This window comes from Colius striatus, chromosome 2 (assembly GCF_028858725.1).
Source record: "Colius striatus isolate bColStr4 chromosome 2, bColStr4.1.hap1, whole genome shotgun sequence".
Lineage (NCBI taxonomy): Eukaryota > Metazoa > Chordata > Aves > Coliiformes > Coliidae > Colius > Colius striatus.
Genome location: NC_084760.1, coordinates 77,997,677 through 78,141,855, shown reverse-complemented (window position 1 = coordinate 78,141,855; position 144,179 = coordinate 77,997,677). Strand labels below are relative to the sequence as shown.

At 46.1% G+C, this 144,179-nt stretch overlaps 1 protein-coding gene and 1 long non-coding RNA gene across 8 annotated transcripts; one reads left to right on the top strand and one right to left on the bottom strand.

Annotated features, from left to right (window-relative positions):
- The first annotated feature begins 81,674 nt into the window (after nt 1-81,674).
- LOC133624999 (uncharacterized) lies at nt 81,675-100,497 on the top strand. Its single transcript, XR_009818290.1, has 3 exons — nt 81,675-81,996; nt 92,436-92,561; nt 98,726-100,497. It is a non-coding gene; the product is annotated as an uncharacterized LOC133624999 (long non-coding RNA).
- On the bottom strand, nt 100,428-123,708 carry VEGFA (vascular endothelial growth factor A). 7 transcript variants are annotated; one of them, XM_061991226.1, is made up of 9 exons: nt 123,016-123,708; nt 117,136-117,187; nt 111,820-112,016; nt 109,921-109,997; nt 109,469-109,501; nt 109,158-109,304; nt 106,720-106,791; nt 105,432-105,563; nt 100,428-103,126 (listed from the first exon to the last, which is right to left on the bottom strand). In XM_061991226.1, the coding sequence occupies exons 1-9, from the start codon at nt 123,079-123,081 to the stop codon at nt 103,105-103,107; spliced, it is 798 nt and encodes a 265-aa protein (XP_061847210.1). In that variant the 5' UTR covers nt 123,082-123,708; the 3' UTR covers nt 100,428-103,104. The 7 variants fall into 7 exon arrangements, with proteins under 7 accessions (XP_061847210.1, XP_061847211.1, XP_061847212.1 ...); XM_061991227.1 differs by lacking the exon at nt 105,432-105,563; XM_061991228.1 differs by lacking the exon at nt 109,158-109,304.
- Nucleotides 123,709-144,179: the final 20,471 nt, after the last annotated feature.

Sequence of the window (144,179 nt, the reverse complement as noted above, 5' to 3'; positions counted from 1 at the left end):
ATCTGTTTGAAGGCAAATGTGTCACTGTTTGATAAATCCCACTTTGTTTGTCAGTGGACCTGCCTCCCACGACTGTCCCACTAGGTCTCTTGTCCTGAAAAGGCAGGATTACCCAAAACATTACTTTCCAAAGCAGATATTTTCTGCAAGCAATTTCTCATTCAGATTAAAAAGACAATTTCACGAAAGATTTTTTTTAAGTATAGGGAAAATTTGATTCTGAAAATAGATGCTGCCCACTATGATGATAACATAGCAGTGAAATCTACTTTCAGGATTAAGCTACTTGCAAGCAGGGGCATAGGACAGACAAGGAACATTCTTTCTTTCTCCCTGTGCTACGTCTTTTTCCACAATTGGACAAGGTTGCTGTGGAGCAATTTGAAATCACTTTCATCTGGAATATCAAACACTTCCTTGCCTCAAGAGTGAGTCTCTTGCCTCAATTACTATATGTGAAGGACTGACTGACTATGGTATATTTCCGAAATGAATTCTCCGTACAAGTTAAGATGTATTTGCAGAGCTTTTCTGGGAACCTAGCAGTAGAATAGGAAGATAATATTTTCCCAAGTAGAAATTACACCAGCTGTGGTGGAGTATGCTTCAGAAAATACCATGAAAGTGAGAATGCAACAGTGCAAAACAGGAAACTCGGGAGAGCTCAGATTTCGAGGCTGATAGGGAAGCCTTGCGGAGGAAAAGGAGTGGCTGGGGAAGGTCTGCTCTCTCTAGGTCTAACACTTAAGTTTGGTTAAGAGGGACTGGGTTTAGGAACATTTGTGTTTGTGGAGAGAAAATTATTTTTGCATGCAGAACAGATAAGAATACAAACAAACGAGGCTTATCCAAACCTTGCAGAAATGTTTGATATTCACCATCCTTTTGAGGGACTAAATTTAATCTCTGGCTTGTTTCATCCAGATAAAGCTGGCATTCACACTGTACCAGAAAATAAACCTGCCTCCCCTTCTTGATTTTTTGTTGTTTTGGATTCTTTTTTCCCCTGAAATGCTCTAGCTGAATATGTTTGTCAGGACACATTTTTCAGATGCAAACAGAGGACAGGACCCCAGTTCCCAGTGAAAGACACTGCAAGTTATGTACCTAACAGAAAGTTTTTGTGCTTAAAAGCTCTCCTCACTATGACTAGTAAAACATTCTTTGTGTTACATAGAATGTTTGTGAAAGAGTCTTCCTGTAGCTCTTTACTGGCTGAATGAAGACACCCTACAAACTTCCCAGACTATCTTAGCCCTGAAATGGTATTGCAGGAAACATAACCATATGATCCCACTCCTATGAAAACTGGCATTGAAGCTGTTTGGGAGAATATAGTCCATAGAGGGTTAAGTCCAAACTGTGACACAAAGCAGTATTTGAGTCATTGAGAGTTAAAACAACACAAAATTTTCATTTAAAGCAAAAAATGACATTTAGGCAAAAGAATGAAATAAAAGTACCACACTCTGGAAATAAAATGCCATTCTGGTGCATTTTCAGGACCTTCTGGTGTGCCACAAAGAAGAAAGATTGCTTTCACTTATTACATGACAGATAATTATAAGTCAAACATGTACACACAAAAGGACATGTACGCAATTTAAAGTATATTTTATCCTGGACACTGGGTGGACATCCTTAAATGGTATAAATCCACGTGGCTACATCATGGGTTTCGCTGTCGCTGCTTCTGCCCATAGCCTACACTCTATGAAAGTTTTGGGATTTTCCTTTTGGGATCCCTTTCAGAAGTTAAATGTATCAGTAGTATGTAGCAGTTGTAATTCCTCAGAGCTCTGGTATTCCCTCATCAGCCTCCTTTTTTTTTTTCCAGCTAGGGAGAGAATAAAAAGCAGCAGCCTCAGCAGCTGAGCAACCTCTTCCTATTTCCAGCATTAGGAGTACCCTTTTCCAAGTGCCAGCCACTCATCACATGCTGCAGCTGCTTGAAAGGCTTATTTCTTCAATTGAATTATTGCCAGGTAGATGTGCTCTTGCAGACTTCCTTGAGATCAAGATCTCTGGTTTAGGACCAGCTACATTAGATACCAGAGAGTTTATACCCCCTCCAAATACATAATTTTCCAGTCCTTCCCAGCTCAAGTCTTGTAATTCACATCACCACCAGAACTGTCAGCTCCTTTTAGTAACTCTCCAAAATTTGTGGCTTACTTGCTTATTGTGTCATGAGGTTTTATAGGATAATTCCACCAAGAATGACAAAACCATCACTTTTTCTCAGTTTGAAGATGGAACAGTTGAGTTTAACTTCCCTGCCCCATTCACTGTCTTCTAATCCATCTCTCTCTTGCCTTTTTTTACTGGTCTCCTCTACATCCTTTTTACCTGTGTAGTTTCCCCGATAAGCAACATTAAGCCATTTATAAATACACTTATGTAAATTTATATATTTACATATTTCAAAACTGTAAAAGTGATCTAACCTCTCAACAGAAAAGCCACACACACAACTTTTTTTTGGCTCCATTTTTACTCAACTTTGTCTCGGTTGTAGTTAGTGGTTTGGCAGATCTTTGTGTATTTTTGGATCAAACATTCATGCCAGGGAACACAAAGGGTCCTGGTATGAAATTCAGAGGAAGATCTCAAAGAGGAGTATTTATTTTTGTTAAAAATAGTTCAACCCATCTCTATCTGTATTGAAATTGGCAAAAGAATGTGTATGATTTTCATTTTTTTGCAATGCTTCGTTTTAAACATTTGATAAAAATAGTCAATAACAAAAAAGCCAGTTTATTTTTACTGCAATGCAAATTTTTTTTTCTCTGCTGTTCAAGTCCTAGATGACAAATATAGGCCATGGGGATAGCATGCTAAAAGGAAGAGAAAACGACTTTTCCCTCTCATTTCCACTAAATTGAGCAATGTAACAAAATGCTTGCTAAATCCTTCCTCTGATACCTTCTGTCTTTCTCCTACACATACATCACTTCCAGTCCTATCTTCTATATATTTCTATGCTCGTGTCTGTGCTGGTAACTTTCACAATTACTCTGTGTTTCTCTCAGGAATATTTGTTTTTGAAAGAGAATTTTTCATGCTCAGTAGCTAACAGTCCACCAAACAGCTTGGCTCAAGACATCAATTCAGAAGGGTACTTCTCAAGTTTTCAATGTACTCCTAGATCATGTTTTTTCTGCTTCATGTCCTGCTCCTTAAATGTTTGGCCACGGTAAGAATCCCAAGAAGGATACGGTGGACAAAGTGCTTTTTGTGGCAAATGGAAAGATGTCACTCGTGCTGACTGCCAAGGCTTACTCAGCAGATATCATCTGCCTAAAACCATTTAGGCCCCACAGAAGTACCATGTGGCCCTGTTTATTTACACTTCTTAGGGACAAAAGCTGCTACCCAGAATGAGGTGGCCTTTTAATATCATGTGTAGCTTTTAGAGCATCCATATGTGACCTTAGATCCATAAGAAGTTCACAGTTTTGTCAGGAATATCTAAGGAAACTCATGCTCCACAGTCAGCCATGACCAGGAGCAGTAGCCCTTCAGAGGACCATTAGGACCTTGAAAGATTGTATGTGGTGCTGTACAAACACAGCAGAACAAAAGTTAATCCTTGCCCTGAAGGGTTTTGATGAGAGAAGAAAAGATTCTTTGCAAAAAGCCTCACCCCAGACATTCAAGCTTATGGGAATGAGTCATCTGGTCAAATGCAGTGGTACCTGAGAAAGAGGTGGTTTCTCAGGACTGTGGCAAAATCCCTTCTGCCACAGATTATCTAGAGCACTCAAATTGCACTGAAGCAGATCTTGCATTAAAATAATAACCCTAATGTGTTTTTGTTTCCTAGCAGATTGATGTGTGCAGCACCTTGTGCCATGACCAGCACATTAGCACTGTACTGGTGAGTGTGGAGGATATCAAGAAATCACTGTGTGTTTTTAGGATCCTTGGATTCTGGCAGTATACATCCTGGGATTTCATCTCAGTCAGCTTCCAGCTACACCATCTCAAACCATGCTGAAGGAAAAGGATATACTCTTCCATTTGATACTTCCCACAATAAAGCTAGGGAATTTCTCATAAATCACATCCTTGCTAGAGCAAACTGTGAGGTTGGGGAAGGGACAATAGCAACAACTTTGGTTTATTTTTCTTCACCCAGTTTATATTTCCGATCTTCATAAAAAGACTTAGAAACTGCAATAAACATTCCATAACATAATGCAGTCATCCAGAAACCAGGCAAATGAAAACCACAGGTTCAACAGAGAGACTTTGCCTTTCTCCACTGTGCAGAGGGTTATTTCTTTTTCCCAGGAACCATATTCAAGAGTAGACCATACACGACACACAAAGGGAAGATCACATTTCTTTCCCAAGTTCCTTTTGTTAATAATAATTATAAGCCAACACTTAGCCTTGGAGTCACATGTCAACTGGTGAGAGATGGGCTCTGTCTCTAATCCTGGTCCTCCTCTCCCATTATTGTTTCATTGACTACTATTGACTTTATAGTGCGGCTGGGAGCCAGAAATGAATGGGAGAATTGGAATGGCAGAACTGGTGGGGCAGGTTTCCCTGGCCAATGTTGCAACAGTCAAAAAATAAATAAATTTTTAAAAATAATGCCATTTGTCAGCAGCCAGGATCCAGGTCCTTCTAGGGTCAGTGTGCACGTATGTTACAGCTTGAAGACAATAGCCTGGAAGACCTATTTAGAGTCTTGGAAGTGCAATTACATTTCCAGAGTCTCAGTCCACCCCTGAGGTTAGCCCAGTCTTACATGATGTCTAGATTCATCATTAGACGCCCAGTTGAAACTCAACTTTCTTTCTTTTTTTTTTCTCCAATCACTAATCCTGCAACTAGTTCAACAAGACAGTGAAAGAAAATCTCCAGGAGGGACTTCCTGATGTGATGATCTTAAAAGCCTTCCCCAAGTGTAACAATTCTATGATTTTATGAGGGAGTCACTGTCATGTTATGTTCTGGACAGGAGAGATAGAATGGACAGAGAAAATTACTCCATGTTGTGATCTTTCCACTACCATCTAAGGGACTAGATTCTCAAGCTGTATGAATGGGCCTTTTGTATCACTGTCTTCTAAAGACACAAGATGAGATTCTGTCCCAAGATCTTCTTCAGCTGTTTTAGTGACCCATTAGCACGGTTTACTGCATAACATGAAGGGATTAGGTTCTTCAAGAACAGAATCGAGATATGCAATATTTGTGCACCATGAACACTACTGGTTTTGCTTTGGTATGGATAGCAAAGCTGCCCTGCAGAAGTATCTTCTTCTGAGACTTCGAAGCAAGCTTGGAATCACCCCCCTCTGCCTCCTTGAGACAGATAACAGCCATTCCAAGCCAAGGACAGACTGAAAGCAAAGATTTTCCCCTCTTTCTAGTCTGGGAACATCTGAATTCACGTCAGACAATGGAGATGGAGACAAAAAAATGACACCTCTGGCTGACACCAGCAGATTCTCAGCCTCTTCTTCTATGGATGGAGTCCCATGTCTGGCACTGAGTAGGTAGAGAGGAGGGGTCACCATTACTAGGCACAGACACTACAGCTCCCAGGAGAGGCAGCAGCCCTGTGAAGAGTATAATGATACAGCTTTTAAAAAATGCTTCAGGAAACAACTCTGATTTTAAACAAACATCTGAGCCAGACCACATAGAACTGCTTCCAGCACAGTCTGGCTTTACTGCACGGTGGAAATCACATCTCCTTAAAGGCAATTGAAGCCACTTACTTGAAGATGAATTTACCTAAAGTTTGTTTTGAAATGTGAGGTTCTCATAACAGTAACCAATGATCCCAGCAAATGCTTCAGGGTTCTTCAGTCAGAATGACACAGGATACAGCTAGTCTAGGATACAGCTAACCACACACTGATCAGAACTACAAGCGACAATATCTGAATTCGGGAAGAGTTACACCCTTTATGCAATAATTCTGTATATGACTTGATCTTGGCAGAGAAAAGGAACTGATGAGTGATCAAATTAGCAGTTGCTTATACCTAGATTATCATGATTTGACTATACTTGTGATCTTTACACAAATAAAATCCAAACTCTGTACTGCATGAGGATGGCATGAAGTGATGGCACGTGGATATTTAAGACAAGTTCCATGAAGCTGAGGCTGGTTATAAGAATTTCAAACAGAAAAAAAAATAATCATCAGGAACTTATTCAGGGACATGCTGATGCTACCTCTGCAAAATGTACTAAGAGTGATCCTTGAACTCATGAAGGAAATCAAATTGCAAAATGAATGAGGACATTGACATGAAGAAAATTGAGTGGGAAGTCATATCCCTGGAGAAAATGGTGGGGAGAACTGCACAATAGGTATTGGATCATGCAAGACTCCTTGGTGACTATAAATAGAGAAATTCCTGATTCAACATCACATGGAACAGCACAGATAGCAGAAGATTTGAGGGACCCTTGGGAAGGAGACAACAAAAGGCAAGGTTCAAGTAACCTACCGACAGTACCTTTAACCCTGCCAGTGACGGAACGCAAAGATGAACTAACTACTGGCTAGCTGAGAGAGTTGATGTTGATGGTCTGGGTTTTGCAGGGCACTAGGTCACATCCCCTGTATAAACAGAGTCACAGACATATTGCTGGTGAGGAGGGAGAACTAATCTTCCCAGCCTGAGTTGAGTAGCAATCAAGGAATTACACAATGCAAGAGCTGTGCGTTGAGGAACTACAAACAAGCTTGGCATGTTGCAAAATGGTTTAATCATGTGACAAAGAATGTGAGGAGAAGATGCTTTCCATTTGCCTTTATGTACCCTTTAAATCTCTGGGTAGCAGGCAAGAGGAATTGGAAATTCTCATTAGTGAGAAGAAATGTGATATAATCAGCATTACTCAAGACTTCTGGTTTCAATTTGTATGATCAGAATGTTAAAATAACTGGCTATAACCTGCTTAGGAAAGATAGAGTTGGTGAAAATGGACCATGTGAATCATGCCACAAAATCAGACCATGGAACAGAAATTACTTCACTACCTCCGTGACAAATGCATGGAAATAAAGACAGTGTTGCAGGGGACTTTTGTATTCTGGAAGCTCTGGACAGCCACTGAGAAAGCATCCTGAAAAACTATGGACTGTGTTCTAACACAAGGAGCCATCATGTGGTAACTCTTCCAGACTTCGTTGTGACAAAGATGAATTAATTACTGGGCTGAGAGTTGATGGTTGTCAAGGGAACAGTGAGGATAACCTCATTATATTCAATCTGGGCAAACAGAGGGCTGTTCCTAACAGTGATATGTGCACCAGGACTTCAAAAGAGCTAATTTCTCAAACCCAAAGAAAAGTAGGAATTAAGTTGATTGTGAGGAAAAACTGAGACAGGAAAAAAGTGTGAATGAAAATAGGGACATCCAATTGTATTAGATGGCCAATAGGTACAAGCCTACAAAAAAGGACTAGTGCAGCATTAGACAAAAGCTTTGTGGTAAAGTTGATAGTAGTAATAAAGAAGAAGGAAAGAACAGAATTTTTTAAAACTTCAGGGGGTTAAAATTGAAGATTGTAAGTTGTAAATGTATTTAGGAGAAAATACACAGTTAGTAAGGCCCAAGGTAAGTAGAAGGACATTTTCAAAAGGATATTCAGAACAAATGAAACTGCAATAATTACTCAGGCTTATTACTGAATGAAGATAATAAAACCAGGAATGATAACATGAAGAGGCAGAAGCAATTCGGTAAATGTTCATGCTCTGGTGTTAAATGTCTTTGGAAGTTAAGTATATATTAAAGGCAAAATGTTTCTAAACCAGCAGACTCAAGTAATCTGCATTCACGAATCATAAAATTGTTATCTGAGGCCTGTTGGGATTAATTTTGAAAGTGTCTTGTGAAATGAGACATTCCAGAAAATGGAAGGAACTTCAGAAAGATGCCAGTTCAAACAGGACAAGCTGGATGAGCAAGGTAATTGTAAATCACTCACCCAAACCTCAGTCTAAGCGAAATGGAAAAAAAAACCCCACAGAACACAACCAATAAACAATAAAATGAAAACAATAAAAGCAATTAATCCCTATAACATGGCACTGCAGAAAGTACGCCTTATTGAAAAAATTTAATCATGGTGTTTTGATGAGTGTACAGGACTGGCTAGTGAAGTCATTAGTTGACTGTTACATGACAGCCCTTGATGAAGAGTCTCCCTTAGCATCACCTAACAGCCTGATTACAAATTAGCATAACCAAATACCAGGAAAGTGCAGGTGAAATGACATGAAGAACAAAGTGACTGACAGATTTAAAGCAGCTGTGAACAGAAAGCTCTTGCTAAAGGAGGATGTGCCACTGGAGAGAGTGGTAGTAGGCCCCGTGCTAGTCAACATTTTCATCAACGAGACAGAGCTTGAAATTACCACTGATAATCATTTGTTGATGACACAAAGACTGGCAGATGGGTAAACAGTGTCAAAGGTATGACAATCACACTGCCTGACTGTATCACTTGATAAATTAGGCCCTTCAAACAACACATTTAATGAAGCAAATGCTAATATATGCATCTAGGAACAGGGCATGCAAGCCATTCTTACAGCTCGGGGATGATATTCTGGAAGGGGATGGTTCTGAATATGATTAAAGGATATAAGAGGACAACTGAGCTTACCAAGTCTAAGGCTCTCTTAGGGCTAATACAATCCCTTGAGATATAAAAAGACTCATAGAAGAGGGTGACCTTTCCTTGGCACTGATGAAAAAATGCCTGAATGATGCAGTCAATTCTGCTCACAGTTTTTAGAAGATGTTTGAACTTTGAGGGAAGGAGCCACAGAGAAGTCTCATGGATGTAGAAAAATTTCTTATAGACTGTGTCTTTAAAAAGAAAAGAACCCTAGGCTGCCAGGAACTGCTTCAGGCAACTCAAAACAAAACCAACTTCAAAGCTAAAGGGTTTCTCAAGGTCTTGTCTGCCCAAGTTTCAAAAATCCCTAGCAATCTCCAGCGCTGTACCACTCTCCACAGTTAAGACTTTTTGTCCAGTCAAAAAATGACAGTGCTGCAACTTGTGTCTGTTGTTCCTCATTCTTCCATGGTGACCCTCCATGAGAAGTCTGTCTCCACCACACATTAGGCAGTTGACAATAGAAGCATCTCCCCTTTAGCCTTTGCTTTTCCAGGCTGAGCAATCCCCAGTTCCCTCAGTCTCTCCTCACACACCACATATGTCCCAGCTCCCAGCTATTTCAGTGGTCCTCTGCTAGGGTCTCAACAGTTTACTAGTATCTTTCCTATAGAGCTGTATTTGTTTTGCCTATCTAAAGTGAGATTGGGAGAAGAATTAAAGACATGAGTCCTCTGTAAGCCAGAAGGAAAGGAAGATCGAGGATCTACAACTGAAAGCTGAAGCCAGATAAATTGTAATACAGCGAGAGTACATAGCTACTAAGCAGCCAGTGTGGGTGCTGGATTGTCTATCTCTTGATGTCTTCAAATCAAGGCCAGATGCTTGCCTGGACATTATTCTTCAATCTAACAGCTCAGTCTTGCCTGGCTCAAGCCAAGGCTAACAAGACATAAAATTGTGAGTTGGAGACATATTGACTGTGGGACCCAACTGCCTACCAACTATGAATTGTTCATTCAAGGTCCAAATTATTGTAAATTCTTTTTTAAAAAGTGCCCAGACTGACTCATGGGAGAAATAAGATAAGAAGAGAAGAAACCAAACATACTATATATTGACTATCAGAAAGAAGTTTATAATAGGAAGTGTCCCTGTTTGAGTTTTCCCAGGTTGGACACTCACTGGACTTCTGAGGTCTGTGTCTCAGGAGGTGTTCTTGGCTTCTCAGAAGTATCTACATCTGAACAGACTTTGCCCCTAAGGACCAGATGCCCGGGACATTCTGATTCCTAAAAAATACTATCTTCTGTAATCAGAAGCGTGTGATTGACCTGAGGCCACAGTTTGCCTTTTCAGGCGTCCATGGTAGATGTACATACACAGAGGTATGCTTTGCACACAGATGTTGAACACCATTAATCCTTATTCAAAAGGTAGAAGGGATATATTCAGGCCCCAGAAGATAAGTTTCTGAAAGGAGCACCTTCCCTTGTTGCTCACTCACAGGACCATGAAGAGAATCTGTGTCAAGTTAGACTGTAATCTCGGATTTAGGAAACTTACAGACTCAGTGGAAGAAAGAGTTGATGTGATTTACCTAAGCTGCTGTAATGCATTTGGCTTGGTATCACACAATATTTTTATTAAAGAAATATGAAATACAGAGCACCCTTGAAACAATTAACAGTCAGCTAATACGTAAAGTTTCAAATGTCATTCTACATAGGGAGCTGCTTCTCACCTATGTCCTGCAGAATTCCCACTGACTTCAGCTCTAGACATTCTACTGGTTCATCTTCTTATTGATGGTCTGGAAGAAGGTATAAGTCTGTTAATAATAAAGTTTCATCCATCTTTAGAGAAGTGTGAAACATATGTTAAGCATGACAAATTGCCTTCCAAAAAAGCTTATACATCTCCAAGGCTTAGAGGGAGGCCAGAAAACTGTCTCAGACCAGAGGTGTAGTCTTATAGCTAGTTGTTAGGCTAGGTGGATTCCATGCTTAAAAATTCAGTTGACACAGTGAGCTCGACAAAAAAGAAATGGGTGTTTTGATCAACATCTTTAGGGGAAAAAAATTTTGGCAGTTATCCACCAGGCTGAAAAGATGGTGAAGACAAAGCAAGATATTTTACCTGGTAAAGAAAGAGGCAAATTAGAAGTCAACTAACTACTGGGACAATGCACTAGGGGTTGTGATGAATTCTCTACCATGGAGAATCTTTCAATCAAGGCTGCCTGTTGTCTAAAAATTCCTCGGTAAAATAAGCAAGTGCAAATTCAAGGTTGCTCAGTAACTAGTGGTATGTGTGAGTTAATTATCCTGACCTTCAAAACCTCAGTCTCTTTATGCCATACCTGCATGCTCTGCAGTTCTTAGCTTCAGAAGGTGTCTCTTGTGTTGCAGTTTTTGTTGAAGAGTTAAGAGTGTAATTGACTGACTGTTTCTCATGAGCAACGTCAACTCATGATGGCTCTGAAGAGGGCATCTTTTTGTCAAGTCATAGTGACTAGAAGTGAAATCAGAAATGGCCATATAAACAGAACAGTTTGATATTGCCTGCAGTATGATTTTCTGTTTGGTTCTTCTTGAGGCAGTTCTGTACCTGCTTTGGCTGTCAGATTGCTCTCTGGGAAAGAAAAAGTGGAGGCTTCATCAAAATGGAGAGCAACAAGCACTCAGGCCAAAATGCAGGCTGTAGACATGGTAAAAGGAAGCTGGGCATTTTATAAGGATGTTTAGAGCCATGCTAATTGATTCCCCGGCCTTGTGCTTCCTACTCAACAGGTGGCTCTAAGAGCTCTTGCAATGAAAGCTCACTGCAGGGAATTGGTACAACTCTCCCGGGGAAAGGCTGAGAATTACTGGCGTCTTTTTTAACAAGTCCCTTGTTAGTGCAAGAGAATACAGACAAGCCATAACCTCCACATAGTCTTGCTTTCTTATACTTTGTGTTTATGATCTCTGGTCCTTTTTCATGTTTAGTTACATATCCTTTTCTAAAGGACTGTTTTCACGATGTTAGGAGATGTCCTATAGTCACGCTCTGCCTTATGTTCCTGATGGAATCAGTTGTCTAGCTGTTGAATGGAAGTCTTGATGACCAGAAAGATGCTATTATGCTCCCACACTTTGGTGAGACCCCCCTCTTCACAGGGCTGCCATTCCAGGCTGCAATCTGACTTTCTTCTGCTGGGATGGTTGCTGAACTAGCCCTTATCTCAGAGTCACTGGTATGCTGCAGAATCAAATACATTAGAGAAATTCAAATGGCTAGAATATATTTGCTTTGCTAACTTGAACCTGGTGTTGGGAAGCAGTGATTTATACACAGTATTAGGGAGAGTCATGCAAGAAAACCAGTACCCAGTGGTTTAGGCGCAACACAACTAGCTACACACACCTTTTATTTCCCACTTCATGTTAAAATTCAGTCTTCCTCTATAGGAATAAGCATATGCATTCTTACTCTGTCATGGTCATTCCATTAGGCTATTCATCAGGACAAATTCAGAATAATAATAGCTGGAAAATAACCATTATATTCTGAATTTGCACTCTGCAAAGAGGTGACTTTTTCCACCCTCAGTCTGATTTTCATGTTCTCTTTCTCATTCCTCTTATGCAAAGCTCTCCACCCTAGAAGGCAGGCAAGCAGCCAATCCACCTCTCTGCCCCACTCCAAAATAAATGCCAAATTCTAAAGAATGTAAAAAAGGGAACTGTGAAAAGACTTGTAAAAAGGCTTGCTGTTTTGATTTTTTTTTCCAATTTTGAGAGGTTTTGTGTGTTTCTCACGGTGCATTCTACTTTGTTCCACTGACATTCCTGTACTATGGCTCAGCCCAACTGTCTGACAGGTTAGAGGACATCTGCCACACAGATAGACCTGCCACACACCTTTCACCTGATACATTCCTCCTCTGACAAAAACAACATACCATGGGCTGAAAAAATGAGTACTGTGTTGAGAGATTTGCCAAAAATATTGGACACCCCTGGGCTAGATCTGAAACATTGCTTGTTAGATCCATATCCAAGGTGCTACAGTCCTGGCATAGCTCCACTCAAGACCAGATTCTGAGCTGGAAAAAAATCCCTCGACTGCAGCAAAGCTAAAATGACTTAGCAGCAGCTGAGGATATAAGCCCTACAGGGCACAAAGTGGTGTGTGTACACAATGGATGCCTTGCTTGCTGTGCAAAATCAGGGAGTATTTCCTTACTGGTGATTATTCACTGGCCACTCTTCCCTTCTCTGAACTGGTACATCTCACTGTCTTACACCATTACAAGAAGACTACGAATTGCTGGACTGGAGTGGTGATTGCTAGAGCTGCAGCCCAAAGAGTCTGCACTAGGAACATCATTCTCTCCGCTAAGCACACGCCATCCCAGTGCACAACCAGAGGATGTGGAGTTCCTGTAGGACAACTTGTTTCCCAATGTGCTCTATAGAGATGCCATCCAGGTTACAGTGCAGACCGTGCACTCTGAGATGGGAGGTATGTGCTCCACACAGCCCCTTGCTGCTCAGAGAGACTCCTGCAACACTGATGTTACAATTGCATCTGCAGATGGTCAGTGCCTGGATGGCTCAGATCCAGACTCCCTCACGAATAAAGCATGCAGAGATACTGAAACTCCAGCTGTTGTGCCCAGATTCCACTGTCTGCTGCAGGGAAAGACAGACTGCTCACAAAAGGGCAAGTGTGAGTGACTGGCACAGAGATCTGTTCCCTCCAGTGCATCAAATATTTCCATGTGCTCCATTACAAAATACTGATGTGCCGAGCCTTGGGAGCTTTATATTTAGCAAGGAACACAAATCACAGATGCAGGGGCAGTTTCTGTAGTGTTTCCTGGCTTATCAACTGTACTACTAGGGGCTCAGAGAGGCTTGTAAATTGAACCATGAACACCACAGCACAAGCAGGAAAGAAACTCCATTTGCCTTTGTTGTAGACTGAGAAGTACTTTCTGTTGACAGGTCAGAAACCTGCTGGAGAGACTACCAGGGGGCTGTGAAGTGTCTGTGAAACAAATAGGAACCCACCAATTCACAAGTCTGAGGGTGTATGGATTTCCCTGGATTTGCACTGAGAATCTGGGTGTGGGCTCCCTGTTACTGTTGTGTCCAAAGAGAGTCATTGGGCAGAAGAGTGGGGCAGATGGGAGGGGCAGAAGGCAGTGAAAGGGGTTCCTGGCATTATTTCACCTTTACTGGAGTCCCAAGAGATGCACAGGAGTGCTCAGACACTGCAGAAGTATGCAGAGGTTTGCCACATCCTTTAGAAACCACAGCACATATCCTAAGGCAGAATGTGGCATAAAGATGTCAGATCGAGGGTCTCTTTCTCCTTTCCCTTTTCTCTTTTTTTTTTTGTTTTGTTTTGTTTTCTCAGCTAAGGAGCCTCACACAGGTCCCAATCTTTTCATTGGAGAGTGACTTGCAAATTCACCATTTTGGATAAATAGCTGTAGGGCTCAGGAATACCCATATGAATTGCATCAGCATTCCTAGCACATTCAAAAGTGATGCACTGGTGTGCTATTGCAAGGAAGATTTGAGACCTCCCCCTCTGAAATTCATTGTTTTATGCCTCTGAATAACTCAGTGCTTGGTTCAGTAATAATGCTTTGTATTGTTTGTAGTTCCATCCATCTAAATACTAAGAATTGGCTTACCAACATCAAGGCGTCTATCCTCTTTGCATTGAATTCTGACATCAACTGAGTTCCTTAAAATCAACATTCTGACAGATTTTCCCTCCAGTAGCTTCTCCTGGCCTTTAAAAATTCTTTTAAGCAGAATCTGAGAATGGCTTTCCTGGTTTCCTCTTGAGTTCACAGTAAAACTTGCCAAAAGGGAGAAAATGTGCATCCAAAACGACGGCAATAATATGCACGAGGTGCTGCCAAATGCAAGGAGCGAACAGCCTGAAGGAGGTCACCAAATACTTGCTTATTCACAGGGCTTCTTCACTAGCAGCCAGATTATAATTTTAGCAATAGGAGGTACCCGGTTTTGGACAGATGGGGTCTATGAGCTGGTATGTCCCTCCCAGAGCTTCATTGTGACCCCATGCAGAGAAGCACTCGCATCAATGAAGCAAACACAACTGTACCCGGCCCAAGGATCTGCCTGCTGGGCTTCAGAGGAGCTTGCACCATGGGGATACAGTACCATGATGTTATTGCATTCATTTACCTCAGATTTAAGCAGAGGCTCAGTTCTCTTGAAGTCCTTTGGGAAAACTGCCTTTCCATGATTTCTCAAATCTCTGGAGTTTTTCTGATTCCTCTCCAGCCAGACCCATCAGTGTACCTTTTCTAGGTACCAATGCATGTATATTCTTTTGCAGCTGAGTGCAATAATCCCCTTGGACCTGAGAAAATTTGCCTGTGGTCTGTTACAATAAGGATTTTGCGAAGGCCGTTTTCCTTTGCTCCTTTAGCCGTGCCAAATCCTTACCTTATTTTAGAGCTGGCTACCCACGCAGCAGCATCCACAGCACAAACATCTACAGAGCACAGTTGCTTTGTGTGTGACGTACCCAAATCTCACACTGCTGGTGGACTGACGGGCCGCGTGTTCTGGATACCCTTCTGTTGTGCAACAGGACATTTACTTCCCCTGAACTCTGTTAACATCCTACAGGCCTCTTGTTTGCACTCCTGGCCCATTTTAAAATGGCACACCTTGTGGACTAATATCATTCAGAATTTTACAAATATTTCACAATTTTTTATGACACAGTGACCATCGAAGTTAGCAGCAACACTTTGTAGTTGTTTTATCCTTCTCTGTTGCCTCTGGTGGATCTTACTTAACTCTTTCTGCAGGAATTAATCTCTGCTTTGCAGACTATCCTTGTCACTGATCTGGAAAGAAATCTATTACACACTTCATATGACCTCATAAAATTCTCTATTCTAATCCTTCCTTACTGCAGGCATGTTTTCACCACTGATGTGTTTCCCATGGCCACTAGCTTTCCTGGATATACCCTCAGCTCTCTAGGCAGGGTTTCTTACCTGTGTTATTGCTGTGAAAGGAACCTTAGGAGGTTGGACACTGTGGTGCTGAGATCTGCATAAAACCAGCCTAGTATAGTAGTCCCTGATCCAAGATGGCTAACAAATCTTTTATTGGACTATGTTGTTTTAAGGCCTTAACATTATTTAAATATATAAATTATGATCACTAGACCAAAAGCTTCCACTAGAGGCATTTATCTGGATACCTCCTGTGTCTGTATTTTTTAGAGAGCACAGTTTCATGAATGTCTTGAGGGTGTCAAAAAATAATCTGTCATTCACAACCTAACAAAAGGAAACAGCTGCTCCTCTTGCACTGTATTGAATGATATTCTGTGTTTACAAGTACAGTACAATGACATAATGGAGAAGGTTGTCTTCTCTTTCTATTCTCTTCTCTCTCTTGATACTTCTTTCCTGAGAATCTGTGTTCCTGTCACCCACAAACACAGCTCAGGCACTCAAAAAAGTAACTACGGGCAGAAATGACAAAATTTCAAAAATATGTTTGGAAGGGAAGAATATTTTTCATTTTGATGCTAAAACCAAGCTTTCAGGCATATCAAGTTCAGAGTATTAACCTTTCTTCTGGAGCTTTGAGTACTAGAATCATGGATTTAAGTTGAGGTCATCTCATGATTTAGCAAAACCATTGCCTGATAATACACCCATTGCCTTTGATGACATAAAAAGAGCTGCTGAAGGGATGGAAGAGGGATGCTGTCAGTCTCAGGTAAGATGACTTTAACAAAGCTAATAATACCCCAGACACTATAGACAAAAATGTCTCCTGAGAGCTGGGGGAAAGGAATCAGAACAAGTCAGTTCAGCTCCAAAGCAGGTAGCAAAGTAGATGGATTTCTTCCAATGTCGACTCATAGTGACTTATCTCTAGCTCCACAGCCATGTTTCCTCCCTGACAGATCCATATCTCATTTGAAATACTCTGAAGCAAAAGAAACGGTGGTCACTGGACACAACCACCAGCAGTCCTGCATGATGTTTAAAGGTCAGAGCAGATCCTACAGCTTCATGGAGTACCTTGCCAGAGTGCATAGAGAAGCCCAGAGGCAAAGTACGACAGGAAACCATTGGAGAGGAGACATTGAGCAGAGGATGAGGCCAAGGCAACTAGCCTCAGCCCTTTAAGGCTACTTATCCTACTCTGACTCCCCAACCTGAATTATACACAGTGCAGCATCTAGCTCACAGATTGAAGGCATCAGATGCCTAAAGGCACTGCATGGCATCATGTAGGTATGTGATCCAAAGTTGCTGACAGCATCCCAGCAGAGTCCTAGTCCCATTGCATTCCTTGGATATCTCCCAGCCACTGGCTTGAGAAAGTCACTAACCTTAGTATGCTTCGTTGTTCTGGCAGGATGTCTCAGTCCAGAGTGTATCTCATGATCTCTACTGACCACTGCTTGTGCAGTTGTGCAGATCATCCCAGAAACAGCTGAGCAGATGAGTGTGGCGTGCACTGATTCCTCATACCCACCACCAACAACTATAGCTGCAGTGCAGCCAGGTGAGTATTTCCAGACCCAACATATCATCATTACTCCTTTTAACACCTTCTCCCAGGAGTGAGAGGCAATGAGGCGGGCTAACAGGGTGTGAGCCCCAATATGAAAGGAGTTTGGAGAGTGGATCACTTGGGGAACCAGAACCATGGGAGCATACGTGGAGAAACTGCCTGACATGAGCCATGCAGCAATTCTGGTAACTTCCCATTTGAAGATTGCTTCTGAAGAGTAAGTCCATGTTCAAGGTAGGCAAGCAATGGCACATGCTTGCCAGTGGCTGGGCAGGGGGCCTGAGTGTATCCTGTCACCCACTCCTCAGGTGGTCTCGCTGCAGTAGGCAGGCATCAAATGCTGTGAGATAGTCAGAGACTGTGAAGAGACATGTCCTGCCTTTGGTCACAGCTGACAGACAGGGAACCACTGAGCTCTGAGGATGGATCAAGGAAGAATGGGAGAAGGGGTTTCTATTTACTTGAGGAATTTAGAAAAGGAGATGAAGATAGCAGCAATGAGGAGGTTCAGTGACAATTAGGATGATACTGTGAGCTGCAATGGACATAACGTTATCCTCAAACCTGACAACACAGCATGACTGCTACCATGAAATACCATTTTTCACAACACAGGGGAAATGAGTCCTGAGAGCTAGAAATTCATATAATCAAAAATGGGTCTGATGGGGAAGGGAAAGAAAGTGCTCTACAGACCATACAAGATTTACAGACCTATGCATCAAGATCACTTGATAGACAGATCTTTGTATGACTAAGGTGAAGAACACCTGAAGAAGAAATTGAGGAAAAGATCAATAAGTGAAGGAGGAAGAATGGGTTTGTCGGAGGGCAAGTGGGTACAGAGGACATGTCCAGCTACTCACACAAGAAGAGAAGACATGTCAACAGAAAGAGGACACAAACCGTCTGGTGCAGCAAGAGGACAAGAACCAACCGACTTAGCTTGGGAAGACAGACTACTTTTAGCTCTTCATCGTTTCCTGTTATCTAATGATTTTAGTTGTACTGGCTTCAGTGAGAAATCACGAAATGCTTCTTTTTTTCAAGCATTATTGTGCTTGTATGCGTTATTAATGAAATTACTGTAGGCTCCCATGTGTTTGATACTATTAAACTCTTCGTAAGCTTGGAGAAGCAGGACAAGGTTTAGTGACATTTGGACTACAGAGGGTAGCAGAGATTTCTCCCTTGCCTCTTTTTTAGTGTATGATAAACAGATGTTACAAGGGGAATGGAAAATATCCAGGACATCTGCAGAAAGCAGGTCTGGTTTAATTTTCTCAAACTGATACAAAATAAAATTCAAATATACCAATGATATCTATTGCAAGACACTTCTTTATCTTAAATGAAATTACTGATATATCATATTTAAGAGGCTCTGTACTGTCTTTGAAAGTATGCAGAAAGAGAGTGAGTAGCATCTTCCATTTCCTGAAATACATGGATTGGAAAAGTCAATATAAACTTCAGAATCTGTTTCATTCATGCAATAAGAGATATTGAGACAAAAGGAACAAAACAGCAAGTAGCCAACAAGTCAATCTGCAGTCAGAAAGAAGGTTAGGACCAATTATTAAATACACAACAGAGCATCTTGATTATGGACTTCCGTTCTGAAGCCATTTATTTGTTCCACAATTTAAGTAACGATACATCATGTAGCATGTGAGATAGGGAGGAAATATGGGGAGGATGTTCAATGGGTGACGAAGGCACTGTCTTTCTATCATTGGAAGTCTAGGTCACATCTTCTTAGAGTTCTGCATAGAAACAACAACATTAAACAAACACATGTCCAGTGAAGCCTGCCAGTCAAAAAATTAGGGTCTACAGACTTCATGTTGCCTCTACAATGTCCTGAGCATATGGCAGCACGCGGCACTTAATTTCATGAATATGTGATCTCTTTCCACAGGGTTTCCATTCCTTTAACTGTATGTGTGGTTATCCAGCTCAACTATTTGCCCTCCTTAACTGGTGAGTGACCTGCGGGCCTGTTTTCCACAAGCAGCCTTATAAACATCTTTACTGAGTTTCCTCATGGTCTTATCCTCAAGTCAGAGAGCTTCAAAACATTGATACGTGTTTCTTCATAGCGTGTGCGGAACAGGAGATGGTGCTGCCCTGTAATAAGAGAGAGATTAAAGTTTTTTGCTAATTGCGGGTGTTAAAATAAAGGCACTAAGGGCTTAATTTCCCAAAGCTGTTGGCAAGCTTACATCATTTTAGACTTTCAATGTGCAGCTCCCATTGATTTCCTCTCCAGGTGTGTGTGCTCAGCACTGCCACTAATACTGCCTACAGGAAGAGACACAGCACAGAGTGAGTGACAGAGAAAGACTGCATAGACTCTACTGATGCCCAGATAAGGAGAGTGTCTGTTTCTCCATCACAGCATCCCTCTGCCTCACCTATCAGACACTTCTTGTTGCTCCTGCCATGATAGCCACACCAGACACTCAGGCAGGTTGACTCAGATCAGCTTCCCTCTCCACAGCCTTCCCAGATCAGTCAGCCCTGTGTGCTGAAGGAGGTAGAGGTCATACTAAAATACAGTATGTGCTCATGTAATAAGAGAGCAGCAGAATGTCTTGAGCACAAGGCAGAGACATTCCCTACACTTGGCATCTCCTAACTGAGTGATCAACTCTGCAACTTTAGCACAAGGCACTACAACAAAAAAGAGTATTTTAAACAAGAGTTGGAAAAAACATTTTGTAATACGGATTTGTATTGATTGACCATTTTGACTGTGATGATTGAGTTATTAGTTTTAGTCAAGTAATAAGGGTCTGCACTGCAGATTTGCTGCAGTAAACAAGCTGCAATCTTCTTCATAGACTAGCCACCGGTCATAAGAAAGGAGAGCAGGGAGTAGGATATCCATCTCGGCTGAGAGTTCCGCAGCTATTTACGGACAACAGACGAATAGGAAGACTAAGGTCTCATGGGTTCAGTTGCAGGCTGCAGGTAGTCATTGGGTCAAGCAGTTGCACTCCATTCTACTGTTATGTTTTCCATTACTTCTTTGTTTCTATAGACAAAAGAAAAGATAAGAAGTGCTAATAATAATCTCCATATAAATGGAGAATATATATGGAGAAAATATAAATGGAGAAAATATAAATCTCCATCTCCATATAAATCCATAAATGATAATAAAAAGGACTAGCCCAGAACTTCTCACAGGCAGATCACATTATATATTATATTTAACAATGTGAATCTGGCCATTGAATCTTGGACACGGTAGCAGAAGTATCTGAAGAAAGGTCAGCTGCACATAAGTTTAAACAGTAGCTGATACTCTTGGTGTGAGTTTGATGCATGGTCACGAAAAGTTAAAATTGCAATTGATTTTGCTAAATAGCTATTTCAAAGTGATAGAGGTCTTTCCCACAGTCTCTGGTCAGCATCCATTTCAGAATGCCTCAGAGACGTTACCTCATTAATTTTAATGAGAAGCCCAGACGTGCATCTGACACAACCATAAATTGTTCTTTCTGTGTATGCATGTATGTGTGTGTTTAAAAGAGCTCCCTGTGTTACCCTGTGAAGGACCTGACTGTGTTACATGCTGACGTCCGCTATTTAGGTGCACGTCATCCTGGCTTCATCACACAGTTCCCTTTTCAGGCTTTGGCCACCCCTTGCAAGTTACCTTTGTGCCTCTCCCTGCCATACCCTGCATGCACAGACCTTCTTCCATCTCTCAGAGAGAAGCAACAGGTCCTCCCGCTCCAAACACAGTCCTAGATTGAGGCCACACCATTACCCCACAAATACCCTTACTGAGATATGGTCCTGACAGACATATATTCACTTCAATCCCACCTGTCCTGTTTCAGCCCTGCAGCCTCCAAAGAGCCCCCTCAAATCCTCTTGCAAGGGACAGGCTTAAGGTTGGCCTCACTCTGCAGAGCTGAGGATGGGTAATGGCCCTGTCAGCCCCAGGAATAGGATGAAGGAGGTGAAATATGACAACTGTCTCTCTTATTTTCTCTGTCTGACCATCCATCCCGTTCTGCATCTGACCTTAGAGGCATGAGCCACCAACATAAACTATTGCCAAGGAAAATACCCTTACTCAGAATATCTGTCATGGGTGGGATTTGGCTTTGTACCTCCTATTAGGGAGCATTGTGGAAAACTGCTGTCCTCAATGCAGCCCATTCATTAGTGACCATTAGCTCAAATCCCTAGTGTCTGCTGTGGGCAGCGGGTGCTGGCTACTTAAGTGACATTGCCACATAGTACAACAGCCATTTGTCCCCACAGTAATGCCATATTCTCTTACAGAAGATGCAAAATGAACAGCAAAAGGTCAACTTCCACAGTACCTGTCCTCCTAAAATGCCTTCTTCCCACTTGTCTGCATGTCAAAGATGACCCATTTCCCTTCGAGAAAGATCTTTTCTTCCTTCCTTTGCACAGTAATCTTATTGTCAGATGGTTACTCCTCCTAGGGAGCAGCTCTGACTGAGTTTCTCATTGAGGTTCTCTGCCATTCCCTTTCCTCAGCTACTTTCTAGGCATTAGACCACTGAATGTAGCTATGGCTATTTTCAATGCATTGTCAAATTCTAACACTACCCTGATCATCTCAGACAGAGAAGATGATGTTTGGTTTGATTTTTACAGATTTGCCTTGGTCCAGCTGGTATCTATTCACTCACCAAATACCCAAAATTAAGACAAATTTTACCATCTCTTTCTAGCCTTGTAGGAAATTCTTGTTCACAGCTTGTCAGTCACTCAGATATTCCCCTCAGTGAGTATATTTATGTTGGTTTAATACATCTCATAGCATTAAAGGCCACCCACCAGCTCTTAAAAAAGAGATGATGCATCTGTTCAATGAACGAGTTATAGATTTGCGTTTGTAAACTTTGATTCAACCCAGATACTCATGTGATTTAGGCTTCCTCCACTCTCTGTGTCCCGATTAGCATCTGCCCTTGTGTAAACATCCCATGTAGCTTGGCAGCATAGATTCTTTGCATCCTGCACAATCACATATTAGTGTGTTGCCATTTCATTTTAATTATAAAAGTAGCAAATCTCCTCTGTTACTGACAGTATTTTAGAATTCAAGGGTGTCTGTCTCTCCCCAGTGTCACAAAGCAGCCTCCTTTCCAGCCTGACTGGGTACATGAAAATGAAAACTGGAAGAACCACAGTTTTCTTCTCACAATCAGGCCTATCAGTTCCAACTCTTTGTCTCCTCAACCATATGTGCATAAATGCACTTTGGTTTTGTAAGCCTTTGCCATTTGCCAAAAGCAGCATACTTTTATTAAATGGGATGTTTTTATTGAAAGTTTGTAAGTAAATCTCCTTTGTCAGGCTCATTGTTTTCTACTGCAATTACTTAGATGTTTATTGCAAACTAATCTGTTCTCTGCTTTCTGTTTAGCCTGGCACTGTGTTTTGTGCCCTGGTATGCATCTTTAAGTAGATTCACTACTACTGGCTCTGCTTGTTAACACTTCCAAGTGCTGGTTTCACTAGACTCCCCAAGTGCTGGTGCTACTTGTCAACTCAAGTCCATTTCTAGCAATAACCTTCTCTTGTGGTCAGTCACCATGAGTCACTCACTCTCAGATCAGCCGCCAAACACCCATTAATGAGCATGGCTTAGTTTTAGCCATCAAACGGATAAAAATGGTTAACAGCATCTCCTGACAGGAGATCTCTTGCACAGTTGCCTCTGAAATGTTCCTGAAGTACTAGAGAGCAATCTCCATAATGCTGGAATGGGCTCAATGCCTCAGAGATAAAGCCTTCCTACTGCCATTTCTCTGAAATACTGTTTGCTCAGACTCAATGCAACTCAGTTCTTAGACTCTTCACCAGGCTCTTTTTAAGCCCATGACTAAATCAAGGTTTAACTACTTTGTTACCTTCCAACACCATGCAACAGAGATGCTGTTGCCAAGGGCCCTACAGTGGAAGACCAGCCGTTTTCACCTGGTACACAGTGTGTGGCAGCATGCAAAGAGTAAACATCATGTCCCATTTAGACTAGTCATACTCAGGGAAGCAATGGAAAAGCTTCTCTCCTAACAACTACTCTTTCTCTGGTCTTGTTTTCATGTTTCATATTTTCCTCCATCCACCAACTCTCTCCCTTTCTTCTCACAGTTTCCAATGCGGTCTCTTTTCTTTACACCCTCAGCCTTGCATTTCTTTTTATTTTTGGCTGACCGTGCAAAATCACTTCCCATCCAGGGAAGACCAGTTCTCTGTGCTTGGTGAGTCGCTAACAGGGCTCTGTCAATAAAGCTCCCATACGAGCAGCATGATCTCTGCGAGCCCAGTCTTTTGCATCGGGTGAAGGGAGCCACGTTTCATGGAAAATGGGCCTCCTCTGTGGCTGAGCTCTGCTGTTTGAGTTTCCATCCCTCAGGTGCAAGTGAATCTGAGTTTAAATGCAACATGTTCTCCAGTTCCTGCTTCTAAAAGTAGAACCCATTTAACTCAGCAAATTGCCCAGCTGGAACAGGCTATTTACAGCTGTACCTGAAGCTCTGATAAGATAATGGATATGTTGTAAATACCTATCATATTATGTTGCCTTCGGTTAGTGCTTGGGATGACACGTGAATCAAATGGCTGCAAGGATTGAATAACATCTCAGGGTTCCTGCTTGAAATGAGTAGGGAATTGTATTGGATTTTTAAAGTTTGTTTATTTTACTGGAAATTTCCTAGGGACCTGGTAAAAATAATCTATTTGGATGGTTAAAAGCATGCATTGTAGCTCCATTTCAAGGCAGGGAGTCAGGGTGGGCCATCTTTCCACTTTATTTATTTAAGAGGTGTACATTTCATTATGTGAGATTGGACTTGACATTTACTGGCATTATTGAGAATGGAGTGAAGTGGGAGAGCTTAGAATAAGGCAATGAGCAGAAAACACGCTTGCACATCACAGGGTGAAAGAGGACTCTTCTTCCCTTCCTTCCTTCCTTCCTTCCTTCCTTCCTTCCTTCCTTCCTTCCTTCCTTCCTTCCTTCCTTCCTTCCTTCCTTCCTTCCTTCCTTCCCTCCTCTGCCTTCTCCTCTTCCCAAAATTTAGTCTTCTTTCAGAGCAGAGATGGGACAGGCTTCTGCACAGTTACCCAGTGTTCTCTCAAATTATGCTGTTGATGCTGGATGTGAGAACTAAGTGCAGAAAAAAGCTATTGGAAGAGTATTTTTCCAGCCCAGGTAGCTGGTGTAGGCAAAACCTAGATAACAGAGTGTGAGGCAGGCTGATCAGGAAAAGACTGACATGGGTTATTTGTATTCTTCTGCTGTTAGAGCACAAGGAGGATTTTCCAAGGGGACTGCATGGGGCTTAGAGTGGCTCTTGGTGAGGGGGCAAGGAAAAGATAGAAACCTCCATCTCTTTTTGGGGGATGAGCAATTAAGCCTATCTCTTTCTCTGTACTCCACAGTTTACCAAGAACTACTTTCAGACTAGTGTTGCCCTGACAGGTCCTCTGTGGCAGGAGGTAGGTGAGGTGCTGCTCTCCACTAACACCCAATGTGGCTGCTGTTATCCCCCCAGAATGCTTCACAGAAAGCACTCCTCAAGCAGGAGTTCTTACAGGATCCACACATTGTTGCTCTCATAGACCACACACAAGCTGCAGTCAATCCTGGATGTTCTATTTGCTTCATGTTGTTCGTCTTGGAGAGACAGGAGAGCCCATTAAATGTGAAAGCTGTGTTCCATCATCCACCCGAGTTTCCTGTTCATGTGAGTGCTGTAAGAGGCAGCCAGCATTAACCTTTGGGGCACCATGCAGAGCTCATCAGCATCTGTTCTGAGGTCACTAATAAGACATGCTTTTTTTTTTTTTAAATTTAATTAAGCAAATCTTCATATTTAATTCCGGGACACACCTATGCTTTGTCTCCATGTGTCACTGTGATTATATTCATGCAGGCATTTCCAACCTGAGGAGCTGCAATAAAGTCTCCCCTGAACAACGCCCGAAGCTCAGAGAAGATGTGGTTCTCTTCCCCTAGAAAATCAAGTTCATATGTGTTGCTTAAATCCACTGTTATGTCTGTGCATCCAGTAACTTTCTGCTTGACCCATTAGGTGAAATGACTGCAAAATACTAGGCTCTGCTGGTGCCAGAGCTAAAACCACAGCAGAGATGATGGAAAGTCAGGAGTATTTACAGGGGCAACAGTCAGAAGCTGGGCTGTTACTCCAGGATTCAGGAGACATCAGCTCCCTTCCTGCTTTGGCTGCTGTGCCTTCTATTTTCACTGTCACCTTTTGTCCATCCTCTTGGAGGTAGAGACTCTGTCCCTCATTAAAAGCCCATACAATGTCTAGTGTAACAAGGCCTTGACCCTGTGAAGCCCCAGACCCTACCTTCATAAATCAAGGTATAAGAATGGGATTACAGCACTGTCATCCAACAGCAATAACATGTACTCCAGGTCAGAGACACTGAAGGGCAAGAATTGCTCATTAAGGAAGACAAAAAGATGGGATTTTTTGCTTGACATTATCAGGGAAGCATGTTCATTCATGTTTACAGAGTTATTGTAAGAGCTTCCTGCAACACGGACAATCTCTGATGGCAAAAGTGAAACTATACATAGCTGCTCTAGGCTGACTTCCAAAACTGAACAAAGCCTCAAAGACAGAAGGAGGATTTGGGGGCCAGAGGAAAACCCCAGGCAGTGCTAAGCTCTTTGGCTTACAGGATGCTACGTCAACCTGCCAAGCAGTCACACGTTCCTCAGCTAGGCCAGAGTTGCAGAAAAGAAGGCTCCAGCACTGCTGCAAACCTCCCAGCTCTCTCACACAGGCATGAACTGCTGAGGCCCTGAGGCTGGATTCATGGGCATTTTGAAAGCTCTACTGCTAAACAGATCTGGTCTTTTCCCACTCAGCTTAAAATGTAGTTCAGGGCCAATGGCAAGCTCTGTAGCCTCTGGCAGCTCCAAAGGAATTCTAGCCATTATGGGCACCCCAGCATAGACCCCAAATGTCTTGATTTCAGAAAGAAGAGTCTTTCTTCTGTAGTTTTACAGTCTGACTTTCACTTTCCTAATAAAGAGATTTTCATTCAAGAAAGTAGTATTTCTAACTCATTGCCAAAGATAAGCCAGCTCTACACTGCTTCTTTTGCAAGAACCAACAATCCTCTCGGACTTGCAAAGAAACTTAGAATTATACAATTACTGGAGGGCCAAAAAAGGAGAGAGGACATCTCATGATGTAGTTCTGCAAGTCAAGTGTACTCAAATCTAATCCTGCTTGGGTACCTGACATCCCGGTGATGCATCTGAACGGTGAGAGGTACGAGTCAGATGTGAATTGTGTGGAAAAGGGGTGTGATACAGTTAAATCAGTCGGGCATCCTTGGAGGACTGGAGACTGAGCCCTTTACATTCTGAAACCTGGGAAACGTTTTCCTGTGTCTTGTTGGGAAATTGATGACTCAAGTAATATGGAGTTTGAAGTGGGAAGATCTGGTCCTGCTGCAGAGGAAAAGGCTGCTCCTTCCCTTCAATGCCCTGTAAAAAAGGATCAAAATTTCTCAGGGCTGCAGGCAGGGCAGAAGCGAGGGCAAAAGTAAGGTCTAAAGCTCATGCTGAAAGCATTAGTGAGAGACTTAGGGACACCTGCGTTCAGCTTGGCCAAATCCACTGAATAGTCTGGGACGGGTCATTTCATCTCTGGTTCCCTGGTTGTAAAAGAGAAGAAAACCTTTCCCTACCTCAGAGTAAATCCCTTGGCTCTTGTCAAGCACTTAACTACTACAGCAGTGAGGACCATATAAATTATAATTACACTGAGTGCCTGCTGCTGCTGCTGCCCGGAACTAGCACTTCATTCGTTAGAGCACAAAATTTCTTTTTGGTGGGGAAATTAGCTGCTGCTACAACCTTAATTAGGTTCCCTGTCTTGAATGACTTGTTTCAGCATATAGGAATCAGTTTTCTTTGTCTCTAAAGGAAGCCTGAAATCATGTTTTGGAATTCAAACCAGGTTATATTTGCCCATAACACACAGCCCCCAAAGTCTGGTCAGGACGGGCTGGAGAGCCAGGGGTGTTAAACTTAGAAATGGATTTAATTAATCTTTGCTGTTTATTGCTTGCTTCCAGAGTTCAGCCAGGTTAGGAAAAGAACAAGGAATGGGTCACTCAGTGTTTACACAGGACTTTTAAAGAATGGCCCAGACACTTATTTCCCCCCCTGCCTTGTTTCTTTAAACATTCTGAGTTTAAAGTTGTGGCTTAATTTTGGAGTCAAGGAAGGGGGATGTTGATTTAGAGAATGGTAAATAGGTAGTGGTAGGAGGCAATATGAACTTCTCTGTGCTAACTTTAACACTGGCATATCCTTCTACCTCCTCAGCTTGCTGCATGCAGGAGGTGGTAGGAGAGCCTCAGCACAAGGATGATAATTAATTTCCATGCTATGTAGCATTTTGGTCATCTGCCTTCATACCATTCTCATGCTAAAAATGTTTTTCAATCACTGTATGAGCTGTGAGTATAACAAATTAGCATTTTGTGAATGTTTTGGTAAATCCCAGAGGAACCTTTCCCTACAGGGCATCTTCCTGCACCTCCTTCCATGCAAGGCCTCCATGGCTTGACCATACATCCATTTCCAAGGGGAACAGACAGATCTGTCACATCCTGGGTGAGCATATAAAAAACAGTATTAATGCAACAGGCCACTTTTTTTTGGTCCTGACAAAATCTTTTTGCTTCTCCACACCACATCCACATGCACATCAGTACAAGCACAGCCAGAGGGGTGAGGAAGGACCTTCCGGAGAGGCAGGCTCTGCAGCCTCAGTGTCTTTCAGATTGTCCTGGCCTTAGGAGAGGAGGTGTTCAGCCTAACTGAAGGAAAATGTCTAATTACTTCTCTTCTCCTAAATGAGTCATCATCAGATCATTTTTTCATTGGAAATAAAGTTACTGCATGCAATGTTTTCAGGATTTGATGAGCCTGTCCAGTGGTATGGAGCAAGAAGCCACACAATTTAAGTAGCTGTCATCAGACTGGCATAACCATGACAGGAAACTCCAACAGTGGCTTTGAGACTTAGTAGTGACATGAAAAGGTCTGGGAAATGATTAAGCCAGCAAATTGCACTGTGAATAGGAAAAAAGAGACATAAAACTTTTTCAGTCATTGATTTTTACTTTTTTTCCCCCCTCTGATTACATAAAAAAGGAGAGAAGCGCTGAATAGAGGAAATATAAAGGAAAATAAAACATACATAAGAAGAAAAAAAGACAAGAATTTTACACTCTTCAAAAAGCAGTGTTTTGAGTTCAAAATGTGACAAATTTCTTCCCTGAAGAATATATATTAGATTTTTGGATGGTATAAACTAATTTTCATCTATTGACTTGGGTGAAGTCACATTGATTTAATTCAGTTGGGAGTCTTGTCCTATAAACTAATGAAATGAAAGGAGAAAAAAAAGAACAAGAAATCCCTTTGAGATACAGAGATTGCACAGGACAAGATTTTGGCTCAAGTGTTGCTTGTAGCAGCAACAGGGTCATTCTGTGGTAACTCCATCAGATTCCATCAGGAGTTTCAATAACTACAAGACATGACCTTAGACTGGAAACTCAGCAAGGCACAGGCACAAACACTGTTGTAAAGAAAGAAATGCCACCCTGCAAATAGAAAGAAAATCACTATAACTAACACAAAGGAAAAGAATATCAAATATCAGAGCATCCACATGCCTTTCACAGGCTGCTAGAATGTAATTTCCCTCTAACAATGACCCAGAATGTATCCCATCATTTTGTAATGTTAGCAAGCTGTGCTCAGAAAGCAGAGAGTCCTCCAGTAGTGTGGGTGTGATGTCTGCAGTCATGCCTTGCCTTTTAATCTAGTTATCATAGAAAGAAAGAATTTTTTAAAGAAGAGTGGGTGACCTTTGTGACAACCCTGAGCTATGAAATGCTAATGTTGATTGACTCAAAGAAAGAAAGAATGGTTTTTCTGGTTAAGTAAGCTGAATGAAACAGGGTGTAAGGATGACTTTATGGTTACAGGGAAACTCAGGAGACAGTGAGCCAACACTTGCTCCTGCAGAAACAAACAGAAACAGTTCATTTCTTTTTGTTGATCTGTAATGTAATGAGAGCTGAGATGGTCTCTTATTACACTTTTGGATAATGTCTGGGAGAGTGAAACGTCAGTTATACTAAAGCACTTCTAGAATCCAAGTAAAGATGAAGATATCATGAAAACTTGGATACAGACAATCCAAAGTATTCCTCCAGCCTTGAAGTGGAAGACCACAGAGATTCTGCATGACAGTAAGTGGCAGTATTTGCAAAACAATACTGTAGCCCAAGAAGGGGCTACAGCAAGCTTGCTCCTTTCTGATTATAGAGGAGAGCATAGTTGATTCAGCCTTAAATGGCCCCTGGAACAGGAACATGCGTAGAGAAAATTTCCACTTGGACTGAAATACTGGCTTAGTTGGTGGAAGCCAAATTTTTCTGCTGATTAGATAGATTGATAAGGTTTTTCAGATCTCCTTTGGCATGGAAAGCCCAGGGTTGAACACCTTTGATGTATTTATTGGGCAGGTTCCAAACCAATTCACTGCACAGAGACTACAAACACTGCAAAAACTGAAGACTCTACTGATGATATAATTGTCTGGGACAGAGCTGTCACTGAGTATCAGGAATTATTTCAGCATGTGCTTACTGAAGTTGCAAATAGGGAAATGTTTCAATTAAACAAAATGAAGTTTCAGTTAAAAAAAAATAAACAAAAAAACCTCTAATATTACAGATGCTGACCTTAAAATGATAGATTTTTTAAAGTTCTGGATCTCATACATATTTTGTTCGTGAGTTCATAACAAGGTTTTCACAACCTGTGTGAAATTACTTCCCAAACACTGCCAAGGCAGAGAGACAAAGTAGAAAGTTTAACCATTTGTTTTACATACAACATGCAACCTATTAACCAAAGTTTCATTTTTTGGGCGGCTAATTAAAAGAAACTAAATATTACACAGACACTTCAGATGGTGACTTACAAGCTCTACTTCACCTAACATGTTGCACAACTAAGTGGATGCCCGTAGTGCATCCAAAGAGTAATGGAGGTAAGAAAGCAAATGCTTGCACAGCTGAAGAAAACAATGTCAGATCTTGTACATGGTTGTCTTGATTTGCCCAAGTCTCCCAAGGGTTATAAACAATGTAAGCAGACAACATTTTCTTCTGAAACTGGAAGAGCGTACTGCAAGCTTTTAGATGATGACCCAGCTTACAATTTAGTCACAGCAGACATGCTGTTGACAGCATATGCTCCACTTGTCAGCACATAACCTGATGATGTGGAACAAGCAAGAACAACTCATGCAAACACAGTAAAAGCATCATGTGCTGCATCTCCTGAGACAGGGGAATCCTCCAAGAATGAAACGGAGCAAGCATCAGTGCACATAAGAACTGAAAACTCATGTACATACCTACTCCCTGCATGTGCTTCTAGGATGAAAGAAACAGAAAGCAGGTGAAGCAGACAAGGTGGGCATACATAGCTGCCTCTAGTTACTTCTGCATTCCTTTGAAGTCAGGGACTAGCTCACCCTGTACCACCCACCAGCCCTGTCATGCTGAAACCCAAACCAACAAGACAAATGCTCTATTGGTGCAAGTTGGCATTGGTCCACTGACAAAAGCAGGTCTCATCCTTGGGTGATGTGAAGCAGTGTTATCCCACTAAAGTCAGTAGACCAATAACCCAGCCTCAGCTCCAAAGAAAATCAACAGAAAAGCAGCAATGGTTAGGAGCTGAGCCCCCTCTCTTTTATTTTACAGTACATTGGGAACACAGAGATTTCTCCAGAAGACAGTAAGCTGCACTGACAGCAGAGGGGAGGGGAAGGGGAGGCAGAGAGCCAAGGTAAGGAGCTTTGACGAGCTTTTTAGTGTGGCCTCCAAGATGATGTTGCCAGGACCCAGCAGTGGGACAGGCAAGGAGATGTCCCAGCTGCTGCAAGGAGGGAGAGACAGGCATCAAGGGACTGGCTGCAGAGTGAGTGAGAAACCAATGGGCATGTCCCAGGGCCATGAGGAGTAGTAGAACCTGGCAGCAGGACGAGTGGTGGAAAGGCGTCCACTGTCCTCTGACACATTCATGATAACAATGACAACAGCTACACCACAGGGCTTTTCTTGCACTGTCATTGTGCTTCTTCAGCAAATTTACTGAATTTTGAAAAGTTGTCTTTAAAGAGAGAAAGAGAGAGACATGGTTTCAGTAGCTGGTGGTACCACTGGTACCACCTAATGATGAAATTGCCTAATACTTCTTATTAAAAGGCTGCTTTCAGTTACAAGTAACTTTGTCATACTAACCATCTGGGCTGCAATTCGCTGTGCCTCAAGTTGAATTTGTTTTGTTCATTTGTTTTTACATTTCTGCTTAAGTAGTGTGGCTGTTTCTGAGAACAAGGGAAAGAAAAATGCATTATATCCCCGCATGGTGAAATATTCTTACTGGTCTGTGACTCCCATGCCTCAGAGCAGGCACCCAAGTATAGGGCTGCCCTCATATCAAGGACATACTCTTGGTAGCCTCACTGCAACCTACTTGTTTGGCTTCCTTATAAGCCTTAGAAAAGCCAACGTGCATTTTGTCTGCAGAATAGACAAGCCAAGCACTTATTTTCCCTGAAGGTTTCCTGGATATCCTTCTTGGATTTGTGCCTCACCTCTTCCAGCTCCTATATGCCACCATGCAGGAGATGTAGGTGCACATGTGTGGCCCTGCATTGGGACATGATGATCAAGTAGGATTGCCTCTACCACTATTCCTCCTGAAGTCTCTGGCTGTGAGAGGACTGTACCCACTGTGCCTTCAAAGGTAGAGGTAAGAGGATGTATAGATTGGAAGGGGCTGGGGCATAGGAATGAAAAAATCCATGAGACATCAACCAGAGTTGAGAGGAGAAGGGGGTTATGAGTAACAGAAGGAGCAAGATGGAGGCAGAGAATATCATAGTATGTGGGGGTACATCACTCAACGTCTAAGTGATGGAGCAGATGCAATAAAGCTATAGAAAACTCTCTTTTGGAGAGCCTGGACTTGTACATCTCACTGTCCCTTGGCAGCCCAGGCTCTGACACCAAGCCCGGCATACTTGGTCTGTGAGGTCGATTAGCTGCTGCCCTCCTGTCACCTCAGCCAGCGAAGGGTTGCAGAACTCCATCTCCCTGTGCCCCGGTGACCTGTGCCTGGGTCATCCCACCTCCACACTGCCTACTCTCTAACGGGTAAGAGAGATAGCTCCGAAAATTGTAGTTCTCCCCCATAAGCCTATCCAATAGCACATGGAGAATTATGCTAAAGGGACATGATGACTGGACAGCAGAGTGAAGAAATGTTGGTCTGGAGGCTTTCCATATAGCATTTATTCATCTCCTTTATTCCTGTGTGTTACAGTACAGTCTTTAATTATATAATCACATAGTGTTTGTTGGGTTTTTCCCACAGGACCCTTGCATCCTTTATTGCCAAGCTGAAGGGGTGTGCAGGAAATGAGGAAGGGGATTGGAGGTGGAGAAGAGATGAACTGGTCATTAATGCAGCTGAACACTGCTTAGCTCTGCTCCTACCACTGAGACCCTGTGTGCTACTGGCAAGTCACTTAAATAAACATTTTCTAAGTTGGCCACTACCTCCTGTTCTGTTTGCCAAGCTGTGGACACCTGGGGCCAGACTGGCAGAAGTGCTGAGCATTTTGCATTGCAAGCAAAGTTGCTGGGAGCTGTGCCTTGAACATGAAATTATGGGAGTTCCTGGCACTATATGTTCAAGAAATCCTGGCCACTCTTAGAAATGTCCTGCCTCACACTCCCGCTTTTCAGCCAAGGATGTGGTTTGCCTCCCAGTTCATAGCTGGCTACCATAGATTTGCCAATGATTCCTTTTGGCTGGCCTCAGTATCAAAATTTACTAATAAGGATATTCTAGGGACTGCTTAGCTCACCTTTCCTCTGTCATCTCAGCTCCATGTCCTGTATGAAGAAATTCTCAAGTGATCACTTTTATTTATTCACAAACCTTCCACAATATTTGACTTTCTTGTCCACATACCATTCTCCCTCCCTTCTCTTCTCCCTCATCCTCTCAACCCTTTTTATTTTCCTTGTTTTTTCTCTCAGTAAGTGCCCAGTTCTCAAATTCATCGAAAACAATGGGGTTTGTTATATATCTGCAACTTTTGTCTTTCACAATAGTCACTTGGAGGGTGAATTCTCTGCAGACTTAAGTAACATGCCAATGTCTAAACACCACACACACGAACAAAAAAATAATCCCAAAAAAGTAAACTTGTATAGCTGTAAAGTGAAGAGCAAGAGCTGGTGGTCCCAACTCTAAGGCCTTTATCCTCATTCCACTTTGGTAAAATGTAAGTGGTAGTAGCAACTTCCTCTTTTACTGAGGGGGTGTCGTAAGGGAAATCTGTTCACGTTTGTGAGTGGCCCGAATTTAAAGTGTCACAGGAAAGCCCATAACAAAATGTAATCAGTTTGTGTTCTAGGCAGAACTTAAGTGCTAAGTTTAGCAAATAAGGTCTGAAGTCAAGTGATGGGGGTAAGAAGAAATTCTGAAAGTCACTCAGTGGGCGCAGCAATGATCCATCCTAGACAGTGACAATCCTGTAACTGCAACACAATGCAGATGCATACAGAAGTTGGAATTAAGACTTGAAGACCAACCATGACTTCAGCATTTCTTATTTCTGAACCCACCTAGCTGAAATGCTATGCAGTTGACACATTAGAGAATAATTACTTGGTTATCCATCTGTCCTCTGTGACAGTGTAGAACTGGACTTTATAGGATACATACCACTACGTACTTTTGAAAGCCCCAGGCCAAAAGCCTGGGAAGGTATATATATTCTTGTGCATTGCACTGTTTGATTTTTTCCCCACAACCTTCAAGTTACATTTTCACTTAATTTCCTCCCTTTTTTATACCTTTGCATACAAGCAAGCACTGTATTAAAGACTCATTCTCTGAACTGCTCAGAAACCAATAAGCTTAAACAGCTATTAACATGCCCCTAAAACCATGGCCAGCTGATACAGTCAAATCAAGCAGGTTTGGGACAGTCTTGTCATTGCACTCTTCAGAAACTCAAGCAGATTTGGATCTTTTCTCCAGACCTTCAGTCCCTGCTATTGCTTTGCTTTGAAGACCATCCAGGTTATCACCACCTCTCTCATTTGGTAGGCCCCTGATTTCAGAGCAAGATCATAACTTCCTGATCCCATTTTATGTGCTCTTTGTGCCAGCAAGACCAAACACCGTTGACTGTCCCTGTGGTCACACTGTGTGACAAAATCTTATCAAAGCTGCTTCATGTATTGGCCCACCTATCACCTTCCATTTGTTGAGCCTCACATCTGGCTTTAAAAAGCAGACTCAGAAGTTCTTTCAATATCACATCTGCCAAGATTTTCTTCTCCCTTCTCATAGTCTGTGTGTTTGGGGTTGATTAACAGATGTTTGTTTTGCAGGGTTTTTTTCAAGATGAAATGGAGTGGATTTTTGGCCACCTTTCTGCTCCTCCAAAGTCACATTGTATTTGTTCTCTGCTTAAACTTGAATTTGTAATTCAGCCCAGTTAAATAGCATTTGTTAATGCCATTAATGGTCTTTTAACTCCCCGCAACCCGATTAATACTGGAGATATTAAGTACACCCAGAAGTAATGTTTACAAAAGCATCCACGTGATTTAGAAGCAGGAGTCCTGTCGAATGTCTCCGTGTCAGCTTTGCCTTTGAAAGTGAACTTCACAGTCTGGCATGGACCCAGAGGGCTGAGAGTATGCTCCATTTGGGGTGAGGGGAAAGGTTGCAAACTTATTCCCCTGCATCAGGAGACTGAGGTGAGCATCAAGTCAAAGTCGGCTTGTGTATATTGACAGTTTTCTTTTCCTTCCTGACTGCTACCAGTTCTTACAAGATCTTGTTTTCTGCCTTACATCCTGTTCAGCCCCTCTTTCTGTTTTGTCCCTGTGTTTTCAAGGAAGTGATGGGGACTCTCCGACACTTCAGGCTTCCTCTCATTCATGCATGGATAAGCTCTCCAGTACTACTTGTTTTCACAACCTTTCTTTCTAAAATCCTTTCATCTTTCCTTGGCAGCAAGGACTCCCTTCAAATTATTCTTGCATGTACCCTTTCCCTGTAGCGGGTAATGACTGAGCATTCAGATTTGGTTGCTTTTCCTACAGCAATGGATATTAACATATCCAAACAAATACACCTGTTATTGTGGTAGCCAGACACGTATCCACAGCAGTGCTTGCTGTGTCCCTGTAATACTCTAAGTCACAAATGACTTACCTAGTTGAGAGACTCAGTTTGCTTTCAGATCCCTGTATGGATCAGTTCCAATTCTGAGAGAAGAACAAGGCTAGACACCTAGCTGCTGTCCTAGGCTCCTCCTCAGGAAGAGATTTTTTTACACCTCAGTACATTTGAATAATTTCCCAGAATGGCAGCTAGCTACTTGGTGTTAGTTCATCACAGCAGGAGCTGCACAGCTCCATCTCACTCCTTGCACAAAAGCACGGAAGCTCCAGGGACCCACATCCTGGTCCAGCCATGAGTTCTTCCCAAACATTCATCACAGGAGGAGGATCTACCTTTCCAGACAGCATCCATAGAATTAAATTGCTGCAAAGTTTCCCATAAGCATTTCCAAACCTTTGGTCAGCATTCACTGCCTTACAGAACAAACACAACTGTTGCATCCAGCCTCTTGTTCATGCCCTGCAGAACTTTACTCATTTGCAATGCATTCACCAGCTGAATTAGAGATACAGAGTTAGTGGGCCATCCACTGTGCTGATATACAGAGATGGATCCCATACAAGCTCTGAAGAGCCAATTTGTTTTCCTCCAGACACTGTATTAAGCCTGAATGACATTCGTCAATGATTCGGCAGACACTCGATGGCTTTTGGTTGCTGCTTTCTTGTTGTTTGCATGGCAAAAAGGATACCACCTATCATCATTTTGAGGCCTTGCCCATGCTGGCTTGCTCTGAGGTTTGCTGTTTGACACAAATTGAATTTTCAAGGGATGATTATGCTGGATGAGTGCATGCTTTCAACTCCTCATGCAGCAGGAGAGGAGTGGCTCCTTGTCTCTAAGCAAATGTATGATGTTCTAGCAAAGCTGTTTCCCTCTTCTTTAATTATCAGACCACGTCCAAAGACCAAGGTACAACAACGAAAGAAGAGGAACCTTCAAAGTTTCTCCTTTGTCAGGGGAAGGACAGGATGCGACTAGACACTGCACCAGTTCTCTGTGTTTCCCTACTTTGTACAACTAGATATTACAGAAGTATACTATTAAGAAGTCATGAGATTTCCCATCAGCTGTTCACACAGATGGCAAGGATTGTCTTTTTCATATATTCTTTAAAATATATTTTATATATCTCAATCCCAGTGTGAGTGGGACCGATATCCCTCACTCAGACCAGGACCCTCTGGGTGCAATGTGGTGGTGAACACCACCCTATTTTACAGTAACTTGGCACCTCCTGTGGCCCTGCAGACAGGGAGACCACTTCAATGAATCCTGCTCAGTGGAAATTTAATGTGTTCAAAAAAGCTTGAGGGGATGGTGATTTGGAACGGCCTGTTAGCACATGATTAGAAGGTGGAATTAGGTCTACACCCATCTCATGGCAGTTGGCATGACAGGAAGGGGCAGAGTTAGTCAAGAGGGTCCAAGTGTTTGGTACCTGGTGAATGTGAGACACGGACTCGCCAAACAGATGATGGAGAATCGCAGAAGCATGCTGCTTCCCCATGTGCCAAGCATAGCCTTGTTTGATTTCAGACAGCCTGCTGTGGGTGTGTTTCCAATAAAACACAAGAGAAAAGGGCTTTATTTCAAGAAAAAAACACCAACAAAGAAACTGAATAAAAGCTATTTAAATCCTCTGTCTTCTTTTCATGAGTTTAATACAGAACATAGGTCCATCTCAAAGCTCCAGCACGCCACAGAGAGCCTCTGAGACCACCTCCATGGGAGACCTGTCTCTGATGTGGCCTCATCCACAAACTCCTCTGAAGCACTCCATGCAAGGACAATGGCAAAAAGGCAGCTCCAACTAATGAGAATGCATCTGTTTTTTCTGGAAAAAAGGAAAAGAAGTCTATGTTTTTCTTATTTATTACAAGTCGTTGGGTTTTGCTGAAAACAGATTTCTAGATTTAACCAGGGAGTGAAACGTTACCTGTTCTGCACAAATACTACAGTGCTACAGTGGAGAAGGAGAAACCATTTAACTGGAATGGGATTGCTCATGGAGGGCCCAGCCTTCCTCCGCTCAAGGGCATCAAGGGCATGCTTGTGCACTGCAAACATGAGCTGTGGTTGGGTAAGCCAGAAACCTCCAGGACCTCCTTGTCAGATTATGGTCCGATGCTTCTGTAGAGGTTGGTTCAAGGATGAGGGGTGCAGTGTGGGAGCTCTAAGGAGGCTCTCTGTCTTCTTGGAGCACTCCGCCACCTCAAGCAAGCAATGCAAGGGATCAGGGGTGTCAGTGATGGACCTGACAATGGACAGCATGACTTCTTCCATAACCACCACACTTCTCTCTAGGGCAGTCTTATATCCTGCAAGGACCTATCTACTGCTACATCCTCCCAAGTACTATGAAGCTTATTAACATGATCGTTATAATTTTTCACAGAGACTTTGCAAACCTGAGGTAATGACTCTGTGTCAGCTGTACAAACCCAGCCCAAAGACCAGATAGACACAAGGGAACAAGGACATAAATCACAGCATGAGGGCTGGGTGGAAGGAGGAGAATCAGGAAGGTCAGAATGGTTGGGTGGTAATAAAGTCGGCATATTGTTCTCAAGGGCACAGTTTGTCTCTGATGGTGCATAAAGTCTTGTGTGAGCTGTCTCTCTGAAGAGCAGCCAAGCTTCACCTTTGTTGTCTTCTTGCTGCAGCTCTCACCATGACATCTACTGAAAGTGAAACTCTGATCACGCTAAGATCAAGGGGAAAGAGAAACTGGGATATGAGTGCTTCCTGCTTACTGTGTTCACATCCATGTTAATGTCCTTACCAATGGTTAGGAGGACATGTGTCAATGTGTGCAAACACATCGAAGAAATCAGTCTGGCAAGTTGGGAGACAGTTAAATTAAAACACAGGGAGGTCTGTAAGCAAGACAGCTCAGGCTGAGCCATTGATAGCTGGCTAGTCATTAGGAATGCAGCAGCACCCTGATGGCCACAACAAGGCAGAGGCCAGCTCTTCAGTTCATCAGAGTGCCATGTGGTGACATATCCTGAAAACCAGCACTGAAAACAGTGGGTCAGAGAAGTCTGCAGAATGGCATTGCTACCTAGGCACAATATCCCCAGGTGGTGCAATTTAGTGCAACTTCCCCCAAAAAACTGATGTGATGATCTGTCCCTCTTTTTTTTTTTTTTTTTTTTTGGCTGGTGAACTTTTACCACAAGCAGAACTCTACCCTGTTGTTTCGATAAGAGACAGAGGATGTTTCGCAAAACTTTGTGGCAGAACACGTAACGTTGGCCAGAGGGCTGTCAGATTTGCAAAACTGGGTGAAATGTTGCAAACAGACAGACTGGCGCCATTGGACAGCAATTCTGAAAAACGAGCTCCCAAACACTTCCCGCTTTCCACCGGGCACCCAAACATCCTCCACATACGCTGTTAACAAATGCTCTTGCGTCCCAAATGCTGATTAGCATCCATGACCTCAAAGCATTGCCCCAGCGTCTGTAAAAGGATATAAATAATGAATATAGAAAGTTTATTTAAAAAAAAAAAAAAAAGCCAGAGATTTTACTATAAGTGTTTTAAAATAGTACTGGCTTCACACTCAATAGTTCTGCAGGAAACTTCCTGTGATGCCAATGACCAAAAATGCCACTAATATGTCTCTCTTAGGGGCCACCCAAAATGTCTGAGTAGATGGCCATGCCATTGTGTGACTCCTTAAAATAAAATTACTATAATTGTGGTTAGGCTTTAGCTATCCAGGATCCACATGAAAGAATATAAAAGCCACAGAATAACTTAGCTACATTGTCTACTGGGGCTTTGCCAGGGCTATTTCTGAGATGATGAAATCTCTATCTCTGCAGAACTTATGCTCAATTTCAGGTTTCCAGTTCTCTGATTTACCTTGCCTGGAAATTGGCTCAATCACCTTGAATTCATTGGTGCTTGTTCTTCTGCAGCTGAATCCTATCCTGGAAATGTAATTCAGGATAAGCTGTTCTCTGGCACCAACCCTGCTCTGAAGAACCAAGTCCCACCCCAAACCCTAACATAGTCGAAAGAAGAGGTGGTCTGTTCCAGGACGCTGCATAGGAATGCATGGCTGTCCTGCTGAGTCACCCTGATAGAAGGAACCTCTGCCATGCAAAGGTATGCAGTTATTTCTGCTTGGTGCTTCATCACGTGCAAAGCCAAGCCAGCTCACACAGGTACAGGAAGAGGAGGCAGGGAACATCTACAATCTGTGGTGGGAGCAGCACAAGGGGGTCACTGTGCCAGTTAAACTGTTCCAAAGTCTTTTATTATCTGCCACTGCATGGCTGGTGCTCTTGACTGCTTTTTGAATAATGGAGCTGCAGCAGTAGTGGAATAAGTAAGAGTTACTACTGCAGCCACAATATACACATTAGGAAACATGTTTAATGCTAGAGACCCAGAAATGAGGACGATTATTTTGTCTTGCAAGGAAACTGATGGAATCCCTGAATTAGGGAGGAAACAGGAAAAAGAGAGACTATATGAAAAGCTTGGGTCTGCCTGTGGGGGATTTGACAACTTTCAGTCTTTCCTTCCCCCAGAGAAGACAAGCAGGCATGAAAGACAAGCCATTTCCAGGGATGACAGAGTGACTTAAGGTCCTAAACCTATAATTCAAAACTGAACTGAGGGGAGGAGAGGTTTCTAGGGCCCATCAGGTTTTGAAAATAAGTCTCGAGTCCTCAAAGATTTAAATCTATTAAGTGTTTAAAAACTCTGATGTCTACTTTTCAAAGCTGCAGGAGTTCCCACTCCCTCCTGCTCCTATTCCTTTGCAGAGCTATGCTGGCACTGTGGTCCTACCAGGCAGCTGCAGCAGCCATTGTGCCTTGCTCTTTGCATATCATTCCTAAGTTATTAGAGCAAAGTCAGACAGTGAGCAGAGTCTAAGTCGGCAAGTACAGTAGCAGTGTAAACAGCAGACATGTCCAGAATCTCCAGTGCCATTCCCTCTTTCTCCAAGACTCGTGCTTCTCTGCTGCCCTGAATTTCTGTGTAGTTTCAAAGCTGATGTCAGCCCTGGCATAGCGGGTAGAACAACTTGCACTAACTTAAAAGAGTTTCGGTGGCTGGGGAAGGAATAGTCTGCATACATCACCTGCTTGTATCGGTAACAAAACCTTCTCAAGCTGCCCTGCTGGTATGTAGACAGTGTTAAGGGCAGCAGGAGAGAGGAGCACCAAATACACTACCCCACTCAGAGCAGATTTACATCTTCCACAGTTTCTTTAGCCTTGAGAGTCCCTGGTTAGCAAATCCCCAAGGTGCTGCTCAGGTAAGCTTGAGTAGGAAAGTCCATGTCTCAAAAGGAGTTGTTTGGGTTTCAAAGTCATTCAAAGAGCTTGATCATATGTTCATCTCCTCTTCCCTCCTTGTCTCTTGAGTTATGCTTTCATTCCATTATTTAGGTTACAGGTGCATGTGTGTTGATGTTTAAACACAGCCTCTCTGCTGAATTCATCTGGCTCAAGAAAACCCCTTGGAAAAATGTGTCTATCTTCTAACACATTTCAGCATGGATCCCCCACACCCACCAGGAGCACCTGGGTGACAACGACCTGACAAACCGTCCCAGGCACAGAAGGGTAACAGGGCAGGACTTCCACCAGTTCACACTGCCCTAATCAGAAATTAAACACATGGGCAGCCAACAAAGTCATTCAGCTTTGCTCACTACTGCCCAAGGAATCTCTTTCTGCTTCTGTCTCCCCTTTGCAGTTGTAGATAAATGTGTCCTGGAGCTGCTGAAGAGGGACCTTGCTAGTGCTCCTCTATCTGTGTGGAAGGGAGAGGAGCTTCCTGCCAACTCCAGCTCCAGAATACCTACTATAATGCAGCAATTTTAACTTTTATTGGTTTCCAGACACCTATGCTGACAAGAAAATCTTAACAATGTGAGACATAGCAGGTTGAAAACTGAAAGGCAAATAAATTCCCCTGCCCCGATTACTTTTCTTCTCAGTGTCCACACTCTTTAAGGACAGCCTCCAGGAGTCAGACCCAGGGACATGAAGCAGAAGAGGCTGGTGGTAGCACATAAGTGGCACTCAGGCATTGTGCTGTCCTGCACAGAGGTGAACACACTGGCAAATAGGAAGGCAATGCATAATGTGCTATGCTAATTCTATATGTGCCTCTAACCAGGGAAGGGCCCATGTAGATGCCAGCACCTGGAAGAGCCTAGAAAGACAGACATTATATGCAAAACAACTATCCCTCCTTTCCCTTCTCTTCTCCATTCAAGGCACTCACATGGAACACAATTAAGGATGGTGTTTATTTATTTATTTGAAAGAAAAAGAAAAATTGTGCTTGTGATTTGAGAGGAGAGCTGCCAGAAGAGGAACTGGAGCCCTTCCAATACTTCACAGTCTAGTAGTTAAGCATTGCCTGAATTGGGCACCGGGGAATCTTGAGTCCTGCTTTCTTCCACTCACTGGTTTATAACTCTTGGCATTTTAAAAGGTACCTTGTAAACATTTATTTCATTGTTCTTCAGCATATAATTGAGTCATTTTCCGGCTTACTTTTGTTAGAGGGAGGAAAGCACCCTGCAAGGGGAAGTTTTCTCTTTTCCCAGCTCTTCCCTTGCCTGCTGGGGTACGATGACACCAGCAGCCCGGTGCCTTATGCTTCCCCCTGGCTGCTTTCTGACTGCCTCTGAGGAGGAGTCACCTTGCAGAGGGTCTTCTCTCTCCATTGCCAGATCTTCCCTCATCTACGTGGCACCTGCTTCACCTTCCCGCATCAGTGGTGCTCAGCTGGCTGCTGCACCAGCCTGAGCCCCAGTCTCGCCTCCTGAGTGAGCCAAGCCGAGAGCTTCCACATGGCTGGTTCATGTGAGGCTGGTGTGGAGGTGTGGTTGTCTCCTCCAGCCCTCCCTGCTGAGAAGTGTGGTAGCTCGTCCAGTGGTGATGCTCTGAAGTTTGCCAGCTATTCAGCATGTCCCTGTTATCCATGTGAGGCTGGTGTATGTATAGTGCCATCCCCAGCATACCTAGGATTGGCTGTGTGATTTTTCCTTAAAAATGTTTTCCTATTAGTAATACTTGCATTTAATGCACAGGCCAAGGTTTGCCTGATGCTGTGCCAGAAGCCCTGCCTCTCTGTTACACCTTATGTACAAAGTTAGTGGAGATCTTTGCTGCATTCCACAAAGAGACTGAGCAACAAATCTGCTGGTTAATAATTTATTTCTGTGTGAAGCTGCTGAATAGCAAATATTCTAGAAAGGAGAAAGGAAAGGGCATGGCAAGAGATTAACTGAGGACAGTCAAAAGTCAACCAGAAAAGAGCAGGGATGAGGCTGGAAAGGTCAGGTAGCTACTGCAGTGTAAACACTGCCTCTCAGCAGCGTGGGGGCCAGAGGCACCGTCCTGCTCCCAGCTCAGCCCTCTATGCTTTGTGACCACAGGTGCTGCAGGCTGAATGACTAGCTGCTGCCTACAGCTGAATTTGATGTCTTGTCTGCCTTGGAGAGCTTTTTGAATTCGCTTAGTTTCATTTACCTTTCCAAGACTCAGATCTCAGCTGTACCCAAAGCATGTGCTTCTTGCAAGGAGACACCTGCTGTCATGCTTGCAGCCATCAAAACACACTTCCTCATGCAAAGTGACACTCTCACCAATGGCTTCAGCTGCCAGTCTTGCTGGTATGAGGATGGTGGAGAAGGGGAATGAACTGGAGTCAGATGGTGAACTTTACAGGAACAGACTTCTCCAATGGACCACTACCTCTGCAATGTGGACAATATGTATCTGGTTGTTTCATAAGTAGAACCTGAGCAGAACAAATGTCCCTCTTCTAGAAACCCATAGGGTATCCACTTTAGCCCTCCAGTAGCTGAAGACCAGTGGGCTGGAACAGTGAACATGGCAACTACCACCAAGGCTTTGGCTGCTCCTGACCACTCCAGTTAGATGGCAGTTAGCTGGGAAAGTAGGCATGACCACATGGGCACTGGCAGGATTTATAGTGTGGTTTTGCTAGTCAGTGTATGGCAGGATGCCTGGCCCTGTGTCAGCATTGTCTGAGCAGACAGCAATCCCACGCGGGCTGGGACTGGGTCTACCCCCATGCTATGCACACCTCCAGCAGAAAAAGGAAATGGAAACAGCACCCCAAAGCCGAGGAATGGGCTCCACTTTGTTGCTTGTTGACATAGCAACAGTATGACATTGCCACTGTGCTCAGAGCATGGTGGCAAAACATTGTACCATGGGATAAATGCCCAGAAAGTGGGGTATTTGTTTTGAGAAAAGCACAATACCGGGTGAATGCCACAATCCAGAGAGGGAAGTACTTCAGCCAACATAAACAAAGCAGTTATTGATACATTTACATGGCTGAGGTTCCTGACTTGAATTGGTACCATCCATTGGACTCAACTGCCTTTTCTTTGCTCTGCACTTCAAGCCTCAGTGTTGATCCAGACACAGGAGCAGCTCTGATCAGTCTAGTTGATCGTGTTGAGGAGATATACTCTGGAAAAGCCTGTGGTGCTGGCATATACGAGTCTGCTGCCTCCAGCAGGCCTTTTCTGCTTTGTGGGGGGCTGAGAGCATCACTACGCTTGCTCCAGCCATTCTAGGATACCCCCAAGAGTTTTGGCATCATCTGGAGTCATCAGTAGTGGGAAGGCTGTGGCAAGTCTTGGTGGAAAAAGGGATGAAAGTGAAGCCTATCTTCCATAGCCCTGGGTCTCCCCAGAGCTTATCTCCTTCTCCTGGGGTGAGGGGAGGAAGCAGCTGTGTAGACTTCAGCCAACAAGAAGAGGGCTACACTCATGCTCCCAGGGATCATCAGAAATAGCAAACACCCTCTAGCAGGGGAGTGTCTCCACTGCATTGTCTGACCAGTGCTGTGGTAGTTTGACCCTGGCTGGATGTCAGGTGCCCACCATGCCACTCTATGACCCCCTCCTCAGCAAGTCAGGAAGGGGAGAAAATAAGATGGAAGCCTTGTGGGTTGAGATAAAAGCAGTTTAATAAAGAAATAGCAAAATATGATTTGTTCATTAATTGCTTGAAGATGTCTTAGGCTGTTCCCAGCTCTACCCCATTGCCTTTCTGACTCTGTTGGCATAGTTGAGTCCTCCCTATCTTCCACATCTTGTAAGAGGCACATGCCAGATACTCATACAATAACACTTCCATCTATGGGGCCATAGTACATCAAGAAACAGAGCTTAGCCTTTACTGTCTCAGCTTTAGTCTTCATGCCAGATGCAGGAAAATAGTTACTTTTCCTTCATTTGCTCATGCCAGGCTGATGTGAGCTTAGCAACAGCAAGAGGTTTGCCACATTCTTCTGCCTTTCCTGTAGAAGACCCTGGTCCAGTTTTCAGCTGGCTGGGAGGGAAGATAAGTTAGGAAGGGCAAGAGGAACCCGTTTACCAATTGTCTGAGGACTCAGCAGGCTGGCCCTTCAAAGGCAGAGAGGAGTTTCTTACTCTTGCTGCTCTTTAAAATAATAAGAAGGGAAAGAATGAAGTAAGCTATTGCCTATTTGATGGCCCCAGCAGGATTACATTGTTTCACAGTGTGAATGACAAAAACAAAGAAACATGTCTACCAGAAACTACCAGAAACTTGCCTGCACACAAGCACAAGCTCCACTGCAAAGTGTTTTTGCAGTCAGTGTTCTCATTAAAAACAATTAATATAGGCAGCAACATGTTGCCAAAACTGAAGATATCTCTGTCAATTTTATTTGGGCCATTTACCTTGCAGCAGCAGAATATGAGCTGAGAATGAGGGCATTGATCAAACAGGGAATCAGTATCTCCCTTTTCCTGTTTAAGGAAACTAGAGCAGGGCATGAGCTTTAGGGTGGGGAGAAGTGGGACCAAGTGGCTGAAGAGAAAAATGAAGGCAGAATGAGAGGAATGAAAAAGGCATTACTGACCAGTGGTTATATGTTTTGATGCCTAATAGAAATACAATGTTCTGGCATTTCAGTTTTTCCATGAAGTGGCAGCAGAGTAAAAGAGGCATCGGAGTGGTGCAGGAGCTGAGGCTACTCTCTACCTCAGCAGCAGCTGTGGTGCAGCACAGCATGACATCGATCTAGGAAGGGAATTGCTCCCAGCATGGACAAGTTGTCTCTGGCTGGGTTTGAGCATCACTTCCATGGTTCTTTTTGCATGTGGTGCATCAGAGAAACGTAAATGTACCAGTCTCCTCTTGGCCATGTCCATGCTCAGCTGGCCACCATGTCCACAATGTGGTTGCCCATCAAGCAGACTTGCAGCCTAGCTCTCTGCAGGACTCTCTGCTGGATATCTTGAGTTCATAGAATCATAGAATCATAGAATCATAGAATCATAGAATGGTAGGGGTTGGAAGGGACCTTTAGAGATCATCTAGTCCAATCGAACTGCAGAAGCAGGTCAACCTAGATCAGGTTGCACAGGAACATGTCCAGGGGGGTCTTGAAGACTTCCAAGGAAGGAGATTCCACATCCTCCCTGGGCAGCTTGTGCCAGGGCTCCCTCACCCTCACAGTGAAATAGTTTTTCTTATATTTAAATGGAACCCATTACCCCTTGTCCTGTTGATAGATACCACAGAAAAAAAAGGGATGTTCCAACTTCCTGACATCCGCCATTTAGATATTTGTATATATTAATAAGATCCCCCCTCAGTCTCCTCTTCTCCAGACTAAACAGCCCCAGTTCCTGCAGCCTTTCCTTGTATAAAAGATGTTCTATTCCCCTGATCATCTTGGTGGCCCTGCACTGGACTCTCTCCAGCAGTTCCCTGTCCCTCTTGAGCTGAGGAGCCCAGAACTGGACACAGGACTCCAGATGAGGCCTCACCAGGACAGAGCAGAGAGGGAGAAGAACCTCCCTTGACCTACTGACTACACTCTTCTTGGAGTTCCTCCACTTCATTTGACCTGATAGACCCTGCAGTCCTCAGTGATTCAGCCACTGCTGCAATGCTACACCCAGACATGTTTCTGTCTGCAGAAACCCAAAAATGCTGGACTTCCCATAAAAGCACAAGCAAGCCATAACTGTCATTGTGCAAACCTGGGCTCATCACAAAGCAGGGCTGTGATATGTAGGACACAATGCTAAAGGAAAGTCAATTCTGTCCCAAGCAAAACAAAGAATGGAGAGTTAGATGCCACATACCTGCGAGTAGGTAGGGGAGACAGGCAGCCACCTGTGTGTGAGATGGCAGGGTGGTTTTGCCCCAAAAATACTAATGTTAACCTTCACTTAAAATGTTCTGCAGACAGAGCCAAAGAGACTATTTTTAGCAAATTGCCTGAGAAATGTGAGAGTGATTACAAATACAGTAATAAAAAAGTGAATGCCAACTCATGGCAGAGCCAGAGTCTTTGCTTCTCTATGCCAGTTCAACCCAGTGGGCTATACATCTCGCAAGGGAACGGGCCATTGGATCCACCACTGCACAGGGCAAATCCAAGCCACCCCATCCCTCAGAACTGGCAGATGAGCCACAGAAGTTATGAACATCTCTTCCTCAGAGACTTTCTAGGAACTTGCTTCGAGAGGATTCCTGTTGCTGAAAAGGGCATGCATCAAAGCACTATATATCCTGTGGGAGGAGAAGGGGAATTCTTTTGCAGACATCATCTCTTCCTTATGTAATTAAAAAAGTCAATGGGAAACAAATCCAGACGTGAATATTTATCTTTGACTTCCTGGTAAGCGTTTCACTGCACTAATTTCCTTGGCTTCCCTCCAGTTCACTTATAGAGACAACCCAGATACGGTGGCTCCTCGTAAGGACTTGGGTACCTGGGGACATGCAGCCTGAGAACCTGTTGACCCTCAAGCTGTCTGACTGGGCTGACACATGCATCTTCATCTAACATAGTCCCCAAAGACTGACCCCCCAAAGTAGTATTCTCCATAAAGGGTAACACTGCAGTAAATCTGTTAAAGAGTAGTGCTGTGAAACTGCCTGCTGGTCCCTTCCCACACACCATCCCTGTCCAAGGAGATGTCTGAGGGGGTAAGATGGGTCTGTCAGTCTGGCTGCATCAGTTTTAGACATCAGCAGGACACAGGTCTCCTGTGGGCTCACTGCACAAGGGTGACTTGCATTGCATGAGGCCAAACTGTCAGGGCTTGGGAAGGGACCACAGACACACCTCCAGGCACTATTAAAGATGGCATCTCACTCTAACCCCACAAAGCTCTCCAATGTTGTCCTTTCCACAGTCTGGGGGAGGAATGAAGCACATTTGAGGTCTTCCTAAGCAAACCCCATATCCCTGATGTCAGTGCTCCCTTGATCAAGGATGCTACTACCTACTCTGATTCCTTATGTCTATGGGAGTCGCGGCCTCCTACAACAGACCACGCCCTCAGCCCAATTTTTTGCACAAGAAGCTCTGCTCAGAGACAGGTAAATTTGCAAAGTGGAAGATCACCAAGTTAGGAAGAATATAAGACTTCTCTGTGTAACCCTGCTTTTACTCCTCCCAGGTACAAACACTACAATACAGACTTTACACGTACAAGGCAGTCTACATTTACCCCACAGGTTTCCTGTCCACACAGAACAAATTATAACATGCAGTCTTCACAGGTTCATCATTCCCTCTGTTTTTAGCCATGTTTATTTACCACTCTCTATTCAATCTCTGCCCTGAACATACTGTTATTAATTTTCTGCTGTGGTACTTTTCCCCTTGTACCTATTCCTTCACAAACATTAATAAGATTAAGGCTAATATGATGAGATTAAGCCTCAAACTATTGGATCATTCCTCAGTTTGGGCTTCTGCTCAATCTAGATTCCTCCCATGTGGGGTCCTCACGCTGGGAAAATGATTGCCTAGTGGCACCTCTATAGTTAGTGGTAGAGTTAGAAACATCTCAGTGGTGACTCCAATCACCTTGTTGGCTGCAGCTAAAGACTCTCTCCTTTGAGCTTGTTGTGGGATGGCTGCTCCTTGCCATCCATTAGTGGTTTCCTGCCACTTCTCACCGATTTCCCTTCCTAAGAAGGCATTGTCCAGCAGATCAAGTAGCACCTTCAGCCTCCAGCCTGGTGTAAGAGGATGGAAAGTCACAGACTGTGCACAGCAGTAGTTCACCAACAGTGCACCAGAGTTTGTTGCTGCAGAGGAGGTGGGAAAGCAGCACAGCAGCACAAAGGCATGCAAGCTCTGCTAGGGTAGTCCCTTCCTGCCAGTGAGTCAGAGGCTTTAACCTGTTCATATTACCTCACACAGAGCTAACATGATTCAGATGTTACCTGATCACTTGATAACTGTGGTAACATGTGTCTAGTTGCAAACCAACAGTGTCTGACTATCTCCTGAAAGTGGAAATTTTGCATGGAGTGTGACGGAGAAGCAGGAACACTCCAAGCGATGTCTCTTCTCTGCTCAGCTCCTGGTCAGCCTGAATTAGTAGCTGGTCAATGGGGAAGGCAGGACCACATGTCAGAAAGCCAGGAGAAACAAGATGGGAAAGGAAGATTAGAAGATACTCATCCAGAAAATATGAGCTATTTTGCCTTTGAGACAGAACTGTTAGGAGACAAGGCTATGTTCCATGGGTGTGCAAAAGCCTGCCACACAGAAGGGAATTGTTCACTTGGACAGGACAAGAAATGAGATGAAGCTGTAGTGAGTTGGTGTTAGACAGCTGGGGCAAGACTTTCTCTTTGGGAAACCGTGGTCTACCATGCATTGGTATGTCTCGGGAGACTGAAACACATTGGTCACATCTGACTTAAGCAGTGCTGACCCTGTTTTGAGACAAGAGGATGGAGCTGGTGGCATGGAGTTCCCTTCTAGGACACTAGCAAGGCACCTACTTTACCACTGACTTTTGCAGTTCATAGAATCATAGAATGGTAGGGGTTGGAAGGGATCTTTATAGATCATCTAGTCCAACCCCCTGCTAAATCAGGTCCACCTAGATCAGGTCACACAAGAATGTGTCCAAGCAGGTTTTGAAAACCTCCAGAGAAGGAGACTCCACCTTCCCCTGCTCGAGGCTGGGGAACAGCCTCTTGCTCTAGAACCATTGATTGCTCTTTTCCGATCACCTTCTCCTCTTGTATCTCCCTTACTTCCACCAGCTTTTTGTTTTCACTATCCTCTCCCATTTGTTATCACTAGTCCCTGTCTGGGATCTTCCCTTTCTTTCCACCTCCCTTTTCAGCAGCTTCTGACTTCTTTCCCTGACCTCTTCTTACTGTCCTCTCCGCAGCCTCCAACAACAAGCCCCCTAATTCCTCTCCTCTGCTTCTACCTCCTATTTTTCTATATTAACAGCCAAGATGCTCCTCCCTTACATCATCTGAAGTTGTATGTAGCCATGAAGACATGGAATAGAGACTCACCACAAGTTCCCACATGCCTGAGGCTCAGTGCCAATGGTGCAACTGCAGAGAAAGCCTTGCTCAGCGAGGAGAGATCCCTGAGACAGCAGTGCAGGCTCTCCTGTGCCCCAGGGCTGGCAAAAGCCCTGGGAGGGGCTGGAGTGGAGGCATTGGAGGCAGAGCCCTGGGAGAATTTAGCAGTCAAACTCTTAAAAACCTTTGACAAGCAGGTGCACACCACAACTTTTTTGAGCTCAAAGTCTGGCTAGCTCTAGATCGTTTTTTAGCACTGGTAGCAGCCAGTAGCACATTAACCTCTTCTTGGGAAAATGTCAAGGCCCTCCTCCAAAGTACACAATGATAATACAGTAAAAAAAGGAAGATTATTACAAGGTAAATCAACTCTCAGAAAACAACAAATAATTTTAGTCAAAACTTTTGTTTTTTTCCTTTAAACATAAAGATTAATTAATTAATTAATTGTGCTGAAGCAAGAGACCCAGCATGGAAAATTTCAAGCAAAACAGTAACTATCAGTGTTATGTGCAACTACAAGGTAAGTAAATAAATAAATTTTAAAAAGCAGGATAAGACAAAGTGCTGGCTAACTTCTGCCATTGCTGCCTCTAATACACAGATGGTATTTGTACAAAAGCAGTACTCCTGTCAAATTTATCAGTATGTCCACGCTAGTACCAACTTAGTGCAAGTTTTACCTGAATAAATGCTAAGAGAAATGTTGAGTAAGGACTTGCAATGTTGTCTGATAAAATCATGATGCAAACAAGAAAGTGCAATAGCACTGAGTGTTATATGTTATGAGGGCTGAACTTCCTTGTCAGTCAGTAAGTCCAGGTAGTTTACCGAGCACATGAGATCAGGAAGTCCATCAAGACATTCCTGGCACAGATTAGTCACAAGACTATCCAAGGGTCAATCACATGTGTGGAAAATAAAAAAAAACATCTCAAAAAGCAGCAGCTGATGAGCTGTTGGTCTGTAGCACAACTGATGTGCACTGTAGTTTGTGCCATGGTATAGGCACGCGTGCCTGTTCTTTGACTGAACATCCTTCATGTCGAGAAGGTGATTGCTGTGTAACTCTATACAGCAAAGCACAACTCCGAATTACAAAGCAGAGAGGTGGGACCTCACTGCAGAACTGCCCATGTCATCTTGGTTATAGGCAGATGGCAAGATTGCCATAAAAATATATTTAAGGAAGAATTTGCCAGTAACACTTGGAGAGTATAAAGATACTGTCCATCCAAACTAAGGAAGGAAATGTCAAACTGGTAGCCCCAAGGCTGATATATCCCTGTATAGACTTGTCCCCAGAGAAGAGTTACAAGTCTTTGCATCAGAAGATCATCAGTTCTGGGATATATAATTTCGGAGTCACGTCTGGCAACTCAATTTGTTCAGTCAGCAGAAGCAGGGGAAAGTAGCACCACATCCACCAGCCCATCAGCGGGAGATGTACCAGGCTCCTGGGTGGACATGTACAGATAACACATGCCAAGTATGGTAAAAGAGAAATAGAGACTTGGCTTTAGTCGTTGTCATTAGATTTGATGCCTCTTCCAAGTGCTGGTAACTAAGAAAGTGCTATTTGTGTCAACTCTAATACATAGACTCCTGCAGAATTAGCTTTTATTCATTTCCCTACTCATTTTTACATCTTAAAGACAAGCCATTTAAATTACACTTGCACCTTTGCAACAAAACCCAGAGCACAGGGTCATTGCCATGAGGAAGACTCAGAGAAGTAGACTGTGGGAAAGAACAGGCCACATGGGGAGGACAAAGAAGGAGGCCTTTTCATGAGCAGTCACAGAAGACAAGACCAATAGCAGAAACTGAATCCCAAACTTGAAAGCATGGTCCTATACTAGGCAGCCCATAAATTCATCCAGATGTTGTCAAAGCCCATGGCAAGGTTTCCATCTCTTTCACTAATCCCATACTTGTGGTCCTCTACCCACAGCAGCCCATATCAGGCTAGGATGGTACAGGAGGGAGGTTCAAGAGGTAACATGGAGCAAACAGCAGATTCTAACAACTTTCTCACTACACTGTTTGGTATTTTTTGCTTTCTTCAAGATTTCTTCTGCTGCATGCTCCTAGCAGAACATAGGGAGTGCAAGTGACACCTTCTCCAGATAGATTTCACACAAAGAAGGCATAAAGAAGGAAACTAACATCACTTCGACCCAGTGCTATGCACTGTGTACAGTTAATGAAGAGGCACCCCGTCCTCCGGTGCTTGACACCTTGCCATTTTGATCTCTGAGCACTATCCCTTTTCAACAAAGGAAAATATTTTCAAGCAACTTAGGAGCCCAAGCCCCATCACTGCACAGTGAGGCATAGTAGGGACTTGACAGAAGAATTTAACAGGTCAATCATAAGGGTGTGGAGTGAGAGAGATGCCACCACAGGGAAATTGCATCTGAGACAGGTATCTTCTGAAGGTGTCCATCTCCCTCTGAGACAGCTGCGGCTCCCTGTACTCCAGCCTTCAGGTTGCATAGGAAATGCAGGTCACAACAGCCAAGACCCTGCTCCTAGGTCTCAGTCTACAGCCCAGCCACATCACAGAATCATCTGCCTTTAATTCAGCTCATAACTTAAGGATGCCCATGAAGACATTTTATTATGTATTGGCATCCGATCACCCGAGGAGCACTTCCCTCCAGAAGTGAACCCGTAACTTTGATGGGCTACTCAAGGACTACAAGTGCTTCCTGGGAAGGGGCTCTTTCACAGCCCTTGATGCTTTTCTTTCCAAGTATGGCCACTCACGAAAGCTCTGCATCCACCTACTATTGCTCAGGGCACACATGAGACCTGGGGTAAATGCTGCCTGCAAGCTGAGGAGGTTTCAGTTCACATCCCCCAGAAAGGATGGAGCAATAAGGCCTGCAGAGGTGAAAGTGTTTCCCATATTGTTACAGGGACTCAGTAAGACTAGGAATGAGAGGTCTAAAGCCTCTCCACGGCCAGAAGTACTCTGCAACCCAGAGCATCAAGGTCCTGTGCTGCAGCAGCTCATGTTCCTTCAGCACAGCAGGCTCACAGCAAACTGTTGTCCTTACACCAGTAACACTCCAAAAGACCACTCCACCACTTTACTGCTTAGGCTGTTGAATGCAGGTGATGCAATGTGTATTTATGTCACTGATGCCACAGAAGGATTCCCCTGTATGGAATGACTTCTCCACTAGTGTTATCTTGATGGTACACCTGTGACTTGCACTGTGAAGCAGAGGTCTTGGTCTCATAAACTTTGAGGGTTTTTAAACACTGCTACATCAAATGATGTCCTTGCTGTTTCCTGTGCGATCTGTCAGGGAGCAGAAGCCATGTGAGGGCATCCTTAGACATAAGCACCCACTTCTCCCAGGACAAGAGATAAAGTATTCACTATGACATATTAAAATAAACCAACCCTGCCTTCTTTGAAGCCAGCTTGTGAACGTGTAGGGCGTGTGTAGTCAGATGAATGTCATTGCCAGATAATAACATCTCACACAATAATGCAGTGTCGAGAGCACAAGTGAATGCCAGTTACTAATCACTGTCATGTCAGTACATTGCAAAATAGTGACTGCTCTGTTTGCTGTTGCCACACTGTGATTTTGCAGAACCACAACACTCACCCATGAACAGCCTCTGAGACTGTCCACAGGGAATATCTCTCTGCTTTCCCTTTGTCCATGACCTTTATACCAGGTAATTGTAAGTATGACCATGTGCAATGAAGGAATGGAACTGAAGGTACACACTGGAACAAGCCTGGCTTAGAAAATGCTGTCTGGGCCATATAAAGAGAAGGTCTCCAGCTGAAGCATTTATAAAGCGTAGCTAAACAGAGCAAAAGGCAATACAGTGGGTATTCCTCTCTGGGCTTAGGCGGGTGCTCTGGGAATCTCCTCAGCTCTTCAATTTTCCCAGTGTTTTCCTAGCTATACTCTGTACAACCCTACCTCAGGCAGAGGCAGACAAACACAGAAGTGATCACAAACAGTTAAAACTGTCGATGTAAACTGAGTTATTTCTGAATATATTCCGACTTCCCATCCTGCTTTGCAGTCTCATTTCTATGTAGGAGAAAAGACCTTTCGTTTCATGCAACTGTAAATAATTTCCAGTGCCAGACACAGCCACTGTGACAGAGCAATGAAGGAGATTTAGCCCTTTCAAACCATGGAAGCAGCCATAGGAAAAGAGATAGTTTCACAACATATGGGATGCTGTCAGATGCCTTTCCAGTGTAGATTTAATCCCAAGAAAAGTATTTAAAAGTGACAAAGCATTCACAGGGGCACAGGCACAAGCCAGGCCAGGCAAGAGGAATGTCTGTTACCTATGTAGGTTCAGGAGATGTCTCATCCAGATCCAACATCTGTCCAGGTATTTGAACAATGAGTTCAACAGAGGTCAGCACTTCGTCAACATCTCCTACCTGAGCTGAGACAGTATGGCCAGGCCTGGGAGTGACACTGGAGGTGTAGGCTTAGGTTGCACCTGCACTACAGTGTGAGAGCAGCAGCCTGCAGTCAGACAATTTGGATATGCAGAGTAGTGTACATATGACCCCAGCAGAGACTGCCTTCCCTTGTAGAAACCTAGCCTCCATCAAGATCTTGCTGCCTCAAGGTTGTTTCTTTGCTGCTGGTGCTGTCACCCAAGCCACCGAGAAAACAAGTGCTATGCCCACTTGTGCTGGAGTCTGCCAGGTGTCCTTGGCATCTAAAATGCAGGGGGAACTCCATTTAGTACCACACAGAAGACTATAAAAAGGCTTCTTTGGAAAAGGAATCTACTACTACCAAGACACTTTGCTTTTTTTGTTTTCCACAGCTAAAGGAACAACATCAGTGCATCAAGTAATGAGGGAAGAAAGGCAGAAAAGCAGGAGAGCTGTGTCATGTCCCAGGCAGGGGCTGGAGGAGTGTCTTACAGAGAAGTCAGCAGACTGACACCGGGAAGATGGGTGTTTAATTCCCATTGCAGAGGCCCTGTGTGACACTGAGACACACATTTCCTTTGTGACACATAGGAAACGATTTCAGCTGCCTGCACTCCAGCTCCCACTCTAGAAATGCAATTATCTGGTGCTCATTGTTTCTCTTGCCTCCCATAAGGACCAGTCCTACTGGCATTTGGGTGCTTGCTCTGGTGCTCTCATCATGGGGACCAGCTAATCAAATCCTCAGGAGAGGGACATCTCAGCACACTGTGGCAGACAGGGTCTAATGAGAAAGCAGACAGTGCTGGAGAAGCCTCAACTCCATGAAAACAGAGCCTATGCAGTGCTCAGTGCTCCTGCGGCTGGCCTGAGGAAAGAAAGCAATGGGTGCATCAGGGATGGAATGAGTAAGCTGCAGCCCATAGCTTCTCTGGTGGTAACTGGGAGAGACTCTGCAGTTGTTACCCTGGCAGGTAGAGGTGTTCCCTGACACAGGTGGGACTCCTTCATCACCCCGTCACTTCTGATGGTGAATGTGAGCAGCCTGCCAATCCTAGACTCCTCTCAAAATGAACAGCCTGCCAACCCTAGACTTCTCTCAAAATACTAGGCTCAAAATACTGGATTGTGCCAGATAAAAAAACACTCCAGAAAGATTTGTTTCACATACCTATAAAACAGTTCACTATGAAGCTCCTCTTTCTCTGAGACTCCTCCAAGAGTGTCATAGAGTCCCAGAGGCGTCCTACTTGTCTGTTGCAGGTCTGGTTATACACCCACTCAGCTGGCAAACTGCAAGTTACAAATTGTGAAGATGACTTTCCCACCTTCAGCTGAGCACCCTCTGCTACTGAGCCAGCACCCAAGCACCTCTTTCCTCATCACTACAAAGCAAAGGGAAACTCATTTGCAAAATCATGGCCATACATGGGGCAGTAAGGGCTTCTGCTGGGTTATGGGGTAGAGTAGGGAAGGGTACAAAGGGAAGACTTGGGGAGAAATCATTGTAGCAGGTCCTCCACTAAAGCAAATTGAGGTGGCCTCATTGACTTTGCGTTGCCTCAGCTGGGTTACGCCTCTTTTGCCATGTTTCCTGAAATAGGGATCCGCATATCTGGCTCAATGACAGCAGGCTGTCCTAGCAATGTTTAGAAGCTATGTAAGTGGAAAGCATTTTTACACAGCCTAGTTTGACATGTAGCATTTCAGGAACTTACAATTTATTCCATTCACATTTCTAGCCAGAGGCAGCATCTTTATTTTTATAGCTTGTGAAGAAAAATAAAAGACCACTAGAAAAACAAAAAAAGAGGGAAGAAAAAAAGAACACTGAGCAAATAATAACATGCGTGGGTGGGTTGGTCTGTAATACCCCAACCACAGGGCTACAGCAACACTTGGTCCCATTGACCCTTTTGCTCAAATTAAGGTAATTACTCAGCTACTGGCAATAGTCTCCTGTGTTACATCTGTGGATTAGCCCATAGAAAGAGACATGACAAATACTTGACAGTTTGACACATGCAGGTGACTTCACACTTGATCCAAAGTCTAAGTACGGACTGTTCTTATGTGCGGATTTATTAAACTTTGATTAAACACCAAGATATATAGAGACGGGAAAATGGAAAGGTAGATAGAAAGATAGATAGATAGACTGACAGACAGATAGATAGACTCTATTTATGTTATAACAGAACTAGTCAGGAAACTTCTGCTGTAACTTCTTTTTGAGAAAAAAAGACTTTCTACAAACAGCAAGGTTTATTTCCCAATGGCTTCTCTTTTTTTTTTCCCTACACTTTTCCACTAGCAAAATCAAAAAATAATATTTTAGATCAGATAATTCACTGTGACTGACTATCTGTTATGTTGTTGACCTGTCCTAAAATACTCTCAAGTGCATTTGCATACTGTGATGCACTGTCTCCTAAGTGTTTGCGTTTCCTTCCAATAACACAATCTTCTGGTTCACATGAGGAAGCAGGGCTGCCATTCAACCTGGGTCATGTGCATCCATACAAATAGCCTTTGTAATACTGAATGGATTCAGAAGGGAGCATTCTGGTAAACTGAATGAGCTGACTCAGAATGTTGCCACCTGGAAAACTCAAATAGTCCATTCCCCTCAGAACTGTCAATAAAAGCCATTTACAGATGTAAATATGTTAAAATTTTTAATTCAAGCAACTTTGGTGTTTTAAATGTGCATTCCATGTTTGTTATAAAACAACTGCTGAAGCATCTATTTCATTAGACAGAAACTCTGATTTTTATTCTGCTTTCCTGCTGCATAGCAGCAAACACCAAATAAAAGGTAGTATTTTCCTAGTTCATGTTATTGTGCAGATTTCCCATTATGTAAAATAAATGATGTCTCTGACATAGAGACCTCATAACATATACAGTTAGATTACCTTTAAATGAGCCTTAGAAACTGTTGCTGCTCAAGGTTGGATATTGCATTCATGCACTATTTCTGCTTACAAAAAGTGTCCACTGAATGCTGCTAATAAAAATGTTCTCTTTGTAATGAATTAGCACCTGGTATGAGACACAGAAGACTTCAGGTCACAAGATTTGTGGCATGACAGAATGATATTAAACTTTGGAGTTTAGTACTGTTGAGAGCAAACCCTGGGAGCTCACTTGCCAAGCAGCAAGGTTCATTCCCGAGGCCAAGCTGCCTGAGAACCCTTCTGGTGCTGAGCCATATGGTCCCAAAGCTCAGTTCATGTTTGCAGTTTCCCACTGTAATTTGCACCCCCGCAATTTGACATCACTTGGGGAAACAGGGACAGTATTTTTGTCAAAATGTCAGAGTTCATATTTTTGCATCTGACTCTCCTTAAGGGTTAAGAGCTCCTTCAAATCCAAAAGAGATATTTGTAAATATTCACAAAGTCTGGTGCAGTTTAGACTGAAAGACGGAGGTTTAACTAACCCACTAATTTTGAGCCACATGTCGAAAAGACTTGGAGTTATTTGTTGTCCTCTAGGGAGAAACAGATAATCTCAGGGAGAAGCAGGAGCTGATTGGAGATGTACAAACCTGAGGCTGAGAAGCTAGCCTTTGCTCACAGTCATTTTCATATGTCTCATTCAGATCCTCATCTGGGAGATGTTTTGGGCCAAACCTTTAGGTGCTATTAAGCCGTGCATCCCCATGTTATAAGCCCCGATTTATCAACAGAAGGGTGACAGAAGAGAGAAAATTAGTCCTTCCCTGCAGAACACTTACCAGACTTTAGCTACCCCTTAGCCCCACTTGCTCTAACCTCTTTCTAGTTGTCCACTGCCTTTCTAGGGCAAGCTAGGAGGTCAAATTCACATTCTAAGCTGGAAAATCTATGCATTATATGGCAAATCCATCAACTGCAGTAGCACCAGTTGATTGGTTCCTCTTTGCAAACATTTCCCAGAAATATTTTTGGGGCTGTCATTTCACTGGTGGTTCTGGAAGCTTCACCTAAAAGCCCAGAAGACAAGAAGTCCCTGACACCACAAAACTGCCTCAAGCTTTCCCTCTCAACACCACCAGACTGAGCACAGCGAGCAGAAGAATCCAACAAAACAAAAGCAAGCAGCTTCCCACTGTTATTTTAAGCCAGGAGAAAGGATGGAGGGAGGGGTCGGGGAGAATGAACCACTCGGTGTACACTGGGAAATCATTTCATTTTGGCCGATGGCCTCTTGTGGCTGTGGTTTCCACAATGTCTCTGTATTCTATCTGTGTCAAGATGGAACCAACCTCCTGAAATAGACCGAACAAGCTAGACGGGAACTATTTTAATACCTGGAGCTTGTTCTCTTTAGACTTTGTTGAGTGAGGGGAGAGAGTGGAAGAGGAGAGACAACAAGCCAGGGTGATGTTATTTTAACACATGCAACATTGCTGCCAGAGTGTAGCCGTTTGGCTGCCTCAGCACACACCCCCATCCGCCCCATACTACGTGCAAGGATACACAGCCTGAGCTAGAGCCCGCTTAGACTAGAATTAGCCTGGTTTGTGTATGCACATACATAATTCTTCTTGGAAAAGCGTCACAGTTTCCTTCATGTCACACCGAGAGGGCAAAGTGAGTTAATGTCTCCAGATGGGTGTGCACAAGGCATGACAGACCAGTTGACAAAAAACAAGATGGACCTTTGTTACCCAAGATGCACACAAATCCCTGGCTCATCGTACCACTGTAAAAGATTGGTCACCACTCTCAGAAGAGGAGGGCAGCTCCTTCCCGGCATGTTGGAAAGCTGGGAAGGGTGATAGAACATCATACAAAGCAAAGTCTCCAGAATACCAGATGCTTTTTCACACTTGCAGCTACAGTTTTAATACCATCTGATGCTGTGTGATAAGAGATTAGGCTTTCAGAGGCTTAGTCTACTGAAGCAATACAGACCAGTCCTTTCCCCAGGCCTGCCCAGATGCTGGATTCATGACAGCTCAGACCACAAGTTCCTCTTAGTTCTTCACTAACTTTGCAGTAATAAATAGCATGTCTTGAAAATGTTCTCTCAGGTTGCCAGTGTTGCCTTTTCAAATCTCAGTGCAGGAGGAGGCTTTAACATCTGCATCCAGAGTGTTTTCCTACATTCCTGCATAAGAAGGTGACACTAAATTAATCTTGGATGACATGAAATTTATCTTACTCATGGCACCCTGTGCTGAGAGCTCAGCCCCTCCATGGCAATCTCAAAGGGAGTTATCTCAATTTATACTGGGCTCACTGTGGCCTCATATAAGGAGCCGAAGTAGTGTCAGCTGTACCCTTGACACATGACAGCTCCATTTTCTTAAACAGAAGAGAGTAAAGCTATATAGTACCTTATATCACCTCTAGGTTGGTCAGAGAATAACCTTCTCCAAGGAGGATATACCTCAGGAACAGATGAAGATCCTATGGCAGTCTTTTACTATTACTAACATCTCAGAGGGAAAAGATTTTGCTGCCTCAAGTGTCTGGGTTCCCCTTTGGTTTTGCACACCCTCTGTGTTGAACTAATGCCTGAATCCCCCGTGACACCCCTACGCTACAGCAAATCAGCCTAAAAATACATGTAAGGCATAGCACTGCCTCTTTCAAGGTTAACTCTAATTTCTTTGCCCTTGCAACCAGACCTCCTCGACACAGTCAGCCAGTGAGGTCATCTTCTCTATCAGATGGAAAGGGCTAAAACGTGACACAGGAGATCTCAGCCTCATTGGCTGCTTATCTCAGTACCTGCGGCCAAAACAGAAACCTTACTCAGGCTGCCAAATAAAAATACCTCTTGTGGGCACATTCCTTACAGAGTATGTGAGAGAGTGAGCTGAGAACATAGCAAGAGAGGGCAGCAAACAGCAGTCAGACAGAAACAGAAGAAAGGATAGATAGATAGATAGATAGATAGATAAGAGAAAAGCAAGCAAAGCAAGCAAGAAAGCAAAAGCAAGCAAGCAAGCAAGAGTGTAGCTGAGAAGAAAAACTATGGGTGAAGAGCTACAAAGATAGAGGAGACAAGTGGGACATGGGCCCACTGGTTTCACTAGCGATAAATGTCATGGCAGACAACACAACTCTGTGATGCAGCGCTTTCTTAGGCATGCTCAATGAAATCTTAGCTCTGTTGTAGACTATGGCCAAAATCTCATTGACTTTGGTAATGCCATGACAAATAATGCTGCCCCATGTCTCCCAGCAGCCAGCTTTGGCCACAATCAAAATCCCTCCTTGCAACCTGATCCTGCTTCTCCAGTTACACCCATCACACTGTCCGAACCGGACCCAAAGGGGCAAGTAGGGAACAGCAATGCGAAAATGACCAGTTTGTGTTTTTCACATTTTCCATGTATGGTGACAAGCAAAGCAGGCAACTCTGGGCAGAATCATTTAGTCCTTGCAGCCCATCAACCTTCAGAATGATCTTCAAGCTCAGCAGGATTTCCTTCTCAATGTTGCTGTGCCTTGCCTCTGCCTAGAGAAAGGGAGCAGCTCCTAACTACTGCAAAGTGTAGCTATAACATTCCAGTTATCTCAGAGCTTTACCCAAAATCGCTGAAAAGTTTTCCATTATCTTTGGAGAGCAAAGTGTGCAGTGACATTGCATTGATGTAGAGATGCAGACTTATTGCAGCCAGCAGAGCCAGTTCTCACAACAGGGTGGACTCAAAGAGCTTGCTCTGTCTCATTTCTCACCATGATTTGACTACATAGTATCAAACATATACAGTCTGGCAGCACATGAAACCTTTAAAGTATTGAGAACTTCTTGCAGTGCAGAGTCACCACGGGAGCAGGCTGTCCCCCAGACAGCTGAGATCTCTGCCTTTCTTGCCCAGCTTCCCACACTATACCCAGCTAAGTCCAAGGTCAGAGTCATTAACTTCAAGGTGTCTCACTGCAAGGGCTGGGATAAGTGAAGGATCAGCTACCACTTAAGGTGAACAATGTGGGTGACAGCTTGACTTTATTCAGGTTGTAATGAGGTGAGGGTCGGTCTCTCCTCCCAAGTAATGAGTGATAGGACACGAAGAAATGGTCTCAAGTTGCACCAGAGGAGGTTTAGATTGGGGATTAGGAAAAACTTTTTCACTGAGAGTGTTGTTAGACACTGGATTGGGCTGTCCTGGGAGGTGGTGGGATCACTATCCCTGAAGATATGTAAAAGCCATGTAGCTGAGGTGCTGAGGGACATGATTTAGTAGTGGGCTTGGCAGTGTGAGGTGAGTGGTTGGACTTGGTGGTCTTAAAGGTCTTTTCCAACCAAAACAATTCTATGGCTTCTCTAGCATTCAGAAAACCTTATGAACCTTTCTCCATCTGGCTGGAATAGACACAGGCTCCTGCATGGTGTGAGCTTCTACAAGAAACCACATCTTTCTTTTTAACCAAAAGTGAATGGAAAAATAACCTCCCTTCAAACTTCAGCCCAACAAGGTATTCCACCTTTCCTCTAACAACTATACGTGTCTTCATGCTACTCAAGTGTTCAGAAACTGGATGACGAAGGGGTAGTAAGGATCCCTGCACAAATCTAGCTCAAAGCTTCCCAATACATTAGGGAAAATTAAACTCTGTTTCCCTGGAACAAACTACTCTGACAGATGATTGAGTCCACCTTGCTGCTCTTACTGTGTTTGGAATAGGGGGAAACCATGCTCTTCAACTCTTCTCAATAGCTGTCCACCCCGGCATCCCAAATCTACCCTCAGAAACAGTGAACATCTTGAGGCGGGGGTCGGGGGGATTGTGCTGTGGCATTGGCAAGGTAGGCAATAGCTTACGGTGATTTTGCTGCCTTTGTAAACCAGCTGCCATTTGTCTGCTTTGTCGATGTTTACTGTGAGCCATATCTTCAACTAGGAGGAAGAGAAGGGAAGGGGAAGGAAGGGGAGAGAAGGAAAAGGGGTCTATAACCAATGCAAGATGAAGTAGTGTTTTACACTCTGGCACTTGATGCACACGCGCTCACACCAAGTGATCTGTTGACTCAAATGCCGTCATAGACATCAGCAGTATAAACATTGCTTAATCATGAACAGCTGTCACCTTGTGAGGCGCATGTGCTCAGAACCAGGTGCGTATCACTTCAGTAACATTGGAGGATATTACTCTGACCTGACTATAAAAAGAAGGATGGGGGAGGTAGGACCTAGAGAAGATATGGACACTGCAGCAGGTACTGGAAATTGTTCTTGGCTCCTAGCAGCATTGTTTGATCTGTTCAGTGGGTCATGTGCCAGCCAGCTGCCTCTCTACGTGTGTTTAGGCAGCTCTTGCATGTCTGAATTCTCTTGGCCAGCTGGCTGCTTTAACTCCTTCAGCGGCCTTGACCTCCAGGGGACAGGCAATATTGGGAGAAGCAGAATAAACCCAGCAGGGCTGGAAGGCTGCACAGCACTTGAGTTAAGCAGAGATGGGATTTTTTGGAGTGGCAAAGGAAACAGGGAATTTGCTGTGACTCTCAGATTAATGGTGCCCAGTGCTGTTGCTGTTGATAAGAAGTAAGAACTGTCATCCTCCTGAGAGGTGTTTCCTAACATGTCTTTGCTGAAAACTAAGCAGGGTATACTCTGCTCTCTCAAGCTTTGAAATTCTGCCATGGAAACCTGTGGCACAGAATGAAGAGATACTGTAGCAGCAGTATATAGCACAACCTTGCTATCAAGAACAACTGGCAGACAGAGGTTCATATGACTGACCTGCATGCACCCCTCACAAAAGCAAATACTAAATCTGGAAATCCAGGAAAAGTGACACAGTTCGCCAAAGCTTGTGGCAAATGTGTGATTGAATCCCCCACCTATGACCGCTCTCCCCTCCTGTGTTTTCCTCCACTGTCACCTCACAGCTGTTAGAGTATGGTCTCTGCATTAGTGCCGTAGGTCTCTCCTAAATCAGGCTTAGATGGGCACTCAGGTGAAATTTTTTTTTTCACCTGGGTGAAATTTTTCTAGACCTCCTGCCTCTCTGTGAATCCTTTCTTTAGAAACATGCATTAACAGTTCTGAGATAGGTTTTGATGTGATGACTTGTATTCCCTGTCACATATTGAATCCCTTATACAAGCAACTCATCTCTCTATTTACCCTTTCTGCTGTACTGATCCAAATTCTCAGGTTGCTGGTAGAGCTCCAGAGTAATTCCCCAGGGCTCATTCCAGTCTGTCCCAGCACTGACGAGAGCTGAGTGCACCCTGTTATTTCCCGTCCCTCTGTCCAGGACGACAGACTGGTTGCGGGGTGGCTTGTGACATCTCACACTTCAGGCGTTGCACTGGTGTTTGTCGTGCTGCAGCCTCTGGAGATCCAGCTGGCATTCTGGGAATTTCAAATAGCATCCATGAAAACTTCTTTGTTCTAATCTCTCCTTGCTTCTCCTGTAAGGGTGATCTGTTGCCCTTTTGTGCAACTCAACAAAAGCAAGGCTAAAATCCCAATCATGGAAAATGAGCTGGGAAAAGCCCATAAAGGGAATAGAGGAGGGATGGTGGCCTGGGGCCACTGTGATCATGCAGTGTCTGGCGACTATCCATAATGCAGGAAAACCATTCCAGACTATTCTGCTGGTAAAACCACAACACGTTCCCACCGGTGTTTGCACCTTGCTGACAAGAAGTCTGTTTCCATCCAGGGTGCCACTGGAGTTAGATGAGTCACACAGATGTATAATGGACAGTAGTGAGAGCAGGATAAGGCCGTAATTTACCAGTAACTTTGAAAAGAGCAGCCTTTTGCCTTTCACCATCTCAGCCACGAGTCCCAGGGAGGCAGACTCTCCTCATTCTTCCTCCTATTATTATTCCATGGTCAGGCTCCCATGCAGGTGGAGACTGGCCTAACAATGGAGGAGGTTATGGGCTTGTTCCTGTGAGGCCTACTCTTTCTTCAAGAGGAAAAGTGTTGGCATATGCAACTGGTCTGGAAAGTGAAACAAGGAAGAGGAAAGCAATGGCATGTCCTTTAGCTATCTACTATGACAAGTCTTCCACACATCTTTGCCTGCCGAAGGTAGAATATGCTGCTAATGCTACCGTTGACATAAATCTCAAGCAGTACTGTCAGCACGTATGCTTGCCTTGCTTCTCTGCATCTTCCTCTGCCCCACCAAGCTGGACACCTGCTGGAGTATTCACAGAAGCTGGGTCTTGTTTGCTTTCAGTTGCGTTTTTACTGTTTTACAGCAGCAGCTGCAAATGTCAGGTAAGTAGCAGCTCAACCCCCATTTACTGAGATGAGCAAGCACAGCTGGTCCCACTGGGGTGGCAGATTAGTAACCAGTCCGTTAACTGGAGGGTTCTGGTGCATAGGGGTGGAGGAACAACTACTACTGCAACCTCAGTCTTCTCAGAGACAGGCACCAACAGATTCTTTGGGCCTCCACCACCTCCAGGGTGTCTCCCATTGTCTTTAGGTCTGCCATCAAAGACAATACTACCTCGTCCCTGCACTGCTTGTCTCCAAAACAAGACTGTAGCTGCTAGCTCCACAACTATGAAGTCCTGTGAGCTTTGAGAAGAAACCTTTGTCTCTGTCTTCCTAAAATGACAGAGGTCTGCATGTTTTTTGGGGGTTTTTTTCTGACAGCAGAGAATAAGACTGAACTTCTGTGGGACTGGAAGCATGCCTCTGCCAGTTTAGGCTCTGCAAGAGTGAAAGATGCCACAACTATTGGCTTTTTGTAGCTAGGGCTTAGAGATTTCTGATTCCTATAGTGAAAAGAGCTCCAGGCATTGCTGTGAAGGTGTCTAGCTTCCAAAGAAAAAAAAAAAAAGGACCTTCCCAGCAGGTTGCACCACAAGGTAAAACAAGCCCAGATGAGCTGTGATGCCAGCCTCACTGGCAGGTATTAAATGAGCAATGACAAGCTCACCTGGAAGTCTGGATATCAGAGAACAGAGCAGAGCAGTGGAAAGACCCTTTCACATCCAGTCCTCTGTTATGGCAAACAAACACAACAAACACTTGAATGTACTCAAAAGCACCTTTGTAAATCAGGCTGACAGGTGCAGTCTATCAAAATACCTAGTGGAGTGGGAACTCTGCAGGCCACTTAGCCAGCAGCAATGAGCATAGCAGCAGAGAAAATTGGACTGCGGTCAGCTTCAGCAACCAAGATGGAGAAGCGTCTGGATAAAGTATCAGAAGCATCATGTTTGGACTGATTTTACTATTGATAAATTGCTGTTATGAAACTGTAGCTTTAAAAACATGAGGAACTTCTATCCTTGTTAACCTTTCATGCCCGAGCCCCATGTGCTACTTTCAGAAGAGACAAGAACCACTCCCTCGCTCAAGCTTTCTACTGTCCACACATGCCACTAATCAAAAATATGTGGTATTTTTCTGAGGGAAGTAGAGAGGAGAACATTCAAACATGAAGAGCGGAGAACTTATCTATCGTATTGAAGCTGCTTTAAGCTTGACAAAATTCCCCTTGTTAACTGGGAGCCGCCTGCAAGGAATTACAAGGCAAAATCAAATATTTGAAATGCCTTTTCCTATTGTTACACTGCTCTGTCTAACTGCTCCGACCAACCTGCTGTAAGCCATAAACTTCTTTCTCGTGCCAAGACAACTCAGCAATAACAAAACATGTGTACTTCTGAGTTACCCTAGGTTCTCTGGCCTCCTGGCAGCTATTACTCTTTCCAACCTATGCCTGGGCAGTGCTTTGAAAAGAGCGTGTGTTCACAGAGGCCACAGCCTGTGAAGAAGACACCTGGCCACACACAGATTCCTCACCTATGCTCTACCGGCCCACAGCACCCTCAGGCTGACCATCCAATGTGTCCTCATACTTGGCAGCCAGGGTACATCTTCCCTGGTGCCTGTGTCTCATCCTTTCCCACACCTCCATCCCAACCTGCCTGACCACTTGGGTCCCCACACCCAGCCCTAGGAGAATATTTAGGACCAAGCCAGTGAGGCCATCACCACATTCTTATGTGCCACATGCAAACCCATAGGTCCTTTTTATTCTTTTATGTTCATCAGAAACTCAAATACACCTCATTTGTCAAGTGATGACAGATCTAAGACAAAGTGCCTTTCGCACTGAATGCTTGCACAGCCTGGCCTTGGAGTGCTTACATGTTTGTCGATATCACATGTGGCCCTGTGACTTCATTGTCGAGAATATCCCCAAGTGTTAAGGCAGCCTGTTACATTCGGGGGATAACGAAATGTCCACAGCACCCCATAAGTGCTACTGCTACTCAGGAACCCTGTCTGCCACTGGCATCCCACCAGCAGCCAAGCAGACTAGCATGCCCCCCCACTTCTCCCAGCATGCCCATGACACCATTGAGAACGTGCGAGGAGCCCCGTGCTTGTGCACCCATGCCCTATGGACTCTGGAAATCCAGGGCAGCCCCGTGATCTGCCAGCATTGGCAGAGGTGGCACTCAGAGAGCCACACCTGGGAAGTAAATATCTGTCTCTGTGAGCCATCCCTCTGTTGTATTGGCTGACAGGAGGAATCACACCAGCTTGGAAAGACACACCATCCTCCTTTCTTATCAGATGCAGTGGGCCTGAGTCAGCAGCTGAAGTGATGTGGGTGCCCCATATCAGCAAGCAGCAGCTGGCTGCCTAACATATATGGGAGCAGCCACCAAAGTGGCATGCCGTTCCCCTGAGAAATGTGCCCAGGTGTTCTCCGTCCCTACAGCGAAGATCACCTGGTGCTTGAGGGCAGTGTCCAGTCAAACACAGGGACCTCTGCTTCCTGTGTTAGTACCCTTCAAGAAGGTGGCTCAGCATGGTTTCACCCTGAGATTCTGAAAGCCATGAGACTCACGTAAGCTAGTGCCAAATACTTCTCAGGAAAAATGAAACTCCTGGGCTGGATTCAGGGTGCACACAGTTTTTTGAGGATTCCCTCTACATATCAAGGTGGCTTCTGGTTGGCACATGAATCTACACACAAGAGGAAAAATCCCATCTGCAGGAGGATCCTTGTCCTGCAACCTTCAGATAGAGACACATTGACCAATACGCTACTGGAAAATTCTCAAAAATGTTGTTGTTATAGGTGACATGAAAATCCCCATGAAATGAGTACATCTTATTGCTGACTATGTACATCTTTCATAACAAAACTAATTCTAATTTTTCTTTCGGTGAGACCAGGAATCACTCCCATAAGTTCTAGAATGGACATTTTTTTCAAGTCAGCAGAGAGGAAAGCAGTCAGCCCTTTGCACTGACTTATGTCATGCCTCTGTGGCTGCATGTTACCAGTACTGAAAACTGGCAAGTCTGTTGGTATACTCAGTGTTGCACTTGCATCCTAGGTTCTGGTTCTGAGCTCTATCCCTTTGCCTCCAGCCCATGCAGCACCTGCTGTAACTGGCATGTCCCACTGGGCCTTTTCAGGAACAGAGCATGCTCAAAGCTCATTAGCAACCCCTTGAGATCAAGTGGTGACCTGACACTGAGTAGCTGTATGCAGAGCTACACAGTCTTCAAAGAGAGTGCATGCAAGCCCTGCAGATGCCCTAAGAATTGCACACATTTTTTGATGTGCTCGCCTTGGGGCAATGGTGCGGCAAAGTTGCCATCTCCAGTTTATGCTGTTAGGCATACTTACTCTTACTCTGCCTGAGCTTTGCTTGGTTGAGTAACTTTGAGATTCTCTCATGGCTCAGGATGTTTCCTGTGTGTTCCCTCTACTGGTACTTTATTAGAAGAGTCAGGCATTAATTTGTGTGGTTTTATAACTGATGTGCCTGCACCTGGAGGTCAAAATAGTCAATTTTCGTCAAGAAGAATGAAGCACTCAGAGGAAAGCCTTGCTCATTTTCTGTACCACAAGGGAAGTCTCTGGACCCTGCACATGACTTAGATATGGTCCACAGCAACTGCAGAATTCTAGCATCAGTCTGGTGGTTTTCCAGGGCTGCCTGTTGTGCTCTAATTATCTGCTCTCATCAGGCAGCTGCACCAGCATGACAGGTTTTCCTGCCTCTTCTAAACACAGCACTGACCAATGGGCATGGGCAGAGTTTACTGTAGTCATTTTCCTGCATGGCAGACGAGTCATAGAATCATAGAATCATAGAATGGTAGGGGTTGGAAGGGACCTTTAGACATCATCTAGCCCAACCGCCCCCTGCAGAAGCAGGTCTACCTAGATCAGGTCGCATAGGAACACATCCAGGCAGACCTTGAAGACCTCCAAGGAAGAAGACTCTACAACAGCCTGTGCCAGGGCTCTGTCACTCTCACAGTAAAATAGTTTTTTCTCATATTTAAGTGGAACTTTTTGTGTTCCAGCTTCATCCCATTACCCCTTGTGAGTCCTGTCCGTCTGTGTGAAACTTCTGCCTTGGAGGAAGTGGTGACTTCCTTTCACATCCTACATGTTACCTTTTCATTCCATCTTCACTCTAGATCTCAGGACTGAGATTTTCAAATTGCCCAAAAGGCTTTGAAATTCATACCTCAAACACCTTGATGCAAGACCTGCAAGTGCTCCTCAGTTCTTCATACACTCTCAATTGCTTCAAAGAATCCTTCAGAACATCCTGAGTGGGGTTTACATCTGATAGTAGTAACTAGAAAAGCCAGTGTTGGCAGCAGGAAGGATTGAAATAATTACTCCCTTCACCCAACTTTCAGTAAGGCAGATCCCAAGAAAAAGAAATCCTAACACATATATGCAGCCCTTGGAGACCCAGAGAATCCAACAAACCTCAGTGCCAAGCACTCTCTAGAGCCCAGGAAAGGTAGACAGTTTTTATGGCAAATTTATCCTCCACTCAGCAGGGTCAGTAGAGGAACACACTGCATAGGCAGTACCATGTGCAAAGCAATGAGACAGTTAGCCTACTGTCAATTACATGGTGGTAAATTAAATTGCTCCTGTCTGAAAGCCAATCTCATTTGCTTGAGGGCTGCCATCAGGATTTAATGCTGATGCCAGAAAGCATGGTGCAAGAAGTGAAAAGTCTCTCCGGAGCCCTCAGGGAAGCATTGTCTTCCTAGCCTGGATCCTGAGCTTCTCTGGGCCTGAATACGAGCGTATAACCTGCCCACCCAATCAGAGAAGCAGTGGAGCATGGTGCTTATGCAGAAGCAAGGACACACAAATGCCCACAAAGGTTATGGGTGTCTTTCTAATGCCCTGGTGTTTCCTTGCACCAGGTGGAATGTTGAGAGGAGATGATCAGCCCTCTGGAGAGTGCACAGCTAAGGAGGTTGTTTCACTCCCTTGGCATCTGCAAGGACATGAAATGAATGTGATAGTATCAACATGGCCTCTAATTAATGTTTTGTCTGTCAGACAAAACCCCTCTGGAAATGAAAAGAGAGACCTGGGGACTTCAAATGAGGAGAGTGACAGGATGATAGCCAGAGAGGGGGAGAGAAGAGTCCAGTGTAACTTAGACAGTAGCCCTGATTTGTAGAAGAATTGTACACATCCCATACCTGTCTCCAGATGAGGAATGTGAGATTGTACAGGCTGCCTGGCTCACCCAGCCTGGTCCCCAGTTCTTGCAGGCATTACATTTCAGAAATACATTGAATTCCGTCTTAAAAGCAGATGGATATTTGCCTGGAGTAGAAGGCTGTTTCAGAGCCCAGTTGCTGAAAAAAATCCCTCCAGTGTCATGGCATGTTTAACAGAGTTCATGGGCTCACTGGAAAAGTGATTGCAGAAGTGGGGCTTTGGCTGAAAGTCAGGTAACCATCAGAAGCAGTATTGAGTTTCCTTCGAATTTCCCTCCTAATTCACTGTCCTTGCCCTCTCGTGTGTCGCATTCATGCCTTTTAGGATGGAAAAGGCAGCATACATGCTCCGGTAGCTACCCAGAGTTTATTGTTTTTATTAGCTTGTTTGCCTTAAAATGATCTTGGTCTATTCTACAGGTCCCAGACTCCTTCACAGAGCAGCCTTAAAGTTGCCATGTAAATCATAGCTCTCCTAATTCTATATACACAGACAGAGAGCAATAAAGAAGCTATAAAAAGACATTTGGCACTTTTTCAGCTGATTGTCTGAGTGTAATGTGGTTGTTCTTTACACAGGAAAGAAGATGACCTCTTGCCTATATTATTGGCCTGGAAGAGGAGAAGAGAGATGGGTTTTTAAGGTGGAAAATTCCTGCAAAAGTGACAAGTGAATGGCACAGAGAGATCAATTGGCCCAGTTGCCAGGTCTAGGTTTCACCCTGGCTCACCCCTTCACGGAAAGGAAAAACACATCCCTTCTCTGAGATGTTGGGTGGAGGAAAGAGTTCAGAGCAGCAGGGACCCTGATTTACAGCCCAGTTGCCCTCACTCAGAGGACATGATCAAAGCATCCTGCAATCCCCCGCTGGAGTGATGGGAAGAAACGGCTGACTGGCTATCTGCTTGGCATGTTCAGCTCTAGCATGAGGCCAAGGCAAATGCTTTGTTTTCATGGACCAGAGCTTCTCAGAGTGACTGCTGAGGGGAAGTGACTGAAAACTAATTCTCAATTAAGTTCAAGAACCAGTAGGTGGGAAGTTCCACTCAGGCCAAAGACCCATAACCTTGTTTAGAGGTGACCTTGTGCTAAGAAAGAGAAAAATGCAAGACTTCTTGTCCCCAGATTTCCTGATGTGCCCTTGGAGGTCACAGCCTCTGAAAAGTTGTGCCCATCTCCCACTGAGGTCTGATGCACCCATTTAGAGACCCAGTTACCAGTACACATTCACATCGCTCACGAGACATATTAAAGAGCAACACATGATGTAGCCCTTGATGGTGGGGCATATGACCAGGTCACAGTTTCTGTGTGGGTATGTGGTATGTGAGTACCCTCCAAGGCCACAAGTCAGAAGCCAAGACTAAGCTCAGAGCAGATATGACTGTGGTCTTTTTACTCCATGACTGCAGCATGGAGAATGAGGGCATCTCCAGAGACATGGCTCCACAGGAACAGGCAGATTGGCACCCTGGAGGAAAGGCATAAGGCACAGGGCATGCCCAGTGCTGCGCTGTTTCCAGAGCATGGGGTCTTTGAGATTTGAGGGCAGTGCTTGCATACATGTGTAACTATGCTGTCCACCTGAGTTGCATGGCACGATGCTCCAGACTCCTCACAGACACTGATGATGGCTGGCTCACCAAGCCTAGCTCATCTCTCATAGAAACCTCTGTGGGGTCTCTGCCTCTGTGTTTCTACCCACAACAAGCAGATAGAAATCTGGCCAAAGGGACTCTCGGAATCCCACACCCTCCCCACAACCCCAGAAGCATCTAATCTGCCACAACATGGTATTGTGTGTGTTGGATTATTTCACCTTCGGGACTGTCTCGAGCAGAAAAGCAAACAAGGCTCTTTGTGGAAATGTCACACAACTTGCCACCAAAGGGGTGGCTCAGGGGCAGCTTTGGGAGGTGCCACTCACTGCCTAAGCAGGGCTGGCACAGCCATGGAGCACACAGACTGCGTAAGGATACTGAGCTGCCTCCCCAGGGAAGGCTGCCAAAGAAGCTGATTAATGCCTGGAGAGGTGATTGACCTTCCCTGGTGAGCCTGGGGAGGGAGTGGTTAGCAGGGAAAGCAGATGTGATTTGGGGACATAAAGATGGTCTATAAGAAATAAGGAAATCCTTGGGTCACTGAAACAACAGACTTGGCCAGGAGGGATGCTGGGAGAACAATCTCTGTGACAGGTAGTCCTTGGGTGTTTGTGGGATGGAGGTGGTCCTTCTGGACATGAGTAGCTTTCACTTAGGGCCAGTCCTGCAACCCCAGCTGTGATTTCTCAGACTCCCAAGCTGAAAAATACAGCAAAATGCATAATTCCACCTCCAGTGTGTTTATTCCTTTGGTTTCCCCAGCCCCCTCCTCACCTCAGTCTCTTAGCTCTAATCCTCCATGTTTTCATCACACTGCTGACCAAGGGGACTGGCTCTTAACCTGCACAGGAGTTTGGTTCTTCAGATCTGCTCTCACCACAGCGGTCACAATCCAAGGCCCAAGCCGCCTGCACAGCCACCCTTCCCTAACGTCACCACTGGCCTGAGGGAAGTGGTTGAAATGCACCATCCGTGCCTGGTCTTGACCCCTGGTGTTGTTGCCATTTCCAGTTTTATTCAACATGGTTTCCTGGATAAACAGATAGATTCTCCTCTTCTGACCTTTGTAAATATTATTTCAAGAGTTCCTTTGAAATTGAATAAACAATCACCTGTTTTCCACCTTCACAGAATATTTTTGCTGTCCTTTAGTATGCAGATGGGTCTTAGTCCCTGCCTAAGTTAGCATTCTCCAGTGGCTCACACTTCAGTTTACCTCTTAAGCAACAGGTTATCACCTTTCACTCACAGCCTTGAATTTCTTGCATCCCAAACAATTTTGTGGTATTTCAGCTACAGCAATGACTGAGGGATTCTTACGGCTTTGGAGGCCCCTACCTCACCTAGATATCAAGGATCCTGACAATAAAAGCCCAGCCTGATGAGGTTTTCTTCTTTGAAGAACTAAAAGTCTTAATGTTGGTATCATATATTACTGTAGGACATAAGGAAGTGAGGAGAAACCTACCTTCAGGTGGCTGAAAGATGATCTTTTTTCCCTAACTGTGATTTTGTCCTAGTAAAAGGCATAGTTTCTCCCCATGACACTTTATTTATATTTTTTATCTGCCACAGCTATAACACAAACATGGGAGACTGTAAATATGACGGGCTGGGGTGAGGCAGCAGAAGCAGTCACCCCCATCCAGGTTTCAGAATGTAGTGCAACTATAAAAAAACATTGCTGATAAAAAACTGGAAGTAAAATCAACACTGACTGCATCGCCATCATTAAGGCACTGACAAGTCAACCAAAAATAACCACAAAGGGGCCTCCAAATTTTGCCGACATACTGCTGCTGCTATCTTTTTTTGTACATATTAGCTGCTAGCCCATCTTGAGCAACCTCTGAAGCAAGCTGTGGACAAGTGTGGCAGCCAGAGGCTGTTTTTCCTCTGCTCTCCTCTTCTACTTGAAGACCTTTGCTCCCTCAGCAAATCCTGACAAACTATATGGCACTTGAATGAACAGCTTAACTGTAAACATAGAGCAAGACCAAAGGTGAGATAAACAGGAGGCCGCGAAAAGTAAGCAGCATAGCCCAGCAGCTCTCAATGATCCGGGAACAAGGGGCAGAGTTGACGTCCAAGAATTGGACTGAGACTGATGTTTGCTTGCCCCTGAGATCACAGGACACTGTTGGGAGGACCCTTTCCATGGAGTTCCTGTAGGAAATTCACTGGCTGTTTAACAGCAAGGTGAAAGGGAAGAGTGAAACAAACTCCATGGCACAGACCCTTGAATGACCCTCTGACATGCTCGCCCACCGCCTGGTCATCCATCATCCTGGCCTCATTAGCAGGAATGGGGTCCTCCTGCAGTTTATGCTCCCTCCGCTGCTGTAGCTCCCTGGGACAGGAGTTTCCCTTCACCAGGTTTGCACAACACAGGGAGAATCATTGGAAATACTTACTAATAGATAACCATTGTTTTTCTAAGAGCAGACTTGCATTGCTCTTGGCAATATTTGACACAACCAGCTTCAAAACACTTGCCCTGGCCCAGGAATGTCAAAAAGCTCAGCAGGCCCACATCGAGATGATGTGTCATTCCTTGCAGAGAAGGCTGGCACCAGTCCTCCCTCCCAACACCAGCACTACCTGCAAGATCCAAGCTCACCTGCTGTCCCCCCAACATGTCCCCTCCATGAATGCATGTGGCTTCACGGTGCAGGGAAGAAAGCTGTAGAGGGTCTGGTCACAAGTCCAGAACTATTTATCTGAGTGGTATGTGCTTGGAGTTCTGCATCTGCATTGCACCTGGCCACAGATGTGCCAGCAACATGTTGGTGAAGCTCCTTGTACATTATGTTGTTATTTACCTCCATATCCCACCTTGCAGGACCACAGCAGACAGCAGTGTCCGCAGGCAGAGCAGGATGGAATGTTTTTAAACACAGCTTTTCACCCTAAAAGACATTTTGATTAAACGCGTTGTTTTAAATAGCCAGATATTGATCTCAATGGAAATTTGCCCTGGCAAAAGATGTCAGCGTAGTCATCTTCTTTGATCTGAGCTGAGAAATAAATTTTCATAGATTTATAACGTTGAAAATTTTACCTCAATTTTCATTGTAATGTGTCTTAACTTTGTGAGGGCTCCTCAGCATGTATATCACCATATGAAAGATCTGAAATATTGGAATTTTATTCCCTTTCTTAAATCATGATGGACAGCTGTTATTTAGTACTAATTAAAACATCTTATCTTTTTTCACAGATCAAAGTGTCTCCTGTTTGTTTTGTAATGAAGCAGTTTGACACTTTTTGTGTTTGACTTTTTGTTGGACTGTTTCATTACAAAACAAACAAAAGTCACTTTGATCTGTAGAGAAAGATAAGATTTTTTAATTAGTACTATATAACAGCTGCCCTTAATTGTGTTTGAAAACAGAAGAATTGAAGGCTTTGAATCTCCTACCATATTATGCACTAAAACTTCACCCTGAAACAGTCAGCAACCACTGTTAAACACAAAAAGGACATGAATTAGGCTTTCTAATTAATGCTTTGAAATTCTGGAATGCAAATAAAATACAAAACACAAAATCCCAAACTGGATAGTCTGTAAAAATCCGTTTTGTTAGAAAATGTAAAACAAAATTAAAATGATTTGGCTTGCAATTACCTTTCAGAAAATCGCTTCCCATGGAAAAGTTGAGAGTTTCACCCTAAAAATCAGCAGGCAAGGGCTAAGAATAACTGACATCACTGGCCCAGTTTTTCAGCATGTTAGGACAACCCACAGCTTTGGTGTTCCCCTGGCTCCTCATTGCTTCTAGACATTGAAATAGCCACATCTGTTAGATTCATATCTGCTGCTCTGTATGAGCATTGCCTCAAGCAGCAGAGTCCCATTCTTGGCTGGCACCTAACCATGCTGCAGATGAATAGTAATAAGGCATCTTTTGGCAGTGAGACAGTACCTCTTTCCCATTGGGTTCACATTTTGATGCAGCCTTTCCAGAGACAACTGCCTCCAAACTTTTTCCCTCTAGCCCTGGGTTGGGCACCAGCTTCAAACAACAGACTCTTCAGTTCTCTGCACCAGTCCTATATCAAATTTTGGGCCTAATCAAGGCTTTTAGTTCTTCTCTCCAAACAAATTCACAGTCTAAGGGAACTTCTTCATGCTTTCCAATCATGGCCTCACATGGCAGCAGTGATTCACCCAAATATCTCTGTCTCGAGGGGAGCGCTGATGTCTGCAGCAGATGGGCATCTTCCCTGCTGCTGACTCCTACCCCTGGAGTCTGCTGCTCCAGGGAGCCAGGTGAATGACTACTAGCTTTCACATCTCCCAAGGCCAGAGGCACATCTCATTTCAGCCAGCTCACCAGAACAATGCCACACATGCCAAACGCAGACCTCATTGCCAAAAGCACCAACGAGGTTGGTCTGTCCTAGTCATCCACTGCTGCAGAGGTCCCCAGCACAGCTAAAAGACCTGTTCCAGATGAAAGGATGTGCATGGAGAGATGGCAAGGAGCAGCAGCAGCAGTGTTACTCCCAGCAGCAGCCCATCTCCACTGGCAGCCAGCACCATATGCTTCATGGGAGGTAGTAAAACCCTCATAATGGACAGTTATGCAATAGGTTTCCTCGTCTAGCTCACAGCAATTATTGTCGTGCAAGAGGAAGATTTATATCCCATGTAGGTTTTTATCCCAGCTGGTGTAGGGGTGGATGATATTTTTATTGCTCCTGTATGGAAAATGTGAGGGTAACGTCTTCCCAAGCTCTTGGCCCCAGTTGTACTTTCAAACAGTGAATTCCATGGGTTACATACTGCGTAATACAGTGTATTCTCTTATTAGTATTTCAGGTGCAGTATTTTAAGTCATGAGCTCTTTCTTTCTCATTCTGGTATTTTAATAAAGGATAAATAGCAGGGTCTCGTGTGCCTTCTCTCGTGTGCCTTTGTTCTTTTCATTCCCATGTCACATCCCTCTCACTAAATTAATGGTCCTAATCTTTTCTTTGTGAAATCCTTCTAGGTCTTCTAATAATTTGCCTCATCTGTCTTTGGATGTCTTCTATTTTTGCTATGTCTTTCAGAAAAGTGACAAAATCTGAGCACATCGTATCAAATGTAGACATAATTCTGATTCATAGGAGGGTATTATAATACAGCCTTTTCAGTGCTAGCTAGCTATTGTGATCACTATTGCTCAAGGAGCCTGAAAAGGACCTTGATGTTTTCCTGAGTAAGAAATAATTTATTTATGGCCTGTTGTGTTACTTAAGTGGTTTAAGTTGGTCTTTCATGTTGTATTACCTTGTACCTACCCATGCTGAAATTAAACTGCCAGCTGACTACTCTGGAGATCCTCACGCTCTCCCTTTTTTGAATCCTCTCAGCAACATATGCAGCCCTGGAGCCCTCGATCTGTGTTGAGTCTTGCAAAACCAATACTCAGGGCATGGGGAAGAGCAGCAGGTGCCACACACACCTCTAGGAATTGTGCAATGAAATGTGGTAGGTAATGTATCAGCCATCCTCCACCCACTGCTGGGGAAACAGCCGCAGAATGTTGCTGCTATACCACGAGCAGGTCTGCGGGAAAGATGATGTGAGCCCACAAAGAATGGTTGCTGTCTGAGTGGCTAAATCGTCACCTTTGCATGCCCACAGGGATCCTCAGGTACTTTCAGTCCAGCTTTCTGCTAAATACCTGCTCAATACCAGCCATATGTTTATGCCAGTCCTCTCTTCCCTAAGTCTTGGCGGTTGCTGGACAAGATAAAGCCTCATTCTTAGGAATTCAGCCAAGCTCAGCTTGAGAATGCAAGTCTTGCTGATCCCGCTCCATTGCTATAGATTTCTCCATTGGTCAAGCTAGAATTTGGCCCTGGCTCCACGTGTTGGCTTCCACCTGATGCAGTTGCTTCTGGGGCTGCTCATATCTTCAGGCTTGCTGTTTGTTTTCAGTTATGATCAGTGACTCAGCACAGGCTGGAGAAGCTGTATCAGCAAAGCTGAGAGGAGTGGAAAGTGAGTTGGCTGAACCTGGATCACAAAATCTCCACAGACTCTTTACAGAGACAAGAAAGAGCAGAGTTTGGAAGACAATTGGTAAGGACGTATAGCACACCAAGATTTATCTCTTGGTACTAATTCTTGCTTGAAAGAGGCTTAATTAGAGTTGTTTATATGGACTTGTGCAAATCCTCAGTGGTTATAAATCAGCATAACTCAAATTAATTCAGTGAAACCATCAATTTTCAGTAGATAAGTATCTAGCTTGTAGCACACTCTTGAATCCAACCAGATCCTCTCTTTTTCATAAATATCTGGCTGTCAGTTTTCCCTCCATGATCCTTGTAGACCTTTCCATCAGGAATCCAGCAGATTCCATGTTCTTGCTCTCTTGCTGGGCACAAAGTAATGTCTGAGTGTTACCCCATTAAAAAAAAAAAAAAAAAAGCAGTACACATGGGTTTGGTTTTTTTTTACAGCACAGACCTATTAACAAGTTAAAGCAACAGCTTGAAATGGTGGAGGCACAAACGTAAAGAATCTGTGGTATTTGTAAGAAATGCTGATAGCAGAGGATTTGACTTACTTCCAAATACTGCGGCAACTGTTCCTTTTAATGCACAGGGTTTTCTGCTCAGCCTATTGCATTGCCTGCAATAGCAGTGTATTTATAGATGGCCAGAGGCAAATACACAAACCTTCTTGTTAGAAGTTCTTGCCCCATAAGGTAAAGGCAAAATCATTGCTCCACCAAGTCACCGTTCACCAGTAGGTTTCAGGGCGCTCCGCAAAGAGCGTCGTTCAGCATCAGGGAAACCCTCTGTGAGGCAATTAATTAGCATTGCTTTACTAAGAGAGTGATTCAGTAGGTTGTTGTAGGACAGCAGGAAAGGCAGGAATTAAACTCCACTAACCTACTTTTCACTTCCAGGCTACAGTCAATCACTTCCCAAGCCTGGAACTAGAAGCCAAAATCCTGAGTCCCATCACCAGCTGCAGCCTCTGAACTACTTCTCTTTTCACAGACAGAATAACACTTACATCTTTCAAGCCTCTTAATCCACACTGTAAACCCTATACTCTTTGTAGAAAGATACATAAAAAGGCTCATCCATTTTTCTTTAAAATTCTGTAAAACCAAGGTTCCCCTGGTTGTGTGGTGGAGAGCAGATTTCTGCTCTCTGGTTTGCTTTGAAAGCCCCCAGAGGAGACTTGAGGAGTGGAAAAAGACCAAGCTATCAGTGAGAAACTATCCTGTTTGGGCAAAAGTTGGATAAATTAATTGCAGTTCAATCTGAACCTCTGTTTGGTTTCTGGTGATGATGTTTCAGTTCAGTTCCTTATTTTAAAGTAGCGATTCTCATTCCAAGTGACTTCTCCTTTGCCTGTGTCCTGCTTTCCTGTTGTCTATGTCACATAGATATTTTTCTGGTTTTCCTACTATCAATCACACTGTATCTCTCACATCTTTTAACAGGTTTTATCCATCCTTACCCTAACTTTTTCCATTTTTTCCTCTATTTTTTTTCTTTAAGTTCAGTCTGAATTGATTGTAAACTTTCTTGCCTGACTTCAGGATATCTGGATATTTTGTCTTTGGTTTTCCCTGATGCTGTTTACTGCATTTTTCCTTTTCTGATCACTCCTGTACAGACCTCCAGGTGGTATTATCTATGCCTGTTCTCTGAGGTGTAGGAGTATTTTCTGCTTCTACCAGCCTAAGTCATAAAATGGCCGCATTCTGATCTCCTAGTGGGAGAAAACCTGGATATACTTGATTTTCAGTCTCTCTACACTCTACCTCACACCTTAATGTCCAAAGGAATAAGACCAAGTTGCCCAGGCAGGAAGAGACGTTAGCCACGTATCTGGTCGGGACAGTCCTAGGGCATAGGACCAGAGTGTGTGTCATAGAAAATATCTGTCCATTCTGTAAAACAGGTTTTCCCGCTTATACCCGAACAATGCCCAAAAAAACTCCATCTATTCAAATATCTATACTATGTCTTCTTCCATTCATTTCAACTAGACACTGAATGTGAGAAGTGCTCAGCACCTCTAAACCAGGTCTGAGAGCTGCTGAACCAAGCAATGAGATAAAAGGCCCCCACAATTAAACAGCTGTACAAAGATGGAGCCTATGACATGGCAGATCGACATTAGATTAGCTACAGCACCAGGTCTTCTGATTGTGTATACTGGTGCCCTCACCATGGACTATATGACATTTCTCTTTCCTCACTCCCTTCTCGTCCTTCTCTCCATCCCACCCCAAGCTACTCCTTTTATTTTAAGAGCTAACTCTGCCATTTCCAATATATAAGGTGACATATGAAAACTTTCTTAGAAAACAGTCATAAAAAGAAAAAGAAAATGAAAAAGAAAGACTCAATGGAGAGCAGAAAATTACAGTGTCTGGGCCGTATTTACAATAATTATAATTATTATAAAGCACAATAGGGTGTAGAAACCCATAATTCTCCTGGTACTTTCTGATTTTTAGATCTATGTTTAGAAAGCACATGCCAGAGAAACAGTCAGAAAAGGAATGCCATGAAGTCACTTTCCTCTCTGTGTTGCAAGAGCATTGGGGGGAATATTTGTGTCTGCAGAAGCACGGGGACAAGCAGCTTCAGAAATGAGTCCCTCGTTGGCCATTCCAGGATGACATGCCACCTGCTTAAGTGCAAAACAAAGCCTTCTCCTGACATCACTTCACAAAAAGAGGCTCTTCTTTCTCTGCCCCCATCTATGTGTCATTTTCATAGGACCAGATATTTCTCTCACTTCTGATGCCTTGATGACTCTTACCCAAATGTCAGACTCCACACTAGCAGCCGAGGCCCCCAGCTCAGAATAACACAGATACTGACTCGCTCCCATCCTTATACAAACATTTCTGGTGGTATCTGAAGTCCTCTTAGTAGCACCTGAGGCAGTCTGACTAACATCTGCCCTATGCAACTCCTTCTTTCTTCATTCCTCTCCCACAGGTAGAAGAACGTAGGTAATGCAAGTGGTTTATTTTCCTCAACAGGTATCATAGTCAGAGAAAGCATCTTTGAAGAAGTGACTTCATGTCTAAGACAGAAGGTGGAAAGGCTTGTGGTGGGTCCTTTGCTCCTGAAGATGGTTATCTACCTCACCAGAATGCTCTCCTCCCTGCTCAGAGAAGCTTTCCCAATTGGCAGAAAAGTCTGTTTCTCATTTCTGGAGCTTCACTCTTAAATCCCATGCAATCTTTTCAAGGAAAAAGGCAGAGATCTTCAGCTTTAATCAGTGATCTTTCATAAGGATATATATTCCTACCTAACCCTGCATGGCTGCTCACCTTGGAGCCAAGCCAGTTCATTCTGATCTCATCCCAGTCAAGGTGACAGTATGAGACTTGCATCCCCTAAAAGAAAGAGAAAGGTGTCTCTGCACAGTTCAGTTATGTCCACCGTAGTCTGTGTGGTGGGAGGTTATGTGCTTCAGCCTCCAGTAGAAGTTGCATTAGTTTACCTCAACAGATCTCTTTTCCTGCTGGGGTTTAGACTCTGCCCTCCATGCCCTGACTGACTCTTGAGCTCTGCTGTCCTGTTCTCCTAAGCAGCATGTGTTCCAGGTGCTGTGATAAGCACCAACATTTCCTGCAGGAGTACTTCACAGCCAGCAGCAAAAGAGGTGTTTGAAGTGCTATAGAAGTGCCACATCCCTTCCAGAGCTACCCAGAGAACCTAGGACACCTTTCTAGGCAATTTTGCCAGAAGCACCCACCAAACCACAACATGGTTAATGTTATGACAACAGACATTGAGCACTTTCTGACCAGCAAGACGGATTAGAGGCATCTCTACTGTAAAGAGCTTTCTTCCTAAAAGCAAGCCTTTAATTTGCTTTATTAATACATTAATGGGTGATAATAGCACTTGAATGTGAAAACTCACAATGAGTTATGACCAGGAAACACGTCTGAGTAACACAGCAATACTTAGTGACAACTGGGTAAATAGATGGGAAATCAACAGGGACCAACTGTGAACGAAGAGACAGTGTGGTTTTGGACCGGAGCAAATAAATACAACCTGCCCTCAAGCATTACTTTTGTTTGAGGCTTGGTATAGGGGTCGGTTCTGTGGATTGCATACGTGTGATTTGTATCACCAAACTGGGAGGACTGGCTGATTGCCCAGAAGGCTGTGCTGCCATTCAGCGGGATCTCAACCGGCTTGAGAGTTGGGCAGAGAGGAACCTCATGAGGTTCAACAAGGACAAGTGCAGAGTCCTGCATCTGGGAAGGAAGAACCCCATGCACCAGTACAGGCTGGGGCTCGAACTGCTGAAGAGCAAGTCTGCAGAGAGAGACCTGGGAGTCCTGATTGATAGTAAACTAAACATGAGCCAGCAATGTGCCCTCTTGGCCAAGAAGGCCAATGGCATCCTGGGACACATCAAGAAGAGTGTGGCCAGCAGGTCAAGGGAGGTTCTTCTTCCCCTCTCCTCTGCCCTCATCTGAAGTACTGTGTCCAGTTCTGGGCTCTTCAGCTCAAGAGGGACAGGGAACTTCTGGAGAGAGTCCAGTGCAGGGCCACCAAGATGATCAGGGGACTGGAACACCTTTTATACAAGGTAAGGCTGCGGGAACTGGGGCTGTTTGGAGGAGATTTAGGGCAGATCTTACAAACATTTACAAATATCTAAGTGGTGGGTGTCAGGAGGTTGGGACATTCCTTTTTTCTATAGTAGCTAGCAACAGGACAAGGGGTAATGAGATGAAGCTGGAACACAAAAAGTTCCACTTAAACATAAGAAAAAGCTATTTCACTGTGAGGGTGACGGAGCAGTGGCACAGGCTGCCCAGAGGGGTTGTGGAGTCTCCTTCCTTGGAGGTCTTCAAGACCCGCCTGGACATGTTCCTATGCGACCTATTCTAGATGAACCTGCTTCTGCAGGGAGGTTGGACTAGATGATCTCTAAAGGTCCCTTCCAACCCCTAACATTCTATGATTCTATGTGTGTATGTATGTACATGCGTACACATATGCTTATCTATGTGTGGCTTATCTATGTGGTACACATGCTTGCCCAGACACAGGAGAGTGAGCCTGCAGCATTACCATTTGTAACCAGAAGAGAATAATCCTTGTCACATTTATGCCTACCTGAAAAACCTCTCCCAGCCCTGCAGTACATGACAAGGTCAGGCTCAGATAAAAATTCATGAGATGGCCCCAAAAGTGGAGTATTTTCCATGCCTTCCCCAGGTAAACTCTATCCTCTGGTGCAGGCCCAGTGGAGAAGGAGGATGAAGAGGTGCAGAGACATTCAGAGAAGGGCTTATTCTCAACCCTTGCTGTTTCCTAGAGGCAAGAGAAGAGTTTCACATGGTGCCTTCAGTAGCCAAGATAAGCTCCCTCCCTGAGAAGCAGGAAGGTTGGCAGACCAAAGAGTTTTTCCCCAAGAAGTGGCCAAGTGTTCTTGCTCTCCCATGAGACCAGGTCTCATGCCACCTCCAATGAGACAGCCTGAAATGGGGAGGGAAGGTGATCAGATAGATGCACTTAGAGGCATCTCAGATATGCACCTGCCACTCAGACAGCGCCAGGGAGGCGCCGGAGAGAGAAGAAGATATTTTCTTTTTCTGACATTTTTAGCATGGATAACAGAGTTCAAGCAGAGCAGAAGAGCCCAGTGATAATGGCTTCTGTTGCCTTGAGCTAAGCTGCTTAATTACATAGGACTGGCTCATCTAATCAGGGAGAAAGTTGAAACACCTTGTTGTTGCACCAGCTGACTTTCCCCAACGAACAAAGCCTGTGAACAAAATGCCAGGTGATCCTCAACATCAGAAATAGCTGGATGGGGAAAGAAGAGTTTCACCAAAATACTCCCATGGGCAATTACATGTGAGTGTTAATGCACTGAAATGGCTTGCAGACCTGGCTGAACCTGGTAGCCATGGTCCTCCCAAGTCACTGGAAGCACATCCTTCCTAACTTACCTTCTCTCCTATTAGTGCTTCAGGTCTCTGGAGAGTAGCAAGCAGCTCTCAAGTGGTTGTTGGTATCTAGAAGAGACTGTCTGCTGAAACAGCTGAAAAAGAGATCTTTCTTCCACTCAGTGTCTCTTAGTTCAGGGCCATTTTCTTTCACCCCTGCCCTTACCCTCCTTTGCAAGACCTTGGCTTGCTGTTTAAAGAACTTGCAATCACCATAAGATAGAAAGTGTTCTGGTAGGATGTATAACTAAAGATCCTGATGTACCCCAAATAATCAAGGGTAGCAGAATAAACCAGCTCAGCAAAAAGGGCCCAGGCCTGGACTGATCCCTTTGCATGTTCTGTCACTCAAACTCCTCTGCAGCAAAATTGGATGATATGGAGTAGAGTCTGGGTCAGTATGAGGTCAAGGCAGGGCTGAGGGTTCTCACTGACCTATGAGAATGTGTCCCACATCATACAGAGAAATATAGATAGTCTGGTTTAATTTTACTTTGGAACCATGCTTAAAGCAAGGTAGGTATCAGGAGGGTGGTTTTGGTGCCAGTCTGGCCCCTCCGCCCCATGGAAAATTCTGTATTAGTCAGAGACAGTGAGACTCCTGCCCTGTGCAGAGCCTGACCTGTGGTCTTCTCTCTCCAGTGGTTGGTGCAGCATCAGACACCACAGCCTCGGAAAGGTGCTCCCAGGCTCAGTAGTCAATGCAAGGGGAAATCCACTGGCAGGTACACAGAAATGGCTCACCACTTCACACCCATGGCTGCCTGTTTGTCACTGGCATCACCCACAACACCTGCCTGCCTGTGGCTCCACATACTCCTCATTTGCTCAGGCATCACCATCCACTGCAGACATGCCTCAAACCCTCCATCTGCTCTCAGCGGCTGCCAGTACTCAACCTCCTCACCCTCCCACTCACACCTCTAGGCTGGCCAGGTTTTACCTGTCAAGCTATGGTCTATGCCAGGAGAGGAGAGTGACTTCCCACAGCCTGTGAGTGAAGGTGAAGGGTGCTCCAGAGGCTGCCTGGCCCTGGGACACGTCCAGAACCATGCTGTGCCAGAACCCTGCCATGGAGGTGATGGGCAGCCATATGCAAGCATCACAAGGCCTGGCTTCACATCCCGCTGCTGTGACACACCCCACACTGGGCCTGGGCAAGCCATTTTGCCACTTCCTTCTTTCCCTCCCTATCTGTCTTGTCTAATTAGGTAAAAGCTTTCCAGGGTAGAGATCGCCTGTCCCTGGGCAGTGACACAGGACGGCTGGGAGCCCTCCTAGACACAATTATCACTCGAGCAGAGCAGGCCAGCTGGATATGACAGCGTCAGCAGGAGCAGGCGTCCCTGATGCAAACTTTTATCTTGTCTCAATTAGCAGGCAGCAAAATCTCAGACCTCTGTGGTTTGGTTGAAAAGCCAAAGCTTTCCCCTGGAGAACCAGGCCCCAGTCAGAGCAGCTCCCTGCCCACAACATGCCAAGGAAAAGAGTGGCTTTCTCAGGAGCTGCGGGATGCATCTCCTCTCCAAAACACCTGGTGGGCACACAACAGAGAGGCTTTTTCCAGTTTTGGTGCTGCCAAAGGAAAATCTTTGCCCATTGGCTGAAGATCGCTGGACGGGTCTTGGAGCTCAGCCTGTCTCACAGGTAGAAGCACACAGGCAGCAAGGAGAGTGACCCTGGCATGGTTATTACAAGGGCTTAGAGCTACTCGCCTGCGTCATGGTGGAGATAACATCAGCCTACTGAAGGCAGCCTCAGAGCAGCCTAACTGCTCCTGCAGGAGAAGGAAAGTGTGGGCCCCAAGAGACGCTCTGGCTCTCAGCTAATTGCTCAGCATTTGTGCTGCAGGGATCATGTATCCTGGAGGAAAGGCTGCTGAGGAGGGATGCTGTGGGCAGCCAGTACGAAGATGGTCTATATACCATGAGGGATAGGTGGATGGAGCTGTAGTCAGAGGAGAAGGCTCAATTCTCTGTCTACCGCTTCTCCCTGAGGAGGTGATGGCACTTTGGAGTGGTATGCTGAGGATGGCAGTCACCATCTCAGAAGAAAAGCATGAGGCCTCTGTTGAGAGGACGGTAGAGAGAAGGGGTGTCACGACTGCCAGTAGTTTAAAAGGGGAGTGCTGCTACAAAAGATCCAAAAGCACACAAGGTCTCCCTCAGTCCTTCACTATCCACCTTATTATTTCATTGCTGTCTGCCAGCAGATTTGTAGACATTAGGAAGAGACTATCATGAGACTAGGGCAGCTACAGACATTGCTAACCCCAAATACAATCACCACAGACAGAATGGCAAAACCGAGGTGTGCAGACGTACCAAACCCAGACTGTCCTCACTAAAAATCCACATGCTCGGGATGTTTCCGACATGGCTTATAAATAACACATTGGCCTTAAATATTCGGAAACCCACAGTTATGTCCTCTAGGATTCATGCCAAGCAAAATAAGCGAACATTTTGAGGCTATATAGGTCTATGCGTTAAAAAGCTGCATACTAAAAGTAATAGAGGCAACAAATGTAGTGTTCTTTTTCTGCTTGGTGGAAATACAAGAAGTGTCAGGTAATGTCCCTCAAACTCAAGCCAGCTTGAGCATGTGGGCTCTGGGCATCTTCCCTTCCTCTCCTCCTGCCTGGAGTTCTCCCTGATCTGAACAGCCCAGCAGCTTAGCTTATGACCCTGGCAAGAAGCACAACAGGACCCATCTACACTAACCAGAACCCATCTATGCTGTCCAGGACCCAGCCAGTCCCACCAATTGCAGGACAGGGAGATGAACTTACTGGAGCTTGCAAGGCAGCAAGAGCTCAAGCAGTCTTCAGCAAGCCCGTGAGCTCATTCACAAAACGGGAGCTCAGATCCTGGCAAACCCACACACTCACCAAAAGAAGCCTGGAAATGATCTGAGGGAGAGCACAGATGGAAATCATTGTCACCAGGGAGGCCAAGAGCTTTGCAGGAAGCACGAAAGGATCAGATGTTTCAATGGAAAAAAGAACATCCAGAACTACATGAGATAGAATGAAAATGTAAGAGATTCTAAGCTTTCTTGCTCCAGGATATAAGCCAGCCTTGACTGACAAGGATTAAGAAAAAACAACACATCTGAACAGGTTGTTTCGTAATTACCTGCAGTGGCATTTCCTGTCCCTCTTCCCTGCATTGTCTGGCACTGGCCCTGCTCCAGATGCAGCTCTGGACTAAACCACTGGGAAACTGTCAGGAATGGAAAGAGGCTCTGTGGAGGGGAGACAAGGAGACAAACTGAGAAACCTCAACTGTGGTAGAGCACACTCATCCCCCTCTTGCTCTCCTCCTTACCCCCACCTTGTCCCTCACCACTTCTGCCAAGGAAAGATCTTGCCTAAGCAAAGCTCTGATGAGAGAAGAGCCTGCTTTGGATATTTAGGTAGGCAAGGGAAAAAATAATTGTCAGGCCATCTGTCCTGTCCAAAGAGGAGCAATCTTTCCTAAACGGAGCTAACTCCGTGCAATAGCAACTTGATATTAAACAGTAATAAATCAAGGCTGACATCATTTGGAGCACGTCTGGACCCTCCCCTATGGGGGTATCACTCTTCTGTGTGTCAACAGAGGGAAGAAAAACAGAAAGAAAGAAATCTTATCCAAATCAGATAAAAGACAATGGGCCTGAGAGAGAAGATCCCTCCTAAAGACTTGCTGTGGGCACCATGAGGGAAGGAGAGAGGGGCACAGGAAGGAAGGATGGGGAAGGATGACCTGTCTCCTTTGCAGTGGGTAGTTGTCTTGAACAGTAAAGGCATCCCTCAGCATGCAGCACACCTTCCAGGGCCCATGACTTTGCAGAGAGGTTCCTTCTTCCACTTGCAAGAAGGCTACACACCTTGGTCCAAACCAGCAAGCCCAAAAGCTCAGGCACGTACTGGAAGCAGCACTTGCAGTGGCTCTGGACTGGAGGATGTGGTGGGTGTTCAACAGTGATGTAAAGTGCCAAAACCAACAGTCCAAAATCATGAGGATGGCTTGGGGAGGCATCCTTGAGCCAATTTTAAGCTATCTGGGAACTAATGGGAGAGTATGAGCAACAGCAGATAGCCAAATGTGGTCTAGGAGGGGTCTGCAATCCAGACATCTCAGTGACACACTGCTGCTAGTATCCATGCTAACAGGCAGTAAACTAGGTTAAAACTCAGATTAAAACTCAGGCTCATTAGAGTATGTTTACCAAGCTTCGATCCCACCTCTGGAATGCAGTGCAGACATACCCAGGGGATGACTGGATTTAGTTATCTCCTTGTAAAGTACTAATGGAGAAGTGACTTAAGGGAGTTTTACTCCAAGGCCAATCTTAGAACTGTATACTAAGGACTTTGAGATTAACCTACATTTTGGTGCCTTTGATGGGAGCAGAAAAAGGAAACCATTTTCCGAGTGACGTACCAGCAAGGGACAATAGTGTCTGGGAAATGTTTTGCAGACATGCTTGCTGCTTGCTCTGCACACCCCAGGTCAGGGTATTTATACATTGAAGTTTCCACTCTCCCTGATGTGCTGCTTTCTTCAAGGGCATGTCCAAGAAACCAGCCAGCAGGCAAGGGAGAGTTGGTAAGTGAAAGATGTCCAGAGAGCACAGCTTCACCCTAAAAGCTGAGAGCATCTCCCAGGTGCAGATCTACAACTGTGCTACGGTCACTGCCAGCCCAGCACAGGACTGTACACAGTGCACAGGGGCAGTGCCCTCCTCCAGCTACTTTAGCTACAACAAGTGGTTGAAGGCATCAGGGTGGATGGCTCCAAAGAAATTTTAATCTAAGGCAGTGATTGAAAAATGAGCTTTGGCTCACATCACTGACAAACCCATCAGGCTGGAGGGAGCTACTAGTGGCAGGGGCTGGGCTGGTGGGGGCTGTGGGGCAGAAGAGAGGAGCAGGCTCTGAGCCAGGGGGGTCTGGGGCCAGGTTTGGGGGGAGTTTAAGGGGGGTCAAAGTGATGGGGTAAGGAATTATTGCTTACTTTGTTCTCCTGCCTCCCTTTCCCCTGGCCATGTGTGCTCCATTATAATGCCTTGCTTCCAGTGATGCTGGAAGCTCTTCAGGCCAAGGACAAATTCTCCAGAAATGCTGTGCTGCTCCAAGAACCAGGGATAACAATACACAGCCACCATCACTGCAGGCACCAAGATGTGCACATGGGAAAAGAGATGGTTTGCAGCAAAGAGGAGAAATAAGGTGCTTGGGCTTCTTCCTCCCAGTTTTAATGGGCTTCTGGTAGGCGTGCCAGAACTTCTGCTAATGAGTGTTGAGTCATGCTGGCCAGAGCTTTCTCTTGCACAACCTCTCCCTGTCTCCCTAGGTTGCTCTGTATCTACCCTCTGATAGTGCTATACCTGATGACTAGGGCAAGTACCACTGCCAGCAGTAGGTTTTACGCAGTATTTGCTGAACTTTACCAGAATGGGGACTGATTGTTTCACTTTGGCGGCTGTTTGCTTGGCCAGCTCACTATTTGCTCAGCCATTCCTCCCCCCTCCAAAACCCTCCACACACAGCCGCCCTTGCCACACTCGGAGCAGCGAAGGGCAAAGCACCCCTGGGATGCAGCCCCAGCCAGCCCAGCCTGCACCTCCAGCGAGGCTGTGCTGCTCCCCTCTGACATCTACTCCACAGCACCTGCAGCCCCACTCCTTGCCCCTGAGCAGAGGAGGAGCCAACCACCCACCACCCTAGCTGCATTTCCAGCACCAAACGCCCAGGCTGCAGGTGAAACTGGCTCTTTCTCACTGCCTTGGACCCTCTCCCAGACAGACCTCCTCTTGGCATCACACCAGCCCACTTCAGCCCCATACACACTCAGACTAACCCCAGCAGAGAACACACCAGCTCGATGTGGGGATGGCTCATACTCCAGACAGATGGAAGCAGCCAGGAGCTTCAGTACAATAGGTCTGGGCCCTATACACGCTTAATTTTCCTTTTCCCTCACATTTTTCACCCAGGCTGCCACTGGAGGAATTGCACACGGAGGCAGGATCCCAGTGCCCCATTCAGAGGCATTGATCCCATTTGGCCTTTATGGCCAACCTCTGTGCACAGGGGAGCACATATCAAGCTGATACTTGAAACCTCCTATAGCAGGACTGTGAGTCCAAAGACACTGTGTAAATAGGCAGCATTCCCTCACTGATTCAGCTAAATATACTGGCACAATCACAGGGAAAACCACTGAAGTGTTTTCACGGACTCACATGGGTCCAGAGATCCTGTTAAACCTATTGCAGGCTACAAGAGCAGGTAGACCCTGTCTCTGAGCGTCGGTGCCTTGGGATTGCAATGGATAGCAAAGAAAATCCCTCAGTGGGGGCGGAACTTGTCTATCACATGAAGGAGAACAGAGACCTTCTCCCATGCAACAGGCACAGGCTGCAGGGCTGCACCGTGCAATGCCTTACGCCAGTTTAGACTCATCTCTGAATCCGGCCTTCAGCCTCTGAGTGGCTCTGCATGCCAGGGCACAGTGTCCCGGCATTAAAAATACCAAGGCTGACAGATAGTGTTTATTAATAGCATGAGTGGTGTTTATTGCTGAGCAACAGTCAGCAGCTCGGAGGTTACTGCTGTTAGAAGCCAAGGTCTGAGAGTGTTGCCACATTGCTTCGTTCTCAGGGGAGAGAGGCTCCATCTTTGGAGGCAGAAGCTGGGGGAATATGGGGTGGAGTAGCTGCCTGGATGCCTCGGGGATCAATGTACACAGGGGAGGGGGTTATATCCTGACCTGAGGCACAGGGCAGTCCCCATGGGCTAGGAGACCCCATCTTCCTGGAGTGACCTGCATAACACAAGGGCACAGCTCGTGTGAACTGGGGCCAAGCACTCCTCTATTTTCCTCCTATTGCTTGTACTCAGCTGCACCAGAGGCACTATCCCCTATCCACAAAGAGTCCCGGGCTTATGGGGTCTTACTCAGACCTACACTGACCTCCCAATGCTGCCCCTGTCCCCCGCTGCTCTTTAGGAGGATGTTGGTTTTAACATCCCTGTTTCACAGAGAAGGAACGGAGGTGCAGAGAGGTGAAATGACCCACCAAGGGTGCTCTCTTCCGCCTGTGTTCCAGAGATCTTCATGGATCTGGTGACTTTGTGATCCAGAAGGAGCAACGAAGTGGGGCGCTTTGTTGGGTGTTCTGCAGAAATCTCTGCATCTGACTTCTCTGTAGAGCTCTGGAATGCTTCTGGAAGAGGGGCAGGGGTTCAAAGTTAAAAAAAAAAAAAATGAAACCTTATAAACAGATGTCACACTTCAGCCCCATGGTACATACTATGGAGGTGGAGGCCGAATCCAGCTCTCAGCAGGCATTTCTTTCCAATCCTTGATTTCTTTCCAGTCCTTTCCAGTCCTTGAATGCTTTAGGTTTTCTTCTCCAGAGCCATGCTCCCTAGCTTTTACTAGTTCATGGTTAAAACACTACAGCACTAGTATGCTGCAAGCAACATCCCGCTTTACTCTGTTTCTCCTAGTTTTTTCCCCTTGTCTCTGTCATCATATTCAACATGTGGGGGTCTGCTAGGGGACGCTACCCTTGGGTTATCTGTGTACATATTGCTTCAAAGGAAAACAGCTGCAGCTGGGAAGTTACTCCATTCTGCACACACAGGCTGCTGCACACCTGGAAATAACATTACGCAGCTGATGAGCATTGGTCTTAATCAAACCATGACTTTCCTTTGGAGCCACCCAGAGAGTAGCAAACAGGCTGCAGTATAAGCAAAAGTTGTACTCCACACCATACACAAGAAGTCAGTGCACCACTCTCCACCTGCTATCACGGAACCTCTGAGCACCCGACAGAGGCTGCCAATTACTTCTTTAACTCCTCATCATCAATTCGCTTACAGGTCATCCCACAGGGTAGCCAGGTAGAGTTATCACTGCTGTACTGTTACCATCAGCAACAGATGAGGAAACTGAGGCACGGAGTAGAGTGGTGATTGACACCACCCTAAATTTGCAAGTGAGGCACAAGGCTGGGAAGAGGACCTAGGACTCCCAGCTCTGGCACAGCACTAAAGTACAGGATCACCTGTACTGCACAGCCCCCTAACTTTTAGTCAGTTTCCTTTACACCAAGCCAAAACACAAGGTTTAGGAAAAGAAAAAAATCCTCCATAGTGGCCACAGCTTGGGTTCATCTTGGCTAAAAGATCCCATCCAAAACTCCATTTGTTCTCTGTAGTAGCCTCCAAGCAGGTTTTGCATCATTTCTCTGTTTTCCATCTTTACCCACATGCCCTCACCAGGGTGCAGAGCTTGGACTGCCTGGCCACTGTGTCTGAGAGCACCAAGAACCTGGTTCAGAGGTACTCACAGATCGATTTTTGTCACTAACACATTCCACGCAGTTCTCATCTGAATGAGCAAGTGAGGACCCTCTGAATGCATTGGAGTCCGTGCATAAAGGCAGGTTTGTGTGGGGATGCTGAACAAGTGCATGGGCCTCCTGCACTCCCAGCACAGCAAAAGGGAGGTACCTCACCTCCTCCCTCAAGGACCTCAATGAGGATCAGGGAGCCGGGCTGTGGATGTTTAGTCTGGAACAGTCTGTGGGACACGATTTGGTGGTGTTCCCATGATATTCCACACAATGAGCTTAGAGAGGACAATGCAGCTGCTTTGTGAGACGTGGTGATGCTGTGTCTTGTGACACAGCCTATTAGCAGATTGGCTAATGCTGGGTGTGCAGCTGCTTTCTGTCACGGGAAAGGCTGAAAGCAGCCAGAATATACCTGTGAATCCTGCCTCTAATTACTTAGAGCAAAATGTACTGTGCTCCCAATTTTCCCACATCTGAGTACCTTGCACACGCATGAAAAATAACAGTAAATAACCAGAACAAAAATCTCCCTTTGTGCCTTACTAAAATCCTACTCAGTAAACAGGATTATATTTGGAATAGGCCATGATAGAGATACAAGGAGAGAGACAGATGCCCACATCTCTTTTCATGAAGATAACTTGCTAAACAGCTGAATGGGTTTTGCTGCCTCTGCTTAACCCCCTCTTTAAATCCTTTTGCCTTTTTACAGGGTCTGTCTGGCAGCTCTTCATCACCAGCTGATTTTGCCGGGGTGGGATGTGAAACAGCCTGAGAAGGGAACATAATGTTTTCCCCTTAATTTCACCAAGGCCAAGATTTCCCCTTCTTGCTGAGGGTGAGTGGTAACAAAGATCCTGTCAGTGAAATTGCTGTGAATTGATGGGAACAGCTCTTCTCCCGGAGTGAGGGGACAATATCTGAGGGCTGTGGATGGGAACGAGGGAGTCAGCTAATAAAGAAAATTAACCCGCTGGACATGATTTGCCCGCATTCTCCAAAGCTGGAGCTCTTTTGTAAGGTTTGCTGCAGAAAGCTCTTAGGGATAACAACTAATCCCTGGATAAGGGTCAAAGTTCTTGCTTGGGCATTAAAACTTGGCGATGTGATTAAAGAAAAAGTGAAAACTCTCTGCTCGAAGTAGAGTCTCCAGTGAGGAAGCTGCAGGGTTCCAGGGGTCTGGTCACTGCTGAATGATCCCAGGACACCAAGGATGAGGAGCTAATGGGTTTGGCTCATGGTGCTCAGATGTCTGAAAGGGATGTAAAAATACTTTGGAGTGAAGCAGCTCAAGAGCCCTCTGACAGGGCCCCCAGATAGGTGCAAGGTGTCATACCCTGTCACAGAACAGATGAAACTTCACCTCTTCACCAACGGGTCTTGAAGATCCCCTCTGGAAAAAAATATTTAGCAGTTGCTGTGGATACCTCTGATTGGATGCCTGGGGTTTGTGTGTATATACAACCCACAAGGCAAACGGGGCTCAAGTGATGTAAAGCAGGGAGAGAAACTGTAAAAATATCCACAGTGAGACGAGGATGTATATACAATTCTCTTCTAGGTTTAGGAAAGGCCTGAGATTGACAACACCAGAAGATGGGGGCTGGATTAAAAATAGGGTAGAATCTAGATGTAAAGGGATATGGTGAGAGCCAGGAGAGCAGAGCCTGAAGCATGCCCAAGGGGCCTCATTGGCAGGATTTAAGGTTCAGAACGAAAGTCATTGCTGGCAAACCAGCTGCCCAAATGAACCCCACAGTGGTTTAAAAACTAACAGAATCTGAGGACATTTGCCTTCTGAGCTGTTGGAGTACACTTCGGTCATGTTGGCTTTGATTTTTTCATGAGCATGAAGGATTGAGAGCTTTTTCATTCAACTAAAAACACGTAGTCTCGCATACTACACGACTCTTGTGCTGTTGTAAGTAGCACAAGACTCCCAGCATTGGCCACCTGGACTCTAGCAGCTGTCTCTTTGCCTGCATAGTCGCCTCACAGAGAGAAGGCTCCAGGGAGTCGATAGCCATGGAGGCGGCTGAGCAGCATCCCACCACCACCATGCAGGGCTCTCTGTGGCATGGGGAGGCCGAGGGGCTTCCCAAGCGATGCTCCCCAGGTGAAGCTGTCTGCTCAGGCACTCCTCCAAACCCTAACCATGAGTTTTCCAGCCTTCAAAGCAGTTCACACCAGTGAGAGAGATGTGTCCATGTGCAGGACGTTTCATAACTGTGAGGGCCCTGTGCCCGGGGCTGCCAGATAATCTCAGGCTTACTCCACCTCACTGCTGAGACACAGTCAGACTATCCCTCCTCATCCTCCCACCTCATGGGGCATCCCTTACCTTCCACCTTCATCGCCCTTGCACTGTCCCCTATGTCTCCCAGCCTCTCCTGAGCTGTGCCCTGTGGTTTTACCTCCATCCTCCTGTCACATATACTCCTGTTGCCTTCCCAAAGAACAGATGGAAGTAGATGCTATTGGTACCAAAAAATGTCTATTGAGATTTCCTCTCAAAGGATGGAGAGGAGCAGAGAGACATGACTGGGTAGTAAGGGCACAATGACTTACCTGCTTTTGGGGAAAGCACACAGGGACTCCTAACGATTTCAGCAAGATGGGAAGCCTCCTCCTAACTGGCAATGAAATTATTATAAACAGTGAATGGCCCCATCTGTCAAGGGTCCCAAAAGATGAGGATGGCATTTGTCTTATGCATGGAGAAATCAAGGCAAGGGTGGAAAGCAGAGTATTGGTATCCTAGCTGAGAGCTGAACCCGGGTCCTTCTCTTCCCACACCTCTACAGAGTAGGACCCACTGACTCCCATGGCTTCTCCAGATTCACTAGGTAGTTCCTGTCTGACAGTGAGGGAGAAATCCAGCTCACCAGGTGGTTGAACATGCAAGGCCACACCTGCAGCCACACTGTGGGACACCACCATCCTCACCCCAGAACCGGGAGCCACAGCACCCTCTGGACTCAGTAGCACCAAGGAGAAGGCTCTCCCATGAACTCCCCAAGCTGGCACCTCCAGTAGAAGTGACTGCAAATTCCAGGGCAAACTGAGAAATCCTCCAAAAGGATTTAGAGAGATTAGAAATGAGCAGGAAACAAAATGAGATTTAACTTGGGAAAAGATAAGCTAATGTATCTGGGGCAAAGCTGCTTTGTGATGGGAGAGCACACCCTGAAAAGCAGAACTTCCAGGAGAGGATGAGAAAGAGCAACCATGGAGAGGTGCATCCACAGAGCGACACAGGGATGTGTTCAGAGTCAGCTGCCTATTTCCTCTATTACAGTTCTGGAGTGATCCAGCTTTGAGTGGGTCCAGTAGTAGACTCCTTTTGAGGGAAAAGGAGTGTTATAGTTGTTATATATTAAAGGTGTCAGGACATGAGGAACAGCAATGTTAGAGAGCAGAACTCAGATCCCACGGGCTTTGAAGAACCATTTTATGTCACTGGCCAAGAAACATCTGCAAAGGAGACATGATGAGACTCCGCAAACATCTGAGGGGCCTACATCAAAGGGGAAGGAAACATATCTACTGATGCGCCTGCAAACTTGGAGTAACAGAGTGAAATTAAGGCAGAGAAGCAGAGGCTAAAGAGCAGGACTGAGTCCAGGCAGTGCAACACATTAGGCTATGGGGTACCACCTGCACAAAGATAGACACGTGCCAAAGAGTAGCACATTTGCAGCTGGTTGACGAGACAACTTAAACTCAGAAATCTCTCCTCTTGAGATGTCTCTGAGTCCGTGATTGGTCCCAACTATTCAGCAGGGGTGTGGCTGTCCCACAGAGTGACTCATGAGTGTCATGGCCTCCTGCACGGTACATCCAGCCACCTCAGTGGAGTACTGGTTCAGAGGGCAGTGACACTCCCTGACTCATCAGCACCCCCTCCAGAAGCTCAGCCTGTTCTCCTTGGTGCTGTACATTGACTAAGTCTACACTGCACATTCACAACACAGAGCTCTGGCAAGCCAACACTGCAAGCAAGAAATTGGCCTTAAGCCTCAAGACCAGCCTCAGGTTAGTCACCAACTTGGGATGATCCTATGACTCATAACTTATAGTGCCTACAGAGACTGGAAACAGTCAGATGCAGCTCTGTTGACCTTTCATTCATTGCACTTCCAGCGGTGAGATAAATCAAGATGAGCAGGAGCTGCCTCCTTATTCCTCAGGAATGACACCTTAGAAAAAAAACAATCTGCTCAGGAATCTCCAGGCTGCTTCTCCCAGATATGAGGTTTGAATGTTCCAACAAGCTGCCCAACATAAGGAAGAGGACTGGGAAGAAGAATGAGCCAATTCAAGCTCAAACAAAAAAAGTGGAGGTGATTGACAGCAAGTTGCATTTCCAAAAGTTAGTACCTGCACTAGAATTCCAAGTAGCCATGTGAGGGGTTTCTTTGAATTGAATAAATCCCTCATAAAGCTCTGTTGGGACATTTGCTTCTGCAGTCACGGAGTCAGAGCCAAGCACAAGCAGGAAGGGCAGGAAGGGGTGCTGGTGGAAGCTCAGCTGCTGGAGAAGAGTCCAGTGATACAAACACATACTCCCTGGGTATCCATAAGTTAGTGGCACAGGCTGCCTCCAGTGCCAGCAGGTTCTCTGCAGCTGAGAAGGATGGGAAAGCCAGGCAGAGAAATAGCAACTTGGATGCCTTTCCAAAGTGTACACCATGGCTCGGGTAGGAGTTTTGGTGAAGGGCTCTGGTCAGCTCTGGCAAATCATGCTCCTGGCCTCATGATCTCTGAGGAGGTGGTGGAACTGAATTATTTGCTTAAGCTTCATCTTATGCCACCTCTCTCAAGCTGTCCATAGGCCTTGCGGCTAAGGTGTTAGGTCTGTCCCCTTTTTGCTTAGATAATGACCCCATTGAACTGGTTGCACATGAAGGGCCCAAGGGCTTGCATGAGACACACCCTTCACCACAGACTCCTTCAACCGAGACAGAGATATTGCCATCCAGAGCCAACCCTTCTTACCTCCAAGCCACCACACAGGTTGAGAGCAAGACATCGTGACCTGCATCCCAGATTATTTTGGCATTACATAGCCCTCCCTGGGAAGTGCTCTGTGGGAACTGACACTCATCAGTGGCCCTGGCAGGGCACTAAGCAGACACCTTTCTCAGCCCAGGTCCCACCATGTAACACATTCCAAGCACAGAGCACATCAGCATCTCCAAAATAGCTGACAAAGGAGGTATCAAGGTAACCCCTTAGCTGAACCCCTGCAGTGCCAGCACCAGGCTTGCAGCACGCATTCCCCCTGATGTGTGCACCAGTCTTGGCCAGAAGATAGGTAGCACAGGGTGGGCAACAGAAGGCATCTGGGTGCTAAATGCATGTAGGAAGCCTTATGGCAGCAGGTTGCAGTGGAAAGCCCTGACATCTAAGGAGATGCTTTGGCATTCTCACATTAGGGAGCAACTGGGCTTATTTTTTAACCCCCAAATAAGTGTCTGGGGCATCTAGGTAAAAATTTCTTTCTACCAAGCAAGACTAGCCTCATATCACAACACACAGAAAGAGGCCAGAAGTGCAGGTACTTCCTAGCATGTCCCTCAGCTGTGAGCACACAGTGTTGCCTGCCTGAATGCACAGAGGCAGCTCAGGCAGCACATTGAAAGAAATCCTTATGGAGTAGCTTTTTGGCTTCGGGAGGCCAGTTTTGGACAGGCAAACAAGCAACACATGCCCAGTAAACCCTTTTACCCATATAAGCCTGCAATCTCCTCACACAGATGAGGAGCTGCACCTCTGGGAGATACTTTGGGACCCCCTGGCTGATGAGGGCAGATGGCAAACCACTGATATTTAAGAGGGGTCTTGACCCTTGTTCCCTCTGTGGTGCAAAGCCCCAAGACTCCTCCACGCACCAAAGGGAAAGCCTTCCCCAAAGCTGTGGTCAGGCGTTCTGCATTCCATTCACATCCTCCATTGTTGCTGATGCAGGGGATATTATCTCCACACTGTTATCCACAACTCACCACCTCCTATGCGATATGGGGTACTTGTCTGTAGGTCTAGGCATAAGCATCCTTTGGGACAGCCAGCAGCCACTCCATCACACTGTGGGGTGCTGTGGGGCACACTGGGGAGCAGCAGCTCTCTGTGGGGTGGCATCGTGCCCTGGGGGCCATGCTGACCCAGCCTGACTCTAGTGATGGAAGCACGCATGGTGCTTTCACATATGGGGACTGCAGACCTTGTGCTGGATGGCTAGGATTAGCCTTAAGTTTCAGTCATCTCAAGAGAGGCTGTTCACGCACTCACCATGTGGTCTGAGATAAAAATACCCATCTCTCACTAACAAAGCTCCTGCAGACAGGCGATGGAAGACAGGGCCTGTGGGACAGATTTCATTTGGGTTTCTGAGGTACTTTGTGGGACCAGGATGAAGGACAGAAGCTTTACAGGCATTTCTAACATAGGCACTGCAGGTGGTGGTGGAGCCTAAGCAGAGCCTGTCTGTCTTACAGACCAGATCAGCAGCATAAGACATCAGCAAGAAGGGGTTAAACCAGCTAGCAAGTGCCGAAAGGGGAAATATAGAAGGGGTTTCCAACCAAAGGCACCTTTTTTTTACATTGACAGTGGGGTTTCCTGTCAAGTCTGCCCAGGGCACCCTTTTCTGCCTTTTACGGTGCCTCTGCTCTTTGAATCCCACAGAATAAATGAAGCAGGCATGAGGAAAGCAGCAGCAGGTTGCCTGAAGATAGCATTTCAATTAGCCACCCACCAAAAGGCAGACGTGACCAGAAGCCTTTGGGGGAGAGTCCTCGTGAGCAGGGTGAAGGGCCGCGCGCCGAGATTAGAGCACCAGCCTGCATGCCTGGCCTAGTTCCATGTGTCCTCACCTCACCTCGGGATGGGGCACAGGTGAACCAGGCACAAAGCCTGGGCAGGGTGAGGGGCAGCCACGCTCCTGCGCCCCAGCCCCTCCGGGACCAAGGTACTCAACTCACACACGGTCTCTCCATCCAGGCTGAACTCTCCAACACAGCTGTGATTGCTCTCCTCACGAGAGGTGACAGCCCAGCTATACCCACCCTGGAGGATAAAGGTGAAGAGCTGGACTGCTTCCAGGGCTCCAGCTACCTCATTTAGAGCTGGCTTGGGCAGGTTCTGGCTGCAGTGGTTTGCGGCACCTGCCTCAGCTCTGCTGCAGCCACACACAAGCAAATCCTTCGAGTGGGTAGTTGTCCCAGGTGAAACATGCCGTTCAGCCAAACACAGGGACATTCTCATGAAGTAAGTGGCTACCAGATCCCCTGTCTCTGCACATGTTCTGCTTCCTGAGCCCTCAGAGGCAGGAAATGAGAGGGATGCAGCATGCTCTTCTACTCCAGGAGCCAAAAGCAACCAGCCTAGCTCACCATCAGCAGGCAGCATTTCATGTGTTGTGACTGACAGAAGGGATCTACTGCCTCATCCATCTGGGAGACCTGGGCACCCTCATGCTGAGATGTCACAGCCAGCTCAGCCCAGGGGAGCAACACTGAGTTGCCAGTTTCAATCTTTGCAATTTGATGAGTTGTAAAGTTTTCCCAGGTCACATAGAGACAACGCAGGTCTATTGATAGGCTTGCTGTCTACTCAGCGCTCTGCAAAACAGCCCATAGATCCTCACAAAGCAAAAGCCGGTGGCGAATACACAGGGGAAACAAGTCCTTGATTTCCTTATGCAGCAGCATCCACAGACGGCCCCCCGCTCACCATCTCACCTCACCGCTGCACTCCACAAGATGTTACTGAACAAGACGAACCAGAGCCTCCACAAGAATATGTCTTCTTTCTTCCACTCTGCCCTCAGCAGAGGCTGTTAACTGCAGATCCGCCTGTTTAGCTACCTAAGTCCATCCTAAACAAAAGCCAGATCTTTCACCTTCACAAGAGCAAGATGGAGGCAGCCGTGAACCTGGCGGTGTTATCCAGATGAGTCGTCTCCCAGAGATCCATCATCTTTTCCAGCGTGGATGGACTGACACGTGATACACTCATCTCCACGGCTGACGAGCAAATGCTACCGTTTCCAAACAGCTTTTCCTCCCAAAGACTCCAAAGAGCACCACAAAACATACAACAGTACAAGATCCCTCACAAAGCGATGAGCAGGGTCAGAGCTGACAAGTCCTTTGCTTGACTGCTGTCCTGCACAGTGCAGCCTCACGGAGCAGGCACTGGCAGCGGGTCATGGACACTGCAGTGCTCCAGCCGCAAACACCAATGCCATCACCAGGGCAGGGCGGGTGCAGGGCGTTACTCTCATCCTGGACTGTAAGCTCCACTGGCACCATGTCTACTCGTGCCTGTACAGCGCCCAGCATGTGGGGCTTAGCTCCTGACAAGACAGAGGCAGGGTCGGGACCATCACCACCCTCCTTGGCATCAGAGGTGCAAAAGGAACCTGGGGGGTCCTGCCCCCTCGTTCCTGCCCATCAGACCACCCTCTTCTCACTGCACAGGGAACTCAGGCTGAGCTCCATGCCAGGATGTTGATGCCTACCTCCTATTCACTTCAAGGGGTTTTTAGGTGCCTACATGCTTTTGGAGGCTTTGGGCCCAAATCCAAGAGTCCGACCAGCAGGCTGCCGGTGTCCTGCTGCCTCCAGGGGCAGTGCCAGAGGGCCTCTTACACAATGGAGGAAAAACCAGGGTGCAAGGCAGAAGGAGAAGGCAAAGGAAATCAAGGTCAGAATTAAATTCTTTAATACAAAAAAAAGTTTGTTTGTCGTCATCGTCGTCGTCGTTTTTTTTAAGATATATCTGTAATTTCTTTGTTTAAAAATAAATATGTACTAAGGAATATCTTGAAAAAATTCACTAGACACAATATGTAGTGTTAATATCTTTTTTCCCCGCAATTATTACAGATAAACAGTAGCACCAATAAATAAAATGATAACAAATATTAAAATTAAAAAGGAGAGAGATTCAAGATGTAGAATTTTCTAGTTTTCTGTTTCTTCTTTTTACATATATAAAAAAAATCGTAGCGTCTATTTCATCCGAATCACACATATACATAAACATATATATATATATATACAAACACATAGCCAAATATATATATAGTATGTAGATGTATATCTAACCCTCGTCTCGGTAGGAATGTGTAGGGGGTAGGTGTTAGAGAAATTAATTAAATAACTGCCCATAACATGCTACTGACTCTGCCAACAATTGGGGAGAGATGGGACGGGACAACAGGAAGGTTAAATTTATACACAATCAGTACAAATAAAAACAAACAAAAAAAACCAAACAAAAAAAAGAGAGGTACGGCTTATAAATAGTTGAAATTAAATATTAACAAAGAATACTGAAAAATCCCTACTCTTTAATTAAATTATCTGTTTAATTTCTAATTTAAAAAGGGATATTAAATAAGTATATAAAACACTTTCTCTTCCCTCCCCCCCACCCCCATCGGAAGCCTCTGTCTTGCGCAGGATGCAGCGTATGATACGTTCCCGATGCAAGCACCCACCCGTGTGTTTCTTCTCCTTCTGAAAGCCATCAGTCTGATGGGGAGTTCCTAGTGGTTAGTAGTCGCTTGTTGTGAGTCTGTTTTTTTACGCTGTCTTGTCTTTTTGGAAGCTTTCCGTGTTGCACATTATCAGGCGTTGAAAACTCAATCGCAGGTGACGTTTGGCAGCATTCTGACACAGACTGAGTACCTTTTTGATTATTGTTATTATTATTAATAATTTTAATCACAGAACTAGATTATATATATCCACATAGATGTACAAACACGCTTTCAGGGGGGCGTGGGGGTGTGCGTGCGCGCATGTGTAAGGCGGCTTCCACATACACCATAGCAGATATTTGCAGATACACACATAGCCAAGATCCTCAGGCACGGCTTAGGGGTTCCTGCTGCCTTCATGTTTAATTCCCCAGGCCGAGATCTGGAAAAGGGGCCTGACATTTACAGCACCTCCTCTCAAAAGAAAAAAATCGTGACATTCTTGAGGGTCATTCACACTGGACACGCAAACCGAAGGCAGCAAAAGGCGCTCTCGTTTTTCCCCCCTTCAATCTTGGCATACATATATATTATTTTTTATATATATATATGTATAAAAATAAATATATATATATAAAAAAGAGAAAAAAACCACAAACATACATACATACGGACACAAACGCACGCATTCACATACACACACATACACACGCACGCACCCTCTCCCCTGTTGTGTATATACTTTTGATTAATATCCCTTTCCAGAAATGTTCCATAAGCATCTTGGATGCTCTTGAGTGGCAGCTCTGTGCATGAAGAAAGCAGACAGTGCTGAACAACTGTGTGGCTATGCACCGGTCCCCATTCTTGCTTCAGCACACTGTAGGCCTTATGTCCTTTGCAGCCACCAAGGGCGGGAAATCTAGACTCCTGTGATACTTCCTTGAATGGAAAGTTAGCGTGCGTCAGCTGCCCACCATCCTTAAGAGAAGCCAGCACGTCTCTCTGGCAAAGTTTCTACGGCGAAAAAAGTCAACGCAAAATGTACACTGACATCCCATGTCCCAGCAAGGCAGGCAGGTTATGAGACGATTAAGGGCGAAGGTTGGGGGAAGAGAGGGGAGGAGGAATCCTTGATCGCGCAGATGGCCATTTCCTTGGCCTTTGACCCATCGCACCCTAGGATGCCGCTCTTTGGAACTCCCTGCCAGTCCTCTCCATCACCTCTCCTCCCTGTCCCAGGCAAGGAGAAGGTGGTTTGTGGTACAGCACACTCTACAGAGAAACAGCGGAGGCCGCACAAGTCAGTTAGAGTTAAGAAGTTTACACCCAGCGCTTCTACTCAAGTCCAGTCTTAGCTTGTTTCTTATGCCCCAAGTAGCCCGCTTGTGTCCACAGCAGTCGAGTATTATCCAGTGAAGACACCAATAACATTAGCAATGTTAAAAAACATAATCAGTATATATATATATATATATATATAAAATATATATATGTGTGTGTGTGTGGTTAAGATATACATATATGTATATATAGATGTGGTTAAAATATATATACATATATATATATGTATATGCATGTATACACACATATATATGTATGCATGGGAAAACCCATCAAATACACCCCTATAGTCTTCCTGGCTCTGTTATTTAGCAGCATGAAAAGAAAAATAAAATAAAACAGTTCAAAACCCAAAGGTGAATTCTGTGCGGCGGGTGCCTTGGGGAATGTTCCTTCCGGAGTCCATCGTCCGTACTGAAAGTGCTGTGCTCTACCGATCCTTCATTTTTAGGGTTCATTTGGATTAGTGTTTTGTTTTGTTTTGTTTTCTGTCCAGGTGAGAAATCAGGCTCCAGAAACAGGGCTGCTCCCCCTTCTTTTCCGCTGCTCACCGTCTCGGTTTTTCACATCTGTCAGAGAGGAGAAGGGAAGGAAGAGAAAAGAAAACAAAAAACAGAGAGAGAGGAAGGATTAATGCTTGTGATGGGGGCTCAAGCAGGACAGGGAAGGGTGGGAAGGGACGTGGCTAACGTGTTTTAGAGCACATGGTGTTAAGACATGGCATGACGTCACTGGTGGGGTGAAGTGCTGTGCAGATGGGGCAAAACAACTGCGAATCTCAACCCCATGAATGGGCCGATGGATTCCATTCCCCCAGGTTCACTTAGGCAGGGCAGTTATGGGGGTATACTGGTACAGGGGGAAATTTAGGAGCAGAATCAGAGGCTTCCTGACAGACAAGCCAAGTGTCTTGTTTACACCTTCTCACACCATGCACACACACAGGTACGCACGAACACACCGAAAAACAGGGCTAAGCAACGCATGCAGAAAGACACACTCCCTCAGCTCTCCACCTAGCCTGCCCCTTGGGCTGGAAGCAGTGCACACAACAAGGCCTCATGCAGGCAAAGAGGTGAAAAGGAAGCGCCTCATTCCACTAGCTGCCACAAGCACGGGTTAGCACCAGAGAACAGCAGCAGCAGCAGCCTGAAGGAGCAGCAGGAGAAATGAGAATTTACCCTCCCCTGTAGGGCCCAATTCTAATTCTACAAGAAAGAGCATGAGGAACTTCAAGTTAACCAGCTTTTTATCTGGATATAAATAAGCCACCCGCTCCTACGACTCCTTCCTGTCTTTTCAGCCAACACACCAGCCTCAGAAACCTCCCTTAGTGCCAATTATCCCAACACAGAGAGGGACCAGTAAAAGAAACTAGTAAATCTCTTCTGCCATGATGACTTTTTTTTTAGGCTATCACTTGTTTTTTTTCTTTCTGTTTGTCACTATTTTTCATCCTGCAAAGTCTGCATGGCAATTTCCAGTGATTCTGGGGTTTGGGAAGATGAGCAGAGGGAAAAGGCCAAAGCTAGGTCTGGTCTCACGCTTCAAAGGTTACGCTCGCTGGGAGGAGTTGAACTCCAGAAGCTGTATTATTCTGGCCCCTCTACTTTCCTGCTGAACCTACAGCACCTCAGAAAATTCCTCTGTATACAGAGCAGTTTCCACCACGCCGGCAGTGCCAATGCTTCCCTGCTTCCGGCGCAAAGTATTTTCACACCTAAAGGAATCACTTGTTACTTGTAGCAGTCTTAGTCACCTTGCCAATTCCAGGCAGGTAAATGGATGTTTCCTCTTTCAGGATGTAGCCACAGAGGATCCTGTACCTCTTTCCCTTATTCTCTCTCACCTGGGCAGTGCCACTGCAATACTCTTTTAACTGGAGGAATCTCCTAAATCTCTGGGAAAGGGACCTGAACTCAGAGTCACAGCGAAGGGCTCATAATCAACCCTATTTCTGTGTCCGGATAGGTAGGACGATCCCACACCAGAGATGCACACACAGTTGGTGTTGAGTCAGGAGACCCCACTGAGTTCACAAAAGTGCCCAGGTGACAACTAGGAATCAGTTTCCGCACGTCTATGCCCCAGATGGTGCATGACAGGCAGCGCTCAGGTGACATATGCACAGCACGGATCTCTGACCAAACGCTAACCACACAGTGTCTGTGCATCTCCCGCCTCACACCTCAAATCCTCTGCCTGCCTTCACCCAGAGACACCCTTAATCCTGCTGCATCCCACATTACAGCCTTAAGTGCAGCCCCTCAAACAAAAATTCTGGCTGAGATATGGAGAGGTAACTGTGAGCACAGTGCAAGAAGACTGAGTGCTCTCCTCTGGCTTTCAGAAGAACAAAGAGGCAAAGCAGTATGTGGGCATAGCCTTGAAGGAGGCTCTTGGACCAGCTTTCCTCACTCTGCACACAATGGAGTGTCCACAAGCCACCTTTTGGGCTGGGAAGACGGGGGTGGACAAATCCTAGTCAGCTACAGGTTTGTTTTTGTCCAGCAGTACGCTCAAAGTTCGATACAGGTAGTGTGCAGAGGGCTACAGACCCTCCCCCTGACAACCTCAGCAACATGACCTCTGTTTTCTTGTCCTACAGGAAAGGACATCTTAGATACAAATGCCCTGTCTCTGGGAGACATCCCCGTCTAAGTCCTGACAGCACATCCGAAATGCGCAGCAGCCCTTCAACACAGGGAAACTCTGTCCTCATATCAGTCAGCCCCTCTGCCCTCTGGCCCATGTAGGACAGAGAAAAGAAGTAATCATATAGCACTGGTGCCAGAAGTCAGCAGGAAGCAAGCTCCCCCCTCTTTCTCTTTCTCTCTCTTTCTCTTTGTGTGTTTCATCCTTCAGGACACAAACCTGCAAGTGCGCTCGTTTAACTCAAGCTGCCTCGACTTGCAACGTGAGTCTGTGAATTTGCAGGAACATTTACAGGTCTGGGGATCTTGTACAAACAAGTGCTTTCTCCTCTCTGAGCAAGGCTCACAGTGACTGCAAAAAGGCAAAAGGAAAGATGTCTAAGCTACAGCGCTTCAGCAGAAAGAAAAAACACATGCAACACCCTAAACATCAAAGCAATCCCCTTGCCCCCTCCCGCAGCCCTCATGCTGCCCGCTGGAGCGCCACGGGCTGATGGACGTTCCAGCAGCACCCCGGCAGCCCCAGGACAGCATCCCCTCGCTTTAGCATAAAGAGAAAGAGAACAGGCTCTCTGCACAGTATTCACAAATGCTGCATTGGATCTGCCAGCACAGGCCAGAGGGAGGAAGAAGGGGAAAGCAAGGATGGGAAGGTGAGAGGTCCCAACTGGCCGGTGACATCTCAGTGAAAGGACTTCTCTGCAGCAGGCCACTCGAGCAGAAAGAGGCCAGTGGCTACACTGAGTTAAATACACAGGGTCTCTCTCTCCTCCCCTGGAAAGCAGATGTGCTCCAGTATCACCTGCTCATCCCTGCTGCTGGCACTGCCCTCCTTTCTGTAAGCCCCATCCCCACCTTGCCACCTAGGAGTCTCCTATGGAGGGGTTGTGAATTTAGAATGCAGAATTCTGTGAACCACCGTGAGAGAGGCAGAGCAAGAGAGACCAAGAGAGACAGCAAGAGAGAAGCCACCAAATCCAGCAGAAAGAAGGAGAGAAAAAAGAGAGTGAGCCCCCCGCCAAGTTCCGCAGCACCCCCTCTCTGGCTTCCCACCATCCCACCTCGCCTCTTAGCCTATGACTCCACCAGACTCACAGGCACACAGGCGCACGCACGCACACACACACATGCAGGGCAGCTGCCAGCCTGCCTGTCCCCAGTCCTGGCAGTAGCGAGGCCACAGGATGAGCTGGGGGCAGCGGGTGCTGGAGGTGCAGCCGGAAGGCGCGCTGGAAACAAGGCGCGGGACGCTCACCCAGCCACCCATGCTCCTGCACCTCAGGGAAACACACGTTGCTGGTGGTTATTAGAGAGCCAGGCAAGCCAAAGCCACCTTCCCTGAGACACCCTGAGTGCCAGAGCGGTGCCGCCACCAGCGCTGCCCCTGCAGGATCTGCAGCCCACCAGTGACTGGGAGGGGAGGGTGAGATTTGAGTGAGAAGCAAGCAGGCGGATTGGTTTGGGGAGAGGGAGGGAAGAGAGTCTACGAGCAGAGGACACAAACGTACAAGCTGAGTGGTTTGTACCGGCCTTTCTTGCGCTTTCTCTTTTGACCCTTCCCCTTTCCTCGTTTTGATTTTCTGGAAGAAAAACAAAAAAAACAGAGAAAGAGAGAGAGAGAGAAAGAAAGAAAGAAAGAAAGGGAGAGACAGAGAGAAAACGGAAGAAAACGCAAGGAAGAGGAGGAAAAAAAAACCAGCCATGTGCCTTGCTGGGAGGAGGGAAGCACATGAGGCAGGACCGGAGGGCAAGTCCCAGAGCGAAGCGCAGATCTCCCCCTCATACACACATTCACTGGCCCTCCTGCACTCCTGTCAGCACCACAACCAGCCTGCCCACAGCCAAACCAGTGCCGGGGACTCGGCAGAGCCGGAGCTGGAAAGGGACAGGGGGTGAGGAGGAAGGAACAGAAAGCTTTGTGAAAGCACCACGCATGGCAAGTGAGTGCAGGCAACCGCTCCAGGCAACAAGCCCCCGGGTGCACGCTGACAAGAGGCAACTGAGCAGAGGGGCTGTCCCTGGGGAAACAGAAACTGCTCTGACCAGAGGCACTACCCAGAATTTGGCCTAGGAGGGGGCAGCCAAGCTCCAAAAGCTCTGCTGCAGGGCTGGTGGTAATCCTGCACTGGCATGGGAGCAAAGGGAGCCTGGCCTCAGCACCCCATGGGCAAGGGGAGAGACCTGGTCTATATAGCATTGCTCCTCAGTGGGAGAGGGCTACCCAGCCCAAAGGCTCTGCTCACCCATCCCACCTCATGCCTGTGGCTTGGAGGACCCCAAGGGACCTCACTGGATGTCTGATAACATCCCCACTGGCAGCCTCCAACCTCGGCACCAAAGAGGAAAGTGGGAGGCCTGATCTAATTATGACATCCAGGAGATAATCAGCAAGCAGCTTTCAGATCTTCCCTTCTTTTCCTCCCTCCCTCCCTTCCCTCACCTTCCACGTGGATCTGGTAGGCAGAGGAGCAAACTCCAAGGCACTGACTCCATTCCAAAAAAATCACCAGTTGCTCCTGACTCTTGGCCAGAAGCTGGGACAAGCAGAGGCTAGGACGTGCAGGCCAGGACACTGACCATGGATCCCTACAGGCCAGTGAGTGCACAGGGAGGGAGAGAGGCCAGAGCCTGCACTGCTCCTTGAGCCATTTAGCACAGGATCAAGGGAGAGACATGCAGGGAGAAGGCCCTAGGCAAAGCACCAGGGCTTATCAGGCAAGTGAGTCCCAGTACTGGGAGAGTTAAGCAAAGGCTCCCTCGTTCCCTGGTGCAGCCCACCTCGGGAGGGAGCGGTTAAGGGGGCACGAGGGGACAGGAGGGGAAGCACCATGGGTGTTTCTTAGGCCCTGTTTGAGTCGTCTCACTGGAACAAGTGTCAGACCATCAGCTTGCTCCCAGCCTCCACCTTACAGGTCTGGAATCACAGGGAGGCAGTGAGGGGAGGAAAATCAACCTGAAGGGAGGAGAGGGGCACCAATATAACAGAACTTTCAATCCAGCACAAATAAAAGCACACCAATCTCTCCCATCCCTTCCTGTCTTTCCCCAGGGAGTGCAGAACCAGCAAACAGCAGGCAAGGCACTGTTAGAAGAGGAAGGAGAATGCAACACAGTCCGGGCTGGCGGCTTCATCCACATCCCATCCTCACCAGAGCTCACACAGACCCAGCTCTCGCACACCTTCAAACCACAGAGCCATGCAGACCGACCGTCCCCACCACGGCCTCGCACAGAGAGGAGCACTGGCTGGACACAGCCAGGAGCAGACTTCCAGGAGGAAGAAGGAGAGGCTGGAAGGCAGCTAGAAATACACAACCACCAGGAGAGAGGTGAAAGTTCTCTCACTCTCCTGCTTCCTCTCCCTGTGTCTGTCTCAACCTCATCTCCCATTATTCACCTCCTTCCTCTCCAGCTCTGCACCTCTAAACAGCAGAGTCGCTGTCCCAGCATGCGCAGCCCCGCTGACCCTCTCACCCAGAGAGGTGCCACCCTTTCTTCTCCACGTTGTTCCACATCATGTGATTGTCCCTGCAACTACCGCAGGACGAGAGCTTATTTCTCTACTTTCCACAACCTTTTTACTTTGGGGAGGAAGGAAAGGGAAGGTTGTGCCTTAACATCCTTCAGGTCACCATAGCAAATCCAAAATCAGACTGAAAAAAACCTCTCATGAAAGCCTCCACCAAGGCCCAGCTAGGACATCCACTTCCCGGGCCCCCACCCTGCCAACACCAGCGCCACATCCTGCATGGCATCAGTCCTGCTTCCACCAGGCCTCTGTTGTCACCTCTCCCTGTAGCCAGCAGAGTTCCTACCCAAGCTGCTGTGAAAGAAGCCAGCAAGTGCTCACCCAAGCAGCGAGAAAAAAAAAAATCATAAAGAAAGGCAGCGATTTGCAGTATCCAGAAACACCCCAGGAAGAGGGAAGAGAGAGTGGGGGCTGCACCTTGAATCCATTCTGGTAGGACACACACGATGGGACTTCCCTGACTCGGGATAAAGCATTAGGAATGACTGCCATGGCCGTGGGTCATGCAAGCTCCAGGTCTGGGGTATGATGGAAGGACCGTCAGATCTGGGTTTCTGTGCCCACCTGGAACGGATTCAGAGTGTCGCCCCGTGCACTAACATACGCCAATTCCAAAAACACCTTCTCAAAGTAAGTATCTCCAACCAAAGAAAAGGGCAAGGGGCCATGGGGGAGAGGAAACACCAACCGACCACCAAAAGAGAAAAGAGGAAAGGCTTGGCACTTACTTTTCTTGTTTGTTTTTGACATCTTTCTTTGGTCTGTGGGGGAACAGAGAACAAAGGCCTCATTAGAAAGGAGCTTACCACATATGCTTCCAGCATTATTCCCAGTTCCCGCCAAGCCCAGGGAAGGACGTGCCAGGGAAGCTGGCACTGCAGGATGCTCATGGCACAGGCTAAGTGGTCCTTCTCAAAGTGTTTGTTCTCCTGTCACATCTCGCTGGCAGCAAGTGCCGAAAGACCCCAGGTTGCAGGCCAGCATTGCCCACCTGCAGTATCTAGAGATGGAGGAGCCTCACCAGCAAAGGATTTCTTTTCCCAGGCTCTGTCAACCCACCACAAACCATCTGAGGAGACTGCAGAAGCCTCTGGACAAGAGTCTCAACCCAATGGCAGAAAAAAGGGAAAGGCTCAGAGTAAGTTTATTGCAAGAGGAATTGGTGCTGGTCCATTCTCACCTGCAGTCACATTTACTGTGCTGTAAGAAGCTCATGTGCGCTATGTGCTGACTCTGATGGGGTTTAATTCTCATGATCTGGAATGAAAGAAACAGAGAGGGTCACTGCCCATTCACTACTTATACTCACAGCTCCAAATCAGCCTGCTGTGTGGCAAAGCATTTGCACCCCAGGTGCTCCTGGGAAGAGCATGGCAGAGCTTGAGCAAGCTTTGAGGCTTCATTCTCCCACTCAGGGAAGGCCTTTGATCATGAGCAGGCGGCAATGCCAGACTCATGCCAAAGCTCTGTCCACTCAGGCATGCAAGGTGACAGCACTGGTGAACTGTCCCTGCCCTGGAGCCAGGCATGGGAGAGGGAGTAACCCCACCAGGAGGCTCTCAGGGAGCCATCCCTGGCCAGTGCCAGGATGGCAGCATGGAAGCCTCCAGCCTGCTCTCACGCAGAACCCTGCTGCAGCCCAACGCAAAGGCACAAACCAAAAATGCCATAGCTGACTCCTTTCCCCTAAAGCCACCGCTCCTTCCCAGCTGGCCTCCCACTTTCTCAGTGACCCAGCACACAAAGCACATCTGGTGATTTGTGCTCAAAACAGTCCTGCAGGGCCAGATGTTGCCCAGTCCTCAGCTCCAGCTGCCTCCAGGAAAGTTATATAAGAAACTATGCGTGTATATCAAGTCTCTCAACCCAAAACCTGGCTGGACCACTGGCTCTAGCATTTGCACCAGATCTCTGCTCAAGTGCCTCTGACCCTTTACAGGCATGTGGGCACATCAGGCAAAAACCTGTAACTCAGCAAGGAATGGTGAGAAGAAAACTATCCCTAGCTAACCCGTGCACAGCATGCTCTGGCCCAGGCTAGAGCTTGTGAGTGGAAAAGCAGTATGGGGAACTACAGAAGAGCACAGACAGGTTGTCCACCAGAGTTCAAACACAGCCCAAATTACAAGTCAAAAAGAGCTTGCTGGTTAACCACATAGTCGTCCATGTCTCTCATCCATATCCAAAAGTGATGGCAATATTTATAGAGGCCACTCAAGAGGCTGAGGGACAAAAGTAGGCAAGGGAGCTAAGGGTTAAGGATAGTGGGCACCAGCACTATTGTAGACATAAGCTGGGATCCAGGTGGCAGACAAGAGCACTGACAAAGCTCTCTAAAGCAGAGACTGCATCTTCCCCATGTGCCCAGCCTTTGCATCACAGCCAGTCATGTCTCTCTGTCTTCCATGGAGTGAATTAGGCAGCCTCCAAACAAAGGAGGAGGACTCCCAGAGGCAGAAAGACTTTTCCACTCCGCACTGAAGCAGAGTGTTTCTTAGAGCCCCTTTCCACCCCTGCTGTGCCAATGTAGCTAATGACCCAAATCCCCTGCTCTGTTGGTAAAGGCTGACCTCACATGCCCTCCAGGAGAGAGTACTGACAGGCTTTCCCCTTTTTCACTACTCAGCCGTCTTGAGAGCAACAGCTGTGTGGACCAGTCTCAAGAGTTAACGTGGAGAAAGGGCCCAAGGAGTATCTTATTGTGGGTCCCAGAGATAACAGCATCAGAAATGCTCCTTTGCATTCCGTAAGCATGAAGTGCTCCTTTGCAGAAATGCTCCTCTGCATGCTCCTAGCTATTGTATTTGGACACTAGCAAGGTCAGAGCCAAAAAAAAAAAAAAAGAGATTCTCCTCTTAGCCTTGAGTAGACGTGGACAGCTCATCTTTTAACCCTGTGTGATGTCAGGCTGGGCACAACAGTCAGGAGAGTGATGAACTCTCTTGATCTGACAGTCTCAAGTTCCCTGGGGTAGGCTGCGCCTCCTCTGAACTAGCTGGGAACTGGGACTTGATGTGGCTATGATGGCTGACTTGCTTCCTTCCACCCAGGCATGCCAGCTTGCAAGTTGGGCCCTCACCTCCATCGTTACGTTGTACACATCCACAGGGACACATTCTAGGCCCTCATCACCGCAGCAACCCGCACATCTCATCAGAGGCACACACGATGGCTTGAATATGTACTCCACCTCATCGGGGTACTCCTGGAAAATGTCCACCAGGGTTTCAATTGTCCTGCAGAAGCTGCGTTCGTAGACTTCCAGGAATTTGATAACTAAAAGAAGGAATGGAGTGAAGAAGTTAGTGCAAACTTAGCTAAAGAATGCCTAGTTCTTCTCCCCTTAAAACAAGCCAGATGGTTGCAACACATCTACCCTACGCTCTTCACTAACACTTGCAGGCCTATGTCTTTTGTCTCTGCCTTATACACACACACAATGCACACACAAATCAGGTGAGAGAGAGAGAGACAATCTCTTTTCCCTGCTGCTTCAGGGCAGAGGCAAGATTGACAAGACAGCCTCACTGTTTGCCTCCCTGGCACCAAGATGCAGTCCACAGGTGCCTCCTCCACAAACCCTTTCCCTGCTATCACACATACTCTCAGATGTGCAGCCACAAAGCATACTGGCTTCACCAAAAAGCACCTGAGGCTGCTGCAGGTGATCTGCGCTCTGAATCAAGGCTCTTCCCCGGTTTGCCTTTTACCCCCTTTCGAAACAGACACTGGATGCCCCAGTGGGTTTCAGAAGGCAAGGGATTAAGCCAGAAGCATCCTTTCTACAGACCTCAGCACAAAGACACTTCCCAGAACAAGCAGGGGGTTCTGAACCATGTATTTACATATCTTCATTCTTGCTGTCAGCTCCCTCATTTGCCCATGCAGAACATCCACCGTAAAAGGCCACCTCAGAACCACGACAGCACCTGCTACAAGCCACAGCCTCTGTGCCTCCACATTGACCACTTTCCCAGACCAAGGCACCCAATGAAAGATTCAGAGCAAACCCACAGCACCCCCAGGATTAACAAGACCACATACTTGGCTATGAAACCAGAATGAGGCAGTGTGGGAGGGGGAACAGGGTGGATCTGCTATTATCGCCTGCCTTCCCCACGAATGGAGCAAACACTGACTGCTTGCGATCTGCACTGATTTCACAAGCGTTTCTCAATGTTTCCCAGTCTCTTGCCAAAGCTTCGTTTTGCTACTTGGTCAAGGGTTGGAGAGATTTAAAGAGATGAGAGATGGGATAGATAAGTGCACAAGCACAAAACCCAGATGCCAGTGCAGTTCTGCAAATGGTGAGTACCTGGAGCCCTCCAGGCCTCACAGCTCTACCAGCATACAGGCAAAGGAGGATGCCTCAAACAGAGTAGAGGATAAGAGCACGCACAAAGAGACAGTACCTGCCCCACACTGTTATGCACTATAACCATACACCTGTACAGCATGCAGAGTCCTACAGCACCAGGGCTGATAACTCAGAATGATAAGAGCAAACTGCTTGCATCATGGAAAATAAATGGTCTCCAGTAAGCGTTTCTGAAGTGCCCTGAACTTGTGACAAACTGGCATAAAGGTTACTTTGCCACAAAAATGCAAAAGCTGCAGGGCTTGGAGCTCACAGCCTTCAGTTAATTGTTGAAAGTTAATTCTAGGTCAAGCAGAGCTGACAGTGCCACAGTGCTGAGAGCGGGTACAAGAGGGGAGGAGCTTCCATCTAGGGAGTCTGAAGTGTCAGTGTGAGCAGCTATTAAAAGATAAAGTGGCTTGTGAAAGGGAAATGTAGCCTGGCAGGCATGGACTGCTTGTTGGTACTCCTCATCTAGAAGACAGCATGTTTCTGTTCCTTGTCCCTTCCCTTCTTCTTCCCTCCTTCCTGAACTGCAGTGTGCCTCCTGTCTGCAGCTACCTCCTTCCTCTCATTCCCCTTCAGAGTGACCTTCGCCACCACCCGTGTTCCAAGAAATTGAACAGTTTAATATGTGGGAAATTCTGCAGGCACCATGACAGTCGCCAAACTGCACTGTTGATTATTCATGCCATGCCAGCAGAAAGGATCTGGGAACTTTGGCAGTAAAGGTACAGCTCTGGATAAAAATGGTTACAGACCTATGTCAAGGGGAGGGAGGGAGGGAGGGAGGGAAGAAAAGAGGGAGGGAAAGCGGCAGTTATCTGTGCAGATCAAAGGCTGCTCACCGCAGTAGTCTGGGGCATAAAGGAGGCAGAAACCGAAAGAGAGTAGGGAACTGAAGTGAAACTGATTCACCATCTGCCAGGCTTCCTAGAGGTTCACACCATGCAAGCAGCTGGACAACACCAGAGAATCCGGACTAACAATTGGCCACGAAACAGCACATTCAACTTCCTTTGCCGAGACTTTACTTCGACAGCTGCACCCTGATGACTATACTTTGAGATACAGGAGTTTTGATGGGATCAAATCTTTACCATAAAAAAATCTGGCATATTTTTGCTTTTAACACAAAGACTTTTTCCAAAGTCTGAATCAGCCTCTGAATAGGAAACAGGGAATTTTTCTCCAGCTGCAAGTCCACGAAAGGACTGCCACGAAAGACGCATTGCCTGGATTTTGCCGGACACGGAGTGCTCAGACAGAGACTGTGCAAGGCTCCAGAGTTCATGTGCAGAGTTAGCACCCAGACCCGAGCGCATGACTGAGGTACAGTCATCCTCACAGCAAAGCCCTGCCCCTGCCACCATACCCACACTGACTCCCATGGACCAGGAGTCATATTCCACACTTTGCTGGGCTGATTCAGTCTGTGCTTCCTTTCCATTGGCTGTGTCAGGGTCAGAAGAAGGTCTGTCTTTTACAGGGAAGCATAGGAAGGTCAGTGAAGGACTAACACCACTTGGCCTGCTCCTTTCCTGCAATTTGGGCTTCGGCCCACGTTAAAAGTTAATCCCGCATTTAACCCACACCCCTACCCTGCAAAACACCTCCAGATTTGAGTCAGAGGTTCTTCTTTGTGAATGGAGAGGGAAGCAAGGTTAAAACCCAGTCAGGTCCCACATTAACTCTTCAGGGCAGAATTAGCCACAGCAGGCAGGCTTAAGCCCAAATTTGGAGCAGTTGAGTGGGAACATGCTAAACTAGAAAAGGAGCAAGTCTATGGTCATTTTGCGTCTCTCTCTGTCAATGGTTTAGCAGCAATACAGACACACTGTTCTTTCAAAAATAAAAGTGCAGCCACAAGTGCTGGTGGTTTCCTTTATTTATACCAGAAAATCTTTTCTCGTGGAACAAACAAAGAGTGTTTGTCTGACTCCTCTACAACTTCCCATGTCACAGAACATGTGGAAGGCTCTCTTGAGCACAAAAGGGTAGGGGCTGAAGCTAAAATTACAGCCTCCAACCAGAGTTAAGTGCACCCCAAATAAAAACCTGTCACTGTTCAACAGCTCAGAGCAAGCACAAAATGGCCAAAGACCCAAAATCACACTTCAGCTCAACCCCAAAGACCCCGAGAGTTTCAGCAGAAGAAACTACAGAACTGCCCTTGTGGAATAGAGGCACATCATTGTCTCCACTTCACAGAAGAGAAACTGAGGTACAGAGAGAGGACCTCCAAGGTCATACAGCAGGACGGAAGGAGAGACAGGAAGGTAATGCCAAGAGTCCTGATTTCTAGCTCACAGATGTATCTGCCTCCCAGAACCAGAAATAGCACTAAGGCAATAGCACCAAAATCTCACTGCTCACATTGCCAGACCAGCTTCTCCTGTGATCCCATCAGCCTTCTTGTGACAAAGAATTAACCGCTGTTTGATTCTTCCCCTACCCAGGAAGGTAGCTAGACACAACAAATGGCACTAGATGAGCACACCAGCTCTTTTCTACCACCAGCAGAGGACTGGTTACCATAATAAGCCTCACAGTGGGCTCCATCTTGATCCCTTTGGAGTCACTGAACCTTCTTCTGTTGACTTCAGCAGGAGCCAGGGTCAAGCACAACAGGCAGCAGCCCACCAGCAAATCGGAACCTTTTGCCCATGCAAAATGGACACCTATCCCAAACAAAGCCTGACACAAACCTCTGGCAACGCACATGCAGCCCATCACACACAGAAAGTTACAGAAATTGAAATCCAGTGCGACAAAAAAAAAGAAAAAGTAAAAAGGCCAGTGTTGGCCCACAGTGACAGAGCCCTCTGCTGACCTCCGGCTGGAATAACGCCACGGGTCACAACCCACACGGACCCTGCCAGACCTTCGCCAGACCCTGCCATACAAACTGTGCGCAGCTCTGCTATGAAGGTACAGGGCAAAACACGGTCACAATGATCTTGAAGCAGCTGATGATCACCTCAGCCTGAACGCTCCACAGCCCTTATACCCCGCGTCTGAACTGAGGACAGTGGACAGAGAGCCTACCTCCTGCCACACACAGAGCTCTACCAGACAGGGCACTTGCAGGAGGCATCTCTGAGTAACCAGGGGACTGACTGCTCTTCTACTCTATCTTTCCTTGCACAAACCAGCGAGGCAGAGGACATTGCTGCATCCTGGCCTTTGGGCAGCCAGAGAGACAGAAAGTCGCAACTGCTCCAGAGGCACCACCCTGTTTCCTCACCAAGCAATGGTCCTGTCCACAGTGGACCAGCAGCCACAAATTAAGTTGAATCTATTAGATCACGCTGCTGTCCCCTGAATCTGCTATCTCAAACCAGAATAAAAGGGTGTATTTTTCAAGCCTGGCTTGAAGCCTGTGCTTCACAACATCCTGACTGGGCGGGTTTCTGTGACTGCTAGGACTTTAGAAGCTCATCCTGGGGTTTTCCTCCCTTTTCCCAGGGAGGAAAGAATGAGACCTGGGGTGCTGCTTCAGCCTTTGTTCGGGGATCAATTGCCATCACCAAGCCAGGCACTGCCAGCGTTGCCGGGGAAGAGGCGGGTGGCAAAGATGACAAATCCCTTCCTACGGTACTGTGGCGAATCCCTAGCAAACTGTTCGCCTCTACTCAGCTCTTTGTGTGCACGCATATATATATATATATATATATATATAAGCGTGTGTGTATGTGCACAAGAGCACGCACGCAGTTTTCCTCAGAGTTGTGGATACCAGCGGCGGGCTGGGCCGGCCCTGCCGCACGCCCCGGCCGCACGGCCGCCCCGGCCCCAGCGCGGCCTGGCCCCAAGGCGGCCTCGGGCCGGCGGCGGGGGGCGCGGGGTGGGGCAGGGGGGCGGCACGGCCGCCGCGGAAGGGTTGATGGCGGCGGCGGGTCCCGCCGGCAGCCCCCCGCTCCCGCCCGCAGCCCCCGGGAGGTGGCGATGTCGGCCACCGGCGGCTCCCGGGGCCCAGGCCTCCTTCCCCCGAGCCCCCGGCAACCCCGTCCCGCCGGGAAGCCGCCCAGTGCTTACCTTCATTGGGTTTCCGCTCCCCATCCCCCAGGGCAGGAGCAGCCTTCGACAACTGCAAAGATAACAGAAAATCGGTCACAACGCGGAGCCGTTACGCCGTCCCGGGGCGCGGGAGGGTTCCCGGGCCCGCCGCCGGCGCCCCGCCGAGCAGGGGGCGGAGGGGTGATCCCCCTCCCGAGGTGGAGCCGCTCCCTTCCAGCCGCCTGGGCGGGCACAGAGGGACCTTTTGTTCCCCGCCGCCGACCCCCGGGGAGCCGAGAGGGGTACGGGCGGCGCGGGCGGGACGGGCCCGGGCCGAAAGAAGGGGCAAGAAGGAGAGAGGCGGCCGAGCCTCTGGCGCGGCGGGCCCCAGAGAGGCCCCGAAGGGAGAAACGTGTCCCTCGGGAGGAGCTTTCGGTGGCTACATTAAAAAGAAAAAAAAAAAAAAACAAACGAGAGAAAACCTGGGCCGAGGGCAGAGAAGAAAAATAACCGAGGTGACCCTCTGCCTCTGACATTACCTTTGGGCACTGCTCTTTTCCCCCCGGGGCCTCCATTTCCCACTCCCTGTAAAGGTAAATCCAGCCCCGGGAGGGCAGCGTGGGGAGCAGGGCGGCCAAGCCCAAGAGGGCACCACTCCCCTCTCAATGTCACGAATGCCTATCGACAAGCCAGTGGTGCCCACCGAGGTGTTGGTATCTGGCCGGGTGTCAGCGCGATTAACTGTGACAGCACCGCTTCGCCAACCAACACCACCAAACTGCCTGGGTTTCCCTCCTCTCCTCTGCAGGGGAGGGCAATGTGCACCCTCACCAAGGGTCCCAGTCCCCAGCCCCTGCATGGCTTCTGGCCACTTTCCCTGGACAAAAACCAAAAAGGCCCCGAGCTCTGTGTTTGCTCCCGCTGCCTTTTTGGGACAAGGGGCATTTCCAAACCGCTGACACGGGCAGGAGTTGTGACAGGTAACTCACTCCCTGACCAGGATGGAGAAGCATTACACTTCATGCTTTACAAAGGAAGTATTTTTTTAATTCCAGGTGAAACAAAAACTCCACTCTTCCTGCTCTGCGTGAGGGTTTTAGCTCTGACGTAACTTTCCAGCCAAGTCAGATTTCCCCCTGCTGTTCTGTTCTGAACCAAAAGCAAAAAATGCCCAGCTTTCTTCACTTCTCACAGCTACGTTACCACCTGTGTGATGCCATCCGCCCCAGAACCTGCTGCCTTTTGACAGAGGCCCCAAAAGAGTATGGTGATACATACAAAAATCCTGCTTCATCTGTGATACGCTGCATTTAGGCTTAGAAAAAAGTCCCTCTGAGCCCATACCTGGAGACAGAACTAAACTGAGCAGGCAAAGTCCAGTCCAAGCTCAGAACTAGAATCTATTGTCAATGGTCTTCTAGGCAGCCCAGTGCTGAAGGCAGCACCACCACCCCAACAGCTCAAAGTGTCCAGCTTTTAAAAGAAGGGGGCAAGAGGGATGGCGAAGCCCTAGAAGCCCCTCTCCCAGCCGTTCCTTTGTGTCTCTGCACAGTTCCCTTTGTCTAAGGTCTCCCTGACCGAGCTTTCTTGCTTCTTGTTTCAACCAAAGTGTCTCTGTACCTGGGCATAACTCAGCAGCCCAGGGCTGAGATGCCCCACGTGTGGATCTACTTCTTCTCTGGGGAGCAGAGTGCTGTGTGGCCAACCTCAGTGCTGTGGCAACAGTTTTAAAAGCAGGTTCCTAGAAACAGTTTCATTCCTGAAGTGTGAAGGTCACTGCAACTGAACAAAATGGAGGCAGCGGAGGTTGCAGCGGCCTTCCAAAGCCACTCAGCGCCTGACAATCTATGGGTCAAAAGAAAACCACATCAAGGGCAGAAAAACCTCAATCTGTGTCGTAGCACAGGAAGAGGATCACGAGTCATGTCAGTTTATCCGAGTCACAACTCCCCGAAGAGCTTTTGCAGAGGGATTTTTCATTCACGCGCAGGATGACCATGATGGTCTGGGCAAAATCAGCTCAGAGATACCTTGAGGGTCATTCTACCCACTCTCTATGTGAGGCTGCTCTTCACATACAAGCACACTGTGGCGATGGGAAGCAGCAGCAAGCCACACATCCTGATTGCTCACCTGCGCCTGGCTAGCACCTCATCCTGCCCCCACATACTGCAGCAGTTAATCCAGAACTCTCTCCTAGCACTCACCTAGACCCGGGTTGCAAACCCAGCCGCGGACGGGAAAAGAGAGCAGTACAAAGTCTGCATCTGCTCCCAAGAGACCTCTCAGCAGAAACCTGAGAAGTTTCCCAGAACTATCAGTAACACACTCCCTGCTCACTATACCAAGAAACAGACAGAGCAATGGGGAACCAGGCCTGGTGTGCCCTTTGGTGGAAGCCTGAAGGTCACACTCTCCTCTGCTGGCTTTTGGCATTACCCAACAGCGCTGTAACACAAATTTCCTTCCAATAGATTTTCAACATTTCACAGAGGTGTGGAAGCAACCCCTGGGCTTGAGAGAGGGATAAATGACCATGGGAATGGGGCTGACCAAGGGGAAGCTCCTTTGCAGGTCTCAGAAAATGCATGTCCCACAGTGGAACAACAACTTCCCCTCCCCCTAGCAAATAAACCCACTTCACACCATCCGTATGGCTGCACCTTCCCTGTCCCAGTCCCTGTCCGAAGCAAGTTATTCTCTGAAGGGAAAAGGTTAATCAAGTAATTTCTCTCTCTAACCATCACCCCCCTCACCACCAGCAGCAGCACTCTTTCTCTCCCTTCCCCTCCCCCTAATCTGTGCAGCCTCATTAAAAGAGCTTTGTAACTGTTTAGGACTGGAACAAACAATCCATCCACTTTGAGAGGGACTCTGGGACAGGAGTTAAGGCACTTTTCGTCTTAGGCGCTAGAAATTCTTCTCAGCGGTTTCTACTTAGGGGGGGGGGGGCTGGGGGGCACTCTCTGCACTCCTTCTCCATTGTACATGCAGGCAGGGGTCAGTAATCCCATAAGCTGCCAGCACAGCCCAGGCACCTCTGACACGGGGCAAGACGGACGGGAGAGCGGATTTGAGGTTGGTCAGGAATCAGCAAGCTCCTCTGAGATGTCAGCACGGGCTTCCCCCTCCCTTGCTCCCCAAGGAACACTCCCCTTTCCCAGCCTGTCCTCAGACCACAGGCCTGGAGTGGCTCTCGGGAAGGTGACCTGCTGCATCCCCGCTGCCAATGGGCTGGTGAAGCAGGTTCTGGTGGCTCCCCATCGTGGCCTGGCGCAGAGGCACATCGAAGGCAGGGAGCGTGGTGGGTGTGCAAGAATTAGCAGTCTAGTCACAGGCTCACTTTCCCTCCCTTGGTGTCTGATTGCTGCCTGTTCCCTATGGCCATACAGATGGTGTATCCAGGTCCCTCTGCAGTTCAGGGAAGAGTTCCCAGACCCTCATCAGGGGTGACTTGCGACCAGGCTGCCACGAAGATCCACAGACAAAGGAAGATGGGGAACAACCAACTATCCTGCGTCCTCTGTGAAAGGAGGGGACTGGAAGGGGACAGCAACACAACCTCTCTGACCCTATGGGGCGAGAGGACTCTGTGCCACAGCTCAGTGAAGGCAAACGGCCAGGAGGGTGGCACTGCAAACCCACCTCCTTCTCCCACTCCGGCACAGAAGGGCTGTCACCACCAGTGGAAGCAGACACCTGTGGCATCAGTGCTGCCCAGTCCTGTCCATCCTACCATCCCAGCCTTGCTGCAGCAGTGTCCATAACAACCTCCCCAGTAAGGCATCAATCTCCCTGCCACCTCCACCTGGAGTACTGTGATTCCTGCCTCCATCCTCTTCTGCCTTCAGCAAAGTTGCTCGACACACTCTGGACCCTGCTTTCTCAACTCAGCCTCTGCCAGGGCTTTTATTTAATGCTTTCCACCGCGCCTGGCTAGCTAGATAGGTTTTATTCAGCATGACAGCCAGATTAACAGTACAGATAAATATTATCATCAAAGCACAAAACCCTAGTCCCAGCGTGAAGAGTCATGCCTTCTGCCATGCCCAGAGTCATCGTCAAGCTGCCTACGTGAGATCTGTTGGTATTTCTAACGTTCTCATCACCGTGGTGCCCGGGTGACCAACGGACAAATAAGGACAGAACCGAAGGGCAGACCTCACTGTCGATCTGCCAGAGCACTTATATGGCCTGCATCACCCAGCTATCTCAACATCTTGCCATCTCTCCTGTATCTATGCCTACAACTTTCTCCCCTAACCCTACCGGCAACCCTGGAATTCCCCCCTACTTTTTCCTCCCACCGTTATTCTCTTTTTTCATCAGCACCATCCTCCTGCCTAGGTGAAATGGCAGTAAGAGGCTTTTACCCGACTCCCGAGGACAGACGGACCTGGACTTTACCTGATCCGCTGTTTCCTCCTCTGGGGAAGAGGAAGGGGAGGGGAGAAAGAGCAAGGGGAGGGTTAAAGGGTATTATCACTAGACACCAACACAGAGTTGTCTAACCTATAGCCAGGGTACTGACACTACTGTACAAGTTTACCAAGGAGCTGGGAGGCAAAGAAGCCCTCGATTTAGGTGAAGGTGGAAAAAGTCTTGGAGAGCGGAAAGAATTGTCCCAGGAGCCAAATCTGGCAGGCAGCACAGAGCTGCTCCGTGCTACACTCTGCGCCTGGGATCCCATCAGGCACAGCCTAATGTGTGGCTGTCACTGGCGAAAGTAGAGATACAACAGGCTAGAAACAAAGCATGCAGTGCTACATGACTTCAGTTACAGCTGAAATGGCTCCTAATTGGGGAGTTACCTTCCAGCATCAGTGCTGAACAAACAATGTGAATAACTGATTAGTTTGCAAGCGACATTTATTTTCAGGATTGTGGGAGATGATCTGGCCCACGTTGTCTCCAAGTGACGAGAAGAAATGGCAGGAGAGAGCTAACCTGTGATAGCCTTTAAAACCTAATCCCTGCCCGCCTAGTGAACAGCCACTTTCACGTGGGCACTCCGTCTAAACCCCTTAATATCTCTTGGCAACACAGCCCTCTTGACTCTTCAGAAAACAGATTTATAGGATGGGTTTGCACAGAAAGCTTTCTTTCTTTCTTCTTTTTTTTTTTTTTAAAGAAAAGAAGAAAAGGAGGACAAGTTGGTTTCTAATCCCCCGGGAATGACAATGAAGCAAAAGTAAAAGTGACTGAAGAGTGAGAGAAGAGAAAAATGCACAGTTTTGTAATCTCGGTGCAGGAGATATGTATTTGGATTAATTTTTTTTTTTTTTCATCCTGGAAGAAATTCAGGATCCATTTTGTCCTCTTTGATCTCTATTTGTTTTTCCAGCTAAGGTATTTTGAACTCCACTCGGCGGTGCGAACCCGAGCTGGGACCCAAGGCAAATACCGCCGAAACACCCTTTTGCAATGTCAGGAGACCCGGGGACGGCAGGCGAGGCTGATGCAAGAAGCCAGCGCGCTGCCTGCCTGCCCCACGCCGCGCAGCGCCCCGCGCCCGGCCCCACCGGGACCCCACGGCCCCGCCAGCCCCGCGCCCGGGGTGCTCGATGTGCGCACATGTGCGCGGACGCTCCGCACGGCTCTGGGGCCCCGCGAAACGCTGTGCCCACCCCCCAACCTATTCCTCCCTACCCGCCCCCCCCGCGCTGCAGCACTGCACGCACGCACACACACGTGTGTGCGCTGCAGGCACCCACCCGGACCCGGTGCCAGCAGCGCGGCGGCATCGCACCGAGCAGGTGGGAGGCGAGAAGGATGGGAGGGGGCGAGGATAAAAAAAAAAAAAAAGGGGGGGGGAGGGGGAAGACGGGAAGTCTCTTTTTCCACCGCCTCCCCTCACCCTCTATGCGGGGCACAAAGCCCCCGTCCCGCCGCCGCCGCCGCCCCGTCCCCGGCGCTTACCTCCGCGCTCTGCAGATAGAGCAGGGCCGCCAGCCCCCCGTGGATCCAAGTGAGCAGAAAGTTCATGGTTGCCGGCCCACGCCGCGGAGCAGGGCCCGCCGCGCTCCGCCTCGCCTCCGCCCCGCTGCCCCGCCGCGCTCTCGCCCGCGCCTCCTCCGTGCCCGCCGCCGCCTCCTGGGGTGCCGCCGGCTGGGCGCTGCGAGGGACTCCGAAGGAAGGGAGGTTGCTCTTCGGGGTCTCTGATTTCACCCCTCCATAAGCCCGGCTCTCCGCCGGCCCCAGCTGCCTCTTTCGGTGGGCGCTCCGCCGGGCCGAGCGCAGGCTCCGCGGCCGCCCCGCCGCCGCCCGGCCCCCGCTGCCGGGCAGTCCGAGCTCCACAGCGGCGGCCCGTCCGCGGCCGCTTCTCCCCGCGCCGGGGCAGGCAGGCACCCGCGCCGCGCTCGCTCGGTTTCGCGCACTCACGCCAAAGTTTGGGCGGAAAGTTTCAATGCATTTCTTTTCCTCCGCTCCCTTTTCGCGGAGTCTGCCTCCGGTGGCTCCCGGAGATGGGGGTCGTCTCCCCGGAGGGGAAGGGGCTGATGCCGCCGCTCGGCCCGACCCCTCTCCACAAGTCGGGGTGGTGGTGGTGGTGGCGGCGGAGGGGACGAACACAGCGGTTCCCTCCTGCCCTCTCTCTTTCTCCCTCTCTCTGTCCACCGCTTAAAAAAAAAAAATCAGAATAGTAATATTTAAAAAAAAAAAAAAACAATCCAAACTGGCTAGAGAGGGAGGGAACTGGGGCAGGGGGAGGCTCTGGAGCAAAGGGAGGAAAAAAAAATCCCAGCAGATCAAAGTATAGGTGGGGGGAAAAAAAATAAATTAAACGAGAGGATAAAGCAAGGCGGCGAAGCCAACAGCAGGTCCCGGTGCCCGGGAGGGGCTGCTCCCGCGGCGCGCTGTCCCCCGCCGGCGCGGCGTTGCGCTCCTGGCCCCCGGCGCAGCGGCAGCCCCGCTCCGCGCTCTCCCGCGGCAGCTCCGCGCAGCGCCCGCCCCACAGCCCGCTCGCCGGCGCTCTGCAACTGCTCGGCGCGGCCACGGGAAGAGACGCTCCGGCGAAGTCCCACCCTCCTCGGCGATTCCCCTCCCTCCCTCCTCCCCTTCCATCCCTTTCCGCGCTCGGCGAAAAGGCCACGGAGGTGCGCGCCCCCCCACCGCTCTCCCCCCGCCATCCTTCGCCGCTCTTCCCTGCCCGCCCCACTCGGGACCGCAGACCCCATCCACCGCGGGTCTCACGTTTCGCCCCCGACCTCTCTGCCCCTGCCTTTCTCCTCGGCTGCCCCACGGGCCGTGCTTCCTCCACCCCACTCCGTCCTGCCGATGGATGCGCCTTCGGGTCAAAATTCACCTTGGCCGTGGGAATTGCTCCAAAGTCCAGCAGAGCCATTTGGGGGGAGGGGGCAGCGGGGGACAAATGATAATCCCGGGCATCATCCTCCCCCCAAAAGCAAAGGCCTTTGCTTTTCAGGTACATGGGTTTTTCTTAGAACCTACAGGCTAAAAGGGGGGTGGATGTGTGGGGGAGTGCCATCCTCAGTTGGGTTTTATTTCTCCTCATCCAGTGCCACCCCCTGCTCTTGGTGGAGGGTTCTGCCTGCACGGGCTGAGCAGTGCTTCAGTGTGCAGAAGGGTGTAGTACTGAAGGGGTGAAGCTTTTACCAGGCAAACCCTGCTTTCTGGGAATATATTTGAAGACAAAAAGGCAGCTTTGTCTCATTGGAGTTACCACAGGCATTCCCCATTTGAGCTCCTTCGCTCGTGTCGCATGCATGATTTCCTCATATGGAATATATAGTAACAATATGCATGCGTCAACATACATAAATCTCTCTCCTGCCACTGTCCTCCAAGGACCTTGGTGACAGACCAAGTGGAAGTCCAGACTGGCAGATTCCTGGGGCTCTCCACGGGCTGGAGAAAGGGGGAAAAGACACCAAAGAAAGAAAAGGCCATGTTATCACAGGAAAGCAGGTATTCCAATGCTGTGCCACAGACTCCTGCTGACACAGGCAATGCGTTGGCTCTATAGAGGCACCTGCTGGCTGACGGAAACACACCAAACAAAAAAGAAATTGGAATAAATCTTTGCTTTCCTTAGGTCTTAGACTTGTTCTTCTCTTTGTTTCTTTTTAAAAGATTGCGTGTCACCCCTTGGTGCAGTACTTGAGGGTGTCATTCGGGTCACAGCAATCCCAAAGAAGGCTGGGGGGTGAGTGACACGTCTGTCTGAGCAAGGAAGGAGCAACTCGGGCTCCTGCCCAACCCCTCTGCCCGCTGCCCCGGCTGCAGGGTTGCACCAGACACCCCTGTGCCCGGGGTCCACCTTCGGGGCAAGGGGAGAAATCCAGACCAAAAGCCTGGAGGAGAATATAACCCCTTTCCCCTCAGGGACCACGATTCTATAGAGGAGTGGTGGGTGTTGTTCAAACGTTGCAGAACAATCCCTTTGCAGACTCCATTTTTTATAAGAAACTAATTGTTGCGGAGAGTTTCTGAAGAAACAAATACCCATCCAAAATAAGCAGAGCTTCCCATATTCAGAATGCAGTCACCAAAAATGTCCTCCAAGAGATAGGGGGACTTCAAGTACCCTCTAGGGATAAAAAAAAAGGGAGGATATTTCACTAACGGATGGTAAAGCCAAATTAAGGTTCCTAGAGGCAGGAACTGCTTCCAATTCTGTCACCATTCACTGTGAGCAGCAGCCTCCTTATGCCAGGCCTCTGCACTTCAGATCAGCAGCAAGCAGATAACTCAGCACCTTTTTTCTCTTTATATGGTAGAAGGTCCTGGGTGCCTTTTCCCCTCGTGCTGGGTGAGTGTTTTATGAATGAAGGTAGCTCTGCTGCAAATAACTTGCAGTTTTACCACTGCTCTGGACGGATGAAATCCCTCCGGCTGCTGCACTGCTGAAAGTCCCACAAAGAAACCTCGCAGAAAAGATTAAGTCCACGAGTGGCAAAGAGTAGCTTTGTCCCCTTAAAGCTACAATGTACTGTAAATAATGTACAGAACCCAGCTTCTAAAATTACCACTACAGGATTGCTCATCTCGTTTCACGTTTCATCTGGATCCTGTGATCTTCCCACCTGCCAACATCCTGTTACCGGGAGAGCGGTGTATGTGAGTTTTGTGCAAATGGTCATGTCACTTGCCTGGATTCTGGCGCAAGCAAGGACATTCCCGTGCCTTCCATGTTAATGTTACACTGTAATAAATACTGGCATCGCTCTAGAATCCACTGTTTGTGCTAAGCACCGCTCATCAAAAAAACAAATCAATGTGTGTCCCGGCTACGCTGCTTTATTAGCCCTGTTATCTTTCCCATGTCAGTGACTCCCGAAAGAGAGAGAGAGAGAGAGAGAGAGAAAGATGGCATCAACAGGCAGGATTTTAAATATGGAATACCTATGAGCACGAGCTCCATGTTCAGGCACTTAAGGGAGGACGCGTGATTTGCAAAGAGGCTGGGTGATGACTTATTTGGAGCTGTGAGACGCTGAGAACTTTTAAGAACCTGACCACAATTTGGGACTTGCAGACTGAATTTGGTGGAAGCTTTGGCATTGACTTCAAAGGGCACAAGATCAAGCCCTTATTTAGGGGCTCAAAAGACAAAATTAGGAGCCTAAATTTAGGCATCCATTTTTTAATACCTTGACCTATGTTAGCACTACCCTCTGTCTAATCCCTCTGTTTGACCCGAAAAGAGAGGAATGTCAGTAACTTTACCTACTTGCCTAAAAGAACCTGTGGCCGACAAGAGAGAAATGCAAGAAATGTGTTCCCCACACTTGGTTTATTTTTTCTCCCCTCTCTCAGGTCCCCAAAATAACAGCAGGGCAAAGCAATGTTAGCAGAGGAGCTCAGGCCCGCTTTGAAATTGGAACAGGAAATGTGAGAAATGTGGATGTTAAAAAACAAATGAAACAAAGCAATATCTTCTTGGAATTCTATCTTGTGGGCAAGTCGGGGGGGAATCTGGATTTGGATAATCTAAATTAGGAGAGAAGTCAGGGAAACAAAGAGTAATTTTAAACGTTTTAGTGCCAGAGCTATTTCTTAACACGCAGCTAAATCTCTGATTTCAAATATAAGTCCCTCAGCGCTGAGCCTAGAGAACAGCACAAGAAAAATCGACATCTTGATATGGCCTTCTATCAGACACGCAAAAAAGGCCAGAATGGAGTGAGTTGTGCAGAGAAACAGTCAGGTGAATGGATTCTAAACATCCTGAAGTATTTCAGGTGCTTCCTTCCCTGTAAGAAATCACAGCAACACAAGATGCAATAAGCAGGCTATGGCCAAGTCGGCTGCAGCACAGTCACAAGACAGTGAATCAATTAACCACACGATCCCTATCATTGTGATTATTTTTGTGTCGGTTTCTCTAACAGGGAAGGGAGCAGCTGTAGGTATAACAAAAGGTTGCTCCTCTGAGATGCTTTGCCAACGCTCCCTCTGCTGTGGTATAAATAGAATACATGCAGCGGGCAAGGGCAGCACTAGGCTTGTATTTGCAAGCATTAGAAATGCCCATGCACCACCCACTGGCAGTTTCACTTGCCTCTATCACTCAGGATGTTTGTCCAAAGTTCCTCAGCTCTTGGAAAGAGAGAAAAAATACTCACAAACACACAGCACCATCACTCACTCTGTCTTTCTGGGTTGACATTGTACCTGGGGTGCTTTTCCCGCAGTCAGTATTTACAGCTGGTTATGGGGAGTTGCTTGCCTTTCCTAACTCTCCATCTCTGCTTTCTCTCACTGAGTCTCTGATTCTTTTGTAGCAAGCAGCAGAGGCAGGGACAAGTAAGTGGAAGTAACGGGACGGGTCCTTAGCCATCAGCAGGATTGTTTTAATATCTACAGAGAGATCAAGAGACTCAAACAGCTTTTTTTCCTGCTGAAACTACAGGTAATGTTAGCCTAAAGGCACAGACATCTTAACCCTGACTTATATGTCCCCAGATAATAGAGCTGGTAGGAATACACACACACAATTATTACGATAGTACTTCACCTTACACTTACATCACAGTCCCCAGAGAAACGTCTGACGAGGCAGTCTTGTGTATTAAATCATTTCCTGGAGGGGAGAATTCATTTGGGCTCATTTATTATCATTTGTCCTGGAGCTCATATTTTACATTCTGAGCACAGGGAGTGGGTGTTATTCATGGCCATGGGTCTAAGAACCAAAGGCTAATTTCAGAAAAGCTGTTCCGTTGCTAGAGGTTGATCACTTGATGTTTGTCCCAGGTGCTGGACACATGTTGCTTGCTGAAGGAGGTATGGACATGTTCTCATATTTCAACATTTTGGTAATTACCAAACAAAAACAAAAGTAAACTCAAGCGTGCATATTCCTCTCCTGCAAATCAAGTGTCTGTTGATAATATTGACTAGATCAATAAATAGACCTCTGCAAGAATCAAACTAGAGTCACAGCAATGACACGTCAAATGAGTACGGTAACAGAGGCACAGAGAGGTTGGACAGTCACCACGTGCAGCTCTCTGCAAAGACAAGCAAATGGGTCTTCAGTCCAGAGGAACCCACAAAACCTCTGTTATGTGTGCTGTGGACCACAAAGCCCTTCCCAGCACCTCACATCATGCTTCAGAGCTGTAGCAAAGGCCAAATACCACAAATGTAACGTTCCACAGGAAGAGAGAAGAAAGTAAGGCGCTCTCTGAGCCCTGGCAGTGGCAGGCTGTGGTTTTTCCCAGTGTCCGACACAACTATCAGAAGCTTTCAGCACCAAAGAGGAAGGTAGCAAACCTCAACTGATAGTGTCTCTCTGATCAAAGAAGAACTCCTTCCTGCCCATAGATCTGACAGTCAGACTAAATGCTGGAGACACGGGGACAGGATCAAGGATACACCTTGTCATGAATCATGTCTTTTCTCCGGCCACTCACTCACCAGTGCTCCCCTAGAAGGAAGAAGCTGCAGCAGAATCCCAGCAACCTCCTTCTCCTTCAAAGGCAGGAGAAACCCTTACTGCCTCCCTTCAGGAAGGGTGGGATTATTGCCGCACAGGCATGTTGCCAACACGCGCTGACCCAACCTGCTTGGTTCTGCTTGGTGAGATGCAAAAGCTCCTCTTCAAAGAAAGATGGAGATTTGGGAGTTAGAAATTCCTTGGGGTGAACAGCTGGGGAGGAGCTACCAGCCAGCCTTTTGTGGTTCCCCCTCCCAGAGTACCAGAGTGGCATGAAATGTATATGCACCAAAGCAATATCTGTGCCTCTTCCTCTTTCCTTAGGGTGTGAGATGGGGAACCTCTCCATCCCCAAACACCATTTCCCCATGGGTGACTCTACATCTCTTTGCACCATCTCCTCCTCACAGAATCATAGAATCTCAAGAGCTCGAAGGGACCTCAAAAGATCATTTAGTCCAAACCCCCCTGCCGGACCCTCTTTCACACAAGTAACTCATGAGCATCTCAGTCTCACCTCCACAAATGACCTGGGGCCCAATCCCTTCAGGAAATCCCACCCACTCAACTGTGCAGGCTATAAACTATTAACCAAAAGATGCTCCAATCCAATCTACAACTGGATGCCAGTTAAAAATTTTCATACTCGTGCTAGACTATTATCTGGTGTGTAAACCTCAAATCATACATACAATTGTAAAGCTTCCATCTCAGAGGTACATTAGTGTCTGGCTCTACACTCCAAAAACATGCCATTTAAAAAAAAAAAAAAACCTTTAAAAAAAACCCCAGACTTCAACAAATTGTTTTGGATAAATGGAAACTTGATGACTCTTTTGAATCACAGTTTACAAAACACAGGATTTCAATTTTATCAGCGTCTTAGGTAGAGCATACTGAACACAGTTCAGTGAGCAATTTCGTGAGAGCACATTGGATTGCTCAAAGCAGGAGAGAGTTTTCTTAAATTCCTTCTGCCTCTGAACTCTACAGATGCCCATGTACATTGGTGGCTGTCTGCCCTGAGCCACACCTTTGCAACCTCCCAAAAAAAAAGCTGGGTAATACTCCAACTAATAAAATATCAAAACAAGGGCAAATTGGTTGTTAGGAGGTTCCTAAATTCTCCAGTTCTCAGTCTTGTGGGGGGAATACTTGTCAGGAACTGAAATGAAGCCCGTACAAGCACTTATCGAGAACAAAATTTGAGAGAGAGCCTTTCTCAACCTTGGCCAAGTTCATCAGCCTCCTTATTGCTAATTATAATTTCCCAAAAGCTTTTTTCCTCCTAGCATTTCGAAACTGAGTTTTTAGGGCAAATCTCGGAGGAAGGAACTTTGGTCCAAACAGCTTCAGCTTGAGACAACGCTTCACCAGTGTCAGTTCTGGGAAAACCTCATTTACACCAGTAGGACAAAACACGGCTAAGGCTTAAGATGCCTGAGATGCCAGAAATGCCCCTTCGTAGAAATATGATATTCATAAATATAACTACTTTTGAAGAAGATTGGCAAAATCAGAATTGGGTAACAGGTTTTCTGATGTCACCAATTCACAGAAAGGTCACTGTTAAAAGCCCAGATGGTTTAAAACAAAAAACGTAGAGGCAGCTACTTGTACAACTGTCATCCATCAACAAAATTAAAGTTCAAACATATGATCAGTTTCATCATTTCCAGCTTATTCTCTGCTTCTCTAAAATTAAGTGGGTTTTTTTTTTTTTGGAACTAAGCTGTAGGTCAAAGAGCTTAGCTTCTGACATCTATAGTTTGACAGAGAAGCTGCTTTTCAATATTGTTTATGTTCTTACATATGTTATTTTTCTCCCCAAGAGGCATTATTACCTCTTCCAAATGACAATGGACACAGGAAACAATGTGAGTTTGCAAATCATCATATTCTCTCTATCTTGGTATCAAAAAAATCGAGTGCAGGTTTACCTCATCCACTTCATGGACATTTCATGAGAGTTACCTTGTGGGTGGGCATCTTACCTGTCTGTATTATGTTGCAGGGCAGCACAGAACTGTCAGGGCAGTGCTCCAGACCTGCACAGTGCAGTGCTCTCTTACCATTGCAATGTGAAGGAGTAGCACTCAGAGCAAGCTGCTTTCCTACCGAAAGAAAATGCAGAGTCTTTGCTCAATAAAAAGCCCCTTGCTATGAAGTACCTAGCAGTTTGTTTTCTCTGAAAGTGAGCAATAAGGTAACTCTTACAGCAATGCATTCATATCTGGGTAGCCCATGTCCAGAGCCAACCAGTTTGCAAATACAAGAAAAAGCAATCCAAGTTGGAAGGAAGTTTCCCTCACCTTTTAGAAATAACAACATGTTATTTCTTTTCATCTTCATTTCTAATTTACCCCACAAAAGTTTCAAAAGCTGCAGAACACCCTCTCCACCTGAGACTAAATGCTTAAGCCACTTTATCTTTTAATTCTTATAACCCTGAAGCTTGGATGGCAAAAGGCCCTACCCACCCATTCAAAATATCTTTCTGCCACAGCTGAAGCTGTGTGCCATTAGTTTTTTGGGAGTTGGCTTATATGTCTCCCAGTTACCATGCGCAGTGATGTTCTGGGGCCCCATGACACACCTGACATCAGGACAAGACAACTGAGGCAACATCCCAAGTACATGTCACTGGCTGTGGACCAGAGCTGTCAGCAAAACAGCTTGTGCTTCACTCAACATTAGCCCATTTAGGTGGAATAACGTGAGTCGATTCTCATTTTCAAAGAAAATGATTGCACAACCCACTGCTATCTGTGAAAGCAAACAGTTAAGCAAAAGAAGCCAGGCAGCAAGCTCAAAGTAAGAATAAGTGCGTTTCATGCAAGGCCATGCCTGGCTTGCTAGCCCAGCTCTGGAGACCAGCAGTCCCATCTCTGACACTTCTGCTCACTATCCCCTTCACATGCCGACACATTTGACTGAATTTCATCTGGGGAGTTTGCTTTGATCCTTTGCAGTCCTCAGCGGAGGGACCACGCCACGGCGAACGGCTGGAGTGGCAAAGCTCTGTTGAAGCAGTATTTGTGCCTGTGATTTAAATGGCCTCTTCTTTTAGGTGGCTTTGCAGTCTTTGAAGGGAAGAGGTGACTTCCAGAATAAAAATGCCTTATTCATTCTGTACTTCAGTTCTTTCACTAATGAATGCATCTGCTGTGCAAGTACCCATGTTCCTGCCCTGCCAGGGCTGAAGAGAGGTCTGGGCACACAAGACTGGGCTGGACAGGACAGAGAGACCGTGGTGAGGAGATGATGCAGAGGCTGCTAGAGAAAGTGCTGGTGGAAGGTCTGTAGCTATTCACCCAAGGGATTACACCTCGAGAATTCCATGGGAAGAGGACATCCCGTCAGCTCATTATGTAACAGAGCAACTCTGACACATTAGAAACATTGAGAAGCCCAAGGGCTACCACCTCAGAGAACTAAGCGGTTGGCAAGGGAGTTGTTTTTAATAACATACATCCTTGACTGAGGTGCAGACTGGCCTCGCTGCTGGACAGCTTCCCATGGCACAGAGAGCTGAGGCCAGTGGCTGGGGGCTCATGCCAGGTTTCGGGCGAAAGCGCTTGCCTTTCATTTTGCTCTGGACTGAGCAGTGGGAATGGAGGAGCTGCATCAGCCAGCACCAATTTCATCTGGTCGAATGTTTGGCGTATGAGGATGAGTCAGGACTCATTAAGCAGTTGCTGAGGTTGCCTGAGCTGGCTGCCTTTTCTCCAGCAACGTGCACGTGTGATTTATAGAGTGGCTATCAGGTCCGCTATCTGCTCTACCAGGTCTGCATCTCACCCTGGCCAGGAGAGGACTGGTAGGATCACACTGGCACTTCTCTCTTGGCGTCACACCTGTATATATCTGGCCACGTGGGAGAACAAAGGTCTCTGATTGAGACACCACTGAGTCAGGCCCCCAGTGCAAGAGCAGTCTCCTCACCAGATGTGGCCAGGTAGCAGAAACCAGACAAGAATCAGGACGTAGACTATGTGGAGGTCACTGGATGCTGATGGACAACAGTTAGCTGGAGGCACCTAAACACAAAACCAGAGGCAGCCAGCACAGCAACTCCGTGCCATCTTACAGAAAATGGCCTGTGCTCTATCACTGCAGACACTTTGGAGACATTCATTTACTGCCAAACATGAAAAAATTATCCAGGGCACTTTATTGCCAGCTGCTCCCATCCTGAAAGCACCAAAGCATGTCTGATTCCAAAGCACTGCAGGATTAAGAGCAAAACAGCCAGTTGCATCTCCAGAGACTCGTGACTAGTGCATATTTTGCTCTGAGTAGCACTAGTAGCGTCTAGGCTAACATGAAAGGTGACCCTGCAACATGTAGCACACATCTGTAGCATCAGCAGAGGGGTAGGAGGGGTCAGGGTGGACCTCCCAAAACAGTTTCCTTTGGTGGAAACTCATTCCCTATTGGTATCCTGCACTAGATTAAGACTACTGGAACTAAAAATGAAGCATTGATTAGTTAGGGGTCAAATGAGTGTGACTCAATGCGATTTGTTACAGGCAAACAGAATAAAGTCCAAACTGCTAATGTACAAACCTGGTGTTTTAAAAGGGTCAGTTTCCAAAGCTGAAAACTATTCAGCTTTGAGCTAAATGAGCTGGGAGGGAAACACAAACAAAAACTGAGTAGTTGGGAAACGGAATATTTTTATTGCTGCTGAAATATGACAATGGAGAAAGAAAGCTGATTTGGAGGGAAAATACAGCATCGGCAATAATTAAATATGTGATGTTGGCATCTCTGCATGGATTTGCATGCATGTAGACACAAAGGGAGAAGAGAGAAATTAGTAGCAATATTTAATGTGGCTGATAATTTAATTGATTGCAACTGTAGAAAACTGATGGGGAAAGGACAGGAAGACATCCGTGGACAGGCAATTAAAGACAGCTTTTATAGTCAGAGTGAAAACAAAGGGTATCATAAAACAATTCTAATCCATTTCTATGTGAAAATAGTGGTGAAATAATTATCCAGTAATGAGACAGAGAACAGTTGTAGCCAAGACATACAACTGTTGTGGACTTTGGACAGTGATGACACGTATTTCCTTCCCAACAGAGACTGCAGAGTTTTTAAAAAAATTAACAGAAGTCTAAGGTACCTGAAGGCAGCAATTTTGACTGAACACACCAAAAAACTCCCACTTGCAAAGCATTAAAAAGAGCAGAAAAAGACTCTGAGGGGCTTTGATAAGTTCTTTGACAAGAACATTGTGTGGCACAGCAGCCAGGCACCCAGAGAGCTAGTGAGCTTTTCAATGATGAGGAATGAATTAACGGGGATAGCAGAATTTGTATCAGTGAGCCCAGATACATAGAAAATGGATCTAGTTAGAATGATGACAGCTTTTATCAGTGAGATTACAATTTTGCTTGATAGAGCTAACAGAGTTGATGTAATTTACTTGGACTTCTTCAGGCCATTTTAGTTCATGCCATAGGATGATATAAAATAAGCATGGATTTTATTAAACGGATTACAACTTGGCTAGCTAGTAAGTCTTGGGAAGTAATACTGTAAGTGAAGAGTCACCATTTGGCAGGTGGTGCTTTTGGCTCAACTCCTTCAAATCCAGTTCATAAAGATATATTAAATGATTCCTATTGAAATCTGAATATGGGGCAAAGATAGAACCATTAAGTAATGAAGAGGATATGTCTTTGGTGCGGAACAATACAGATTGTCTGGCTCATGCAAACATTTCTGCATTTTAATGCAGAAATGTATGACTGACGACTGTGGAAGAAAGCAGAAGACCTCCTACCAAAAGGAGATTTCTGCCCAAGCAAGTCAGAAATGTGCAGAGGACTTGGAGGTCATGAAGTATCTGCCAGGGTGAAATGCAGTGTCAAGGATAACAAGATGCTGGGCTGCAAAACAGGAAATATTAAACCGGAAAAGGGAGATTGCATTATCCAAGCCTTTAGCACCAAGACAACTGCTGCTGGGATCACTGCATGGGCAGGGAGGAGTTGGGAGGGTGCTGAGAAGAGCCAGAGGATGACTGCAGCACTGGAAAAGATGCCATGGAGTAGAGCTGCCAGGACACAGCCTGTTCATTGGATGAAAGCGAAGGTCATGGGTGATCTGGTCATGGTGTGTAAGAGTCTTACACTGGAGACAGCAATGCAATAACAAATGGTTTTCTTTGGTTTAGCAGTCACAAATACTAAGAGCCAATGGGTGGAAATGCTGCAAGGCAGCCTTGGAGATTAGAAATGAAGTGAAAATAAAACTGAGGGAAATTACAAGAAGCTCTGGTGGATTTTTTGAAAACAAAAAAAAATCAGTGGTTTATTTTCTGGAAAAGAGCTTTAAAGTTTCTCCTGAATTCCAACAGGAGCGAACTCAGGAAGATTCTTTGTCAGACGTTATACGGATCAGATGAGACTGCCACCACAGTCCCTTTTGCCTTGTGTTTCTGAATCTCTGATCAAAGTTGATGGACTGTGTGGGTATATTCGTTGCTTCGTCATATTGCAATAGGGATTTGCACCTTCCTGCTGGTTAGTCAGTGCTGTTTGTCTGCATCCAGTAGCAATTCCCTTCCTGACAGCTTCTTTTCCCTCTTAACCTCTGTAGCCAGAAGCAGCAGTCTGATTCATTACCTTCCCTTCCACCTTTCACAAAGTTCAAACTCTCACAGGCCACTTCTGTCTCCTCACTATTCTGTTCCTGTTCCAGTATACCCAAAGTCTCCATACTCCTCCGTCCTTGCTCTTATTGTTAAATCCCAAAAGATGTCTCTGGAGAAAGACCGTATGGGTGCCCTGAAAGATGCCCGTGTCTGTCTCTTTCCAGAGATTAGCCATGCAGCTGCCTCAGACTTGAGTCAGAGGCAATTTTGGGGGCAGCTAAAGGTAATTTTTGAGCAGGTAAGGCAACTCCCATGACGAACAGCTTGCCCATGTCACACTCCAGGTTTGCTGCAGAGCTGGGAAAGCGATCTAGAGCAGACTCCCCATCTCCTGCACTGGTCTTCAGACCCTCGGATCATGTTTGGTGGGTGAGCTGGTTTTTCTGCGGTCAGCAAAGTGACTACACCTTCGTGCTGCCCACACTCCCCCCTGCTGGTCACATGGCCACTCGGCCCGGGCTGCAGGCTGGCCCGTTTCTGACTCTATTATTTTTCTGGCTACTTCATATTCTGGAAGAGAAATACAGCAAAAGATGATGATGGAACCTGGTCCCATGCCTGGAGGTACACGAGGTTAAGTATCCCTCACCCATATGTTTTGAGAGGGCATGAATTTCAGCCTGGGTGAGGGTAGCGATGAGGAATGCCTCTTTTTTTTTTCATCTGATGCTAGCAAGGAGAGAAGCCAGGGTAAACACAGTCACCCAAGCCAAGGAAGCCTTTGCCTGCAAATGCCACCATAGGAAAGACTCAACAGCATCAAAGAGCTACAGAGGGCCATTGGGCAGGCGTGAGAACAGGAATGTCATTAGCATGGATGTTACCTCACCCTTTGCATGACTCACAACTGGAAGTGGAAACGCAGTCCCATTACCTGCACCCTCCGACAGTACGGTCATAACCCCAGCAGAGACAGATTGCTAAAAATTAACTTATTGTTGTTGATGGTGCTGTTGTTGTTATTACTAAGAAGCCAGATACGGGAGTACAAACTTAAAGGAATGGCCTGCCCCTCCTGCCAGCCACCCTCTGGAGACAGGAGCTTTCTGCTGAAGATAGAGATTAAAGAGAAAAATGAGTGAAGATTTCCTTTTCTGAGATAGCTGCTAATAATTAACATGCAGCTAATGGAGGGGCACGCTAGTTGGGCTTTCCAGGGAATGTATTCTAGCTGCGAGAAGATGGGAAAATTCCAGACTGAAATGCAACTGGCCTTGCACCTCATATTTCTTGTGCTCCCCAGATCCCATCAGGCCATTAGAAGGCCTCACCCTGAGCATACTGAAGCTACTCTGAGCATTTTCTTTGTGTGTAGAGGAATCTGGGGCAAGGCTGTTAAACCCCAAAGAACAAAACCAGGATCATACTCCTGTTGAGAGGCAGCTGAGGCCAAAGAAGCTCATGGGATATGTCTATCTCTCTGGCAATCTCTTTCTGCCAAAATAACCCTGTCATCCCTTGTTGAAGTTCCCCCTCCACCTCAGCTTACTCTCTCTTTAAGAAGTTGGTTCATGGGAGAAAACACAGCCTAGGATTTGGTACAAAAAGTCTCTGATATGCCTATCAACACAACAGGTCAGCGTGTGGTCTGGTCCATGGGCTGCACACCACCACAAGCCATTCTGAATAAAACAATAAGGGCCCACAGACCTTGCTGTAACAGGGACAGCACTGCCCCTCTAGTGATAAGGTAGTTTTTATATATTTCTGGCCTATCTGGTAAAGAATCCAGCACTGATTTTTCTCTGTGGTAGAACACACTGCCAGCCTGTACAACACTCCAGTTTTACAGTTCTCAAGCAGGAAAGCGAAGAGCAACTTCTCCCAACAACTGGGATTAGACACATTTATATACAAAGAGTAAAAAGCGTCATTGGCCTGTGCTATCATTGTTTACTATTGCATATGCAGCAGGAATAGCTCAAGATAGTGCAAAAAAAATAGTTGAAGTCGTACAAACATATAGATTCTGGAGCATTTATGGGACAAGATAGCACAGTGAGGAAGGACAGATAAGGTGGTGTAGGAAAAAAAGAAAATGAGAAATTTTGCCCAGGGCAGTTGAGAGATTTAGGAAGACCCAAACTGAACATTTGTGGTTTCCCTTTCCTTCATAAACACAGAAGCAGCATAAACAGGGGGAGGGGAAAAAACACATTGAAATCTTAACTCACATTAATAGCATGTAAAAAAAAATTAAAGTCTCGCTCCATGCAATTTCTTGCAGCTCAGTACAGGCAGACTCACATGGGAAAGGAGAGTGAAGGACCATTAGTAATCACAAACCCCAATCTCCTGCGATTACCATCCAACCTTTAAACAAAAAGTCTTCACAATTTGACAAATGTAACTGTAATTCTATTGTCTTTGCTGCTGGGTCCCTTGGCTCACAGTTACAAGACCACTCATGCAGAACGCCAGGTTATAATTCTGATAGCTGATGGAGACAAAGAGAAAGTCCACCAGGGAAAGATAAATATTATTCTATAAAGATCACCAACCAAATCTACTCAAATTCCAGAAGATAAGAATCGTTAATAATTTCCTGCTTGAAGTGGTCAGCCCTGGCCTCTCCTGCAACCTCTTTTTCCCATGAAGATAACATTTTTGAATAATATTTTTTTTTTTAAATTCCCCCAAACTAAAGTAGTTTTCCCCAGAGTAAAACCTCTGTCCCTAATTTAGCAAATGTTGGCTTTTGGCCATCACACTTCTTTTTTCTCTAGTGGGTTCTACAGTGCATTTGGAGAAATGCAGCTATATCTGAAATGCTGAAGCACGTTATTTTAAGCATAACACAGCTTATATCCACCTCCAAAAGACATAAGTATTCCAGCAATTAAAAGCTAGCCATTCCGCTTACCAGATTGCAGACTTTCAGCTGTTCCCAAAGAACAAAATTAGTAAATTTTGAAGTAAATTCTGTCTTTTAAAGACTGATGAAGCCCTTTGACTGCAACTATGCAGAATCATTCTCTGGAATTGTTATCTACCAGTAGATTCCAGAGTTTTCAGACTCACTCACACACTCCAGTACCTGAAAGTTTATAACCCTGGTGTTATTTTCAAGCATTTCCAAGACCATGTTGGTTTGGTGACACGCTCTCTTCAGCTAGAGAAAACATTTTGCAGGAGCTGCTCTCTGGCTCTTCTGGCTCTGAAAGATCCTCAGAGCAGAGCAGCTGCAGAAGTGATTTGCCTCGTAAGGAGAATTGTAAACTGTCTGCATCCCAGGACAGAGAAAACAGGGCCAATTGTTACTAGAACAGCATCCTACCCTGGTCTGCAAAATATCTGTAGCCATGACCACTCCTTACAGTACAGCTGAGCACCCTGTTCTTGCCATGGGCTGCTTGCTCTCAAAACTCCCACCTTGGGCATTTCCCTCTGTGCTAGCCTCATGGGAGCCATCCAGCTGGGAGAGAAACTGGCTCTCCTCACCAGAAATGTAACATTTTGCTTCTTACCATGCAGCAGAGAGAACCACTTTTGGGAGCCAGATCCAAGGGCAGGCTTGCATGGTGGGCATTGGAGGTCAGTAAGTTATCGCTTTGTTTGTAAACATGAGAAAACTTCATCTGGAGTCAATAAAAACACAGAGTCTCGCGGGGCCATTTTCCCAAGTCCAAAGACATAAATTCAAAGAGCTCATCCTTCCAGAGAAGGGAAATTGGCAGAGAACATCAGCATAATAATATGTTACGTTCTATATCTACAAGCCTTTTGATCCCTGGATATTTACAAATATTAGTGAGTCATGCTTCTCAAGCACCTTTTTGGAAGGTATTATTAGATCATATTCCAGATGGGGAAACCCATGGGAGAGAGAAGTGATCCTTGCATAGCCACACAGAGCGTCTGTGACCCAGCCAAAAGCAGAAACCAGATATTCTTGCTTCCAGTCCTTTGTTTTTAATTATAGCAACATTCTTCCTCTCATATTTTACGTTGTATTTTAAAACAAGTCATGTATGAATACACCTATGTAGGACATTTCTTGTTGGTTTACTTTCCACCAGCCCTTACACAAAATGAGTTTTAATTGACTCCACTACAGCAGAAGACTCAGTAATAAATATACACTGCGGTTACATAGAGAGTGTTCCTCAACACAAAGTGGTAATTGCCTTTACAAGCAGCAACAGGACACTGAAAATTTACAAACAGATGCATCTGTAATGTTTGAGAGGGAAATTTTAACAGAAGAAGCAGCAAAATGCACCTGTACATATGAGTGAATGATAAATAACGTGTTCTGCTGTCTTGTTCAAGTTCAGCAACTCTGCAGCTACAGTAAATTAAGGGATCAAATTCAAGGAGACAGAATTCAGTGTCTGTTGGTTTGATGGAAGAGCAGAAGTTAGAAAAGAAAGAAGTGAAAAAAATCATCAGGTATTCTCAAGTATGTGAGAAAGCAACTATCTGTAGGCTCCTTTGTTCTAGGGGAGCTGATAAAAGAGGCAGTCTTCTTTGGTAACCCATCGCCTAGCACTGCGTTTTTGCTCCGTTTGTGGATATGCAGGACAGATGTCACTGGGTGATCTAACCATAGCAGCTCTGCTTTCTCCTAGAACACAACACCATAGCATTTGCTGCTTTTTCTTCTTTTTTCCCCTTTTTGCTTTCTTTTGCCTTTTTTCCTTTTGGTTTTTTTTTACAACATACAGATCCTTTGCATATAACAAGTCATGCTTTAAAGCCAGAACACTATCACAGAATTTAGACTAACGGGATAACCTTATTTACATACAGCGCCAGTACTTATTAGTTTATTTCTACAGACCATATCAAAACATTCAGATCCTCCTGTCTCCTCCCTCTGAAATCTATAAATTCTTCCCACTAAATGCATAGATAAGGGGATGAGCCAGGCCTTTGCACTGATTCTGTTCCTGACTGGCCTTGAAGAGGTATTCCCATCACTTTTATCATTTTCTCCCTGGCTTTCTCTTCAGCTTCACTGTTTTCTGCTCTCACCCTTGATTTAGCTGTTTGTCCTTTCAAGAGAACAAAGTAATTGCTCTGGATTTTACCAAGGGACATTTTGCTGGTGGGATAAACCTGTCCAGATGTTGGCATTTACATCAGAGCTAGACGTCTAGACTTACTTTAACAGTCAGCAGAGAGAAACAGGCATTCTGGGACATGGATAATCTCATTTTAAGGTAGATGTTGAAAAGTGCTCAGATGATCCAAGTCCTGGAAGTGCCTATCTCTCTCCATTGGCTATAAAGATTGCCTGGAGTAGAAGCTCAAACATAAACATCAAAAGTTAAGAGAGATGAAAGTGTATGGTCCTCAAAGTGCCTAATACAAAGGCACTTCAATAGCCACCAGGCTTTGGGTCTTTTGTAGTGCATGAAGTAATATCTATGTGTTTTCCATTACGTGATCAAATAGAAAATAAGGAAGAGGATTTTCTATTAAGGGATCGGAGCCCTGCACTCCTTGTCTGGGAGAGATACCTGCTCACACACCCACAGACAGCTAGGCATAAGCCTCAGCCTTAAATCCAACACCTTCCATTGAAGTATTTCTGATGCCATCTGTGGAAGTCAGATTGCCCTGTTCAACAATAGGAAGAATGACTTCTCAACAAACTCCATGCAAGGGAAGAGCTGCTTGTCTGGTGTACCTGAGCAAATGTCAATGAGATGTAGTCTTCCATAATGCTGGCTTATGTTTCCATAAACAGTTGTGAGGCAAAACACTTCATCATCTCCAAATTTATATCAAGAAAGTGTATCAGCTCAGTGGCCTTCATGAGTGATAGTTTACAGCTTGTCACCAGCTAGACCTCATCTTGTTCACTTCATGACAGGAGGCCACACTCAGATACCCTTCAAATCATGTGCAGGGTAGACATTGCAAATACTGCCCCACTGACAATGCAGCCAGAGACAGTCCAGCTTTTAATCAAGCTTGTAATCAAAAAATACCCTCATATTTAGAGAAATTGTAATGCCAGTATTATGACAGGTGGTAGAATAAAACTGAAAAGCCTTGCCACCTTCCTCCCCAAACCAACCATTTCTTCATGTTCTTCACAATGGAAGCCAACAGATAACCACTTTGTGCAGATTCCTGGGTTCTTTCCTTTCTTTAATAGCAGAGCCGTCTGTCATTTTATCCAACTACAACTTGCACAATGCCAGCATCTCAACAAGATCATTAAAGACACCAATATCACCTCATAACTGAAAAGGTTGGTTTGTTTTGTGGACTCTCATTCCAAAGATGCCTGAGCAAAGAAGGAGGCGTTTTGTGAGCTTGCTCTAAACTGTCTTCCTAATGATGTATAACACTAACCTTAACCCAGTGTCTGGGAGATTTTTCACCCTTAAGGATCTTCTACTCACTACTCTTCCAATATTCAACGCTGCTCTAATTTAGCTTAAGTCAAAGGCCTAGCAGGGTCCAAACAGCTGTCCACAATGCTAGTTGTTCCTTTCAGTCTACTGGTAAGGAATAATTTCCAAGCACTCCCTCTTTGCATTATGAACTAAGATTGTTTTCCTCAGTTTTCTTTTTCTTGTTCTCTAGGAACACTCATTGGCAGAAGTTTCTTTGTTTCTTAGAAGTTCATCGGCTCTCGCCATCTGTTTCTACCATGATGTCACCACTCTCACTTTTGCCTCATTGCTATTTCCACAGAGATCAATCAGAATTTGATGCCTCAAATGTCTGACCTCCACAAGCAATCAAAAACCGGAACAGAAAGGATATGAAGAAAAGAAAAAGGACAATAGGAATAATACTAGTGAAAAACAACTGCCCAAGTGCCTGATTGCCTCTAAATGTGATCCTTCTTCAAAAATTCCGGTATTATGGTATCATCGTTTAAGAATATTTTAAAGTTGACCTCCAAAGAAATACCATTTGAATTCATGTACTTTGAGAGGTAGATGTTTAATAACGTTTTCAGAGCATTTTTAAAACGAGTGATTTCTCTTCATTCTCATATCCAGATTCCTATAACCTGAATGTCAAGAGATGGTGTGAGAACTATTGACTGTGGTTAAAAGAAGAAAAGAGCATGTAGGTGTTTTAAGTTGAAGGATACCTTTATTTTTCTTTACATTGGTGCTTAATAAACATAGGAAAAGAATACTATCCTTACTAACAACCACTCTGTAAATTTAAATGTGAGGTATCTGTTGGTTCCAAAAAATACTCCAACATCAAGGAAGGCTCTGATGCAAAAAAGTTTGCTGTTTCTAGCTGAGAAACAAGCAAACCATTCCCTCTTCCCATTTTTCTTTCCTGTCCTGATCACACAATGTCAACAAACAAATAAGGCCATAAACCCCGTTGTATTTTGACTTGGCAGGGCACCTGCAGCACGTGCTCTCTCTTACATAAAACAGAGCTTTTTAGCTGGTTTTTATTGCTCTCTCCGGTATCAAGGTGCCTACAACATTCCAGCCAGCAGCTCTCCCCTGCTTCTGGGGTTGTAACTATGCCAGAAATACCACTGTGAAGAGGAAGGCTTCTTTTCCATACCCCAGGAATAATATTTTCCACAGATGCCCAGCTTGCACAGGTTAGCCTGACCACAGGCCACTTCCTCAGCCCCCTGTCGTGTCTATCACGATGAAAGCATTTGAGAGCTCTTTGTACACTGAACTTCCTGGAAGCAACGGGAGGGCTCAGTGTGCCGGTTTGCAATCCGAGCATCCATCTCAACAGCCGCGTTCCCCCTCAAGTCCCACTGCTGCCCCTGCTGCATATCTGTGCAGGCAATCACTGCAAAGGGTTGCAGCTGAGCCTGATCTCAACACAGCTGAAGCTTGAGCGCTGCCAAGAACAGAGTGTGTTCAGCGCTGTTTTAAGAAGTATGGTTTGTCTTTATATGCAGGAGCTCTCCTTGTTCTCGTTACCTCTCTTGAGTGCCAGAGTCCCTGGGGTAAGTGAGAGAGCTCACAGTGAAAACTACTTGCCTTAGTTTGGAACTTCATTTGGAACTAGAAATTGTCCCATCTAGAACTTTGTCATCACAGGAAGATCTGGTACATCCTAAAGCACATATCCATATGTGTCCACCCAATAATCTCCAGGAGGAGCACTTCCTCCCTAAGTGATAATAGAGATATCTCTCGCTTCATCTGGATATATTCCCAGTTTCATCTTCAGATTCTTTCATAGGACTCTGACTTTGTCCTTTCATCTCCCCAGAAAGACATTTCTGTTCTCTACATCTCATACTTGGGAATGGAGAAGAATGAGTATAAAACTTTTTACCTGGATTATGTGTCTATCTCATCAGTGCATCGAGATGAAGGGGGTTGTTCTGAACAGATGACTTATTTTTCTTCTTTTTTTTTTCCTGTGGGATAGAGAAAGAGTGAGGTGGAACAATTTTTGTGCTTGATGTTTGACTAGTGTAAGCCAAGCAGAGAAAAAGGAGGACTTATGGTTCCCAGAAAAATGGTATTTGTGTTCATCACAGCAAGTGTATTGATAAGATGATTGTTGTGAACATACAAAGAGATGATGGCTGCGTTACTG

What these genes read in the sequence shown, in the direction of transcription:
- VEGFA (XM_061991225.1), bottom strand. Translation starts at nt 123,081, where the DNA reads ATGAACTTTCTGCTCACTTGGATCCACGGGGGGCTGGCGGCCCTGCTC. An exon ending in CACAGTAAATGTGACTGCAG is followed by an intron (nt 109,502 to 109,920) that starts GTGAGAATGGAC and finishes GTTCCCCCACAG; the next exon opens with ACCAAAGAAAGATGTCAAAA. An exon ending in GTCAAAAACAAACAAGAAAA is followed by an intron (nt 108,513 to 109,468) that starts GTAAGTGCCAAG and finishes GTGTATTTCTAG; the next exon opens with CTGCCTTCCAGCCTCTCCTT.